The sequence below is a fragment of the Oncorhynchus mykiss genome, chromosome 13 (assembly GCF_013265735.2).
Source record: "Oncorhynchus mykiss isolate Arlee chromosome 13, USDA_OmykA_1.1, whole genome shotgun sequence".
Classification (NCBI taxonomy): Eukaryota; Metazoa; Chordata; class Actinopteri; order Salmoniformes; family Salmonidae; genus Oncorhynchus; species Oncorhynchus mykiss.
In genome coordinates this window covers 64177023-64321201 of record NC_048577.1, presented here as the reverse complement: position 1 = coordinate 64321201, position 144179 = coordinate 64177023, and the positions used below count along the sequence as shown (strand labels likewise).

The window sequence follows — 144179 nt, the reverse complement described above, 5'->3', positions numbered from 1 at the left end:
TGGGGTCAAAATGATCACAAGAACGGTGAGCAAAAATCTTAGAACCACACGGGGGGACCTAGTGAATGACCTGCAGAGAGCTGGGACCAAAGTAACAAAGCCTACCATCAGCAAGGGCATTGAAGATGAAACGTGGCTGGGTCTTTCAGCATGACAATGATCCCAAACACACCGCCCAGGGCAAAGAAGGAGTGGCTTCGTAAGAAGCATTTCAAGGTCCTGGAGTGGCCTAAGCCAGTCTCCAGATCTAAACCCCATAGAAAATCTTTGGAGGGAGTTGAAAGTCCATGTTGCCCAGCAACAGCCCCAAAACATCACTGCTCTAGAGGAGATCTGCATGGAGGAATGGGCCAAAATACCAGCAACAGTGTGTGAAAACCTTGTGAAGACTTACAGAAAACGTTTGACCTCTGTCATTGCCAACAAAGGGTATATAACAAAGTATTGAGATAAACTTTTGTTATTGACCAAATACTTATTTTCCACCATAATTTGCTAATAAATTCATAAAAAATCCTATAATGTGATTTTCTGGATTTTTTACTCTCATTTTGTCTGTCACAGTTGAAGTGTACCTATGATGAAAATTACAGGCCTCTCTCATCTTTTTAAGTGGGAGAACTTGCACAATTGGTGGCTGACTAAATACTTTTTTGCCCCACTGTACATACATACATATATACATACAAACATACATACATACATACATACAGACTGTATCTGGTCTGCCTTAACTCTATCAAAGAGACTCTACACATACAGGAAGTAGATTACATACTAGTGACTGTGTCTGGTCTATCTTACCTCTATCAAAGAGACTCTACACATACAGGAAGTAGATTAGTGACTGTGTCTGGTCTATCTTACCTCTATCAAAGAGACTCTACACATACAGGAAGTAGATTACATGCTGGTGACTGTCTGCCTTACCTCTTTCCCACTCTGATGTCTCCTGCTTCCACTTCTGAGAGACACACAGAGAGAGCAGGGACAGCAGGGCTACAGCCCTCCTCATCGTCATCTTCATCAGAAAAACAAATCAAATGTTATTGGTCACATGCAGCATGGACAACAGGTGTAGACTTTACAACGAAATGCTTATTTATGAGCTCATTCAACCCCGCCACCATGTCTGACAGAGACAAGTGAGGATGTAGAAACAGTCAACAGACATCATACATGCTGAACTGATTTTTATTTGACCGTTATTTAACTATGCAAGTCAGTTAAGAACAAGTTCTGATTTACGATGACAGCCTAGGAACAGTGGATTTTCACCATGTCAGCTCTGGGATTTGATCTAACAACCTTCCGGTTCCTGGCCCAATGCTTTAACCACTAGGCTACCTGTCGCCCCTTCCTGTTAACATCTCATAGTTGATGACTAGATGAGATTGGACCAGGTTCTGTAGACGATAAGTCTGTGTCTTTGTAGTCCAACACTCAGACCTGAGTGATGCTTATTAGAGAATAGTCTGTCTGTGCAAAAGCAGATATAACACCATCATTATGTGATTGGTTTAACTGGAAGTTGTAACTTCAGCTTGGCACAGATCAGTTAGATGAAGAATCAATATAATATCTGAAGTTGATGTGATGTCAGACTGTCATGTTATTGACACATTCATTCATTTCAGACTGGTTCATGTTCACATTCCATTTGACCTGCAGATGTCCAGTGGAGGATGGTTTCACTATAGAAAACCTTTTCCTCTGTAAAATACATCTAATATCAATCAATCAATATTGAATATTGATCACTAATATCCAGTGATCTCTGCTAGTGTGTCTGAATATACTCAATCAATCAATCAATAAAAATAATATATTTTTTACATCAGCCGAATTCACAAAGTGCTATATAGAAAACCAGCCTAAAACCCCAAACAGCAGCAATTCAGATGTAGAAGATACTCTACCTGACTGTGAAGCTGAACTGTGAGCTGGTTTATCCCCAGACCAGATTAGACCAGATTGGACCAGATTAGACCAGACTAGACCAGACTAGACTAGACCAGACCAGTGTGAGGTAGTAATCCAGTATGACTGAAGCTCTGCAGGAAAACAGGATGTGGACAGCTCTCTAATAAACTCCCTAAACCATCCCCCACCTGCTGGACTCCTCCCCTTTATAACCAGGACAACCACTCTGTAAACGCACAAACACACACACACACACACACACACACACACACACACACACACACACACACACACACACACACACACACACACACACACACACACACACACATACACATACACATACACACATACACACATACACACACACACACACACACACACACACACACACACGCATGGAAATAAAAAAATGCTGGTCTGGAGGTCTGTTGTGTTACAGTGAAATGTCATCTCTAAAGGCTGTCAGGAGGTCTGTAGTGTTACAGCGAAATGGCATCTCTAAAGTCTGGCCCCAGATACAGTGGAGGTATTTGATGTGGAAGCAGCATCCCTCCTCCTCCCCCCTCCTGCTTCCCCCTCCTCCTTCCTCCTCCTCCTCTTCCTCCAGTACTACATTCCTGAAGCCTACAGTAATCATCTGTGGAACATCTGGGCTCTGCCTGCAGCCCGACCAGCTCCAACCCCTCTCTAATACCCTTTTCACACTACTGAACTGAACTGAACTGAACTGAGCCAAACCAAGCCGAGACAAGCTGAGAGATTAACCCAGTCTTACAACCAGGGAATCACATACACATACGGACAGCTCATGAAGTTATAATCAAAACATTATTCAGCCGGTAAACTTAGGAGAATAATACGTTACATCATCGTTTGGGCCGGGTCTGAATCATGTGATGGAGCAATGAAACACGTAACAATTTAATGAAAAAACAACACTTATACAACGTTCATGTTCACAGAAACGAATACACTTTGTTTCTGTCATGTTGTTGCAGTTTCCATGATTATACACAGTGTTGCCTCATATTCCAGATGATGTAATAACCTATGGTTCAATAAAGATCCCATGGAGTTAACCTGACATCATGATAGAAACCAGATGATTTTAATAGACTATAGTTCAATAAAGATCCCATGGAGTTAACCTGACATCATGATAGAAACCAGATGATTTAATAGACTATAGTTCAATAAAGATCCCATGGAGTTAACCTGACATCATGATAGAAACCAGATGATTTTAATAGACTATAGTTCAATAAAGATCCCATGGAGTTAACCTGACATCATGACAGAAACCAGATGATTTAATAGACTATAGTTCAATAAAGATCCCATGGAGTTAACCTGACATCATGACAGAAACCAGATGATTTAATAGACTATAGTTCAATAAAGATCCCATGGAGTTAACCTGACATCATGACAGAAACCAGATGATTTAATAGACTATAGTTCAATAAAGATCCCATGGAGTTAACCTGACATCATGACAGAAACCAGATGATTTAATAGACTATAGTTCAATAAAGATCCCATGGAGTTAACCTGACATCATGATAGAAACCAGATGATTTAATAGACAATAGTTCAATAAAGATCCCATGGAGTTAACCTGACATCATGATAGAAACCAGATGATTTAATAGACTATAGTTCAATAAAGATCCCATGGAGTTAACCTGACATCATGACAGAAACCAGATGATTTAATAGACTATAGTTCAATAAAGATCCCATGGAGTTAACCTGACATCATGATAGAAACCAGATGATTTAATAGACAATAGTTCAATAAAGATCCCATGGAGTTAACCTGACATCATGATAGAAACCAGATGATTTAATAGACAATAGTTCAATAAAGATCCCATGGAGTTAACCTGACATCATGATAGAAACCAGATGATTTTAATAGACTATAGTTCAATAAAGATCCCATGGAGTTAACCTGACATCATGATAGAAACCAGATGATTTAATAGACTATAGTTCAATAAAGATCCCATGGAGTTAACCTGACATCATGATAGAAACCAGATGATTTAATAACCTATGGTTCAATAAAGATCCCATGGAGTTAACCTGACATCATGATAGAAACCAGATGATTTTAATAGACTATAGTTCAATAAAGATCCCATGGAGTTAACCTGACATCATGACAGAAACCAGATGATTTAATAGACTATAGTTCAATAAAGATCCCATGGAGTTAACCTGACATCATGACAGAAACCAGATGATTTTAATAGACTATAGTTCAATAAAGATCCCATGGAGTTAACCTGACATCATGACAGAAACCAGATGATTTTAATAGACTATAGTTCAATAAAGATCCCATGGAGTTAACCTGACATCATGACAGAAACCAGATGATTTAATAGACTATAGTTCAATAAAGATCCCATGGAGTTAACCTGACATCATGATAGAAACCAGATGATTTAATAACCTATAGTTCAATAAAGATCCCATGGAGTTAACCTGACATCATGACAGAAACCAGATGATTTAATAGACTATAGTTCAATAAAGATCCCATGGAGTTAACCTGACATCATGACAGAAACCAGATGATTTAATAGACTATAGTTCAATAAAGATCCCATGGAGTTAACCTGACATCATGATAGAAACCAGATGATTTAATAGACAATAGTTCAATAAAGATCCCATGGAGTTAACCTGACATCATGATAGAAACCAGATGATTTTAATAGACTATAGTTCAATAAAGATCCCATGGAGTTAACCTGACATCATGATAGAAACCAGATGATTTTAATAGACTATAGTTCAATAAAGATCCCATGGAGTTAACCTGACATCATGACAGAAACCAGATGATTTAATAGACTATAGTTCAATAAAGATCCCATGGAGTTAACCTGACATCATGACAGAAACCAGATGATTTAATAGACTATGGTTCAAAAAAGATCCCATGGAGTTAACCTGACATCATGACAGAAACCAGATGATTTTAATAGACTATAGTTCAATAAAGATCCCATGGAGTTAACCTGACATCATGATAGAAACCAGATGATTTAATAGACTATAGTTCAATAAAGATCCCATGGAGTTAACCTGACATCATGATAGAAACCAGATGATTTAATAGACTATAGTTCAATAAAGATCCCATGGAGTTAACCTGACATCATGACAGAAACCAGATGATTTAATAGACTATAGTTCAATAAAGATCCCATGGAGTTAACCTGACATCATGACAGAAACCAGATGATTTTAATAGACTATAGTTCAATAAAGATCCCATGGAGTTAACCTGACATCATGACAGAAACCAGATGATTTAATAGACTATAGTTCAATAAAGATCCCATGGAGTTAACCTGACATCATGATAGAAACCAGATGATTTAATAGACTATAGTTCAATAAAGATCCCAATGGAGTTAACCTGACATCATGACAGAAACCAGATGATTTTAATAGACTATAGTTCAATAAAGATCCCATGGAGTTAACCTGACATCATGACAGAAACCAGATGATTTAATAACCTATAGTTCAATAAAGATCCCATGGAGTTAACCTGACATCATGATAGAAACCAGATTATTTAATAGACTATAGTTCAATAAAGATCCCATGGAGTTAACCTGACATCATGACAGAAACCAGATGACTTAATAGACTATAGTTCAATAAAGATCCCATGGAGTTAACCTGACATCATGACAGAAACCAGATGATTTAATAGACTATAGTTCAATAAAGATCCCATGGAGTTAACCTGACATCATGATAGAAACCAGATGATTTAATAGACTATAGTTCAATAAAGATCCCATGGAGTTAACCTGACATCATGACAGAAACCAGATGATTTAATAGACTATAGTTCAATAAAGGTCCCATGGAGTTAACCTGACATCATGACAGAAACCAGATGACTTAATAGACTATAGTTCAATAAAGATCCCATGGAGTTAACCTGACATCATGACAGAAACCAGATGATTTAATAGACTATAGTTCAATAAAGATCCCATGGAGTTAACCTGACATCATGATAGAAACCAGATGATTTTAATAGACTATAGTTCAATAAAGATCCCATGGAGTTAACCTGACATCATGATAGAAACCAGATGATTTAATAGACTATAGTTCAATAAAGATCCCATGGAGTTAACCTGACATCATGATAGAAACCAGATGATTTTAATAGACTATAGTTCAATAAAGATCCCATGGAGTTAACCTGACATCATGACAGAAACCAGATGACTTAATAGACTATAGTTCAATAAAGATCCCATGGAGTTAACCTGACATCATGATAGAAACCAGATGATTTAATAGACTATAGTTCAATAAAGATCCCATGGAGTTAACCTGACATCATGATAGAAACCAGATGATTTAATAGACTATAGTTCAATAAAGATCCCATGGAGTTAACCTGACATCATGACAGAAACCAGATGATTTAATAGACTATAGTTCAATAAAGATCCCATGGAGTTAACCTGACATCATGATAGAAACCAGATGATTTAATAGACTATAGTTCAATAAAGATCCCATGGAGTTAACCTGACATCATGATAGAAACCAGATGATTTTAATAGACTATAGTTCAATAAAGATCCCATGGAGTTAACCTGACATCATGACAGAAACCAGATGATTTTAATAGACTATAGTTCAATAAAGATCCCATGGAGTTAACCTGACATCATGACAGAAACCAGATGATTTAATAGACTATAGTTCAATAAAGATCCCATGGAGTTAACCTGACATCATGATAGAAACCAGATGATTTAATAGACCATAGTTCAATAAAGATCCCATGGAGTTAACCTGACATCATGACAGAAACCAGATGATTTTAATAGACTATAGTTCAATAAAGATCCCATGGAGTTAACCTGACATCATGATAGAAACCAGATGATTTTAATAGACTATAGTTCAATAAAGATCCCATGGAGTTAACCTGACATCATGATAGAAACCAGATGATTTAATAGACTATAGTTCAATAAAGATCCCATGGAGTTAACCTGACATCATGATAGAAACCAGATGATTTAATAGACTATAGTTCAATAAAGATCCCATGGAGTTAACCTGACATCATGACAGAAACCAGATGATTTTAATAGACTATAGTTCAATAAAGATCCCATGGAGTTAACCTGACATCATGATAGAAACCAGATGATTTAATAGACTATAGTTCAATAAAGATCCCATGGAGTTAACCTGACATCATGATAGAAACCAGATGATTTAATAGACTATAGTTCAATAAAGATCCCATGGAGTTAACCTGACATCATGACAGAAACCAGATGATTTAATAGACTATAGTTCAATAAAGATCCCATGGAGTTAACCTGACATCATGATAGAAACCAGATGATTTAATAGACTATAGTTCAATAAAGATCCCATGGAGTTAACCTGACATCATGATAGAAACCAGATGATTTAATAACCTATGGTTCAATAAAGATCCCATGGAGTTAACCTGACATCATGATAGAAACCAGATGATTTTAATAGACTATAGTTCAATAAAGATCCCATGGAGTTAACCTGACATCATGACAGAAACCAGATGATTTAATAGACTATAGTTCAATAAAGATCCCATGGAGTTAACCTGACATCATGACAGAAACCAGATGATTTTAATAGACTATAGTTCAATAAAGATCCCATGGAGTTAACCTGACATCATGACAGAAACCAGATGATTTTAATAGACTATAGTTCAATAAAGATCCCATGGAGTTAACCTGACATCATGACAGAAACCAGATGATTTAATAGACTATAGTTCAATAAAGATCCCATGGAGTTAACCTGACATCATGATAGAAACCAGATGATTTAATAACCTATAGTTCAATAAAGATCCCATGGAGTTAACCTGACATCATGACAGAAACCAGATGATTTAATAGACTATAGTTCAATAAAGATCCCATGGAGTTAACCTGACATCATGACAGAAACCAGATGATTTAATAGACTATAGTTCAATAAAGATCCCATGGAGTTAACCTGACATCATGATAGAAACCAGATGATTTAATAGACAATAGTTCAATAAAGATCCCATGGAGTTAACCTGACATCATGATAGAAACCAGATGATTTAATAGACAATAGTTCAATAAAGATCCCATGGAGTTAACCTGACATCATGATAGAAACCAGATGATTTTAATAGACTATAGTTCAATAAAGATCCCATGGAGTTAACCTGACATCATGATAGAAACCAGATGATTTAATAACCTATAGTTCAATAAAGATCCCATGGAGTTAACCTGACATCATGACAGAAACCAGATGATTTAATAGACTATAGTTCAATAAAGATCCCATGGAGTTAACCTGACATCATGATAGAAACCAGATGATTTTAATAGACTATAGTTCAATAAAGATCCCATGGAGTTAACCTGACATCATGATAGAAACCAGATGATTTTAATAGACTATAGTTCAATAAAGATCCCATGGAGTTAACCTGACATCATGACAGAAACCAGATGATTTAATAGACTATAGTTCAATAAAGATCCCATGGAGTTAACCTGACATCATGACAGAAACCAGATGATTTAATAGACTATGGTTCAAAAAAGATCCCATGGAGTTAACCTGACATCATGACAGAAACCAGATGATTTTAATAGACTATAGTTCAATAAAGATCCCATGGAGTTAACCTGACATCATGATAGAAACCAGATGATTTAATAGACTATAGTTCAATAAAGATCCCATGGAGTTAACCTGACATCATGATAGAAACCAGATGATTTAATAGACTATAGTTCAATAAAGATCCCATGGAGTTAACCTGACATCATGACAGAAACCAGATGATTTAATAGACTATAGTTCAATAAAGATCCCATGGAGTTAACCTGACATCATGACAGAAACCAGATGATTTTAATAGACTATAGTTCAATAAAGATCCCATGGAGTTAACCTGACATCATGACAGAAACCAGATGATTTAATAGACTATAGTTCAATAAAGATCCCATGGAGTTAACCTGACATCATGATAGAAACCAGATGATTTAATAGACTATAGTTCAATAAAGATCCCATGGAGTTAACCTGACATCATGACAGAAACCAGATGATTTTAATAGACTATAGTTCAATAAAGATCCCATGGAGTTAACCTGACATCATGACAGAAACCAGATGATTTAATAACCTATAGTTCAATAAAGATCCCATGGAGTTAACCTGACATCATGATAGAAACCAGATTATTTAATAGACTATAGTTCAATAAAGATCCCATGGAGTTAACCTGACATCATGACAGAAACCAGATGACTTAATAGACTATAGTTCAATAAAGATCCCATGGAGTTAACCTGACATCATGACAGAAACCAGATGATTTAATAGACTATAGTTCAATAAAGATCCCATGGAGTTAACCTGACATCATGATAGAAACCAGATGATTTAATAGACTATAGTTCAATAAAGATCCCATGGAGTTAACCTGACATCATGACAGAAACCAGATGATTTAATAGACTATAGTTCAATAAAGGTCCCATGGAGTTAACCTGACATCATGACAGAAACCAGATGACTTAATAGACTATAGTTCAATAAAGATCCCATGGAGTTAACCTGACATCATGACAGAAACCAGATGATTTAATAGACTATAGTTCAATAAAGATCCCATGGAGTTAACCTGACATCATGATAGAAACCAGATGATTTTAATAGACTATAGTTCAATAAAGATCCCATGGAGTTAACCTGACATCATGATAGAAACCAGATGATTTAATAGACTATAGTTCAATAAAGATCCCATGGAGTTAACCTGACATCATGATAGAAACCAGATGATTTTAATAGACTATAGTTCAATAAAGATCCCATGGAGTTAACCTGACATCATGACAGAAACCAGATGACTTAATAGACTATAGTTCAATAAAGATCCCATGGAGTTAACCTGACATCATGATAGAAACCAGATGATTTAATAGACTATAGTTCAATAAAGATCCCATGGAGTTAACCTGACATCATGATAGAAACCAGATGATTTAATAGACTATAGTTCAATAAAGATCCCATGGAGTTAACCTGACATCATGACAGAAACCAGATGATTTAATAGACTATAGTTCAATAAAGATCCCATGGAGTTAACCTGACATCATGATAGAAACCAGATGATTTAATAGACTATAGTTCAATAAAGATCCCATGGAGTTAACCTGACATCATGATAGAAACCAGATGATTTTAATAGACTATAGTTCAATAAAGATCCCATGGAGTTAACCTGACATCATGACAGAAACCAGATGATTTTAATAGACTATAGTTCAATAAAGATCCCATGGAGTTAACCTGACATCATGACAGAAACCAGATGATTTAATAGACTATAGTTCAATAAAGATCCCATGGAGTTAACCTGACATCATGATAGAAACCAGATGATTTAATAGACCATAGTTCAATAAAGATCCCATGGAGTTAACCTGACATCATGACAGAAACCAGATGATTTTAATAGACTATAGTTCAATAAAGATCCCATGGAGTTAACCTGACATCATGATAGAAACCAGATGATTTTAATAGACTATAGTTCAATAAAGATCCCATGGAGTTAACCTGACATCATGATAGAAACCAGATGATTTAATAGACTATAGTTCAATAAAGATCCCATGGAGTTAACCTGACATCATGATAGAAACCAGATGATTTTAATAGACTATAGTTCAATAAAGATCCCATGGAGTTAACCTGACATCATGATAGAAACCAGATGATTTAATAGACTATAGTTCAATAAAGATCCCATGGAGTTAACCTGACATCATGATAGAAACCAGATGATTTAATAGACTATAGTTCAATAAAGATCCCATGGAGTTAACCTGACATCATGATAGAAACCAGATGATTTAATAGACTATAGTTCAATAAAGATCCCATGGAGTTAACCTGACATCATGATAGAAACCAGATGATTTAATAGACTATAGTTCAATAAAGATCCCATGGAGTTAACCTGACATCATGACAGAAACCAGATGATTTAATAGACTATAGTTCAATAAAGATCCCATGGAGTTAACCTGACATCATGATAGAAACCAGATGATTTAATAGACTATAGTTCAATAAAGATCCCATGGAGTTAACCTGACATCATGACAGAAACCAGATGATTTAATAGACTATAGTTCAATAAAGATCCCATGGAGTTAACCTGACATCATGACAGAAACCAGATGACTTAATAGACTTAAGTTCAATAAAGATCCCATGGAGTTAACCTGACATCATGACAGAAACCAGATGATTTAATAGACTATAGTTCAATAAAGATCCCATGGAGTTAACCTGACATCATGATAGAAACCAGATGATTTAATAGACTATAGTTCAATAAAGATCCCATGGAGTTAACCTGACATCATGACAGAAACCAGATGATTTAATAGACTATAGTTCAATAAAGATCCCATGGAGTTAACCTGACATCATGACAGAAACCAGATGATTTAATAGACTATAGTTCAATAAAGATCCCATGGAGTTAACCTGACATCATGATAGAAACCAGATGACTTAATAGACTATAGTTCAATAAAGATCCCATGGAGTTAACCTGACATCATGATAGAAACCAGATGATTTAATAGACTATAGTTCAATAAAGATCCCATGGAGTTAACCTGACATCATGATAGAAACCAGATGATTTAATAGACTATAGTTCAATAAAGATCCCATGGAGTTAACCTGACATCATGACAGAAACCAGATGATTTAATAGACTATAGTTCAATAAAGATCCCATGGAGTTAACCTGACATCATGACAGAAACCAGATGATTTAATAGACTATAGTTCAATAAAGATCCCATGGAGTTAACCTGACATCATGATAGAAACCAGATGATTTAATAGACTATAGTTCAATAAAGATCCCATGGAGTTAACCTGACATCATGATAGAAACCAGATGATTTAATAGACTATAGTTCAATAAAGATCCCATGGAGTTAACCTGACATCATGACAGAAACCAGATGATTTAATAGACTATAGTTCAATAAAGATCCCATGGAGTTAACCTGACATCATGACAGAAACCAGATGGTTTTAATAGACTATAGTTCAATAAAGATCCCATGGAGTTAACCTGACATCATGACAGAAACCAGATGATTTAATAGACTATAGTTCAATAAAGATCCCATGGAGTTAACCTGACATCATGATAGAAACCAGATGATTTTAATAGACTATAGTTCAATAAAGATCCCATGGAGTTAACCTGACATCATGACAGAAACCAGATGATTTAATAGACTATAGTTCAATAAAGATCCCATGGAGTTAACCTGACATCATGATAGAAACCAGATGATTTTAATAGACTATAGTTCAATAAAGATCCCATGGAGTTAACCTGACATCATGATAGAAACCAGTACAGAAACACACAGCTTGTTTATTACTCATGGTAACATGTGATCATCCTGGCGCAGTTATAAATGGATCTAATGATCTTGACATAACATGTTTCAATTCAAACATTACCCTACCAGAAAAACAGAGATTCATTCCCTCTGGGGCTGGGATGAGGAGAGGAGAGGAGAGGAGAGGTGAGGAGGGAAGGGGAGAGGAGAGGAGAGGAGAGGAGAGGAGAGGAGAGGAGAGGAGAGGAGAGGAGCGGATGGGAGAGGCAAGGAGGGGATGGGTGGGGAGGGGATGGGTTAGGAGGGGAGAGAAGAGGAGGGGAAGGGAGGGGAGAGTCTGTGGCCAGCCAGCCCAGTAAGGTCCAGCCCAGAGCCTGAGCCAGCTGGGTCTGGAGATCTCTGCAGAGCAGAGAGCCTTCATGGAGTAGTGAGAAGAGATTCATGGCTCCTGTGAGATATACCGTTAGTCTTCTGTGTTTCTAGACTCTGAAATGTTACAAACAGGTGTAGGAACTTTTGAGGAGAGAAAAATAAGAAACAGTTTTGATTAAACTTCTCACCAGATCACAACATTGATGTATTGGAATCTGACAGACCAATGCTCTCTTAGGGACAGTGTGGGTTCCCCAGGAAGAACAGTTGAATGTTGACACTAACTTTTTTTGACACAGGAACCAAAGCACTTACTGGAACCAAAAGATTTGTTCCTAACAGAGACTCAATAAAATAGACCATGTATCAGTGAAACACAGTCTCTGCTGAAATAGCAGGGAATGGGAAACATTTAGCCACCCTACAACACTTTTAATAGCAGGGAAGGGGAGACATTTAGCCACCCTACAACACTTTTAATAGCAGGGAAGGGGAGACATTTAGCCACCCTACAACACTTTTAATAGCAGGGAAGGGGAGACATTTAGCCACCCTACAACACTTTTAATAGCAGGGAAGGGGAGACATTTAGCCACCCTACAACACTTTTAATAGCAGGGAAGGGGAGACATTTAGCCACCCTACACCACTTTTAATAGCAGGGAAGGGGAGACATTTAGCCACCCTACACCACTTTTAATAGCAGGGAAGTGGAAACATTTAGCCACCCTACAACACTTTTAATAGCAGGGAAGGGGAGACATTTAGCCACCCTACACCACTTTTAATAGCAGGGAAGGGGAAACATTTAGCCAGTGTTAATCACTTATTACGACCAAAGGTTTACAAGCTATCTTATGATGATTTATCACAGAAAAGTGTATTACTGTAAGGTAATGTCCAGTGATTACAACAATAATACTTTTTTGTAAAAGCTTTTCAGGTCATGTGTGAGCAAAAATACAGCCCCCTTTGACTGCATTCAGGTTATTCATCTGGCAGAATATTCCTCTACTGACAGACCAGAGATGTAGAAACCAGATAGAACCCATTACATGCAGCAATATGCTGTAGAAATAACCTGATCCCATTTATCACTGTGCAGGATTCTGACACGCACGCACGCACGCACGCACACACACACACACACACACACACACACACACACACACACACACACACACACACACACACACACACACACACACACAAACCAGAGAAAGCTAGGTGGAGGTGAAGGCATTCATTCTACACATCAATATAACTAGATAAGCTGTAGCTGGAGTGAGATTGAGAGGGGCTGAGACGCAACTGGGAGGGAATGAAATGCATCATATTTTTTCAAACTGCTAAATCCCTCCAAACATTTAAAGTCTTTTCCTACGGTCAAAATTGCAAAAGTTTATATTATATAATGCACAAATATTCATCTTTACATCTACGAATCACCCCTCCAGAACACCAGAACCACTGGTGATATACTGAGAGGCTGAAGGGGTTTAAACAGGTTGAAAACAGAGAAACTAGTGCTGCCATTCATCTGGTATACCTGACGTCCAGCCAGGACAACTGGGAATTCACCCTGTCAGCCAACACAGTACATAACTATGATGAGAGGGGGAGAGAGGGAGAGGGAGAGGGAGAAGGGAGAGGGAGAGGGAGAGGGAGAGGGAGAGGGAGAGGGGGAAGGGGAATAGAGAGTGAGAAATAGAGTGAGTGAGTGAGTGAGTGAGTGAGTGAGTGAGTGAGTGAGTGAGTGAGTGAGTGAGAGAGAATGGAACTGTACTGATATGTATTGAAAAATGATTCCACACGTCAGAATGTATGGAAAACTGACTACGCTTCAAAGCTGTGCTTATTTATCCACAGATGCGACGAGCTAAGACAAGATAAACTAACTGTATACTTCTCTAAAACATTGGCCCACCTATAGATCATAACACATTATGACTGGGTTCTGTCCACTGAGAGGGTACACCTATAGCTCATAACACATGATGACTGGGTCCTGTCCACTGGCCCTGTGGACCACTGAGATGTACCATACACATGAGTCTCTGTCAAGACCCAGTCATCATGTGTATGGTACATCCCAGTGGTCCACAGGGCAAGACGACAGGACCCAGTCATCATGTGTTATGGTACATCTCAGTGGTCCACAGGGCCAGTGGACAGGACCTAGTCATTGTTTATGTGTGTGTTTATGTGTGTGTGTGTGTGTTTACTTAATTACTAATTTACTGTCATATCTTACCCCAGGATACTTCAACTGGTAAATATCATCCCTTACCCCAGGATACTTCAACTGGTAAATATCATCCCTTACCCCAGGATACTTCAACTGGTAAATATCATCCCTTACCCCAGGATACTTCAACTGGTAAATATCATCCCTTACCCCAGGATACTTCAACTGGTAAATATCATCCCTTACCCCAGGATACTTCAACTGGTAAATATCATCCCTTACCCCAGGATATTTCAACTGGTAAATATCATCCCTTACCCCAGGATACTTCAACTGGTAAATATCCTCCCTTACCCCAGGATACTTCAACTGGTAAATATCATCCCTTATCCCAGGATACTTCAACTGGTAAATATCATCCCTTACCCCAGGATACTTCAACTGGTAAATATCATCCCTTACCCCAGGATACTTCAACTGGTAAATATCATCCCTTACCCCAGGATACTTCAACTGGTAAATATCATCCCTTATCCCAGGATACTTCAACTGGTAAATATCATCCCTTACCCCAGGATACTTCAACTGGTAAATATCATCCCTTACCCCAGGATACTACAACTGGTAAATATCATCCCTTACCCCAGGATACTTCAACTGGTAAATATCATCCCTTACCCCAGGATACTTCAACTGGTAAATATCATCCCTTACCCCAGGATACTTCAACTGGTAAATATCATCCCTTACCCCAGGATACTTCAACTGGTAAATATCATCCCTTACCCCAGGATATTTCAACTGGTAAATATCATCCCTTACCCCAGGATACTTCAACTGGTAAATATCCTCCCTTACCCCAGGATACTTCAACTGGTAAATATCATCCCTTATCCCAGGATACTTCAACTGGTAAATATCATCCCTTACCCCAGGATACTTCAACTGGTAAATATCATCCCTTACCCCAGGATACTTCAACTGGTAAATATCATCCCTTACCCCAGGATACTTCAACTGGTAAATATCATCCCTTATCCCAGGATACTTCAACTGGTAAATATCATACCTTACCCCAGGATACTTCAACTGGTAAATATCATCCCTTACCCCAGGATACTTCAACTGGTAAATATCATCCCTTACCCCAGGATACTTCAACTGGTAAATATCATCCCTTACCCCAGGATACTTCAACTGGTAAATATCATCCCTTACCCCAGGATACTTCAACTGGTAAATATCATCCCTTATCCCAGGATACTTCAACTGGTAAGGATCATACATTACCCCAGGATACTTCAACTGGTAAATATCATCCCTTACCCCAGGATATTTTAACTGGTAAATATCATCCCTTACCCCAGGATACTTCAACTGGTAAATATCATCCCTTACCACAGGATATTTAAACTGGTAAATATCATCCCTTACCCCAGGATACTTCAACTGGTAAATATCATATCTTACCACGGGATACTTCAACTGGTAAATATCATCCCTTACCCCAGGATACTTCAACTGGTAAATATCATCCCTTACCCCAGGATACTTCAACTGGTAAATATCATCCCTTATCCCAGGATACTTCAACTGGTAAATATCATCCCTTACCCCAGGATACGTCAACTGGTAAATATCATCCCTTACCACAGGATATTTCAACTGGTAAATATCATCCCTTATCCCAGGATACTTCAACTGGTAAATATCATCCCTTACCCAAGGATACTTCAACTGGTAAATATCATCCCTTACCCCAGGATATTTCAACTGGTAAATATCATCCCTTACCCCAGGATATTTCAACTGGTAAATATCATCCCTTACCCCAGGATACTTCAACTGGTAAATATCATCCCTTACCACAGGATACTTCAACTGGTAAATATCATCCCTTATCCCAGGATACTTCAACTGGTAAATATCATCCCTTACCCCAGGATACGTCAACTGGTAAATATCATCCCTTACCACAGGATATTTCAACTGGTAAATATCATCCCTTACCCCAGGATACTTCAACTGGTAAATATCATCCCTTACCCCAGGATACTTCAACTGGTAAATATCATCCCTTACCCCAGGATATTTCAACTGGTAAATATCATCCCTTACCCCAGGATATTTCAACTGGTAAATATCATCCCTTACCCCAGGATACTTCAACTGGTAAATATCATCCCTTACCAAAGGATACTTCAACTGGTAAATATCATCCCTTACCACAGGATACTTCAACTGGTAAATATCATCCCTTACCCCAGGATACTTCAACTGGTAAATATCATCCCTTATCCCAGGATACTTCAACTGGTAAATATCATCCCTTATCCCAGGATACGTGAACTGGTAAATATCATCCCTTACCCCAGGATACGTCAACTGGTAAATATCATCCCTTACCCCAGGATATGTCAACTGGTAAATATCATCCCTTACCACAGGATACGTCTACTGGTAAATATCATCCCTTACCACAGGATACTTCAACTGGTAACTATCGGGAGAATAACGAAAAAGGAGCACTCTGTTGCTGGGCAGATCTGATAGATTCATTGATGGGACAAGTAAATAATCGCTTGACGTTTCAGCGTGAATCACCTTCATTAGAGCCTATCTATGATCATCCATGTGAATGAGGTGTGAGGCACTGGGAGTCCAGCCCTGGTTCTTCCAACCCTGGCCTGCTTGATCCTAGGCAGTAAAACTATAATCCCTTCCAGAGCCCTGGGTGCAGGGCCAGCTCCAGCAGCTTCATCAAGCACCTCACTACAGCCCATTCCAACACAGCACCGCCCTTACTGGGGAAAGAATGACAGCACAGGACCAAGGTGCCAAGGAGAAGGGGGATATCACACCATCTCTTTCGCTCTCATATTGTTCACTTCTCTCCATCTCTCTCTGTCTCTCATCATGCTCCTGTTTGTTGGTGATGGCAAGACATCTCAGTTTAGCTAATGGATATAACAGACTTATAAAACTAGGTCTCAGTCCTATACTGGAAAACAATATCCTCCGTGTTCTAACTCTGGGGCCCAGGCAGCCTCTGTGTTCTAACTCTGGGACCCAGGCAGCCTCTGTGTTCTAACTCTGGGACCCAGGAAGCCTCTGTGTTTTAACTCTGGGACCCAGTCAGCCTTTGTTGTCTACCTCTGGGACCTAGGCAGCCTCTGTGTTCTAACTCTTGGGACCCAGGCAGCCTCTGTGTCTAACTCTGGGACCCAGGCAGCCTCTGTGTCTAACTCTGGGGACCCAGGCAGCCTCTGTGTTCTAACTCTGGGGACCTAGGCAGCCTTTGTGATCTAACTCTGGGACCCAGGCAGCCTCTGTGTTCTAACTCTGGGGAACCAGGCAGAATCTGTGCTCTCACTCTGGGGACTCAGGCAGCCTCTGTATTCTAACTGGGGACCCAGGCAGACTCTGTGTTCTAACTCTGGGGCAACGGCAGCCTCTGTGTTCTAACTGGGGACCCAGGCAGCCTCTGTGTTCTAACTCTGGGGACCCAGGCAGCCTCTGTGTTCTAACTCTGGGGCCCAGGCAGTCTCTGTGTTCTAACTCTGGGACTCAGGCAGCCTCTGTATTCTAAATGGGGACCCAGGCAGCATCTGTGCTCTCACTCTGGTGGCCCAGGCAACATCTGCACTCTAACTCTGGCCCATGCAGCATACGAGAAAACACACAGATCAGCAGAGACCCAGGCCTCTCCTCCTTGGATGGCACCCTATTCCCATATTGGACTACATGGCCCAAAGAAGGGAAATGCCAGATTGAGGCCAGATAGAGAGAAATGGATACCTGTGACTTATGGTGGAGGATTTTCCATAATGCTGGACTAATCCTACACACACAGGAATACACAGTACTACACAGGAAAAGATAGTACTTCACAGGAAGAGACAGTACTACACAGGAAGAGACAGAAAGGACAGTACTACACAGGAAGAGACAGTACTGCACAGGAAGAGACAGTACTGCACAGGAAGAGACAGTACTACACAGGAAAAGATAGTACTGCACTGGAAGAGACAGTACTGCACAGGAAGAGACAGTACTGCACAGGAAGAGACTGTACTGCACAGGAAGAGACTGTACTGCACAGGAAGAGACAGTACTGCACAGGAAGAGACAGTACTGCACAGGAAGAGACAGTACTGCACAGGAAGAGACTGTACTACACATGAAGTGACAGTAATACACAGGAAGAGATAGTACTATACAGGAAGAGACAGGAAGGACAGTACTACACAGGAAGAGACAGTACTAAACAGGAAGAGATAGTACTAAACAGGAAGAGACAGGAAGAGACAGTACTATACAGGAAGAGACGGTACTAAACAGGAAGAGACAGGAAGGACAGTACTACACAGGAAGAGACAGTACTGCACAGGAAGAGACAGTACTGCACAGGAAGAGACAGTACTGCACAGGAAGAGACTGTACTACACATGAAGTGACAGTACTACACAGGAAGAGACAGTACTGCACAGGAAGAGACAGTACTGCACAGGAAGAGACAGTACTGCACAGGAAGAGACGGTACTGCACATGAAGAGACAGTACTGCACAGGAAGAGACTGTACTACACATGAAGTGACAGTACTACACATGAAGTGACAGTACTACACAGGAAGAGACAGTACTACACAGGAAGAGACAGTACTGCACAGGAAGAGACAGTACTGCACAGGAAGAGACAGTACTGCACAGGAAGAGACTGTACTACACATGAAGTGACAGTACTACACATGAAGTGACAGTACTACACAGGATAGGACTGTACTGCACAGGAAGAGACTGTACTACACATGAAGTGACAGTACTACACATGAAGTGACAGTAATACACAGGAGGAGACAGTAATACACAGGAAGAGACAGTAATACACAGGAAGAGACAGTAATACACAGGAAGAGACAGTAATACACAGGAAGAGACAGTAATACACAGGAAGAGACAGTAATACACAGGAAGAGACAGTAATACACAGGAAGAGATAGTACTATACAGGAAGAGACGGTAATACACATGAAGAGACAGGAAGGACAGTACTACACAGGAAGAGACTGTACTGCACAGGAAGAGACAGTAGTGCACAGGAAGAGACAGTACTGCACAGGAAGAGACAGTACTGCACAGGAAGAGATGGTACTGCACATGAAGAGACAGTACTGCACAGGAAGAGACTGTACTACACATGAAGTGACAGTACTACACATGAAGTGACAGTACTACACAGGAAGAGACAGTACTGCACAGGAAGAGACAGTACTGCACAGGAAGAGACAGTACTGCACAGGAAGAGACTGTACTACACATGAAGTGACAGTACTAGACATGAAGTGACAGTACTACACAGGATAGGACTGTACTGCACAGGAAGAGACTGTACTACACATGAAGTGACAGTACTACACATGAAGTGACAGTAATACACAGGAGGAGACAGTAATACACAGGAAGAGACAGTAATACACAGGAAGAGACAGTAATACACAGGAAGAGACAGTAATACACAGGAAGAGATAGTACTATACAGGAAGAGACGGTAATACACATGACGAGACAGGAAGGACAGTACTACACAGGAAGAGACTGTACTGCACAGGAAGAGACAGTAGTGCACAGGAAGAGACAGTGCTACACAGGAAGAGACTGTACTGCACAGGAAGAGACAGTAGTGCACAGGAAGAGACAGTACTGCACAGGAAGAGACAGTAGTGCACAGGAAGAGACAGTAGTGCACAGGAAGAGACAGTACTGCACAGGAAGAGACAGTACTGCACAGGAAGAGACAGTAGTGCACAGGAAGAGACTGTACTGCACAGGAAGAGACAGTAGTGCACAGGAAGAGACAGTAGTGCACAGGAAGAGACAGTAGTGCACAGGAAGAGACTGTGCAACACAGGAAGAGACTGTAGTGCACATGAAGAGACTGTAGTGCACAGGAAGAGACAGTACTGCACAGGAAGAGACTGTGCTACACAGGAAGACACAAAGGAGCTGATCGTGGACAACAGGAAAAGGTGATCCTAACAGGCCTCCATTAACATCGAAGGGGCCTGTAGTGTAGCAGGTCGAAAGTTTCAAGTTCCCTGGTTTCTACATCACCAACGAACCATCATGGACCAAACACATCAAGACAGTTGTGAAGAAGGCATGACGAAACATTTTCCCCCTCAGGAGACTGAAAACATTTGGCATGGGTCCCCAGATCCTCAAAAAGTTCTACAGCTGCACCATCCTGACCGTTTGCATCACCACCTGGTACGGCAACTGCTCGACATCTGACCCATAAGGTGATACAGAGGGTAATGCGTACGGCCCAGTACATCACTGGGGCCAAGGACCTACTGTATATAATAGGTGGTGTCAGAGGAAAGCCCATAAAATTGTCAGAGACTCCAGTCACCCAAGTTATAGACAGTTCTCTCTGCTACCGCACGGCAAGTGGTACCGTAGCGCCAAGTCTAGGACCAAAAGGCTCCTTAATAGCTTCTACCCACAGCCGTAAGACTGCTGAACAATTTATCAAAAGGCCACCTGACTATTTACATTGAAATTTGTTTTGTACACTGCTGCTACTCGCTGTTTATGATCTATGCATAGTCACTTCACCCCTACCTACATGTAACCTGTACACCCTCACACTGCCTCGTACCGGTACCCCCTGTATATAACCTCCACACTGCCTCGTACCGGTACCCCCTGTATATAGCCTCCACACTGCCCCGTACCGGTACCCCCTGTATATAGCCTCCACATTGACTCTGTACCGGTACCCCCTGTCTATAGCCTCCACATTGACTCTGTACCGGTGCCCCCTGTATATAACCTCCACACTGCCTCGTACCGGTACCCCCTGTATATAGCCTCCACACTGCCCCGTACCGGTACCCCCTGTATATAACATCCACACTGCCTCGTACCGGTACCCCCTGTATATAACCTCCACACTGCCTCGTACCGGTACCCCCTGTATATAACCTCCACACTGCCTCGCACCGGTACCCCCTGTATATAACCTCCACACTGCCTCGTACCGGTACCCCCTGTATATAACATCCACACTGCCTCGTACCGGTACCCCCTGTATATAACCTCCACACTGCCTCGTACCGGTACCCCCTGTATATAACCTCCACACTGCCTCGTACCGGTACCCCCTGTATATAACATCCACACTGCCTCGTACCGGTACCCCCTGTATATAACATCCACACTGCCTCGTACCGGTACCCCCTGTATATAACATCCACACTGCCTCGTACCGGTACCCCCTGTATATAACCTCCACACTGCCTCGTACCGGTACCCCTGTATATAACCTCCACACTGCCTCGTACCGGTACCCCCTGTATATAACCTCCACACTGCCTCGTACCGGTACCCCCTGTATATAACATCCACACTGCCTCGTACCGGTACCCCCTGTATATAACATCCACACTGCCTCGTACCGGTACCCCCTGTATATAACATCCACACTGCCTCGTACCGGTACCCCCTGTATATAACATCCACACTGCCTCGTACCGGTACCCCCTGTATATAACATCCACACTGCCTCGTACCGGTACCCCCTGTATATAACCTCCACACTGCCTCGTACCGGTACCCCCTGTATATAACATCCACACTGCCTCGTACCGGTACCCCCTGTATATAACCTCCACACTGCCTCGTACCGGTACCCCCTGTATATAACATCCACACTGCCTCGTACCGGTACCCCCTGTATATAACATCCACACTGCCTCGTACCGGTACCCCCTGTATATAACATCCACACTGACTCGTACCGGTACCCCCTGTATATAACCTCCACACTGCCTCGTACCGGTACCCCCTGTATATAACATCCACACTGACTCGTACCGGTACCCCCTGTATATAACATCCACACTGCCTCGTACCGGTACCCCCTGTATATAACCTCCACACTGCCTCGTACCGGTACCCCCTGTATATAACATCCACACTGCCTCGTACCGGTACCCCCTGTATATAACATCCACACTGCCTCGTACCGGTACCCCCTGTATATAACATCCACACTGACTCGTACCGGTACCCCCTGTATATAACATCCACACTGACTCGTACCGGTACCCCCTGTATATAACATCCACACTGACTCTGTACCGGTACCCCCTGTATATAACATCCACACTGCCTCGTACCGGTGCCCCCTGTATATAACCTCCACACTGACTCGTACCGGTACCCCCTGTATATAGCCTCCACACTGACTCGTACCGGTACCCCCTGTATATAACATCCACACTGCCTCGTACCGGTACCCCCTGTATATAACATCCACACTGCCTCGTACCGGTACCCCCTGTATATAACATCCACACTGCCTCGTACCGGTACCCCCTGTATATAACATCCACACTGCCTCGTACCGGTACCCCCTGTATATAACATCCACACTGCCTCGTACCGGTACCCCCTGTATATAACATCCACACTGCCTCGTACCGGTACCCCCTGTATATAACCTCCACACTGCCTCGTACCGGTACCCCCTGTATATAACATCCACACTGCCTCGTACCGGTACCCCCTGTATATAACCTCCACACTGCCTCGTACCGGTACCCACTGTATATAACATCCACACTGCCTCGTACCGGTACCCCCTGTATATAACATCCACACTGACTCGGTACCGGTACACCCCTGTATATAACATCCACACTGCCTCGTACCGGTACCCCCTGTATATAACATCCACACTGACTCGTACCGGTACCCCCTGTATATAACATCCACACTGACTCGTACCGGTACCCCCTGTATATAACCTCCACACTGCCTCGTACCGGTACCCCCTGTATATAACCTCCACACTGCCTCGTACCGGTACCCCCTGTATATAACCTCCACACTGCCTCGTACCGGTACCCCCTGTATATAACATCCACACTGCCCCGTACCTGTACCCCCTGTATATAACATCCACACTGCCTCGTACCGGTACCCCCTGTATATAACCTCCACACTGCCTCGTACCGGTACCCCCTGTATATAACATCCACACTGCCTCGTACCGGTACCCCCTGTATATAGCCTCCACACTGCCTCGTACCGGTACCCCCTGTATATAACCTCCACACTGCCTCGTACCGGTACCCCCTGTATATAACATCCACACTGCCTCGTACCGGTACCCCCTGTATATAACATCCACACTGCCTCGTACCGGTACCCCCTGTATATAACATCCACACTGCCTCGTACCGGTACCCCCTGTATATAACCTCCACACTGCCTCGTACCGGTACCCCTGTATATAACCTCCACACTGCCTCGTACCGGTACCCCCTGTATATAACCTCCACACTGCCTCGTACCGGTACCCCCTGTATATAACATCCACACTGCCTCGTACCGGTACCCCCTGTATATAACATCCACACTGCCTCGTACCGGTACCCCCTGTATATAACATCCACACTGCCTCGTACCGGTACCCCCTGTATATAACATCCACACTGCCTCGTACCGGTACCCCCTGTATATAACATCCACACTGCCTCGTACCGGTACCCCCTGTATATAACCTCCACACTGCCTCGTACCGGTACCCCCTGTATATAACATCCACACTGCCTCGTACCGGTACCCCCTGTATATAACCTCCACACTGCCTCGTACCGGTACCCCCTGTATATAACATCCACACTGCCTCGTACCGGTACCCCCTGTATATAACATCCACACTGCCTCGTACCGGTACCCCCTGTATATAACATCCACACTGACTCGTACCGGTACCCCCTGTATATAACCTCCACACTGCCTCGTACCGGTACCCCCTGTATATAACATCCACACTGACTCGTACCGGTACCCCCTGTATATAACATCCACACTGCCTCGTACCGGTACCCCCTGTATATAACCTCCACACTGCCTCGTACCGGTACCCCCTGTATATAACATCCACACTGCCTCGTACCGGTACCCCCTGTATATAACATCCACACTGCCTCGTACCGGTACCCCCTGTATATAACATCCACACTGACTCATACCGGTACCCCCTGTATATAACATCCACACTGACTCGTACCGGTACCCCCTGTATATAACATCCACACTGACTCTGTACCGGTACCCCCTGTATATAACATCCACACTGCCTCGTACCGGTGCCCCCTGTATATAACCTCCACACTGACTCGTACCGGTACCCCCTGTATATAGCCTCCACACTGACTCGTACCGGTACCCCCTGTATATAACATCCACACTGCCTCGTACCGGTACCCCCTGTATATAACATCCACACTGCCTCGTACCGGTACCCCCTGTATATAACATCCACACTGCCTCGTACCGGTACCCCCTGTATATAACATCCACACTGCCTCGTACCGGTACCCCCTGTATATAACATCCACACTGCCTCGTACCGGTACCCCCTGTATATAACATCCACACTGCCTCGTACCGGTACCCCCTGTATATAACCTCCACACTGCCTCGTACCGGTACCCCCTGTATATAACATCCACACTGCCTCGTACCGGTACCCCCTGTATATAACCTCCACACTGCCTCGTACCGGTACCCACTGTATATAACATCCACACTGCCTCGTACCGGTACCCCCTGTATATAACATCCACACTGACTCGGTACCGGTACACCCCTGTATATAACATCCACACTGCCTCGTACCGGTACCCCCTGTATATAACATCCACACTGACTCGTACCGGTACCCCCTGTATATAACATCCACACTGACTCGTACCGGTACCCCCTGTATATAACCTCCACACTGCCTCGTACCGGTACCCCCTGTATATAACCTCCACACTGCCTCGTACCGGTACCCCCTGTATATAACCTCCACACTGCCTCGTACCGGTACCCCCTGTATATAACATCCACACTGCCCCGTACCGGTACCCCCTGTATATAACATCCACACTGCCTCGTACCGGTACCCCCTGTATATAACCTCCACACTGCCTCGTACCGGTACCCCCTGTATATAACATCCACACTGCCTCGTACCGGTACCCCCTGTATATAGCCTCCACACTGCCTCGTACCGGTACCCCCTGTATATAACATCCACACTGCCTCGTACCGGTACCCCCTGTATATAACCTCCACACTGCCTCGTACCGGTACCCCCTGTATATAGCCTCCACACTGCCTCGTACCGGTACCCCCTGTATATAGCCTCCACACTGCCTCGTACCGGTACCCCCTGTATATAACATCCACACTGCCTCGTACCGGTACCCCCTGTATATAACATCCACACTGCCTCGTACCGGTACCCCCTGTATATAACATCCACACTGCCTCGTACCGGTACCCCCTGTATATAACATCCACACTGCCTCGTACCGGTACCCCCTGTATATAACATCCACACTGCCTCGTACCGGTACCCCCTGTATATAACATCCACACTGCCTCGTACCGGTACCCCCTGTATATAACATCCACACTGCCTCGTACCGGTACCCCCTGTATATAACATCCACACTGCCTCGTACCGGTACCCCCTGTATATAACATCCACACTGCCTCGTACCGGTACCCCCTGTATATAACATCCACACTGCCTCGTACCGGTACCCCTGTATATAACATCCACACTGCCTCGTACCGGTACCCCCTGTATATAACATCCACACTGCCTCGTACCGGTACCCCCTGTATATAACCTCCACACTGCCTCGTACCGCTACCCCCTGTATATAACATCCACACTGCCTCGTACCGGTACCCCCTGTATATAACATCCACACTGCCTCGTACCGGTACCCCCTGTATATAACCTCCACACTGCCTCGTACCGGTACACCCTGTATATAACATCCACACTGCCTCGTACCGGTACCCCCTGTATATAACATCCACACTGCCTCGTACCGGTACCCCCTGTATATAACATCCACACTGCCTCGTACCGGTACCCCCTGTATATAACATCCACACTGCCTCGTACCGGTACCCCCTGTATATAACCTCCACACTGCCTCGTACCGGTACCCCCTGTATATAACATCCACACTGCCTCGTACCGGTACCCCCTGTATATAACCTCCACACTGCCTCGTACCGGTACCCCCTGTATATAACATCCACACTGCCTCGTACCGGTACCCCCTGTATATAACATCCACACTGCCTCGTACCGGTACCCCCTGTATATAACATCCACACTGACTCGTACCGGTACCCCCTGTATATAACCTCCACACTGCCTCGTACCGGTACCCCCTGTATATAACATCCACACTGACTCGTACCGGTACCCCCTGTATATAACATCCACACTGCCTCGTACCGGTACCCCCTGTATATAACCTCCACACTGCCTCGTACCGGTACCCCCTGTATATAACATCCACACTGCCTCGTACCGGTACCCCCTGTATATAACATCCACACTGCCTCGTACCGGTACCCCCTGTATATAACATCCACACTGACTCGTACCGGTACCCCCTGTATATAACATCCACACTGACTCGTACCGGTACCCCCTGTATATAACATCCACACTGACTCTGTACCGGTACCCCCTGTATATAACATCCACACTGCCTCGTACCGGTGCCCCCTGTATATAACCTCCACACTGACTCGTACCGGTACCCCCTGTATATAGCCTCCACACTGACTCGTACCGGTACCCCCTGTATATAACATCCACACTGCCTCGTACCGGTACCCCCTGTATATAACATCCACACTGCCTCGTACCGGTACCCCCTGTATATAACATCCACACTGCCTCGTACCGGTACCCCCTGTATATAACATCCACACTGCCTCGTACCGGTACCCCCTGTATATAACATCCACACTGCCTCGTACCGGTACCCCCTGTATATAACATCCACACTGCCTCGTACCGGTACCCCCTGTATATAACCTCCACACTGCCTCGTACCGGTACCCCCTGTATATAACATCCACACTGCCTCGTACCGGTACCCCCTGTATATAACCTCCACACTGCCTCGTACCGGTACCCACTGTATATAACATCCACACTGCCTCGTACCGGTACCCCCTGTATATAACATCCACACTGACTCGGTACCGGTACACCCCTGTATATAACATCCACACTGCCTCGTACCGGTACCCCCTGTATATAACATCCACACTGACTCGTACCGGTACCCCCTGTATATAACATCCACACTGACTCGTACCGGTACCCCCTGTATATAACCTCCACACTGCCTCGTACCGGTACCCCCTGTATATAACCTCCACACTGCCTCGTACCGGTACCCCCTGTATATAACCTCCACACTGCCTCGTACCGGTACCCCCTGTATATAACATCCACACTGCCCCGTACCGGTACCCCCTGTATATAACATCCACACTGCCTCGTACCGGTACCCCCTGTATATAACATCCACACTGCCTCGTACCGGTACCCCCTGTATATAACATCCACACTGCCTCGTACCGGTACCCCCTGTATATAACATCCACACTGCCTCGTACCGGTACCCCCTGTATATAACCTCCACACTGCCTCGTACCGGTACCCCCTGTATATAACATCCACACTGCCTCGTACCGGTACCCCCTGTATATAACATCCACACTGCCTCGTACCGGTACCCCCTGTATATAACATCCACACTGCCTCGTACCGGTACCCCCTGTATATAACCTCCACACTGCCTCGTACCGGTACCCCTGTATATAACCTCCACACTGCCTCGTACCGGTACCCCCTGTATATAACCTCCACACTGCCTCGTACCGGTACCCCCTGTATATAGCCTCCACACTGCCTCGTACCGGTACCCCCTGTATATAGCCTCCACACTGCCTCGTACCGGTACCCCCTGTATATAACATCCACACTGCCTCGTACCGGTACCCCCTGTATATAACATCCACACTGCCTCGTACCGGTACCCCCTGTATATAACATCCACACTGCCTCGTACCGGTACCCCCTGTATATAACATCCACACTGCCTCGTACCGGTACCCCCTGTATATAACATCCACACTGCCTCGTACCGGTACCCCCTGTATATAACATCCACACTGCCTCGTACCGGTACCCCCTGTATATAACATCCACACTGCCTCGTACCGGTACCCCCTGTATATAACATCCACACTGCCTCGTACCGGTACCCCCTGTATATAACAGCCACACTGCCTCGTACCGGTACCCCCTGTATATAACATCCACACTGCCTCGTACCGGTACCCCTGTATATAACATCCACACTGCCTCGTACCGGTACCCCCTGTATATAACATCCACACTGCCTCGTACCGGTACCCCCTGTATATAACCTCCACACTGCCTCGTACCGCTACCCCCTGTATATAACATCCACACTGCCTCGTACCGGTACCCCCTGTATATAACATCCACACTGCCTCGTACCGGTACCCCCTGTATATAACCTCCACACTGCCTCGTACCGGTACACCCTGTATATAACATCCACACTGCCTCGTACCGGTACCCCCTGTATATAACATCCACACTGCCTCGTACCGGTACCCCCTGTATATAACATCCACACTGCCTCGTACCGGTACCCCCTGTATATAACATCCACACTGCCTCGTACCGGTACCCCCTGTATATAACCTCCACACTGCCTCGTACCGGTACCCCCTGTATATAACATCCACACTGCCTCGTACCGGTACCCCCTGTATATAACCTCCACACTGCCTCGTACCGGTACCCCCTGTATATAACATCCACACTGCCTCGTACCGGTACCCCCTGTATATAACATCCACACTGCCTCGTACCGGTACCCCCTGTATATAACATCCACACTGACTCGTACCGGTACCCCCTGTATATAACCTCCACACTGCCTCGTACCGGTACCCCCTGTATATAACATCCACACTGACTCGTACCGGTACCCCCTGTATATAACATCCACACTGCCTCGTACCGGTACCCCCTGTATATAACCTCCACACTGCCTCGTACCGGTACCCCCTGTATATAACATCCACACTGCCTCGTACCGGTACCCCCTGTATATAACATCCACACTGCCTCGTACCGGTACCCCCTGTATATAACATCCACACTGACTCGTACCGGTACCCCCTGTATATAACATCCACACTGACTCGTACCGGTACCCCCTGTATATAACATCCACACTGACTCTGTACCGGTACCCCCTGTATATAACATCCACACTGCCTCGTACCGGTGCCCCCTGTATATAACCTCCACACTGACTCGTACCGGTACCCCCTGTATATAGCCTCCACACTGACTCGTACCGGTACCCCCTGTATATAACATCCACACTGCCTCGTACCGGTACCCCCTGTATATAACATCCACACTGCCTCGTACCGGTACCCCCTGTATATAACATCCACACTGCCTCGTACCGGTACCCCCTGTATATAACATCCACACTGCCTCGTACCGGTACCCCCTGTATATAACATCCACACTGCCTCGTACCGGTACCCCCTGTATATAACATCCACACTGCCTCGTACCGGTACCCCCTGTATATAACCTCCACACTGCCTCGTACCGGTACCCCCTGTATATAACATCCACACTGCCTCGTACCGGTACCCCCTGTATATAACCTCCACACTGCCTCGTACCGGTACCCACTGTATATAACATCCACACTGCCTCGTACCGGTACCCCCTGTATATAACATCCACACTGACTCGGTACCGGTACACCCCTGTATATAACATCCACACTGCCTCGTACCGGTACCCCCTGTATATAACATCCACACTGACTCGTACCGGTACCCCCTGTATATAACATCCACACTGACTCGTACCGGTACCCCCTGTATATAACCTCCACACTGCCTCGTACCGGTACCCCCTGTATATAACCTCCACACTGCCTCGTACCGGTACCCCCTGTATATAACCTCCACACTGCCTCGTACCGGTACCCCCTGTATATAACATCCACACTGCCTCGTACCGGTACCCCCTGTATATAACATCCACACTGCCTCGTACCGGTACCCCCTGTATATAGCCTCCACACTGCCTCGTACCGGTACCCCCTGTATATAACATCCACACTGCCTCGTACCGGTACCCCCTGTATATAGCCTCCACACTGCCTCGTACCGGTACCCCCTGTATATAACCTCCACACTGCCTCGTACCGGTACCCCCTGTATATAACATCCACACTGCCTCGTACCGGTACCCCCTGTATATAACATCCACACTGCCTCGTACCGGTACCCCCTGTATATAACATCCACACTGCCTCGTACCGGTACCCCCTGTATATAACCTCCACACTGCCTCGTACCGGTACCCCTGTATATAACCTCCACACTGCCTCGTACCGGTACCCCCTGTATATAACCTCCACACTGCCTCGTACCGGTACCCCCTGTATATAACATCCACACTGCCTCGTACCGGTACCCCCTGTATATAACATCCACACTGCCTCGTACCGGTACCCCCTGTATATAACATCCACACTGCCTCGTACCGGTACCCCCTGTATATAACATCCACACTGCCTCGTACCGGTACCCCCTGTATATAACATCCACACTGCCTCGTACCGGTACCCCCTGTATATAACCTCCACACTGCCTCGTACCGGTACCCCCTGTATATAACATCCACACTGCCTCGTACCGGTACCCCCTGTATATAACCTCCACACTGCCTCGTACCGGTACCCCCTGTATATAACATCCACACTGCCTCGTACCGGTACCCCCTGTATATAACATCCACACTGCCTCGTACCGGTACCCCCTGTATATAACATCCACACTGACTCGTACCGGTACCCCCTGTATATAACCTCCACACTGCCTCGTACCGGTACCCCCTGTATATAACATCCACACTGACTCGTACCGGTACCCCCTGTATATAACATCCACACTGCCTCGTACCGGTACCCCCTGTATATAACCTCCACACTGCCTCGTACCGGTACCCCCTGTATATAACATCCACACTGCCTCGTACCGGTACCCCCTGTATATAACATCCACACTGCCTCGTACCGGTACCCCCTGTATATAACATCCACACTGACTCGTACCGGTACCCCCTGTATATAACATCCACACTGACTCGTACCGGTACCCCCTGTATATAACATCCACACTGACTCTGTACCGGTACCCCCTGTATATAACATCCACACTGCCTCGTACCGGTGCCCCCTGTATATAACCTCCACACTGACTCGTACCGGTACCCCCTGTATATAGCCTCCACACTGACTCGTACCGGTACCCCCTGTATATAACATCCACACTGCCTCGTACCGGTACCCCCTGTATATAACATCCACACTGCCTCGTACCGGTACCCCCTGTATATAACATCCACACTGCCTCGTACCGGTACCCCCTGTATATAACATCCACACTGCCTCGTACCGGTACCCCCTGTATATAACATCCACACTGCCTCGTACCGGTACCCCCTGTATATAACATCCACACTGCCTCGTACCGGTACCCCCTGTATATAACCTCCACACTGCCTCGTACCGGTACCCCCTGTATATAACATCCACACTGCCTCGTACCGGTACCCCCTGTATATAACCTCCACACTGCCTCGTACCGGTACCCCCTGTATATAACATCCACACTGCCTCGTACCGGTACCCCCTGTATATAACATCCACACTGACTCGGTACCGGTACACCCCTGTATATAACATCCACACTGCCTCGTACCGGTACCCCCTGTATATAACATCCACACTGACTCGTACCGGTACCCCCTGTATATAACATCCACACTGACTCGTACCGGTACCCCCTGTATATAACCTCCACACTGCCTCGTACCGGTACCCCCTGTATATAACCTCCACACTGCCTCGTACCGGTACCCCCTGTATATAACCTCCACACTGCCTCGTACCGGTACCCCCTGTATATAACATCCACACTGCCCCGTACCGGTACCCCCTGTATATAACATCCACACTGCCTCGTACCGGTACCCCCTGTATATAACATCCACACTGCCTCGTACCGGTACCCCCTGTATATAACATCCACACTGACTCGTACCGGTACCCCCTGTATATAACATCCACACTGACTCGTACCGGTACCCCCTGTATATAACATCCACACTGACTCTGTACCGGTACCCCCTGTATATAACATCCACACTGCCTCGTACCGGTGCCCCCTGTATATAACCTCCACACTGACTCGTACCGGTACCCCCTGTATATAGCCTCCACACTGACTCGTACCGGTACCCCCTGTATATAACATCCACACTGCCTCGTACCGGTACCCCCTGTATATAACATCCACACTGCCTCGTACCGGTACCCCCTGTATATAACATCCACACTGCCTCGTACCGGTACCCCCTGTATATAACATCCACACTGCCTCGTACCGGTACCCCCTGTATATAACATCCACACTGCCTCGTACCGGTACCCCCTGTATATAACATCCACACTGCCTCGTACCGGTACCCCCTGTATATAACCTCCACACTGCCTCGTACCGGTACCCCCTGTATATAACATCCACACTGCCTCGTACCGGTACCCCCTGTATATAACCTCCACACTGCCTCGTACCGGTACCCACTGTATATAACATCCACACTGCCTCGTACCGGTACCCCCTGTATATAACATCCACACTGACTCGGTACCGGTACACCCCTGTATATAACATCCACACTGCCTCGTACCGGTACCCCCTGTATATAACATCCACACTGACTCGTACCGGTACCCCCTGTATATAACATCCACACTGACTCGTACCGGTACCCCCTGTATATAACCTCCACACTGCCTCGTACCGGTACCCCCTGTATATAACCTCCACACTGCCTCGTACCGGTACCCCCTGTATATAACCTCCACACTGCCTCGTACCGGTACCCCCTGTATATAACATCCACACTGCCTCGTACCGGTACCCCCTGTATATAACATCCACACTGCCTCGTACCGGTACCCCCTGTATATAGCCTCCACACTGCCTCGTACCGGTACCCCCTGTATATAACATCCACACTGCCTCGTACCGGTACCCCCTGTATATAGCCTCCACACTGCCTCGTACCGGTACCCCCTGTATATAACCTCCACACTGCCTGGTACCGGTACCCCCTGTATATAACATCCACACTGCCTCGTACCGGTACCCCCTGTATATAACATCCACACTGCCTCGTACCGGTACCCCCTGTATATAACATCCACACTGCCTCGTACCGGTACCCCCTGTATATAACCTCCACACTGCCTCGTACCGGTACCCCTGTATATAACCTCCACACTGCCTCGTACCGGTACCCCCTGTATATAACCTCCACACTGCCTCGTACCGGTACCCCCTGTATATAACATCCACACTGCCTCGTACCGGTACCCCCTGTATATAACATCCACACTGCCTCGTACCGGTACCCCCTGTATATAACATCCACACTGCCTCGTACCGGTACCCCCTGTATATAACATCCACACTGCCTCGTACCGGTACCCCCTGTATATAACATCCACACTGCCTCGTACCGGTACCCCCTGTATATAACCTCCACACTGCCTCGTACCGGTACCCCCTGTATATAACATCCACACTGCCTCGTACCGGTACCCCCTGTATATAACCTCCACACTGCCTCGTACCGGTACCCCCTGTATATAACATCCACACTGCCTCGTACCGGTACCCCCTGTATATAACATCCACACTGCCTCGTACCGGTACCCCCTGTATATAACATCCACACTGACTCGTACCGGTACCCCCTGTATATAACCTCCACACTGCCTCGTACCGGTACCCCCTGTATATAACATCCACACTGACTCGTACCGGTACCCCCTGTATATAACATCCACACTGCCTCGTACCGGTACCCCCTGTATATAACCTCCACACTGCCTCGTACCGGTACCCCCTGTATATAACATCCACACTGCCTCGTACCGGTACCCCCTGTATATAACATCCACACTGCCTCGTACCGGTACCCCCTGTATATAACATCCACACTGACTCGTACCGGTACCCCCTGTATATAACATCCACACTGACTCGTACCGGTACCCCCTGTATATAACATCCACACTGACTCTGTACCGGTACCCCCTGTATATAACATCCACACTGCCTCGTACCGGTGCCCCCTGTATATAACCTCCACACTGACTCGTACCGGTACCCCCTGTATATAGCCTCCACACTGACTCGTACCGGTACCCCCTGTATATAACATCCACACTGCCTCGTACCGGTACCCCCTGTATATAACATCCACACTGCCTCGTACCGGTACCCCCTGTATATAACATCCACACTGCCTCGTACCGGTACCCCCTGTATATAACATCCACACTGCCTCGTACCGGTACCCCCTGTATATAACATCCACACTGCCTCGTACCGGTACCCCCTGTATATAACATCCACACTGCCTCGTACCGGTACCCCCTGTATATAACCTCCACACTGCCTCGTACCGGTACCCCCTGTATATAACATCCACACTGCCTCGTACCGGTACCCCCTGTATATAACCTCCACACTGCCTCGTACCGGTACCCACTGTATATAACATCCACACTGCCTCGTACCGGTACCCCCTGTATATAACATCCACACTGACTCGGTACCGGTACACCCCTGTATATAACATCCACACTGCCTCGTACCGGTACCCCCTGTATATAACATCCACACTGACTCGTACCGGTACCCCCTGTATATAACATCCACACTGACTCGTACCGGTACCCCCTGTATATAACCTCCACACTGCCTCGTACCGGTACCCCCTGTATATAACCTCCACACTGCCTCGTACCGGTACCCCCTGTATATAACCTCCACACTGCCTCGTACCGGTACCCCCTGTATATAACATCCACACTGCCCCGTACCGGTACCCCCTGTATATAACATCCACACTGCCTCGTACCGGTACCCCCTGTATATAACCTCCACACTGCCTCGTACCGGTACCCCCTGTATATAACATCCACACTGCCTCGTACCGGTACCCCCTGTATATAGCCTCCACACTGCCTCGTACCGGTACCCCCTGTATATAACATCCACACTGCCTCGTACCGGTACCCCCTGTATATAACCTCCACACTGCCTCGTACCGGTACCCCCTGTATATAGCCTCCACACTGCCTCGTACCGGTACCCCCTGTATATAGCCTCCACACTGCCTCGTACCGGTACCCCCTGTATATAACATCCACACTGCCTCGTACCGGTACCCCCTGTATATAACATCCACACTGCCTCGTACCGGTACCCCCTGTATATAACATCCACACTGCCTCGTACCGGTACCCCCTGTATATAACATCCACACTGCCTCGTACCGGTACCCCCTGTATATAACATCCACACTGCCTCGTACCGGTACCCCCTGTATATAACATCCACACTGCCTCGTACCGGTACCCCCTGTATATAACATCCACACTGCCTCGTACCGGTACCCCCTGTATATAACATCCACACTGCCTCATACCGGTACCCCCTGTATATAACATCCACACTGCCTCGTACCGGTACCCCCTGTATATAACATCCACACTGCCTCGTACCGGTACCCCTGTATATAACATCCACACTGCCTCGTACCGGTACCCCCTGTATATAACATCCACACTGCCTCGTACCGGTACCCCCTGTATATAACCTCCACACTGCCTCGTACCGCTACCCCCTGTATATAACATCCACACTGCCTCGTACCGGTACCCCCTGTATATAACATCCACACTGCCTCGTACCGGTACCCCCTGTATATAACCTCCACACTGCCTCGTACCGGTACACCCTGTATATAACATCCACACTGCCTCGTACCGGTACCCCCTGTATATAACATCCACACTGCCTCGTACCGGTACCCCCTGTATATAACATCCACACTGCCTCGTACCGGTACCCCCTGTATATAACATCCACACTGCCTCGTACCGGTACCCCCTGTATATAACATCCACACTGCCCCGTACCGGTACCCCCTGTATATAACATCCACACTGACTCGTACCGGTACCCCCTGTATATAACATCCACACTGCCTCGTACCGGTACCCCCTGTATATAACATCCACACTGCCTCGTACCGGTACCCCCTGTATATAACATCCACACTGCCTCGTACCGGTACCCCCTGTATATAACATCCACACTGCCCCGTACCGGTACCCCCTGTATATAACCTCCACACTGCCTCGTACCGGTACCCCCTGTATATAACATCCACACTGCCTCGTACCGGTACCCCTGTATATAACATCCACACTGCCCCGTACCGGTACCCCCTGTATATAACATCCACACTGCCTCATACCGGTACCCCCTGTATATAACATCCACACTGCCTCGTACCGGTACCCCCTGTATATAACATCCACACTGCCTCGTACCGGTACCCCCTGTATATAACCTCCACACTGCCTCGTACCGGTACCCCCTGTATATAACATCCACACTGCCTCGTACCGGTACCCCCTGTATATAACATCCACACTGCCTCGTACCGGTACCCCCTGTATATAACATCCACACTGCCTCGTACTGGTACCCCCTGTATATAACATCCACACTGCCTCGTACTGGTACCCCCTGTATATAACATCCACACTGCCTCGTACCGGTACCCCCTGTATATAACATCCACACTGCCTCGTACTGGTACCCCCTGTATATAACCTCCACACTGCCTCGTACCGGTACCCCCTGTATATAACATCCACACTGCCTCGTACCGGTACCCCCTGTATATAACATCCACACTGCCCCGTACCGGTACCCCCTGTATATAACATCCACACTGCCTCGTACCGGTACCCCCTGTATATAACATCCACACTGCCTCGTACCGGTACCCCCTGTATATAACATCCACACTGCCTCGTACCGGTACCCCCTGTATATAACCTCCACACTGCCTCGTACCGGTACCCCCTGTATATAACATCCACACTGCCTCGTACCGGTACCCCCTGTATATAACATCCACACTGCCTCGTACCGGTACCCCCTGTATATAACATCCACACTGCCTCGTACCGGTACCCCCTGTATATAACCTCCACACTGCCTCGTACCGGTACCCCCTGTATATAACCTCCACACTGCCTCGTACCGGTACCCCCTGTATATAACATCCACACTGCCTCGTACCGGTACCCCCTGTATATAACATCCACACTGCCCCGTACCGGTACCCCCTGTATATAACATCCACACTGCCTCGTACCGGTACCCCCTGTATATAACATCCACACTGCCTCGTACCGGTACCCCCTGTATATAACATCCACACTGCCTCGTACTGGTACCCCCTGTATATAACATCCACACTGCCTCGTACCGGTACCCCCTGTATATAACATCCACACTGCCTCGTACTGGTACCCCCTGTATATAACATCCACACTGCCTCGTACTGGTACCCCCTGTATATAACATCCACACTGCCTCGTACCGGTACCCCCTGTATATAACATCCACACTGCCTCGTACCGGTACCCCCTGTATATAACCTCCACACTGCCTCGTACCGGTACCCCCTGTATATAACATCCACACTGCCCCGTACCGGTACCCCCTGTATATAACATCCACACTGCCTCGTACCGGTACCCCCTGTATATAACATCCACACTGCCTCGTACCGGTACCCCCTGTATATAACCTCCACACTGCCTCGTACCGGTACCCCCTGTATATAACCTCCACACTGCCTCGTACCGGTACCCCCTGTATATAACATCCACACTGCCTCGTACCGGTACCCCCTGTATATAACCTCCACACTGCCTCGTACCGGTACCCCCTGTATATAACCTCCACACTGCCTCGTACCGGTACCCCCTGTATATAACATCCACACTGCCTCGTACCGGTACCCCCTGTATATAACATCCACACTGCCCCGTACCGGTACCCCCTGTATATAACATCCACACTGCCTCGTACCGGTACCCCCTGTATATAACATCCACACTGCCTCGTACCGGTACCCCCTGTATATAACATCCACACTGCCTCGTACCGGTACCCCCTGTATATAACCTCCACACTGCCTCGTACCGGTACCCCCTGTATATAACATCCACACTGCCTCGTACCGGTACCCCCTGTATATAACATCCACACTGCCTCGTACCGGTACCCCCTGTATATAACATCCACACTGCCTCGTACTGGTACCCCCTGTATATAACATCCACACTGCCTCGTACCGGTACCCCCTGTATATAACATCCACACTGCCTCGTACTGGTACCCCCTGTATATAACATCCACACTGCCTCGTACTGGTACCCCCTGTATATAACATCCACACTGCCTCGTACCGGTACCCCCTGTATATAACATCCACACTGCCTCGTACTGGTACCCCCTGTATATAACCTCCACACTGCCTCGTACCGGTACCCCCTGTATATAACATCCACACTGCCTCGTACCGGTACCCCCTGTATATAACATCCACACTGCCCCGTACCGGTACCCCCTGTATATAACATCCACACTGCCCCGTACCGGTACCCCCTGTATATAACATCCACACTGCCTCGTACCGGTACCCCCTGTATATAACATCCACACTGCCTCGTACCGGTACCCCCTGTATATAACATCCACACTGCCCCGTACCGGTACCCCCTGTATATAACATCCACACTGCCTCGTACCGGTACCCCCTGTATATAACATCCACACTGCCCCGTACCGGTACCCCCTGTATATAACATCCACACTGCCTCGTACCGGTACCCCCTGTATATAACCTCCACACTGCCTCGTACCGGTACCCCCTGTATATAACATCCACACTGCCTCGTACCGGTACCCCCTGTATATAACATCCACACTGCCCCGTACCGGTACCCCCTGTATATAACATCCACACTGCCTCGTACCGGTACCCCCTGTATATAACATCCACACTGCCTCGTACCGGTACCCCCTGTATATAACATCCACACTGCCCCGTACCGGTACCCCCTGTATATAACATCCACACTGCCTCGTACCGGTACCCCCTGTATATAACATCCACACTGCCTCGTACCGGTACCCCCTGTATATAACATCCACACTGCCCCGTACCGGTACCCCCTGTATATAACATCCACACTGCCTCGTACCGGTACCCCCTGTATATAACATCCACACTGCCTCGTACCGGTACCCCCTGTATATAACATCCACACTGCCCCGTACCGGTACCCCCTGTATATAACATCCACACTGCCTCGTACCGCTACCCCCTGTATATAACATCCACACTGCCTCGTACCGGTACCCCCTGTATATAACCTCCACACTGCCTCGTACCGGTACCCCCTGTATATAACCTCCACACTGCCTCGTACCGGTACCCCCTGTATATAACATCCACACTGCCTCGTACCGGTACCCCCTGTATATAACCTCCACACTGCCTCGTACCGGTACCCCCTGTATATAACCTCCACACTGCCTCGTACCGGTACCCCCTGTATATAACATCCACACTGCCTCGTACCGGTACCCCCTGTATATAACCTCCACACTGCCTCGTACCGGTACCCCCTGTATATAACATCCACACTGCCCCGTACCGGTACCCCCTGTATATAACATCCACACTGCCTCGTACCGGTACCCCCTGTATATAACCTCCACACTGCCTCGTACCGGTACCCCCTGTATATAACCTCCACACTGCCTCGTACCGGTACCCCCTGTATATAACCTCCACACTGCCTCGTACCGGTACCCCCTGTATATAGCCTCCACACTGCCTCGTACCGGTACCCCCTGTATATAGCCTCCACATTGACTCTGTACCGGTACCCCCTGTATATAACCTCCACACTGCCTCGTACCGGTACCCCCTGTATATAACCTCCACACTGCCTCGTACCGGTACCCCCTGTATATAGCCTCCACACTGCCTCGTACCGGTACCCCCTGTATATAACCTCCACACTGCCTCGTACCGGTACCCCCTGTATATAGCCTCCACACTGCCTCGTACCGGTACCCCCTGTATATAACATCCACACTGCCTCGTACCGGTACCCCCTGTATATAACATCCACACTGCCCCGTACCGGTACCCCCTGTATATAACATCCACACTGCCTCGTACCGGTACCCCCTGTATATAACATCCACACTGCCTCGTACCGGTACCCCCTGTATATAACATCCACACTGCCCCGTACCGGTACCCCCTGTATATAACATCCACACTGCCTCGTACCGGTACCCCCTGTATATAACATCCACACTGCCTCGTACCGGTACCCCCTGTATATAACCTCCACACTGCCTCGTACCGGTACCCCCTGTATATAACCTCCACACTGCCTCGTACCGGTACCCCCTGTATATAACATCCACACTGCCTCGTACCGGTACCCCTTGTATATAACCTCCACACTGCCTCGTACCGGTACCCCCTGTATATAACCTCCACACTGCCTCGTACCGGTACCCCCTGTATATAACATCCACACTGCCCCGTACCGGTACCCCCTGTATATAACATCCACACTGCCTCGTACCGGTACCCCCTGTATATAACATCCACACTGCCCCGTACCGGTACCCCCTGTATATAACATCCACACTGCCTCGTACCGGTACCCCCTGTATATAACCTCCACACTGCCTCGTACCGGTACCCCCTGTATATAACATCCACACTGCCTCGTACCGGTACCCCCTGTATATAACATCCACACTGCCCCGTACCGGTACCCCCTGTATATAACATCCACACTGCCTCGTACCGGTACCCCCTGTATATAACATCCACACTGCCTCGTACCGGTACCCCCTGTATATAACATCCACACTGCCCCGTACCGGTACCCCCTGTATATAACATCCACACTGCCTCGTACCGGTACCCCCTGTATATAACATCCACACTGCCTCGTACCGGTACCCCCTGTATATAACATCCACACTGCCCCGTACCGGTACCCCCTGTATATAACATCCGCACTGCCTCGTACCGGTACCCCCTGTATATAACCTCCACACTGCCTCGTACCGGTACCCCCTGTATATAACCTCCACACTGCCTCGTACCGGTACCCCCTGTATATAACATCCACACTGCCTCGTACCGGTACCCCCTGTATATAACCTCCACACTGCCTCGTACCGGTACCCCCTGTATATAACCTCCACACTGCCTCGTACCGGTACCCCCTGTATATAACATCCACACTGCCTCGTACCGGTACCCCCTGTATATAACCTCCACACTGCCTCGTACCGGTACCCCCTGTATATAACATCCACACTGCCCCGTACCGGTACCCCCTGTATATAACATCCACACTGCCTCGTACCGGTACCCCCTGTATATAACCTCCACACTGCCTCGTACCGGTACCCCCTGTATATAACCTCCACACTGCCTCGTACCGGTACCCCCTGTATATAACCTCCACACTGCCTCGTACCGGTACCCCCTGTATATAGCCTCCACACTGCCTCGTACCGGTACCCCCTGTATATAGCCTCCACATTGACTCTGTACCGGTACCCCCTGTATATAACCTCCACACTGCCTCGTACCGGTACCCCCTGTATATAACCTCCACACTGCCTCGTACCGGTACCCCCTGTATATAGCCTCCACACTGCCTCGTACCGGTACCCCCTGTATATAACCTCCACACTGCCTCGTACCGGTACCCCCTGTATATAGCCTCCACACTGCCTCGTACCGGTACCCCCTGTATATAACCTCCACACTGCCTCGTACCGGTACCCCCTGTATATAACCTCCACACTGCCTCGTACCGGTACCCCCTGTATATAGCCTCCACACTGCCTCGTACCGGTACCCCCTGTATATAACCTCCACACTGCCTCATACCGGTACCCCCTGTATATAACCTCCACACTGCCTCGTACCGGTACCCCCTGTATATAACCTCCACACTGCCTCGTACCGGTACCCCCTGCATATAACCTCCACACTGCCTCGTACCGGTACCCCCTGTATATAGCCTCCACACTGCCTCGTACCGGTACCCCCTGTATATAACATCCACACTGCCCCGTACCGGTACCCCCTGTATATAACATCCACACTGCCTCGTACCGGTACCCCCTGTATATAACATCCACACTGCCTCGTACCGGTACCCCCTGTATATAACATCCACACTGCCCCGTACTGGTACCCCCTGTATATAACATCCACACTGCCTCGTACCGGTACCCCCTGTATATAACATCCACACTGCCTCGTACTGGTACCCCCTGTATATAACATCCACACTGCCTCGTACCGGTACCCCCTGTATATAACATCCACACTGCCTCGTACCGGTACCCCCTGTATATAACATCCACACTGCCTCGTACCGGTACCCCCTGTATATAACATCCACACTGCCTCGTACCGGTACCCCCTGTATATAACATCCACACTGCCCCGTACCGGTACCCCCTGTATATAACATCCACACTGCCTCGTACCGGTACCCCCTGTATATAACATCCACACTGCCTCGTACCGGTACCCCCTGTATATAACCTCCACACTGCCTCGTACAGGTACCCCCTGTATATAACCTCCACACTGCCTCGTACCGGTACCCCCTGTATATAACATCCACACTGCCTCGTACCGGTACCCCCTGTATATAACCTCCACACTGCCTCGTACCGGTACCCCCTGTATATAACCTCCACACTGCCTCGTACCGGTACCCCCTGTATATAACATCCACACTGCCCCGTACCGGTACCCCCTGTATATAACATCCACACTGCCTCGTACCGGTACCCCCTGTATATAACATCCACACTGCCCCGTACCGGTACCCCCTGTATATAACATCCACACTGCCTCGTACCGGTACCCCCTGTATATAACCTCCACACTGCCTCGTACCGGTACCCCCTGTATATAACATCCACACTGCCTCGTACCGGTACCCCCTGTATATAACATCCACACTGCCCCGTACCGGTACCCCCTGTATATAACATCCACACTGCCTCGTACCGGTACCCCCTGTATATAACATCCACACTGCCTCGTACCGGTACCCCCTGTATATAACCTCCACACTGCCTCGTACCGGTACCCCCTGTATATAACCTCCACACTGCCTCGTACCGGTACCCCCTGTATATAACATCCACACTGCCTCGTACCGGTACCCCCTGTATATAACCTCCACACTGCCTCGTACCGGTACCCCCTGTATATAACCTCCACACTGCCTCGTACCGGTACCCCCTGTATATAACATCCACACTGCCTCGTACCGGTACCCCCTGTATATAACCTCCACACTGCCTCGTACCGGTACCCCCTGTATATAACATCCACACTGCCCCGTACCGGTACCCCCTGTATATAACATCCACACTGCCTCGTACCGGTACCCCCTGTATATAACCTCCACACTGCCTCGTACCGGTACCCCCTGTATATAACCTCCACACTGCCTCGTACCGGTACCCCCTGTATATAACCTCCACACTGCCTCGTACCGGTACCCCCTGTATATAGCCTCCACACTGCCTCGTACCGGTACCCCCTGTATATAGCCTCCACATTGACTCTGTACCGGTACCCCCTGTATATAACCTCCACACTGCCTCGTACCGGTACCCCCTGTATATAACATCCACACTGCCTCGTACCGGTACCCCCTGTATATAACATCCACACTGCCTCGTACCGGTACCCCCTGTATATAACCTCCACACTGCCTCGTACCGGTACCCCCTGTATATAACCTCCACACTGCCTCGTACCGGTACCCCCTGTATATAACATCCACACTGCCTCGTACCGGTACCCCCTGTATATAACCTCCACACTGCCTCGTACCGGTACCCCCTGTATATAACCTCCACACTGCCTCGTACCGGTACCCCCTGTATATAACATCCACACTGCCCCGTACCGGTACCCCCTGTATATAACATCCACACTGCCTCGTACCGGTACCCCCTGTATATAACATCCACACTGCCCCGTACCGGTACCCCCTGTATATAACATCTACACTGCCTCGTACCGGTACCCCCTGTATATAACCTCCACACTGCCTCGTACCGGTACCCCCTGTATATAACATCCACACTGCCTCGTACCGGTACCCCCTGTATATAACATCCACACTGCCCCGTACCGGTACCCCCTGTATATAACATCCACACTGCCTCGTACCGGTACCCCCTGTATATAACATCCACACTGCCTCGTACCGGTACCCCCTGTATATAACCTCCACACTGCCTCGTACCGGTACCCCCTGTATATAACCTCCACACTGCCTCGTACCGGTACCCCCTGTATATAACATCCACACTGCCTCGTACCGGTACCCCCTGTATATAACCTCCACACTGCCTCGTACCGGTACCCCCTGTATATAACATCCACACTGCCTCGTACCGGTACCCCCTGTATATAACCTCCACACTGCCTCGTACCGGTACCCCCTGTATATAACCTCCACACTGCCTCGTACCGGTACCCCCTGTATATAGCCTCCACACTGCCTCGTACCGGTACCCCCTGTATATAGCCTCCACATTGACTCTGTACCGGTACCCCCTGTATATAACCTCCACACTGCCTCGTACCGGTACCCCCTGTATATAACCTCCACACTGCCTCGTACCGGTACCCCCTGTATATAGCCTCCACACTGCCTCGTACCGGTACCCCCTGTATATAACCTCCACACTGCCTCATACCGGTACCCCCTGTATATAACCTCCACACTGCCTCGTACCGGTACCCCCTGTATATAACCTCCACACTGCCTCGTACCGGTACCCCCTGTATATAACCTCCACACTGCCTCGTACCGGTACCCCCTGTATATAGCCTCCACACTGCCTCGTACCGGTACCCCCTGTATATAACATCCACACTGCCTCGTACCGGTACCCCCTGTATATAACATCCACACTGCCTCGTACCGGTACCCCCTGTATATAACATCCACACTGCCCCGTACCGGTACCCCCTGTATATAACATCCACACTGCCTCGTACCGGTACCCCCATGTATATAACATCCACACTGGCTCTTACCGGTACCCCCTGTATATAACCTCCACACTGCCTCGTACCGGTACCCCCTGTATATAACCTCCGCACTGCCTCGTACCGGTACCCCCTGTATATAACATCCACACTGCCTCGTACCGGTACCCCCTGTATATAACCTCCACACTGCCTCGTACCGGTACCCCCTGTATATAACCTCCACACTGCCTCGTACCGGTACCCCCTGTATATAACATCCACACTGCCTCGTACCGGTACCCCCTGTATATAACATCCACACTGCCCCGTACCGGTACCCCCTGTATATAACATCCACACTGCCTCGTACCGGTACCCCCTGTATATAACATCCACACTGCCTCGTACCGGTACCCCCTGTATATAACATCCACACTGCCTCGTACTGGTACCCCCTGTATATAACCTCCACACTGCCTCGTACCGGTACCCCCTGTATATAACATCCACACTGCCTCGTACCGGTACCCCCTGTATATAACATCCACACTGCCTCGTACCGGTACCCCCTGTATATAACATCCACACTGCCTCGTACTGGTACCCCCTGTATATAAAATCCACACTGCCTCGTACCGGTACCCCCTGTATATAACATCCACACTGCCTCGTACTGGTACCCCCTGTATATAACATCCACACTGCCTCGTACTGGTACCCCCTGTATATAACATCCACACTGCCTCGTACCGGTACCCCCTGTATATAACATCCACACTGCCTCGTACTGGTACCCCCTGTATATAACCTCCACACTGCCTCGTACCGGTACCCCCTGTATATAACATCCACACTGCCTCGTACCGGTACCCCCTGTATATAACATCCACACTGCCCCGTACCGGTACCCCCTGTATATAACATCCACACTGCCCCGTACCGGTACCCCCTGTATATAACATCCACACTGCCTCGTACCGGTACCCCCTGTATATAACATCCACACTGCCTCGTACCGGTATCCCCTGTATATAACATCCACACTGCCCCGTACCGGTACCCCCTGTATATAACATCCACACTGCCTCGTACCGGTACCCCCTGTATATAACATCCACACTGCCTCGTACCGGTACCCCCTGTATATAACATCCACACTGCCTCGTACCGGTACCCCCTGTATATAACCTCCACACTGCCTCGTACCGGTACCCCCTGTATATAACATCCACACTGCCTCGTACCGGTACCCCCTGTATATAACATCCACACTGCCCCGTACCGGTACCCCCTGTATATAACATCCACACTGCCTCGTACCGGTACCTCCTGTATATAACATCCACACTGCCTCGTACCGGTACCCCCTGTATATAACATCCACAATGCCCCGTACCGGTACCCCCTGTATATAACATCCACACTGCCTCGTACCGGTACCCCCTGTATATAACATCCACACTGCCTCGTACCGGTACCCCCTGTATATAACATCCACACTGCCCCGTACCGGTACCCCCTGTATATAACATCCACACTGCCTCGTACCGGTACCCCCTGTATATAACATCCACACTGCCTCGTACCGGTACCCCCTGTATATAACCTCCACACTGCCTCGTACCGGTACCCCCTGTATATAACTTCCACACTGCCTCGTACCGGTACCCCCTGTATATAACATCCACACTGCCTCGTACCGGTACCCCCTGTATATAACCTCCACACTGCCTCGTACCGGTACCCCCTGTATATAACCTCCACACTGCCTCGTACCGGTACCCCCTGTATATAACATCCACACTGCCCCGTACCGGTACCCCCTGTATATAACATCCACACTGCCTCGTACCGGTACCCCCTGTATATAACATCCACACTGCCCCGTACCGGTACCCCCTGTATATAACATCCACACTGCCTCGTACCGGTACCCCCTGTATATAACCTCCACACTGCCTCGTACCGGTACCCCCTGTATATAACATCCACACTGCCTCGTACCGGTACCCCCTGTATATAACATCCACACTGCCCCGTACCGGTACCCCCTGTATATAACATCCACACTGCCTCGTACCGGTACCCCCTGTATATAACATCCACACTGCCTCGTACCGGTACCCCCTGTATATAACATCCACACTGCCCCGTACCGGTACCCCCTGTATATAACATCCACACTGCCTCGTACCGGTACCCCCTGTATATAACATCCACACTGCCTCGTACCGGTACCCCCTGTATATAACATCCACACTGCCCCGTACCGGTACCCCCTGTATATAACATCCACACTGCCTCGTACCGGTACCCCCTGTATATAACATCCACACAACCTCGTACCGGTACCCCCTGTATATAACCTCCACACTGCCTCGTACCGGTACCCCCTGTATATAACCTCCACACTGCCTCGTACCGGTACCCCCTGTATATAACATCCACACTGCCTCGTACCGGTACCCCCTGTATATAACCTCCACACTGCCTCGTACCGGTACCCCCTGTATATAACCTCCACACTGCCTCGTACCGGTACCCCCTGTATATAACATCCACACTGCCTCGTACCGGTACCCCCTGTATATAACCTCCACACTGCCTCGTACCGGTACCCCCTGTATATAACATCCACACTGCCCCGTACCGGTACCCCCTGTATATAACATCCACACTGCCTCGTACCGGTACCCCCTGTATATAACCTCCACACTGCCTCGTACCGGTACCCCCTGTATATAACCTCCACACTGCCTCGTACCGGTACCCCCTGTATGAAACCTCCACACTGCCTCGTACCGGTACCCCCTGTATATAGCCTCCACACTGCCTCGTACCGGTACCCCCTGTATATAGCCTCCACATTGACTCTGTACCGGTACCCCCTGTATATAACCTCCACACTGCCTCGTACCGGTACCCCCTGTATATAACATCCACACTGCCTCGTACCGGTACCCCCTGTATATAGCCTCCACACTGCCTCGTACCGGTACCCCCTGTATATAACATCCACACTGCCTCGTACCGGTACCCCCTGTATATAACCTCCACACTGCCTCGTACCTGTACCCCCTGTATATAACATCCACACTACCCCGTACCGGTACCCCCTGTATATAACATCCACACTGCCTCGTACCGGTACCCCCTGTATATAACATCCACACTGCCTCGTACCGGTACCCCCTGTATATAACATCCACACTGCCCCGTACCGGTACCCCCTGTATATAACATCCACACTGCCCCGTACCGGTACCCCCTGTTTATAACATCCACACTGCCTCGTACCGGTACCCCCTGTATATAACATCCACACTGCCTCGTACCGGTACCCCCTGTATATAACATCCACACTGCCTCGTATCGGTACCCCTGTATATAACATCCACACTGCCTCGTACCGGTACCCCCTGTATATAACATCCACACTGCCTCGTACCGGTACCCCCTGTATATAACATCCACACTGCCTCGTACCGGTACCCCCTGTATATAACATCCACACTGCCCCGTACCGGTACCCCCTGTATATAACATCCACACTGCCTCGTACCGGTACCCCCTGTATATAACATCCACACTGCCTCGTACCGGTACCCCCTGTATATAACCTCCACACTGCCTCGTACCGGTACCCCCTGTATATAACCTCCACACTGCCTCGTACCGGTACCCCCTGTATATAACATCCACACTGCCTCGTACCGGTACCCCCTGTATATAACCTCCACACTGCCTCGTACCGGTACCCCCTGTATATAACCTCCACACTGCCTCGTACCGGTACCCCCTGTATATAACATCCACACTGCCTCGTACCGGTACCCCCTGTATATAACATCCACACTGCCCCGTACCGGTACCCCCTGTATATAACATCCACACTGCCTCGTACCGGTACCCCCTGTATATAACATCCACACTGCCTCGTACCGGTACCCCCTGTATATAACATCCACACTGCCTCGTACCGGTACCCCCTGTATATAACCTCCACACTGCCTCGTACCGGTACCCCCTGTATATAACATCCACACTGCCTCGTACCGGTACCCCCTGTATATAACATCCACACTGCCTCGTACCGGTACCCCCTGTATATAACATCCACACTGCCTCGTACTGGTACCCCCTGTATATAAAATCCACACTGCATATTACCGGTACACCCTGTATATAACATCCACACTGCCTCGTACTGGTACCCCCTGTATATAACATCCACACTGCCTCGTACTGGTACCCCCTGTATATAACATCCACACTGCCTCGTACCGGTACCCCCTGTATATAACATCCACACTGCCTCGTACTGGTACCCCCTGTATATAACCTCCACACTGCCTCGTACCGGTACCCCCTGTATATAACATCCACACTGCCTCGTACCGGTACCCCCTGTATATAACATCCACACTGCCCCGTACCGGTACCCCCTGTATATAACATCCACACTGCCCCGTACCGGTACCCCCTGTATATAACATCCACACTGCCTCGTACCGGTACCCCCTGTATATAACATCCACACTGCCTCGTACCGGTATCCCCTGTATATAACATCCACACTGCCCCGTACCGGTACCCCCTGTATATAACATCCACACTGCCTCGTACCGGTACCCCCTGTATATAACATCCACACTGCCTCGTACCGGTACCCCCTGTATATAACATCCACACTGCCTCGTACCGGTACCCCCTGTATATAACCTCCACACTGCCTCGTACCGGTACCCCCTGTATATAACATCCACACTGCCTCGTACCGGTACCCCCTGTATATAACATCCACACTGCCCCGTACCGGTACCCCCTGTATATAACATCCACACTGCCTCGTACCGGTACCTCCTGTATATAACATCCACACTGCCTCGTACCGGTACCCCCTGTATATAACATCCACAATGCCCCGTACCGGTACCCCCTGTATATAACATCCACACTGCCTCGTACCGGTACCCCCTGTATATAACATCCACACTGCCTCGTACCGGTACCCCCTGTATATAACATCCACACTGCCCCGTACCGGTACCCCCTGTATATAACATCCACACTGCCTCGTACCGGTACCCCCTGTATATAACATCCACACTGCCTCGTACCGGTACCCCCTGTATATAACCTCCACACTGCCTCGTACCGGTACCCCCTGTATATAACTTCCACACTGCCTCGTACCGGTACCCCCTGTATATAACATCCACACTGCCTCGTACCGGTACCCCCTGTATATAACCTCCACACTGCCTCGTACCGGTACCCCCTGTATATAACCTCCACACTGCCTCGTACCGGTACCCCCTGTATATAACATCCACACTGCCCCGTACCGGTACCCCCTGTATATAACATCCACACTGCCTCGTACCGGTACCCCCTGTATATAACATCCACACTGCCCCGTACCGGTACCCCCTGTATATAACATCCACACTGCCTCGTACCGGTACCCCCTGTATATAACCTCCACACTGCCTCGTACCGGTACCCCCTGTATATAACATCCACACTGCCTCGTACCGGTACCCCCTGTATATAACATCCACACTGCCCCGTACCGGTACCCCCTGTATATAACATCCACACTGCCTCGTACCGGTACCCCCTGTATATAACATCCACACTGCCTCGTACCGGTACCCCCTGTATATAACATCCACACTGCCCCGTACCGGTACCCCCTGTATATAACATCCACACTGCCTCGTACCGGTACCCCCTGTATATAACATCCACACTGCCTCGTACCGGTACCCCCTGTATATAACATCCACACTGCCCCGTACCGGTACCCCCTGTATATAACATCCACACTGCCTCGTACCGGTACCCCCTGTATATAACATCCACACAACCTCGTACCGGTACCCCCTGTATATAACCTCCACACTGCCTCGTACCGGTACCCCCTGTATATAACCTCCACACTGCCTCGTACCGGTACCCCCTGTATATAACATCCACACTGCCTCGTACCGGTACCCCCTGTATATAACCTCCACACTGCCTCGTACCGGTACCCCCTGTATATAACCTCCACACTGCCTCGTACCGGTACCCCCTGTATATAACATCCACACTGCCTCGTACCGGTACCCCCTGTATATAACCTCCACACTGCCTCGTACCGGTACCCCCTGTATATAACATCCACACTGCCCCGTACCGGTACCCCCTGTATATAACATCCACACTGCCTCGTACCGGTACCCCCTGTATATAACCTCCACACTGCCTCGTACCGGTACCCCCTGTATATAACCTCCACACTGCCTCGTACCGGTACCCCCTGTATGAAACCTCCACACTGCCTCGTACCGGTACCCCCTGTATATAGCCTCCACACTGCCTCGTACCGGTACCCCCTGTATATAGCCTCCACATTGACTCTGTACCGGTACCCCCTGTATATAACCTCCACACTGCCTCGTACCGGTACCCCCTGTATATAACATCCACACTGCCTCGTACCGGTACCCCCTGTATATAGCCTCCACACTGCCTCGTACCGGTACCCCCTGTATATAACATCCACACTGCCTCGTACCGGTACCCCCTGTATATAACCTCCACACTGCCTCGTACCTGTACCCCCTGTATATAACATCCACACTACCCCGTACCGGTACCCCCTGTATATAACATCCACACTGCCTCGTACCGGTACCCCCTGTATATAACATCCACACTGCCTCGTACCGGTACCCCCTGTATATAACATCCACACTGCCCCGTACCGGTACCCCCTGTATATAACATCCACACTGCCCCGTACCGGTACCCCCTGTTTATAACATCCACACTGCCTCGTACCGGTACCCCCTGTATATAACATCCACACTGCCTCGTACCGGTACCCCCTGTATATAACATCCACACTGCCTCGTATCGGTACCCCTGTATATAACATCCACACTGCCTCGTACCGGTACCCCCTGTATATAACATCCACACTGCCTCGTACCGGTACCCCCTGTATATAACATCCACACTGCCTCGTACCGGTACCCCCTGTATATAACATCCACACTGCCCCGTACCGGTACCCCCTGTATATAACATCCACACTGCCTCGTACCGGTACCCCCTGTATATAACATCCACACTGCCTCGTACCGGTACCCCCTGTATATAACCTCCACACTGCCTCGTACCGGTACCCCCTGTATATAACCTCCACACTGCCTCGTACCGGTACCCCCTGTATATAACATCCACACTGCCTCGTACCGGTACCCCCTGTATATAACCTCCACACTGCCTCGTACCGGTACCCCCTGTATATAACCTCCACACTGCCTCGTACCGGTACCCCCTGTATATAACATCCACACTGCCTCGTACCGGTACCCCCTGTATATAACATCCACACTGCCCCGTACCGGTACCCCCTGTATATAACATCCACACTGCCTCGTACCGGTACCCCCTGTATATAACATCCACACTGCCTCGTACCGGTACCCCCTGTATATAACATCCACACTGCCTCGTACCGGTACCCCCTGTATATAACCTCCACACTGCCTCGTACCGGTACCCCCTGTATATAACATCCACACTGCCTCGTACCGGTACCCCCTGTATATAACATCCACACTGCCTCGTACCGGTACCCCCTGTATATAACATCCACACTGCCTCGTACTGGTACCCCCTGTATATAAAATCCACACTGCATATTACCGGTACACCCTGTATATAACATCCACACTGCCTCGTACTGGTACCCCCTGTATATAACATCCACACTGCCTCGTACTGGTACCCCCTGTATATAACATCCACACTGCCTCGTACCGGTACCCCCTGTATATAACATCCACACTGCCTCGTACTGGTACCCCCTGTATATAACCTCCACACTGCCTCGTACCGGTACCCCCTGTATATAACATCCACACTGCCTCGTACCGGTACCCCCTGTATATAACATCCACACTGCCCCGTACCGGTACCCCCTGTATATAACATCCACACTGCCCCGTACCGGTACCCCCTGTATATAACATCCACACTGCCTCGTACCGGTACCCCCTGTATATAACATCCACACTGCCTCGTACCGGTATCCCCTGTATATAACATCCACACTGCCCCGTACCGGTACCCCCTGTATATAACATCCACACTGCCTCGTACCGGTACCCCCTGTATATAACATCCACACTGCCCCGTACCGGTACCCCCTGTATATAACATCCACACTGCCTCGTACCGGTACCCCCTGTATATAACCTCCACACTGCCTCGTACCGGTACCCCCTGTATATAACATCCACACTGCCTCGTACCGGTACCCCCTGTATATAACATCCACACTGCCCCGTACCGGTACCCCCTGTATATAACATCCACACTGCCTCGTACCGGTACCCCCTGTATATAACATCCACACTGCCTCGTACCGGTACCCCCTGTATATAACATCCACACTGCCCCGTACCGGTACCCCCTGTATATAACATCCACACTGCCTCGTACCGGTACCCCCTGTATATAACATCCACACTGCCTCGTACCGGTACCCCCTGTATATAACATCCACACTGCCCCGTACCGGTACCCCCTGTATATAACATCCACACTGCCTCGTACCGGTACCCCCTGTATATAACATCCACACTGCCTCGTACCGGTACCCCCTGTATATAACCTCCACACTGCCTCGTACCGGTACCCCCTGTATATAACTTCCACACTGCCTCGTACCGGTACCCCCTGTATATAACATCCACACTGCCTCGTACCGGTACCCCCTGTATATAACCTCCACACTGCCTCGTACCGGTACCCCCTGTATATAACCTCCACACTGCCTCGTACCGGTACCCCCTGTATATAACATCCACACTGCCCCGTACCGGTACCCCCTGTATATAACATCCACACTGCCTCGTACCGGTACCCCCTGTATATAACATCCACACTGCCCCGTACCGGTACCCCCTGTATATAACATCCACACTGCCTCGTACCGGTACCCCCTGTATATAACCTCCACACTGCCTCGTACCGGTACCCCCTGTATATAACATCCACACTGCCTCGTACCGGTACCCCCTGTATATAACATCCACACTGCCCCGTACCGGTACCCCCTGTATATAACATCCACACTGCCTCGTACCGGTACCCCCTGTATATAACATCCACACTGCCTCGTACCGGTACCCCCTGTATATAACATCCACACTGCCCCGTACCGGTACCCCCTGTATATAACATCCACACTGCCTCGTACCGGTACCCCCTGTATATAACATCCACACTGCCTCGTACCGGTACCCCCTGTATATAACATCCACACTGCCCCGTACCGGTACCCCCTGTATATAACATCCACACTGCCTCGTACCGGTACCCCCTGTATATAACATCCACACAACCTCGTACCGGTACCCCCTGTATATAACCTCCACACTGCCTCGTACCGGTACCCCCTGTATATAACCTCCACACTGCCTCGTACCGGTACCCCCTGTATATAACATCCACACTGCCTCGAACCGGTACCCCCTGTATATAACATCCACACTGCCTCGTACCGGTACCCCCTGTATATAACCTCCACACTGCCTCGTACCGGTACCCCCTGTATATAACATCCACACTGCCTCGTACCGGTACCCCCTGTATATAACCTCCACACTGCCTCGTACCGGTACCCCCTGTATATAACATCCACACTGCCCCGTACCGGTACCCCCTGTATATAACATCCACACTGCCTCGTACCGGTACCCCCTGTATATAACCTCCACACTGCCTCGTACCGGTACCCCCTGTATATAACCTCCACACTGCCTCGTACCGGTACCCCCTGTATGAAACCTCCACACTGCCTCGTACCGGTACCCCCTGTATATAGCCTCCACACTGCCTCGTACCGGTACCCCCTGTATATAGCCTCCACATTGACTCTGTACCGGTACCCCCTGTATATAACCTCCACACTGCCTCGTACCGGTACCTCCTGTATATAACCTCCACACTGCCTCGTACCGGTACCCCCTGTATATAACATCCACACTGCCTCGTACCGGTACCCCCTGTATATAGCCTCCACACTGCCTCGTACCGGTACCCCCTGTATATAACATCCACACTGCCTCGTACCGGTACCCCCTGTATATAACCTCCACACTGCCTCGTACCTGTACCCCCTGTATATAACATCCACACTACCCCGTACCGGTACCCCCTGTATATAACATCCACACTGCCTCGTACCGGTACCCCCTGTATATAACATCCACACTGCCTCGTACCGGTACCCCCTGTATATAACATCCACACTGCCCCGTACCGGTACCCCCTGTATATAACATCCACACTGCCCCGTACCGGTACCCCCTGTATATAACATCCACACTGCCTCGTACCGGTACCCCCTGTATATAACATCCACACTGCCTCGTACCGGTACCCCCTGTATATAACATCCACACTGCCTCGTACCGGTACCCCCTGTATATAACATCCACACTGCCTCGTACCGGTACCCCCTGTATATAACCTCCACACTGCCTCGTACCGGTACCCCCTGTATATAACATCCACACTGCCTCGTACCGGTACCCCCTGTATATAACATCCACACTGCCTCGTACCGGTACCCCCTGTATATAACATCCACACTGCCTCGTACCGGTACCCCCTGTATATAACATCCACACTGCCTCGTACCGGTACCCCCTGTATATAACATCCACACTGCCTCGTACCGGTACCCCCTGTATATAACATCCACACTGCCTCGTACCGGTACCCCCTGTATATAACATCCACACTGCCTCGTACCGGTACCCCCTGTATATAACATCCACACTGCCTCGTACCGGTACCCCCTGTATATAACATCCACACTGCCTCGTACCGGTACCCCCTGTATATAACATCCACACTGCCTCGTACCGGTACCCCCTGTATATAACATCCACACTGCCTCGTACCGGTACCCCCTGTATATAACATCCACACTGCCTCGTACCGGTACCCCCTGTATATAGCCTCCACACTGCCTCGTACCGGTACCCCCTGTATATAACATCCACACTGCCTCGTACCGGTACCCCCTGTATATAACCTCCACACTGCCTCGTACCTGTACCCCCTGTATATAACATCCACACTGCCCCGTACCGGTACCCCCTGTATATAACATCCACACTGCCTCGTACCGGTACCCCCTGTATATAACATCCACACTGCCTCGTACCGGTACCCCCTGTATATAACATCCACACTGCCTCGTACCGGTACCCCCTGTATATAACATCCACACTGCCTCGTACCGGTACCCCCTGTATATAACATCCACACTGCCTCGTACCGGTACCCCCTGTATATAACATCCACACTGCCTCGTACCGGTACCCCCTGTATATAACATCCACACTGCCTCGTACCGGTACCCCCTGTATATAACATCCACACTGCCTCGTACCGGTACCCCCTGTATATAACATCCACACTGCCTCGTACCGGTACCCCCTGTATATAACATCCACACTGCCTCGTACCGGTACCCCCTGTATATAACATCCACACTGCCTCGTACCGGTACCCCCTGTATATAACATCCACACTGCCTCGTACCGGTACCCCCTGTATATAGCCTCCACACTGCCTCGTACCGGTACCCCCTGTATATAACATCCACACTGCCTCGTACCGGTACCCCCTGTATATAACCTCCACACTGCCTCGTACCTGTACCCCCTGTATATAACATCCACACTGCCCCGTACCGGTACCCCCTGTATATAACATCCACACTGCCTCGTACCGGTACCCCCTGTATATAACATCCACACTGCCTCGTACCGGTACCCCCTGTATATAACATCCACACTGCCCCGTACCGGTACCCCCTGTATATAACATCCACACTGCCCCGTACCGGTACCCCCTGTATATAACATCCACACTGCCTCGTACCGGTACCCCCTGTATATAACATCCACACTGCCTCGTACCGGTACCCCCTGTATATAACATCCACACTGCCTCGTACCGGTACCCCCTGTATATAACATCCACACTGCCTCGTACCGGTACCCCCTGTATATAACATCCACACTGCCTCGTACCGGTACCCCCTGTATATAACCTCCACACTGCCTCGTACCGGTACCCCCTGTATATAACATCCACACTGCCTCGTACCGGTACCCCCTGTATATAACATCCACACTGCCTCGTACCGGTACCCCCTGTATATAACATCCACACTGCCTCGTACCGGTACCCCCTGTATATAACATCCACACTGCCTCGTACCGGTACCCCCTGTATATAACATCCACACTGCCTCGTACCGGTACCCCCTGTATATAACATCCACACTGCCTCGTACTGGTACCCCCTGTATATAACATCCACACTGCCTCGTACCGGTACCCCCTGTATATAACATCCACACTGCCTCGTACCGGTACCCCCTGTATATAACATCCACACTGCCTCGTACCGGTACCCCCTGTATATAACATCCACACTGCCTCGTACCGGTACCCCCTGTATATAACATCCACACTGCCTCGTACCGGTACCCCCTGTATATAACATCCACACTGCCTCGTACCGGTACCCCCTGTATATAACATCCACACTGCCCCGTACCGGTACCCCCTGTATATAACATCCACACTGCCTCGTACCGGTACCCCCTGTATATAACCTCCACACTGCCTCGTACCGGTACCCCCTGTATATAACCTCCACACTGCCTCGTACCGGTACCCCCTGTATATAACATCCACACTGCCCCGTACCGGTACCCCCTGTATATAACATCCACACTGCCCCGTACCGGTACCCCCTGTATATAACATCCACACTGCCCCGTACCGGTACCCCCTGTATATAACCTCCACACTGCCCCGTACCGGTACCCCCTGTATATAACATCCACACTGCCCCGTACCGGTACCCCCTGTATATAACATCCACACTGCCCCGTACCGGTACCCCCTGTATATAACATCCACACTGCCCCGTACCGGTACCCCCTGTATATAACATCCACACTGCCTCGTACCGGTACCCCCTGTATATAACATCCACACTGCCCCGTACCGGTACCCCCTGTATATAACATCCACACTGCCTCGTACTGGTACCCCCTGTATATAACATCGTTATTGTTATGTTTTTGTGTTACATAATGTGTTTATGTTTTTGTGTTTTATAATGACATTTTTTTGGTATTTTTGTATTTTTTTCCCCAAATCTTTTTTTCAATATTTGTCTTAACTCTTCTTGACCTGCACTGTTGGTTAAGGGCTTCTAAGTGTGCATATCACAGTAAGGTCTACACTTGTTGTTGTTGTATTCGGTGCATGTAATAAATAAAGTTTGATTTGATTTACTACACAGGAAACAGTTTGTCAGCTACTGTAATCACCAATAGATTCATTCTCCAATATGATATTGTACAATCCTGTGTGTGTGTGTGTGTGTGTGTGTGTGTGTGTGTGTGTGTGTGTGTGTGTGTGTGTGTGTGTGTGTGTGTGTGTGTGTGTGTGTGTGTGTGTGTGTGTGTGTGTGTGTGTGTGTGTGTGTGTGTGTGTGTGGGATGGAGGGAGGGAGGGAGGGAGGGAGGGAGGGAGGGAGGGAGGGAGGGAGGGAGGGAGGGAGGGAGGGAGGGAGGGAGGGAGGGAGAAGAGTCCCTATACTATACTTTAGAAATCATTTTTCCCTCGTTCCCAAAGGTCCATTATAAAGAATAGACCACTAGATTGTTGGGTGTGTAAATAATTGAACGTTTTGTTTACAGTCAAATCAGGCATTCAAATATGTTCACATCGGAAGCATCTGAAGTCTAGACTGATTAAATGGTTCAGGTGTTGATGTTTTGAAATATTGCAAACCCTGCGGAAGAGTTGGACAGAGTAAGGAGACCTGTGGGAGCTGCTAATAGAAATCAGTATGGAGTAATGGAGTTGTTAATGTCCTCCTCATAGTACACACACACACACACACACACACACACACACACACACACACACACACACACACACACACACACACACACACACACACACACACACACACACTGCATGGCTTCTGGAGTCAGACAGGTTCCTTGCTGAGAAGTGATTAGCTGTTTAACATGTTCATATACAGTTGCTATAACAACACACACCAGTCAGCTAGGTAACATGTTCATATACAGCTGCTATAACAACACACACCAAAGTCAGCTGTTTACCATGTTCATATACAGTTGCTATAACAACACACACCAGTCAGCTATGTAACATGTTCATATACAGTTGCTATAACAACACACACCAAAGTTAGCCATTTCGACCGCTCTTGATAGCTGTTTGGACCCCTTCGTTCTATGGGTGGAAAAGTGTGTGACTGTGGTGGTCTCAGTGGAAACTCTCTGTCATTCACTGGCAAGTTGAGCCCGTAGTTCCAGTAGAATAATTGTCTTAATAGAGCAGAATGAATCTGGTCACTGTAACTCACGTTCACCTCAAATCATTTATGGTCAATTGGAGGGACAATCTGTTCCAGAGAGAGTATAATCTACGGATTTCATGACTCTAGGTGACTGGCCATGAGGAGGAAGGTGTTGAGTTGGCCAGCAGTCCCAGAACAGCAGAAAACATTTAAACACCTGGAAGATCTGCACATATTCCTCTCCTCAGTATATCTCCCTCTCTGCACTGACATATACTCTGAACCAAAACAAGATCCAAAGCAACAAGAAGATCCAAGACAAATAGAGGATGAGAGGACTGGGAGTAAAACTACAGGAGACCTGGACCTGAGACCTACCAGCTACCTACTGGGACATTTCTGGACCTGAGACCTACCAGCTACCTACTGGGACAAACCTGGACCTGAGACCTACCAGCTACCTACTGGGACAAACCTGGACCTGAGGTCTACCAGCTACCTACTGGGACAAACCTGGACCTGAGACTCACCAGCTACCTACTGGGACAGACCTGGTCCTGAGACCTACCATCTACCTACTGGGACAAACCTGGACCTGAGACCTACCATCTACCAGCTACCTACTGGATACAAACCTGGACCTGAGACCTACCATCTACCTACTGGGACAAACCTGGTCCTGAGACCTACCAGCTACCTACTGGAACAAACCTGGACCTGAGACCTACCATCTACCTACTGGGACAGACCTGGACCTAAGACCTACCATCTACCTACTGGGACATATCTGGACCTGAGGTCTACCAGCTACCTACTGGGACAAACCTGGACCTGAGACCTACCAGCTACCTACTGGGACAAACCTGGACCTGAGACCTACCATCTACCTACTGGGACAAACCTGGTCCTGAGACCTACCAGCTACCTACTGGGACAAACCTGGTCCTGAGACCTACCAGCTACCTACTGGATACAAACCTGGACCTGAGACCTACCATCTACCTACTGGGAGAAACCTGGACCTGAGACCTACCATCTACCTACTGGGATAAACTTGTACCTGAGACCTACCATCTACCTACTGGGACAAACCTGGACCTGAGACCTACCATCTACCTACTGGGATAAACTTGTACCTGAGACCTACCATCTACCTACTGGGACAAACCTGGACCTGAGACCTACCATCTACCTACTGGGACAAACCTGGACCTGAGACCTACCATCTACCTACTGGGACAAACCTGGACCTGAGACCTACCATCTACCTACTGGGACAAACCTGGACCTGAGACCTACAAGCTACCTACTGGGACAAACCTTGACCTGAGGTCTACCATCTACCTACTGGGACAAACCTGGCCTTGGAGCCTGGAGGTGTCAACTCTGAGGTGATGGATGACTGGATCTCAGAGATGGACTGTGGCACTTCAAATACAATGCTACTTACCCCTGATTGCGATATAAACATGCTTCTGAATACATTAAATATATTAATCCATTGCAGCCCTAGATTGGTGTTGTGGGATTGACCGTGTTAAAAATGTGTAACCACTGATTGACGGTGTTAACAATGTGTAACCACTGATTGACAGTGTTAACAATGTGTAACCACTGATTGACGGTGTTAACAATGTGTAACCACTGATTGACAGTGTTAACAATGTGTAACCACTGATTGACAGTGTTAGCAATGTGTAATTACTGATTGACAGTGTTAACAATGTGTAACCACTGATTGACAGTGTTAACAATGTGTAACCACTGATTGACAGTGTTAACAATGTGTAACCACTGATTGACAGTGTTAACAATGTGTAACCACTGGTTGACAGTGTTAACAATGTGTAACCACTGATTGACAGTGTTAACAATGTGTAACCACTGATTGACAGTGTTAACAATGTGTAACCACTGATTGACAGTGTTAACAATTTGTAACCACTGACTGACAGTGTTAACAATGTGTAACCACTGATTGACAGTGTTAACAATGTGTAACCACTGATTGACAGTGTTAACAATGTGTAACCACTGATTGACAGTGTTAACAATGTGTAACCACTGATTGACAGTGTTAACAATGTGTAACCACTGATTGACAGTGTTAACAATGTGTAACCACTGATTGACAGTGTTAACAATGTGTAACCACTGATTGACAGTGTTAACAATGTGTAACCACTGATTGACAGTGTTAACAATGTGTAACCACTGATTGACGGTGTTAACAATGTGTAACCACTGATTGACAGTGTTAACAATGTGTAACCACTGATTGACGGTGTTAACAATGTGTAACCACTGATTGACGGTGTTAACAATGTGTAACCACTGATTGACGGTGTTAACAATGTGTAACCACTGATTGACGGTGTTAACAATGTGTAACCACTGATTGACAGTGTTAACAATGTGTAACCACTGATTGACAGTGTTAACAATGTGTAACCACTGATTGACAGTGTTAACAATGTGTAACCACTGATTGACGGTGTTAACAATGTGTTATTACTTATTGACAGTGTTAACAATGTGTAACCACTGATTGACAGTGTTAACAATGTGTAACCACTGATTGACAGTGTTAACAATGTGTAACCACTGACTGACAGTGTTAACAACTTCCGGCGTGTTAACAACTTCCGGCGCCGGCAGAGATGTCCGCCTCGCTTCGCGTTCCTAGGAAACTATGCAGTTTTTTGTTTTTTTAAGTGTTATTTCTTACATTAGTACCCCAGGTCATCTTAGGTTTCATTACATACAGTCGAGAAGAACTACTGAATATAAGATCAGCGTCAACTCACCATCAGTACGACCAAGAATATGTTTTTCGCGACGCGGACCCTGTGTTCTGCCTTACAAACAGGACAACGGAGTGGATTCCATGCAGCGACCCAAAAAAACGACTCCGAAAGAGAGGGAAACGAGGCGGTCTTCTGGTCAGACTCCGGAGACGGGCACACCGTGCACCACTCCCTAGCATTCTTCTTGCCAATGTCCAGTCTCTTGACAACAAGGTTGATGAAATCCGAGCAAGGGTAGCATTCCAGAGGGACATCAGAGACTGTAACGTCCTTTGCTTCACTGAAACATGGCTCACTGGAGAGACTCTATCCGAAGCGGTGCAGCCAACGGGTTTCTCCACGCATCGCGCTGACAGAAACAAACATCTTTCTGGTAAGAAGAGGGGCGGGGGCGTATGCCTCATGGCCAACGTGACATGGTGTGATGAAAGAAACATACAGGAACTCAAATCCTTCTGTTCACCTGATTTAGAATTCCTCACAGAAAGCTAAGGTAACTGAGCTAAACGACTACCGCCCCGTAGCACTCACTTCCGTCATCATGAAGTGCTTTGAGAGACTAGTCAAGGACCATATTACCTCCACCCTACCTGACACCCTAGACCCACTCCAATTTGCTTACAGCCCAAATAGGTCCACAGACGATGCAATCTCAACCACACTGCACATTGCCCTAACCCATCTGGACAAGAGGAATACCTATGTGAGAATGCTGTTCATCGACTATAGCTTGGCATTCAACACCATAGTACCCTCCAAGCTCGTCATCAAGCTCGAGACCCTGGGTCTCGACCCCGCCCTGTGCAACTGGGTACTGGACTTCCTGACGGGCCACCCCCAGGTGGTGAGGGTAGGCAACAACATCTCCTCCCCGCTGATCCTCAACACTGGGGCCCCACAAGGGTGCGTTCTGAGCCCTCTCCTGTACTCCCTGTTCACCCACGACTGCGTGGCCACGCACGCCTCCAACTCAATCATCAAGTTTGCGGACGACACAACAGTGGTATGCTTGATTACAAACAACGACGAGACGGCCTACAGGGAGGAGGTGAGGGCCCTCGGAGTGTGGTGTCAGGAAAATAACCTTGCACTCAACGTCAACAAAACTAAGGAGATGATTGTGGACTTCAGGAAACAGCAGAGGGAACACCCCCCTATCCACATCGATGGAACAGTAGTGGAGAGGGTAGCAAGTTTTAAGTTCCTCGGCATACACATCACAGACAAACTGAATTGGTCCACTCACACAGACAGCATCGTGAAGAAGGCGCAGCAGCGCCTCTTCAACCTCAGGAGGCTGAAGAAATTCGGCTTGTCACCAAAAGCACTCACAAACTTCTACAGATGCACAATCGAGAGCATCCTGGCGGGCTGTATCACCGCCTGGTATGGCAACTGCACCGCCCTCAACCGTAAGGCTCTCCAGAGGGTAGTGAGGTCTGCACAACGCATCACCGGGGGCAAACTACCTGCCCTCCAGGACACCTACACCACCCGATGTCACAGGAAGGCCATAAAGATCATCAAGGACATCAACCACCCGAGCCACTGCCTGTTCACCCCGCTATCATCCAGAAGGCGAGGTCAGTACAGGTGCATCAAAGCTGGGACCGAGAGACTGAAAAACAGCTTCTATCTCAAGGCCATCAGACTGTTAAACAGCCACCACTAACACTGAGTGGCTGCTGCCAACACACTGACACTGACTCAACTCCAGCCACTTTAATAATGGGAATTGATGGGAAATGATGTAAATACATCACTAGCCACTTTAAACAATGCTACCTTATATAATGTTACTTACCCTACATTATTCATCTCATATGCATACGTATATACTGTACTCTATATAATCGACTGTATCCTTATGTAATACATGTATCACTAGCCACTTTAAACTATGCCACTTTGTTTACATACTCATCTCATTTGTACATACTGTACTCGATACCATCTACTGTATCTTGCCTATGCTGCTCTGTACCATCACTCATTCATATATCCTTATGTACATATTCTTTATCCCCTTACACTGTGTACAAGACAGTAGTTTTGGAATTGTTAGTTAGATTACTTGTTATTACTGCATTGTCGGAACTAGAAGCACAAGCATTTCGCTACACTCGCATTAACATCTGCTAACCATGTGTATGTGACAAATAAAATGTGATTTGATTTTTGATTTTAACAATGTGTTATTACTGATTGACAGTGTTAACAATGTGTAACCACTGACTGACAGTGTTAACAATGTGTTATTACTGATTGACAGTGTTAAAACCTCTTAAGTCTACCCCTTCCTTTTTCGAACATTCTGTTAAAAATCGCGCAACTTTTCAGCGTCCTGCTACTCATGCCAGGAATATAGTATATGCATAAGATTAGTATGTGTGGATAGAAAACACTCTGAAGTTTCTAAAACTGGTTAAATCACGGCTGTGACTATAACAGATCGTGTGTTTCATTGAAAAACGCAAGAAAAACTGCTCTCTGAAAGCTAAAAATAATTTCCATAAGTCACTTTCATGGGTTGTTAAAAGGGGACAAAATTTAATATCGACCTGCATGCAATTCATACAAATTCCACACGATGTCGCCATTGTCGTCATTTTCAATTGAATTTTTTGTTGGAAAATCCAACTATCTGGATTCCGTTTCTTCCGGTCTCCACCAGGATCTTTTCAATGTGGACATTGGCAGCCATTGATTTGCAGACGAGAAGCTATTGAATATACATCGCCCTGTAATCATTTTGATAGATTATAAACGTTTACTAATACCTAAAGTTGGATTACAAAAGGATTTCGAAGTGTTTTGTGAAAGTTTATCGTCGACTTTTTTAATTTAAAAAATGACGCAGCGTTTAAAAACGATGTTTTTTTCTGAATGACACAGCTTCCATAGAAAGCTATTTTGGGTATATATGGACCGATTTAAACGAAAAAAAGACCCAATAGTGATGTTTATGGGGCATATAGGAGTGCCAAGAAAGAAGCTCGTCAAAGGTAATGAATGTTTTATATTTTATTTCTGCGTTTTGTGTTGCGCCGGCTAAGCTATATCTTTGTTTACATCGCATTCAGGCATTTTGGGGTGTTGCATGCTATCAGATAATAGCTTCTCATGCTTTCGCCGAAAAGCATTTTAAAAATCTGACTTGTTGGCTAGGTTCACAACGAGTGTAGCTTTAATTCAATACCCTGCTTGTGAATTTTGATGCACGTTTGAGTTTTAACGAGTACATTTAGCATTTAGCGTAGCGCATTTGCATTTCCAGGTGTCTACTTGAGACATCTGCGTCTCAAGTAGAAGAAAGAAGTTAACAATGTGTAACCACTAATTGACAGTGTTCACAATGTGTAATTACTGATTGACAGTGTTAACAATGTGTAACCACTGATTGACAGTGTTCACAGAGATAAAGTAGATTTGTAAATACTGTGTTGTTGACTGACTGATTATTGAAGCAGAACAACAGAATACCTCTGAGCAACTCCCGTGGAGGCCATCTCCATTCACTACAAGCTGTTAGGTTAGCACTGCTGCCCCCTGCAGGTGATATGAAGAAAGTGTTACTTCAATTGTGCTACTGAAACTGATCACTATCAGTCCTCATACAGGCCAGGTGGAAGTTCATAGACTTCACAAAGAGCATCAAAATAATTACTTTCATACACTCTTATACTCTCTAGATCTCTATTATTCAGACAAGTTATCTTTTGGGACTGAGTCCATTATGACAGCCTCTGATAGTTTCATGTTTTTGGGGTGACAGGTAGCCTAGCGTTTAGAGCCAGTAACCAAAGGGTTGCTGGATCGAATCCCTGAGCTGACAAGGTAAAAATCTGTCGTTCTGCCCGTGAACAAGGCACTGTTCCCCGGTAGGCCGTAATCACAAATAAGAATGTGTTCTTAACTGGCTTGCCTAGTTAAATAAAGGTAAAGATTTTTTTAAATAACATAATTTCAAGAGGATTATTTTTAGTTATGGGCTGGCATATCAAACCATAAGAGATTCACTTTTACTGCCAAAGTGGATTTTTCTAGAGACAAGGTATTTAGAGGTATTTTACTGTGTAGAGAGAGAAATAGACAACATCACTGACCATACTGTGATAAAATAAAACCTTTCCTCCTCCTTACTCTACAGATCCTTAACGAGCTGGAATTGCTTTTTGTTGTGTCCAGGGGTGGAATTAAAAAAGTTATTCTGGAAACTCAGCACTGTAATATAAATAACCATGGGAACTCAACTAAAAAAATATACTAAAAATAATATTTAGTGTCTAAATGGGGCTTTGGGATATTGGTTTCCATGAGTTCCCTCCTGGTTGTGTCTAAAGTTTGCTATTGTTTTCACTTCATTCTTTTTGAATTAATTATATCTACCATAGAGACACTCATTGGCTGAAACACACAACATGCTCACAACATTCTCACAATTCTGTATTAGGATGAAATTCCACAGTCTCATCACATGGCTGTTGTGGATCAAAGTGGGATCTGTTCCCTGAGCATCTCTTCTTCCTGTAACACTCAGGAGAAGTTGGCCTGAGTAGACACTGATCTTGGGTCAGTTTGGCATTTTCCCCCACTAATGGTTAAGGTTAGGATTGGGGAGGGTAAGCTGATCTTAGATCTGTACCCAAGGGAAACTTCACCCTGGAGTGTAACAGTCATTGAGGCGTGATCTGATTACTTCTTAATCGCCTGCACTGTGACTCTCACATGATGCTGCTAGAATCCCTGGGAGCCCTGGACTATATTCATTAGGAACCAAACAAAAGCAACGGTCCAAAACAGGGAGTGTTCTACATGAATTTGACCAATAAGAAACTCTCGTTCTGCTACAAGTTATTTTTCCACAGTGTAGATGAATGAATACACTCTTCTGTCTGCTGGAGCCCTGAACTAACTACACACCCACCACACCACACTGCATAGAGCTCTACTGGCCTGGCTTCCACCACCTCAACTCTCTCCCTTTCTCCTCAGACAGTCTCCTCTCCTCTCCTCTCCTCTCCTCTCGCAAACGGACCGGAAGACGGGGAGAACCGCCTCTCACACACTGATTAGCTGAGGACAAGGGGAGAATCGTCCATCACACATTGATTCGTTGAGAGGACAGTGGAAGAATAGTTTCTGAGAGGACAGGAGAATAATATTTTCTGAAAGAACAAGGGAGGAATAGTTTCTGAGAGGACAGGAGAAGAATAGTTTCATTAGAGGACAGAGTGAGAACCGTTTCCTGGCAGCTAGGAAGATGAGGAGATTGCAGTCCATGAGATGGTTTAGTTTTCCCTGGTTGAGGAGAGAGACCTCACAGACTGAGACCAGCCCACTCATACCAAAGGTACAGTAACTGTATGTCTGTCTGACAACCTGCATGCTGTTAGTTATGTACTCACTGTACATACTATTGAATAGAGTTTACAGTCCCCTCAACGTTGCAAGCATAGACAAATAATTTAATAAAAGGACTTGCAACCTTTAACCCTGTCAATTTGACTGGAAAAGTAATGCGTAAACTCCAATGGCTACCAGTCCACCCGTTATGCAATTCTTGACTTGGATGGGGAGACCCATTCTATAGATTCTAATTCTATGGTTGCAAGTAGGCTAAACCTAAAGACAACGACCATTACAGACAGAACTTGATGAGTTGTTTTTGCCTCAGTGAAATCTCATTGTTTATTGTCTGTTCTCTTTCCTCTTTGAAGACAGACACAGATCGAGAGTTGTCAGGAGTCCTCCAGGGGACTGATGAGAGCAGCACAGAAGAACAGGCTCCAGAACCAGGACCGAATGATGGACCAGGGAACCAGGGTAGAACCAGGGAGGTAAAACCCAGAGCCCGTAGCAGGCCCTTCTCCCTGAGAGACTGCCTTCTCAAGTACCTCCTGTTCTTCAGCAACCTCCTCTTCACGGTGCTAGGCCTGGTGGTCCTGGCCCTGGGACTGTGGGGCCTCATCAACAAGGAATCCTTCGCTCAGGAGAAAATAGGACAGATCAGCACCGACCCCATGCTGGTGTTTGTGGTGCTGGGCTTGGTGCTGTCTATCCTCTGCCTGTCTGGCTGTGTGGGGGCTCTGAGAGAGAACTGCTGCCTGCTCCAGGTCTTCTCAGCCACCGTGCTGGTCCTGGTAGCAGCCCAGGTCCTAGCGGCCATTGTGGCCTACAGCCTGCAGGGACAGATAGAGGGATACCTGAGGTCAGGTATGCTGGCTGCCATGGTACGTTACCAGGATGACCTGGACCTGAGGTTCATCACAGATGAGATCCAGATAGGACTGCAGTGCTGCGGGGCCGACACCTACAGAGACTGGGAGGTCAACATGTGAGTGAGATGTGACTGACCAGACCATTGACATGATGACTTGCGATGACATGGTCCATTGACTGACACACAGCCTTGTGAACTGATGTCTGTCCATGTGGGTTGTTACTATCATTTTGATAGTTTTGTTAGTTATGAGCAGGTCTCTCTTGTAAAATAGAGTTCATCTCAGAGAATAACATGTATGAACAAAGATAAAATAAAATGTATAAAATATAAATCTGTCAAAGATGATATGTTACATAACTAGGGTTATTTATTTTATGTCACATAACATTATCCAAGCAGCCAATTGAATTGCTTCTCCCCTCCTATGTCCTCTTCATCCCAGGTACTATAACTGCTCTGCCCCGGGGGTGCTGTCCTGTGGGGTCCCTGCTACCTGCTGTGTGGACCCTCTGGAGAACGGCACGGTGTGGAACTCCCAGTGTGGAGTAAGATCCCAGCAGCTGGATGAGTTCTCTGCTCAGAGCGTCATCTTCCTGGGGGGCTGTCTGGGGGGCATGTCCCGCTGGATAGAGCAGCACACAGGCCTGATAGGAGCCGTGGGTATCGTCCTACTGGGGGTTCAGATCATCACTCTGTTCATCACCACACGACTGATGGATAACATCCAGTGCAGTAAAGCTACAAGTTAATAAGACCTAGTGGAGTAAAGCTACAAGTTAATAACATCTAGTGGAGTAAAGCTACATGATAACATCTAGTGGAGTAAAGCTACAAGATAATAACATCTAGTGGAGTAAAGCTACAAGTTAATAACATCTAGTGGAGTAAAGCTACAAGATAATAACATCTAGTGGAGTAAAGCTACAAGATAATAACATCTAGTGGAGTAAAGCTACAAGACAATAACATCCAGTGCAGTAAAGCTACATGATAACATCTAGTGGAGTAAAGCTACATGATAACATCTAGTGGAGTAAAGCTACAACATAATAACATCTAGTGGAGTAAAGCTACAAGATAATAACATCTAGTGGAGTAAAGCTACAAGTTAATAACATCTAGTGGAGTAAAGCTACAAGTTAATAACATCCAGTGCAGTAAAGCTACAAGATAATAACATCCAGTGCAGTAAAGCTACAAGTTAATAACATATAGTGGAGTAAAGCTACAAGATAATAACATCTAGTGGAGTAAAGCTACAAGTTAATAACATCCAGTGCAGTAAAGCTACAAGATAATAACATCCAGTGCAGTAAAGCTACAAGTTAATAACATATAGTGGAGTAAAGCTACAAGATAATAACATCTAGTGGAGTAAAGCTACAAGATAATAACATCTAGTGGAGTAAAGCTACAAGTTAATAACATCTAGTGGAGTAAAGCAACAAGATAATAACATCTAGTGGATTAAAGCTAAAAGATAATCACATATAGTGGAGTAAAGCTACATGATAACATCCATGATGCTAGCTGGACTCTTATTATCACTATGGACAAAAACTGTAACCATGGAAATATATTATGATTATTATACTGTAAATGTATTGGCTATCGTGTTAGTGAAACCCTACAATGTATTGGCTAGTGTGTTAGTGGAACACTACAATGTATTGGCTAGCGCGTGTGTTGTAATAGTGCAATAGAGCAGTGTTCAGTTAGGATTCAGTTAGGATTCAGTTAGGAATTCAGTTAGGATTCAGTTAGGATTCAGTTAGGAATTCAGTTAGAATTCAGTTAGGATTCAGTTAGGATTCAGTTAGGAATTCAGTTAGGATTCAGTTAGGAATTCAGTTAGGATTCAGTTAGGATTCAGTTAGGATTCAGTTAGGATTCAGTTAGGATTCAGTTAGGAATTCAACATGAAATTCCATCGGGGACTACGTTGGAAACAAGTTGAATCTATTTAACATGTTGGTCCCTTGTTGTGTTGTTGTTAAAGACAGGAAGCTGTAATAGTCTAGAATGTGTCGGCCAACAGAGAGATCTCATCAGTACCAAGACCATCCATCCCTGGAATATCATCTCCAAACCCGAGGAAAACAATCAACATCATTTTGTTATTATAGAACATTATTAGAACGACCAGATCATCAACTGTAAACTATCTAAATGTTGTCACTGTTGAGGTTGTATGGCTGGAGATGAATTGTTTCACACTGTATATTCAAATCATTACTGAAAACATCCACCAGTGGTGACTAGTGGGCAGAGATATCAGAGGATCAGCTCATTGTAATCAACTACATTTCAGCCATTAGAATAGGCCTGTACTCCTATATCTTCACCCAGCAGCCTCCTCTGTTCTCTACCCACAAAAGCATTGAGTACCACTGAATTACCTTGTATAGAAATCAAATGAAAAGTGCTGGAGTCAGGTCTATTGGTAACACTGCTGACTAGAATAGTGCTGCAGTCAGGTCTAGTGGTAACACTGCTGACTAGAGTAGTGCTGGAGTCAGGTCTAGTGGTAACACTGCTGACTAGAGTAGTGCTGGAGTCAGGTCTAGTGGTAACACTGCTGACTAGAGTAGTGCTGGAGTCAGGTCTAGTGGTAACACTGCTGACTAGAGTAGTGCTGGAGTCAGGTCTAGTGGTAACACTGCTGACTAGAATAGTGCTGGAGTCAGGTCTAGTGGTAACACTGCTGACTAGAGTAGTGCTGGAGTCAGGTCTAGTAGTAACACTGCTGACTGGAATAGTGCTGGAGTCAGGTCTAGTGGTAACACTGCTGACTGGAATAGTGCTGGAGTCAGGTCTAGTGGTAACACTGCTGACTAGAGTAGTGCTGGAGTCAGGTCTAGTGGTAACACTGCTGACTAGAGTAGTGCTGGTGTCAGGTCTAGTGGTAACACTGCTGACTAGAGTAGTGCTGGAGTCAGGTCTAGTGGTAACACTGCTGACTAGAGTAGTGCTGGAGTCAGGTCTATTGGTAACACTGCTGACTAGAATAGTGCTGGAGTCAGGTCTATTGGTAACACTGCTGACTGGAATAGTGCTGGAGTCAGGTCTAGTGGTAACACTGCTGACTGGAATAGTGCTGGAGTCAGGTCTAGTGGTAACACTGCTGACTGGAATAGTGCTGGAGTCAGGTCTAATGGTAACACTGCTGACTGGAATAGTGCTGGAGTCAGGTCTAGTGGTAACACTGCTGACTGGAATAGTGCTGGAGTCAGGTCTATTGGTAACACTGCTGACTGGAATAGTGCTGGAGTCAGGTCTAGTGGTAACACTGCTGCCTCCAGATCACACACAGACTCACTGGAGATGGGGTTACTAATCATTCCTCACCCCCTACTCTCTGTCACCCTCTCTACCTTACCACTCTCACTGACCTTAAACAATACAATGTAAAATATATAAATAAATCAGAGATAAAATTAGAAATACATTTGGAAATGTTTAGAAATCTTTATTTTAGAACTAAATCAAATGAATAGTGACTCATCCAATGACCCCCCTCTTTATGGGCTTGCTTTTAAACTGTAGAGTGTAACTGTCACGCCCTGACCTTAGAGAGACGTTTTGTTTCTCTATTTGGTGATGTCAGGGTGTGATTTGGGGTGGGCATTCTATGTTGTATATTTCTTTGTTTTTGGCCGACTATGGTTCCCAATCAGAGGCAGCTGTCTATCGTTGTCTCTGATTGGGAATCATACTTGGGCAGCCCTTTTTCCCACTTTCTGGTGTGGGATCTTGTTTTTGTATAGTTGCCTTGTGCACTGCAATACTGCACGTTCGTTATATTCTTTGTTGTTTTTGTTGTAAGTTTCACTATTAAAGAATGTGGAACTCTACGCACGCTGCACCTTGGTCCGATCCTTTCAACGAACCTAACAGTAACTCTGTTTGAACTTGGGGGGCCCCTTGGTTGGGGAGCGAGGACAGGTGGCTGATGGTGCCCAGGTTATTCATGGTTCTGTTGGTCTGTGTGGGGACACTGGGTCTGTAGACTGTCTGCCTGTGGTGGTTTCTGGTTTGGTTACACTGATGGAATGTAGACGAGATGTCAGGTATCTTGTATAGTTTGAATAAATATCTATGGCGCTTAATAATATAATTCATTTGGTTGAGATGGGGCATCTCAAGAGATCTAATCTGAAAAATGTCAAATAAATAACTAAATATAATCCCTCTTATAGCCCTTTAAACTGTTCTAAACTAGGCACTCTTACCTCCACTGAATCATATATTAGTGCCACAGACATATAACCCCCCCCCCCACACACACACACACACACACACAGTTCTGAGAGGAGACTAAACAGATTCTTAATTTACATGAAGCTATAAATAAGGAGAGGAGGGGAAGCAGGTGTGTCCTGGGGGAGAAAGGGAACAACGCATCACTGCCTGTAACTCAGTGTCAGATCTAGAACACGTCCCTGGTGAATGACTCTGATAACTAGAGATAGTAGACATGAAACCAACCGGTGGTCTTTGGGTGGGACTGAACCCAGTGGTCTATAGACAGCTGTTCCTGTTGTAAAGTACATGTAGATCTTTCCTCAGTCATTATTGGTGGTCCTCCTCTGGTGGACTTTGACTGACCTGGAGCTTCTATTCTGATCACTGATGCAGAATGTGAAACACAGAATGTGAAACACAGCATGACATGACTCTATATGTTGGACCAATCCTAACTTCCATTTAAGAGGATAAGAGGACTTCCAGTCATTGTTCGATCTTCATCTGACTCTGGGGAAGTAGATTAAGGACCTCATTGAGTGTTTACTTAGTCATGGGTTGATGTCAGTGGGAGACGAAGAGAAGGTCAGACCTATACAGTTGTAATTAATGCTGAAATGATACTGAGTCTAACATCTAATGTTAATACTAGAGAACAGTTTATACCATGTAATAATGACAGCTTCAAACTCTCTAAACATTGACCTGGAGGCCGGGGTTCTAGTCTGATATACCTGTCACGTTGGTATAAAGGGATTGGGAGACAGGTGCGGGAATGTGTAATAGTTTTTAAAATTCCTACCCAAATTACAGCGTGCCATGTACAGGCACGGGGACGAAGACCAAACAAACACCTATACAAAACCCAGGGTTGAAACCCTAACAAACACCTATACAAAACCCAGGGTTGAAACCCTAACAAACACCTATACAAAACCCAGGGTTGAAACCCTAACAAACACCTATACAAAACCCAGGGTTGAAACCCTAACAAAAACCTATACAAAACCCAGGGTTGAAACCCTAACAAACACCTATACAAAACCCAGGGTAGAAACCCTAACAAACACCTATACAAAACCCAGGGTTGAAACCCTAACAAAAGAGCGAGGAGCACTTCGAATAAATACACAGGCGCACAATGATACCACACGGGATGACACCCGTAATCTGCACAATACACGCACAGAAGCCAAAACTACACAGCACAGCTCCTCACACGAACCAACATACATTGTAACAATAATTGACAGCCAATGGTGAACCAAAGGGCAAACATAGAATTACTAATCATTGGGAAATGGGCACCAGGTGTGGTTAATCAACAGTTCTGGAGGGAACCGTGACAATACCTGGATGCTTCTCTTTCTCTCAGCCTAAATTCTGTAACTTTCTCTCCCTCCTCAGTGTCTCCAAGGGTCCCTGGTTCCACATCCCTCCATCCTCCTCCATCTTGGTTCAATAGTTTCCAGATTCCACCTCATTCAGTGCTGTGAACAGTTCTGCCTACATTTCCATCATAATAACAACAGGCTCTTCAATGTAAGGCTACAGTCAACTGTTAGGTCATCTCTGGTTGGTCAGAATCCTTGTTATGATAATAAACCTGGTAAGGATTCTGGGCTCCTCTGTCTTGGTTCAATTTAAACAGTCATTATCCAGATTCAATCATGTAGAGCTGCTAACACTGATGTTCATCAACATGCTCTAATACAAACACTTGTTCTTTAGAATGTTCTTTATTGAATATCCACAATACAGCAAAGCTTTAACTATTCCTCTATTAATCATTAGTAATTCAACTCATTTCACAATAGTAGAGAGATCTAGTCATCATGACAGTGTTTCAGATGTTATGTTCTAGAGAACATGATGCTGGTACAGTGAATGCATCAATAGTAACTTGTGATGAGAAACAACCCTCAACAACTATTTGACATTACATTGGTTATTGTCATACTATTCACTGCTGCATTCAGACTTCAGCCCAATACCATCCATGTTGTTAGGATTTTAACTTCTATATTTAACAGCAAAGATCAACACATCACTTAACAGTTCTAATGAAATAACAGCTGCACTCATTCTGAAGCATTAACAAACTACCAGTTGTATTGATTGTCTGAAACTATTGATTTACAGACTGCAACTAGTCTTTCTGATCTCTTTCTCAGAGAATGTTGACCCCAACGACACTTTACATGTGAACACCACGTCCTTGTCCCAGTCTGCAGTCTGAATGGTCAGATAGCTGCTGATCCTGAAGGTGTTGTCTGGTTGCTGCTCAGCAGGGCTGGTAGAAACATCTTCTGTCACTGATTCACCGCTAGACATCCAGCTGACATCTGCCAACCCCTTGGATCTCTGAGACAGGTTACTAGTCAGACACACCAGTGTTGCTCTGCTGGACTTGAGGTCTTCAGTGGATGGAGGGAACAGAGTCACAGCAGGTGTAGCCAGATCTCCATCTGTAGAAAGTAGTCAACGGATGGGATGAGAACAAAACACAATGGATACCAGTTTATATTTCAGTACATGTTGGTATCATTACCAAAACACAATGGATACCAGTTTATATTTCAGTACATGTTGGTATCATTACCAAAACACAATGGATACCAGTTTATATTTCAGTACATGTGGGTATCATTACCAAAACACAATGGATACCAGTTTATATTTCAGTACATGTGGGTATCATTACCAAAACACAATGGATACCAGTTTATATTTCAGTACATGTGGGTATCATTACCAAAACACAATGGATACCAGTTTATATTTCAGTACATGTTGGTATCATTACCAAAACACAATTGAGAAGTTTATATTTCAGTAAATGTTGGTGTCATTACCAAAACACAATGGATAAGTTTATATTTCAGTACATGTTGGTATCATTACCAAAACACCCTGCGTTAAGAGGAAACTGATGCAGCAATTAAATAGAGAACTGCTCATCATGATATTTACAATGATACTGATAGAAGGAATCATACGGTGTTAAGGTTTTAAAATGAGAGACAGAGCAATTTATTAATACATTACATCACAGCTCTGGAAGACTAAAAGGATAAAAGATGAACGAAATGTGGACATTTTAAATGTAAATTACAAATAATTCACAAGCAAATGGGATTTAAAAAAAATATATAAATATTTGTCTCAGATATTGAGCTGGATAACATTTCTGAAGATGAAAGATCTCCTGTACATTGAGTTATACAGACAACAGAAACACAAGATGAGAATGATTAAACACTGAGATGAAAGATCTCCTTTACATTGAGTTATATAGACAACAGAAACACAAGAGGAGAATGATTGAACACTGAGATGAAAGATCTCCTGTACATTGAGTTATACAGACAACAGAAACACAAGATGAGAATGATAAAACATGAACAGAGCAGACCAGCCAGAGACATTAACACTGTCATCAAACTGTTTCATAAGTCATTTACAAACAACATACGAGACAGGATTAAAGCAGGTGCAAAATATTAAATCAGTGAATATAAATGACATTTTATTAAATAAATATTTAAAAAAAAAAATATATATATATCTGACCAGCAGTATATTAGAAACAAAACCTATTCTGTAGATTAAAACATTAGAAGGGTACTTACCAGTAACAATGAGCTTGGTTCCTTGTCCGAATACCACAGTGATTCAGTTTGTTTACACAGCCGTACAATAACCTCCTCACTCTCTACTGAGAGGACAGGAACTGAACCATCCCATTCAGACAGAGCTTCACTCTCTCTACTGAGAGGACAGGAACTGAAACATCCCATTCAGACAGAGCTTCACTCTCACTACTGAGAGGACAGGAACTGAAACATCCCATTCAGACAGAGCTTCACTCTCACTACTGAGAGGACAGGAACTGAACCATCCCATTCAGACAGAGCTTCACTCTCTCTACTGAGAGGACAGGAACTGAAACATCCCATTCAGACAGAGCTTCACTCTCTCTACTGAGAGGACAGGATCTGAAACATCCCATTCAGACAGAGCTTCACTCTCTCTACTGAGAGGACAGGAACTGAAACATCCCATTCAGACAGAGCTTCACTCTCTCTACTGAGAGGACAGGAACTGAAACATCCTATTCAGACAGAGCTTCACTCTCTCTACTGAGAGGACAGGACCTGAAACATCCCATTAAGACAGAGCTTCACTCTCTCTACTGAGAGGACAGGAACTGAAACATCCCACCCAGACAGAGCTTCACTCTCTCTACTGAGAGGACAGGACCTGAAACATCCCATTAAGACAGAGCTTCACTCTCTCTACTGAGAGGACAGGAACTGAAACATCCCATTCAGACAGAGCTTCACTCTCACTACTGAGAGGACAGGAACTGAACCATCCCATTAAGACAGAGCTTCACTCTCTCTACTGAGAGGACATGAACTGAAACATCCCATTCAGACAGAACTTCACTCTCACTACTGAGAGGACAGGAACTGAAACATCCCATTCAGACAGAGCTTCACTCTCTCTACTGAGAGGACAGGAACTGAAACATCCCATTCAGACAGAACTTCACTCTCACTACTGAGAGGACAGGAACTGAAACATCCCATTAAGATAGAGCTTCACTCTCACTACTGAGAGGACAGGAACTGAAACATCCCATTCAGACAGAGCTTCACTCTCTACTGAGAGGACAGGAACTGAAACATCCCATTCAGACAGAGCTTCACTCTCACTACTGAGAGGACAGGAACTGAAACATCCCATTCAGACAGAGCTTCACTCTCACTACTGAGAGGACAGGAACTGAAACATCCCATTCAGACAGAGCTTCACTCTCTCTACTGAGAGGACAGGAACTGAAACATCCCATTCAGACAGAGCTTCACTCTCACTACTAACATCTCAGGCTTTTCTAGAGTTCCTCTCTATGAAGTAACAGTATAGAGTGTAGCATCATATTCTGCTGTTGGTGTCTGGTCCTTTTGAATCCATCAGTTAAAGCTCTATCAATATGATGCAGTATTGACCTGATGGTGGTGATGATGTTGATGATGATGATGATGATGATATGATGATGATGATGATTACGTCAAGAATGGCTAAATCTCTTTTCACAATCGTTTTATAATCTTGTTGACATGGTTCCTCCATTTCCAGATCTCCCATTGTGTCATGTATTTATTGTTATAATAATCACTGACCAACTGCTGTTTCTTAGAGTTCACCCCTCTACCACGAAGCAGAAGTGAGTGTATTTGGGGAGGAGGTTTTTGTCATAGTGTATGTCACTGTGATGCCCACTCGCCAACAGAGTAGTCTTTTGTTTTACAGTAATACACTGCTGGGTCTTCCTCCTCCACATGATTAATAATCAAAATATAATCAGATATAGACTAATGATTAGATGTGAATTTAGGGAGAGGAGAAACCAGAACCATATTTTACAGAGGTCCATTTATAGTAGTACCACTGTAAAACATACTGAGGAACTCCTCCTTGAACCTGTTTATACCAACGAACACTATTATCAACAGTTCCCAGGTTACAGTCCATAGTGGCCGTGTCTATTATCAACAGTCCCCATGTTACAGTCCTTAGTGGCCATCTCTATTATCAACAGTTCCCAGGTTACAGTCCATAGTGGCCATCTCTCCTTTCCTCACTGTGATTACAGACTGACTATCATGGAGGTTATCTGATACATGGAGTCTTCTGTTAGGACTGAACCTTCTGGAATATCACTTTATCATTCATGCTTTGTGACAACTAGGTGTAATTGTTAATGACAACATTCTACTAAATGTGTGAAGGGTTTTGTGTTAAACACAAGCATGGAATGTTCTCCTCCTGCAGACACACTGGTTCAGGATGACTTGACATTCAGTTAGTGTCTATATTCAGAACATCTGAAAGCAGAAGTGAGTGTGTTTGGTGAGGAGGTTTTTGTTATGGTGTATATCACTGTGATACGTTCTCTTTAACAGAGTCATCATATGTATGACAGTAATACACTGCTGAGTCTGTCTCCTCCACAGTGTTAATAATCAAACGATAATCTGATTTAGACTGATGATTAGATGTGAATTTAGGAGAGGAGAAACCAGAGCCATAGGTAGGAGCACTATTAGGGTGGTAGAAAAATAAAACAAACTGAGTAACTCCTCCTGGAACCTGTTTATACCAACGAGCAGCACTATTCTGAACAGTCCCCAGGTTACAGTCCATAGTTGCCGTGTCTCCTTTCCTCACCGTCACAACAGGAGGCTTCTGTGTCACCACAGTCACACCACTGACACCTGGGAAATAAGAAGATGACATGTAGTAAAGAGAAACATACAGACTCATTATTAATAAACCAGGAAGTAAAACCTCCAGGAAGTCAGACTCCTTACATGCTAGAGCAGTGATGAGAGTGCAGAGTGTCCCCAGCATGTTGTCAGTGTGTGGTGTGAACGGCCCTTACTGTCCAGCTGAGAGAGGAGCAGGGTTGGAGTGTGAGGAGAGGAGAGGCTGCAGGACCCACCTATAAGGAGACAGACAGGGAGGACCAGAGGGAGGTGCCTCTATATCTCAGCCTATCAGCTTCCGAGAACACACTTTTCTGAATAATTTAAATTACTTTAACTATTAAACTATCAAAAATATCAATGTTTATATTTGGACTAACAAAAACCATATGGAATAATTTTGGTTACACTGAAAAGATCAGTAATTAGTTTCATGTCAGTTATGTTGGTAAGTTATGTTGGTGAGTTATGTTGGTAAGTTATGTTGGTGAGTTATGTTGGTAAGTTTGTTGGTAAGTTATGTTGGTAAGTTATGTTGGTGAGTTATGTTGGTAAGTTTGTTGGTAAGTTATGTTGGAAAGTTATGTTGGTAAGTTATGTTGGTAAGTTTGTTGTTGGTAAGTTATGTTGGTAAGTTTGTTGTTGGTAAGTTATGTTGGTAAGTTATGTTGGTAAGTTATGTTGGTAAGTTATGTTGGTAAGTTTGTTGGTAAGTTATGTTGGTAAGTTATGTTGGTAAGTTATGTTGGTAAGTTTTTTGGTAAGTTATGTTGGTAAGTTATGTTGGTAAGTTATGTTGGTAAGTTATGTTGGTAAGTTTGTTGTTGGTAAGTTATGTTGGTAAGTTTGTTGTTGGTAAGTTATATTGGTAAGTTTGTTGTTGGTAAGTTATGTTGATAAGTTTGTTGTTGGTAAGTTATGTTGGTAAGTTTGTTGGTAAGTTATGTTGGTGAGTTATGTTGGTAAGTTATGTTGGTAAGTTATGTTGGTGAGTTATGTTGGTAAGTTATGTTGGTAAGTTATGTTGGTAAGTTTGTTGGTAAGTTATGTTGGTAAGTTATGTTGGTAAGTTATGTTGGTAAGTTTGTTGGTAAGTTATGTTGGTAAGTTATGTTGGTAAGTTATGTTGGTAAGTTTCCTTAAAATCAGCATGTCATAAGATAGATAATGACTTAATGATAATAATATCTGGACCTGATGGTGGGGTTCTGAACTAACAGTACATCACTAAATGCCTGTTGATGTAATATGTCTCTACTGTAAACCAGGGGACTGACTATCATGGAGGTTATCTGATACATTGAGTCTTCTGTTAGGACTGAACCTTCTGGAATATCACTTTATCATTCATGCTTTGTGACAACTAGGTGTAATTGTTAATGACAACATTCTACTAAATGTGTGAAGGGTTTTGTGTAAAACACAAGCATGGAATGTTCTCCTCCTGCAGACACACTGGTTCAGGATGACTTGACATTCAGTTAGTGTCTATATTCAGAACATCTGAAAGCAGAAGTGAGTGTATTTGGTGAGGAGGTTTTTGTCATGGTGTATATCACTGTGATACGTACTCTTTAACAGAGTCGTCAAATGTATTACAGTAATACACTGCTGAGTCTGTCTCCTCCACAGTGTTAATAATCAAACGATAATCTGATTTAGACTGATGATTAGATGTGAATTTAGGAGAGGAGAAACCAGAGCCATAGGTAGGAGCACTATTACCGTGGTAGAACCTTATCACATACTGAGGAACTCCTCCTGGAACCTGTTTATACCAATTAGCACCATTAGTAGTAACAGTCCCCAGGTTACAGCCCACAGTCGCTGTCTCTCCTTTTCTCACTGTCACAACAGGAGGCTTCTGTGTCACCACAGTCACACCACTGACACCTGGGAAATAAGAAGATGGCATGTAGTAAAGATAAACATACAGACTCATTATTAATAAACCAGGAAGTAAAACCTCCAGGAAGTCAGACTCCTTACATGTTAGAGCAGTGATGAGAGTGCAGAGTGTCCCCAGCATGTTGTCAGTGTGTGGTGTGAACAGCCCTTACTGTCCAGCTGAGAGAGGAGCAGGGTTGGAGTGTGAGGAGAGGAGAGGCTGCAGGACCCACCTATAAGGAGACAGACAGGGAGGACCAGAGGGAGGGGCCTCTACATCTCAGCCTATCAGGTTCTGAGAAGATGGACTCCTGATTAATGTAAATGACTGTAACTATTAAACTTGCAAATAAATATATTAGATTGGACTAACAAAAACCATATGGGATCATTTTGGTTACACTGAAATATCAGTTTTAGTTTCATGTGAGTTGTATTAGAATCAGCATGTCATAATATAGATTTTAACATTATAATAATATAATCTGGACCTGATGGTGGGGTTCTGAACTAACAGTACATCACTAAATGACTGTTGATGTAATGTGTCTCTACTGTAAACCAGGGGACTGACTATCATGGAGGTTATCTGATGTCTTCTGTTAGGACTGAACCTTCTGGAATATCACTTTATCATTCATGCTTTGTGACAACTAGGTGTAATTGTTAATTCTACTAAATGTGTGAAGGGTTTTGTGTTAAACACAAGCATGGGATGTTCTCCTACTGCAGACACACTGGTTCAGGATGACTTGACATTCAGTTAGTGTCTATATTCAGAACATCTGAAAGCAGAAGTGAGTGTGTTTGGTGAGGAGGTTTTTGTCATGGTGTATATCACTGTGACATGTGCACTTTATCAGAGTTGTCCCATGTCTGACAGTAATACACTGCTGAGTCTGTCTCTTCCACATTACTGATTATAAACTGATAATCTTTATCAGACGTGGCTTTAGATGTGAAACGATCAGAAGAGAAACCAGATCCATATTCATCTGGAGAGTCGTTGGCATAGCAATAACTTACAAACTGAGGAGCTCCTCCTGGAACCTGTTTATACCAGATTACATAATAACCTTCATCTTTGGTGATGTCACAGTGAAAAGTGGCAGTCCCCTTTGTACTGACAGTCAGTACTGAAGGTGTCTGTGTCACTGCTTTCTGGCAACTGACATCTGTGGGAATGAAATACAGAATTTACGACATGTTATCATACATGAATGTACAACTTCTATTGAATTCTTTAAAATCAGAATGAACGAACAGTAAATCCTTACATGTTAGAGCAGTGATGAGAGTGCAGAGTGTCCCCAGCATGTTGTCAGTGTGTGGTGTGAACAGCCCTTACTGTCCAGCTGAGAGAGGAGCAGGGTTGGAGTGTGAGGAGAGAAGAAGCTGCAGGACCCACCTATAAGGGACCAGAGGCAGGGGCCTCTACAATCACTAGCTACTCTCATAGTTGATTGACATGTCTGGGGGTTAACAGACTTCCACAAATCTAATCATACTATTATAATAATTGATATTTACTGTAAACACACTGACCTACAAGTCACTGTAAATGTGTCCCATCTATTTAACTAAAGGGCCTGTATGATAAACTAATTCAAATCTATTTGTTCTGCTTTTGACTCTGCACCATCCTCTACCCTCATCACAGCTCCATTATATAATCCATGATGTTTATATTAATCACCACATATCCTCTACCCTCCTCCATTATATAATCCATGATGTTTATATCCTCCATTATATAATCCATGATGTTTATATTAATCACTACATATCCTCTACCCTCTATTATATAATCCATGATGTTGATATTAATCACTACATATCCTCTACCCTCCTCCATTATATAATCCATGATGTTTATATCCTCCATTATATAATCCATGACGTTTATATCCTCCATTATATAATCCATGATGTTTATATTAATCACTACATATCCTCTACCCTCCTCCATTATATAATCCATGATGTTTATATTAATCACCAGATATCCTCTACCCTCCTCCATTATATAATCCATGATGTTTATATCCTCCATTATATAATCCATGATGTTTATATTAATCACCACATATCCTCTACCCTCCTCCATTATATAATCCATGATGTTTATATTAATCACCACATATCCTCTACCCTCCTCCATTATATAATCCATGATGTTTATATTAATCACCACATATCCTCTACCCTCCTCCATTATATAATCCATGATGTTTATATTAATCACCACATATCCTCTACCCTCCTCCATTATATAATCCATGATGTTTATATTAATCACCACATATCCTCTACCCTCCTCCATTATATAATCCATGATGTTTATATTAATCACCACATATCCTCTACCCTCCTCCATTATATAATCCATGATGTTCATATTAATCACTACATATCCTCTACCCTCCTCCATTATATAATCCATGATGTTTATATCCTCCATTATATAATCCATGATGTTCATATTAATCACTACATATCCTCTACCCTCCTCCATTATATAATCCATGATGTTTATATCCTCCATTATATAGTCCATGATGTTTATATTAATCACCACATATCCTCTACCCTCCTCCATTATATAATCCATGATGTTTATATTAATCACCACATATCCTCTACCCTCCTCCATTATATAATCCATGATGTTTATATCCTCCATTATATAATCCATGATGTTTATATTAATCACCACATATCCTCTACCCTCCTCCATTATATAATCCATGATGTTTATATTAATCACCACATATCCTCTACCCTCCTCCATTATATAATCCATGATGTTTATATTAATCACCACATATCCTCTACCCTCCTCCATTATATAATCCATGATGTTTATATTAATCACTACATATCCTCTACCCTCCTCCATTATATAATCCATGACGTTAATATGAATCCCCACAGAGGTCCCCCGCTCAGAGCAGGTCTACGAAGCGGCTGTGGAAGCCTTTATTGTGCACTCCTTTTGACCGGAGCCCATTTGTCCTTTGTCAAAAGTGGTGCACTATAAAGGGAATACAGGGCCATTTGGGACACAACCTCAGTTTCAGTTTACTTCTCTGGGCACCTGCAGATCTCCCTTCTCCCCCAACATACAGTTCTGAGAGGAGATAAAAAATAACCTCTTAATTTACATGAAGATATAAATAAGGAGAGGAGGAGGGGAGGAGGAGGGGAAGCAGGTGTGTTCTGGGGGGGAAAGGGAGCAACACACCACTCACTGCCTGTAACTCAGTGTCAGATCTAGAACACGTCCCTGGTGAATGACTCTGATAACTAGAGATAGTAGACATGAAACCATCAGTTTTTGGGGGGATTGGACGGAAGGAAGGCCCCGTGAAACTAGGTGGGACCGAAACCAGTGGTGTTACTAGCACAAACTGGGCCTGCTGTAGAGTAGGTCTATCCTTAGTCATTATTGGTGGTCTTATATCCTCCTCTGGTGGACGTTGACAGAACTACACTCTCTATTCTGATCACTGATGCATATTGTAAAACATAACGTGGCACTGAGTGTAGAAAACATTAAGAACACCTACCTGATATTGAGTTGAATCTTACAAGGTCATAGTTCTCATTCATGCTGAAAATGATACTGAGTCCAACATCTAATGTTAATACTAGACAGTTTAAACCATGTAATATTGGCAGACAGGGGTGCAACTTGTCGTCGTCCCCCGTCCCCCCCACATTCAGAAATTTAATTTTTGTCCCCACTAGTTTTATCATTGCAATGTGATACAAAAAGCCGTCGACCAGCATGGGAGATTTGAGCATAGTTCAGTGTGTATATTTTGAGCTCTTTCACCGAGTTGTAAAAGCAAGCAGAGCAGAAACTGGCTACTATTTAGTTGACTGATGTAGCTGGCAAGGTAACAACTGATTAATTTAACAGAACAAAAGTAAACTCGTGTTTATTCGCAGTGCTGAGCTAGTATTGTAACCGACATGTTTTATCCCCTCTCGACTGAGGTGAATGAATAAGCTAAGCTAGCGAGTAGCTACCACAGCCAGGTCAGTTCTAGCCTCTAGTTATCTGTCAGATGGCGATATAAGGTAGCTATTATTACAATCGAACAGCTGTGTTTTATATGGAAATATTTTGTAGCCTTTGTTTTGTATCGTTTCAGAAGTATATTAAGTTAGCAAACTTTCGCCAGGTGATGTCCCAGCTAGCACATTGGATCTGGGCCGATTCCGGCTGAGAGTCGAGGCACTCGGCTGAGAGTCAGACTCGGCAGTATTACTTATGGCTAGGATGCGGCGATTGAGCTCGTGCCGATTGGGGTGTGAGTTATCTGGCCCAAATGTTTTACTTGGGCTCGGGCCAATTCCGGTGAGAGTTATCTGGCCCAAATGTACAGTGGGGCAAAAAAGCATTTAGTCAGCCACCAATTGTGCAAGTTCTCCCACTTAAAAAGATGAGAGAGGCCTGTAATTTTCATCATAGGTACTCTAAATACTTTTTTTGCCCCACTGTATATATTACTATCAAATGTATATATTACTATCTGGCCCAAATGAATATATCACTTGGGGCTCGTAAATCCTTGTAAACAAGAATTTGTTCTTAAGCAAAAATATATTAAATAACTACTTAAGCAGTTTTTTGGGGTACTTGTGTCTGTACTTTACTATTTATATTTTTGACAACTTTTACTTTTACTTCACTATATTCCGGAAGAAAATGTTTCCATCACTGCAGCCTACTCTATTTCAATGAGACCACACATACTAGCTGCACTTGAACTCTCACACCCAACTAGGAGAAGTAGGCTACGGAAGTTGAAGCAGTGAATTCTGAGTGTGTGAAAAAAGTATGTGCTTTTAATACAATAGGTTGGCTAATGCATTGAAAGCAGAAATAGGACCGTTTCCAAATAATCTGTGGGACAACTAAAATATTTTCATCCCAAAGATGTCTGTCTTCCTGCCCGCTCCCGCCTGCAGCATGAAAAATGCAGACCGTGAAGCAATGATCTCTGTCAGGACCTCAGGTCCTGCAGGCGTCCCGCAGGAACACAGCCATCTAGTGCAGTCAGTACACAACACTATGCTGATCATGTCTTAGCAGGATCAGAAGGTGACAGGGGTCCCAGCAGGGTCAAACAGTCAGTACACAACACTATGCTGATCATGTCTTAGCAGGATCAGATGGTGACAGGGGTCCCAGCAGGGTCAAACAGTCAGGGAAGACCAGTCTACAAAGCTCAGGTGAATTTTGCATTATATTCAGTGAATGATAAAAACTTCCATCTTGAATTGATGGGTAGTAGCAACAGTAGCTACGGGACAACAGCTTAAGTTTAAAGCTACAGTCTGGAATCTGGGAATAATGGTCATTTCAATTATTGAACCATTGATTCTATTCTTGGATAATATAATGTATAAATGTACACCAAGGTAATTCTCATTTTAGAGGATCAGATAGTGGTCTCAGCAGGGTCAGGCAGCCAGGGAAGACCAGTCTGTGGCGGAGGTGAGGTGAATTTTATTCTCTTTATCCAGCTAAAATTAGACAAGCCAGATGCTTCTGACAAACCTCCAAGTTGATTTCCAAACTGTATCAAGGGTTGATAAAGGCTTTTCCAGATGACACAAAACATGTTAAACAAACATGTGAGGAAGACCTGGGAGATGCTATTGATGATGATGACTGGATACAGATATGTGTGAATGCCCCGTCAGGTTCATATCATCTCAGACATACATTTCTTCAGTTTAAGACCCTCAATAGAACATACTATATGCCAGTGGAACTGAATACCATGCACTCAGTAATGTCATTCCTCTGTTTGAGGTGTAAAGCACAAAAGGGGACATAATTTGCATATGCTGTGGTCTTGTGAAGGCTGGCTGAATTCTGGCAAAGCGCATGTTCTTTTATCTCAACATGTCTACAGATTCTCCCTTCTTACTGTTTTTGTTTGCTTGGAAATGTTGATACTGGAGACTGTTATCATAAGAAACTGTGTAACCTAGAATTTATAGGGGCAAAAAAAATGCAATGCCATTAATTGGAAGGTTGGTTATCCTCCCACGATGTCCAGTTATGTACATTATCAATGGATTTGATTTAAGATTAAGGGCATACAATGCAACTTTCATAAGTTCTGTCTGGATGCCTTATTTGGAACACTGTACGACAAAAGGAGTCTGTATTGAAAACATGCCCAAGTCAGGTGAGAAATCTATTTAGGCAATCCCTAGCTGCTGGGCTGCTCAGTCCTGGCCCTGGGGGTCGGCCTTGGCCAAATACACATGAAACCAAAAATGTACAGTTGAAGTCGGAAGTTTACATACACTTAGGTTGGACTCATTAAAACTTGTTTTTCCAACCACCACAAATTTCTTGTTAACAAACTATAGTTTAGGCAAATCGGTTAGGACATCTACTTTGTGCATGACACAAGTCATTTTTCCAACAATTGTTTACAGACAATTTATTTCACTTATAATTCACTGTATCACAATTCCAGTGGGTCAGAAGTTTACATACACTAAGTTGACTGTGCCTTTAAACAGCTTGGACAATTCCAGAAATTATGTCATGACTTTAGAAGCTTCTGACATCATTTGAGTCGATTGGAGGTGTACCTGTGGATGTATTTCAAGGCCTCAGTGTATCTTTACTTGACATAATGGGAAAATCAAAAGAAATCAGCCAAGACCTCAGAAATAAAAATCTGGTTCATCCTTGGGAGCAATTTCCAAACGCCTAAAGGTACCACGTTCATCCGTACAAACATTAGTTCGCAAGTATAAACACCATGGGACCACACAGCCGCCATACCGCTCAGGAAGGAGACGCATTCTGTCTCCTAGAGATTAATGTACTTTGTTGCGAAAAGTGCAAACCAATCCCACTTCACAAAATAGATGGCTTCATGAGGACGGAACAACATGTGGATATATTGAGGCAACATCTCAAGACATCAGTCAGGAAGTTAAAGCTTGGTCGCAAATGGGTCTTCCAAATGGACAATGACCCCAAGCATACTTCCAAAGTTGTGGCAAAATGGCTTAAGGACAACAAAGTCAAGGTATTGGAGTGGCCATCACAAAGCCCTGACCTCAGTCCTATAGAAAATTTGTGGGCAGAACTGAAAAAGCGTGTGGGAGCAAGGCCTACAAACCTGACTCAGTTACACCAGCTCTGTCAGGAGGAATCTGCCAAAATTCACCCAACTTATTGTGAGAAACTTGTGGAAGGCTACCAGAAACGTTTGACCCAAGTTAAACAATTTAAAGGCAATGCTACCAAATACTAATTGAGTGTATGTAAACTTCTGACCCACTGGGAATGTGATGAAAGTAATAAAAGCTGAAATAAATAATTCTCTCTACTACTATTCTGACATTTCACATTCTTAAAATAAAGTGGTGATCCTAACTGATCTAAGATAGGGAATTTTTACTAGGATTAAATGTCAGGAATTGTGAAAAACTGATTTGAAATGTAGTTGGCTAAGGTGTATGTAAACTTCTGACTTCAACTGTATGTTTCACTAAGATCCTAAAGCTGAGTGGGGTGTGTTGGGTTGGGGCGCTACAGGGCTGTGGACCCCTAAGGGCAGGACAGGGTGACTCAGCTATATTGTGTGCAAGTAAAAATAACTCTACAGTACTATTAGTCCTACAATATGAATTTTATTCTCTATTTCGGTTAGGCCAGGGTGTGACTAGGTTGGGCATTCTAGTTTCTTTATTTCTATGTTTTTCTATTTCTATGTTTTGGCCGGGTGTGGTTCTCAATCAGGGGACAGCGGTCTATTGTTGTCTCTGATTGGGAATCATACTTAGGTAGCCTTTTTTCTCTTTTGTTATTGTGGGTAGTTGACTTTGTTAATGGCATTATTGCCCAAGTTGAGCTTCACGGTCGTTTTTCTTGTTTTGTTGGCGACATTCTAAATAAAAGAAATGTAAGCTCATCACACTGCGTTTTGGTCCGGTCATTTCCACCCCGAAGACTGCCATGACAGAGGGTGTACTGTTTCTGTGTGTTTTCATTCAACTTTTCTTTTCCAAACCTTTCCCTTGAGACATAAAAAGAAGATGGGAAAGAGTTGAGTTACTGATCAGACTGGTGGGGGTTGGGCGTGTAGGCTGCTTGGGCTGGCTGGGCGGTCTGGCTGGGCGGTCTGGCTGGACGGTCTGGCTGGGAGGTCTGGCTGGGCGGTCTGGCTGGGCGGTCTGGCTGAGCGGTCTGGCTGGGAGGTCTGGCTGGGCGGTCTGGCTGGGCGGTCTGGCTGAGCGGTCTGGCTGGACGGTCTGGCTGGGCGGTCTGGCTGAAATGTGATATAGAGGATGTCTGAAAGACAATCTTTGTCTTTGTACTTTATTTGTAAGAGTTGTTCATTTGTTAGAATAGTGGTTAAAGTTGCAACACAATATTGATTATGGAGTTATCATGGATCTAGTTGTCTCATTAATCACAAACATATTTAATCATCTCTTAGCTTTTTGACCTGGCATTTTTGCTTTCTTTTTGTTGTTCTAAATAGACGGCTAGAAGTTCCATGGGCCATATTAGATTGTGTAGAAATGCAGGAAATGTGCTTTAGATGCACCAAATAATGGGAGGACCCCCAGACTCCCTGCCAAGTTATGCTCCCCACTGCAAATAGCACTGCTGGATCATTTAAAAGTCAATCGATCAATTTTCTCATAATACTCTTAGAAAATGTACAATATGTAAAATCTATGAGAATAGAAAGGTTCAGAACTTTTGTGAAACGTCACGTTACAGCTGAAAATCAAAACTGGATGATGTTCAGAGATAGATTGGGGTTGAGTGGAGCTGAAGGATGAGACCAATTATCAAATAAGATAACTATTGTAAAATACACTGTGTCCATAAAATGTATTTGGTATGTATACGCTGGAAGTACAAGCCTAAGTGTTGTTGTCCATTATTTTACTCCAATTAGGGGAGAGGTGGGAGGGTTAGGGGAAAAAATATAAAATATATATATTTGTGCCTCCCCCCTTCTAAAACCAAAGTTGCACCTCTGATGCAGGCCATGGAAGAACTGGAACATGTTGATCTTCCAGGACCTGTGTACAGATCCTTGCGACATGGGGCCGTGCATCATCATGCTGAAACATGAGGTGATGGCGGCAGATGAATGGCACGTCAGGTCTCAGGATCTTCCCACGGTATCTCTGTGCATTCAAATTGCCATCAATAAAATGCAAATGTGTTTGTTGTTCATAGCTTATGCCCATAACATAACCCCACCGCCACCATGCGGTACTCTGTTTACAACGTTGACATCAGAAAACCACTCGTCCACACGATGCCATGTCTGTCATCTGCCCGGTACAGTTGAAACCGGGATTAATCCCTGAAGAGCACACTTCTCCAGCGTGCCAGTGGCCATCTGTGAGCATTTGCCCGCTGAAGTCGGTTACGACGCCGAACTGCAGTCAGGTCAAAACCCTGGTGAGGACGATGGGCATGCAGATGAGCTTCCCTGAGACGGTCTCTGACAGTTTGTGCAGAAATTCTTTGGTTGTGCAAACCCACTGTTTCATCAGTTGTCCGGATGGATGGTGTCAGCTGATCCTGCAGGTGAAGAAGCTGGATGTAGAGGTCCTTGGTTGGCGTGGTTACTCTTGGTCTGTGGTTGTGAGGCCAGCTGGACGTACTGCTATATTCTCTAAAACAATATTGGAGGCGGCTTATGTGAAATTAACATTAAATTCTCTCATAACAGCTCTGGTGGACATTCCTGCAGTCAGCATGCCAATTGCACACTCCCTCAAAACTTGAGATATCTGTCGCGTTGTGCCAAGTGACAAAGCTGTACATTTTAGATTGGCCTTCCATTGTCCCCAGCACAAGGTGCACCTATGTAATTATGTTGTTTAATCAGCTACATTGATATGCCACACCTGTCCTTGGCAAAAGAGAAATTCTCACTAACAGGGATGTAAACAAATTTGTGCACAACATTTGAGAGAAATAACTTTTTGTGCATATAGATAATTTCTGGGATCTTTTATTTCAGCTCATAAAACATGGGACCAACACATACATTTATAGTTTGCTCGGTGTATGATGACAGAATAGTGGATATTATAATGTGATTACTAAATGCACAGTATCACTTCCTGAAGCTGCTTGCGTGCAACGTCACAAGGGTGTGAGTTTACGCAGGAGTCGTCATTGTAGACAACTAGTAACCTAGCAGGCATAAAATAATTGCCAGAGCGGCGTTTGTGTCTTGCTGGTCTTTATGTGACAAGATGAACTGGTGGGGAGGTTCTCTTCGGTCCTGTTGAACCAATCCAGTAAATGTGGAGTAGTTAAGATGGAGTGTTGCTTTGTTAATGTCCAAAAATGAAAATCACGTCACATGATCTCTTTCCATTTCCCCTGAATGTTTCTGACCCCACAGAGGGTGTTGTACCAGAGATGATAGAGAAAGGAGATTCACTGAAAACACACTACTAAGATACAGCTACGACCCCATTGAAGTTGACATTTTACATGGTTACGGTCTGTGTGTGTGTGTGATCATAAAAGCTTATTTTTCAACTGAATAAGACCCATTTCTATGTACTGAACACAACCCCTATTACTGTACTCCATTTACTGTACTGTCATATTGTGATCAATATTAAAACATTTCCACCTCTCTTCTTCCATCTATTACTGTACTGTCATATTCTGATCAGTATTAAAACATTTCCACCTCTCTTCTTTCATCTATTACTGTACTGTCATATTCTGATAAATATTAAAACATTTCCACCTCTCTTCTTCCATCTATTACTGTACTGTCATATTGTGATCAATATTAAAACATTTACACCTCTCTTCTTCCATCTATTACTGTACTGTCATATTGTGATCAATATTAAAACATTTCCACCTCTCTTCTTCCATCTGTTACTGTACTGTCATATTGTGATCAATATTAAAACATTTACACCTCTCTTCTTTCATCTATTACTGTACTGTCATATTCTGATAAATATTAAAACATTTACACCTCTCTTCTTCCATCTATTACTGTACTCCATTTACTGTACTGTCATATTCTGATCAGTATTAAAACATTTACACCTCTCTTCTTTCATCTGGTTGAATAACTTTATTAGTCACATGTACATTTCATTCAGTGGAATTTACAGTGCCTTGCGAAAGTATTCGGCCCACTTGAACTTTGCGACCTTTTGCCACATTTCAGGCTTCAAACATAAAGATATAAAACTGTATTTTTTTATGAAGAATCAACAACAAGTGGGACACAATCATGAAGTGGAACGACATTTATTGGATATTTCAAACTTTTTTAACAAATCAAAAACTGAAAAATTGGGCGTGCAAAATTATTCAGCCCCCTTAAGTTAATACTTTGTAGCGCTACCTTTTCCTGCGATTACAGCTGTAAGTCGCTTGGGGTATGTCTCTATCAGTTTTGCACATCGAGAGACTGACATTTTTTCCCATTCCTCCTTGCAAAACAGCTTGAGCTCAGTGAGGTTGGATGGATAGCATTTGTGAATAGCAGTTTTCAGTTCTTTCCACAGATTCTCGATTGGATTCAGGTCTGGACTTTGACTTGGCCATTCTAACACCTGGATATGTTTATTTTTGAACCATTCCATTCTAGATTTTGCTTTATGTTTTGGATCATTGTCTTGTTGGAAGACAAATCTCCGTCCCAGTCTCAGGTCTTTTGCAGACTCCATCAGGTTTTCTTCCAGAATGGTCCTGTATTTGGCTCTATCCATCTTCCCATCAATTTTAACCATCTTCCCTGTCCCTGCTGAAGAAAAGCAGGCCCAAACCATGATGCTGCCACCACCATGTTTGACAGTGGGTATGGTGTGTTCAGGGTGATGAGCTGTGTTGCTTTTACGCCAAACATAACGTTTTGCATTGTTGCCAAAAAGTTCAATTTTGGTTTCATCTGACCAGAGCACCTTCTTCCACATGTTTGGTGTGTCTCCCAGGTGGCTTGTGGCAAACTTTAAACAACACTTTTTATGGATATCTTTAAGAAATGGCTTCCTTCTTGCCACTCTTCCATAAAGGCCAGATTTGTGCACTATACGACTGATTGTTGTCCTATGGACAGAGTCTCCCACCTCAGCTGTAGATCTCTGCAGTTCATCCAGAGTGATCATGGGCCTCTTGGCTGCATCTCTGATCAGTCTTCTCCTTGTATGAGCTGAAAGTTTAGAGGGATGGCCAGGTCTTGGTAGATTTGCAGTGGTCTGATACTCCTTCCATTTCAATATTATCGCTTGCACAGTGCTCCTTGGGATGTTTAAAGCTTGGGAAATCTTTTTGTATCCAAATCCGGCTTTAAACTTCTTCACAACAGTATATCGGACCTGCCTGGTGTGTTCCTTGTTCTTCATGATGCTCTCTGCGCTTTTAACGGACCTCTGAGACTATCACAGTGCAGGTGCATTTATACGGAGACTTGATTACACACAGGTGGATTGTATTTATTATCATTAGTCATTTAGGTCAACATTGGATCATTCAGAGATCCTCACTGAACTTCTGGAGAGAGTTTGCTGCACTGAAAGTAAAGGGGCTGAATAATTTTGCACGCCCAATTTTTCAGTTTTTGATTTGTTAAAAAAGTTTGAAATATCCAATAAATGTCGTTCCACTTCATGATTGTGTCCCACTTGTTGTTGATTCTTCACAAAAAAATACAGTTTTATATCTTTACGTTTGAAGCCTGAAATGTGGCAAAAGGTCGCAAAGTTCAAGGGGGCCGAATACTTTCGCAAGGCACTGTAGTTTATTCAGAAACAAGATTGTTGTGTCAAGAATTTGAAAAATAAACAGTCCACAGACAACAATATTTCCAAACACCAAGAAGTCCAATATCAAGAAGATCAATGATTTCTAAATGAAAACAAGTGTTACAACACAATGTGGTGATTAATTACATTAATGAATGACTCTAGTTGACAATGTCTGTCAATTTCAATGGTGTGTGTTAATTAATGTTTACAATCATATGTTTACACACTAGAGAGCTATTCTACATTGTTGCTCCAGTGTGTCTTACTGAACATGACCATTAGAGTGAAACATCATGTTGTGTTTGACACAGGGACCACCTGACACAGGGACACTGAGGAGTCATACCAAACATAAAAACCTGGATAGAGGGGCTCAGTGAATGTGGTGTGGAATGTGTACAGGTGTGTCAGTGTGTCAGAGGAGACTCTGTAGAAGGAAAGAGTGCCGGCTGGCCAGTCCAGATACACTCCTACTCTGTGGGAGCTGGAGGATGGGACGTCTATGGTAGTGGTATTATTATTGTGCCAGGCTCTGTAACTGTTGTTAGAGCAGTCCAGACTCCAGGACTTGTCATTCCATCCAAGCCTACTATCATTACCCCTTCCTCTCCTGATGATTCCGTTATATGTCACTCCCATATCAGCCCCTATCCCACTCCACTCTGCCTCCCAGTAACAGCGCCCAGTCAGACCCTCTCTACACAGCTCCTGTTCCCAGACCTCAAACCTCTCTGGGTGATCAGGATACGGCTGGTCCTTTGTACTCCATGTCACCTTTCTGTTCCCCTCAGACAGAGAGAGGTATCTGTTTACTGTGTTTGGGTCCAGAGTGAGATCACAGGCATCTGATGGATGAAACCAGACACAATATTAGAAATCATCATCAGTCACATTAGAATGTTAACTCACTTTTCACTATTTAATTTAATGTAGATGTTTCTAGGTATCAAAAGGAGAACGTAAGGTAACTTGAGACATGTTAAATGATCATATTTTATACTATATGGTAATATAAAACACACTTATTCCCATTAACTACACACACATGTTTCACACCCTGGTCTATTTCACCTGTCCTTTGAATTGTCTCCATCCCCTCCAAGTGTCACTTTTGTATCCCTGTTGTACATATCCCGGTGTTTCCTGTCTCTCTGTGCCAGTTTGTTTTGTTTGCCAAGTCAACCAGCATTTTTCCTTGCTCCTATTTTTCCCAGTCTCTGTTTTGTTTCTAGTCCTCCTGGTTTCAACCCTTGCCTGTCCTGACTCCGAGCCCGCCTGCCTGACCACTCTGCATGTTCTGACAACCAGCCTGCCTATCCCATTGTACAGTTTGGACTCGGATCTGGTTTCTGACCGCTGCCTGGCCTGACCTCAAGACTGCCTGGTACTGTTTGGACTCTGACCTGGTTAATGAACTCTCGCCTGTCCCCAACCTGCCTTTGCCTACTCCCTTTGTTATGATAAATATCGGAGCTCAACCATTTGCCTCCTGTTTCTGCATTTGGGTCTCGCCTTGTGCCATTATAACACGTGTAATTACTGACTTCTTGACGGGCCGCCCCCCAGGTGGTAAGAGTAGGCAACAACACGTCTGCCACGCTGATCCTTAACACTGGGGTCCCTCAGGGGTGTGTACTTATTCCCCTCCTGTATTTCCTGTTCACCCATGACTGTGTGGCCAAACATGACTCCAACGCCATCATTAAGTTTGTTGATGACACAACAGTGGTAGGCCTGATCACCGACAACGATGAGACGGCCTATAGGGAGGAGATGGGTCACCAGATCCTCAAAAGGTTCTACAGATGCACCATCGAGAGCGTCCTGACCGGTTGCATCACCGCCTGGTATGGCAACTGCTCGACATCTGACAGTAAGGGTAGTGCGTACGCCCAGTACATCACTGGGGTCAAGCTTCCTGCCATCCAGGACCTATATTATAGGCGGTGTCAGAGGAAAGCCCATAAAATTGTCAGAGACTCCAGTCACCCAAGTTATAGACTGTTTTCTCTGCTAACGCACAGCAGCTATCGCACGTTTTCTCTGCTAACGCACGAAGTCTAGGACCAAAAGGCTCCTCTACAGCTTCTACCCCCCCAGCAATTAGACTGCTGAACAATTCATAAAAATTGCCACCGGACTATTTACACTGACCCCTTCCCCCCTTTTGTACACTGCTGCTACTCTATTTTTATTATCTATGCATAGTCACTTCACCCCTACCTACATGTTCAGATTACCTCAACTAGCCTGTACCCCCGCACACTGACTCGGTACCGGTGCCCCCTGTATATAGCCTCGTTATTGTTATTCTTATTGTGTTACTTATTATTATTATTATTATTATTTGCTTTAATCTATTTGGTAAATGTTTTCTTAACTCTTCTTGAACTGCACTGTTGTTGGGGCCTTGTCAGTAAGCATTTCACGGTAAGGTCTACACTGTTGTTGGGGCCTTGTCAGTAAGCATTTCACGGTAAGGTCTACACTGTTGTTGGGGCCTTGTCAGTAAGCATTTCACGGTAAGGTCTACACTGTTGTTGGGGCCTTGTCAGTAAGCATTTCACGGTAAGTTCTACACTGTTGTTGGGGCCTTGTCAGTAAGCATTTCACGGTAAGGTCTACACTGTTGTTGGGGCCTTGTCAGTAAGCATTTCACGGTAAGGTCTACACTGTTGTTGGGGCCTTGTCAGTAAGCATTTCACGGTAAGGTCTACACTGTTGTTGGGGCCTTGTCAGTAAGCATTTCACGGTAAGTTCTACACTTGTTGTATTCGGCCCATGTGACAAATAAAGTTTAATTTGATTTGACACACACACACACACACACATTTCTAATGTAACACGAACACGCCACACACATACACAGACACACACATTCTCAAAGCAACACTTTCTCAACATTTTTGTCCCTGATTTCTGCTTCTGTAGATGTAAAGCTTATATTTAATATGACAAAGTAAGTCATGATGGTGGTCTTTGACTTTGACTTAACTTGAATTAAGACTTATTCTTAGTCATATTCTTCACAGCAGTCAACACTCACATTTTCTAAGCCCAGGTTTCATTGTCTTCTCTCCACAATGTTCCACACTGTAGCGGTAAGCAGAAGAACAGACGGTCATTGAGTGATACATGTGAATTCACACACACACATACACACACACACACACACACACACACACACACACACACACACACACACACACACACACACACACACACACACACACACACACACACACACACACACACACACACACACACACACAGTTTGTCTTAAATAGTCTGATAAATCAAACATGTCGGATATGAACATTGACATAAACCCTCTACATACTTGAGTTTCTCCAGTCTGCAGTGTGGATCCTCCAGTCCAGCAGAGAGCAGTCTGACTCCTGAGTCTCCTGGGTGATTGTAGCTCAGGTCCAGCTCTCTCAGGTGTGAGGGGTTTGACCTCAAAGCTGAGACCAGAGAAGCACAGCCTTCCTCTGTGACTAGACAGCCTGACAGCCTGCAAAGAGTCAAATACATTTAAAATCACACTGCTGTTCTTTGGTGTTGAAAATGAAGTGGCAGTATACTTCTTCAACATTTTCAGATTCATCAGTGTCCTGAATACCGCCATATAAATTCATGAATGGATGTATCATTACTAGAAATGACAAATTATTGAAGATTTTTATTTTAGAGACAAACATGTATAGTACAAATATTTCACTTAGACTGACCATATCAGTTTACCAAACAGTATCAGTCACAAGACAGACAGTGGCGTATAAGATGTAGATTCTATTAAGTATACAGTCCACACCATATATATGACAGTGAAGATAATCATTTTAAATGTGGCTCTGTACTACAGCATTTTGGATTTAAGCTCAAATGTTTCATATGAGGTGACAGTATATAATGTCACCTTTTATTTGAAGGTATTTTAATACAGATTTTCTAAGCCGTTTCAACGCTTAGAAGAATAAAAGGACTTTATGTATCTAATCATTTGTAAAAGTCATAAGAATCCTGACCAATTCACTTATAGTGTATTAAAGTAGTCAACAGTTTAGTATTTGGTCCCAAACTCGTTGGTTGCATTTGCAGTTTGTTTTGGTTGTGTTTTGGTTTGTGTTTTGCCCAATAGTAACTGAATGGTAAATCATGTCCTGTCATTTTGGAGTCCAATAAAAAAAAAGGTCACATTCTGTATTGTCACCTAATTTTAAACATTCTATCTCAAATCCAAAATGCAAGCGCAAAATTTAAAGCTATAAGCCCTCCAATCACATATGGTGTGGACTATGTGTGCCTGGTAAACAGATATGGATCTGGTGAACAGTTGTTACTTGTTGACCAACTACAGGAATACTGACCTCAGAGTCTCCAGTTTACAGTGGGGATTCCCCAGTCCAGCAGAGAGCAGCTTCACTCCTGAATCCTTCAGGTCATTGTTACTCAGATCCAGCTCTCTCAGGTGTGAGGGGTTTGACTTCAGAGCTGAGACCAGAGAAGAACACCCTTCCTGTGTGATTAGACAGCCTGGCAGCCTGAGAAAGAGTCACATCATATTAAAACCATACTGATATTCCTTGGTGGTCAAAATTGTGTCATTATATATATTTTTTAACATATTCAGATATTTTATATCATGGTCCTGAATCCTGTCATATCTATTCATAAATGGATGTATCATTATTAGAAATGACAAATTATACAATTATAATGTTTAAAAAGCAAAGGTATTAGATTTTTGATTGTATTGAATGTAGTATGGTCTATTTTGACATTGAAGCCAACATTTTACATCTGGCTCTATACTCCAGCATTTTGGATTTGAGATCAAATGTTTCACATGAGGTGACAACATAAAATGTCACCTTTAATTTCAGGGTATCTTCATACATATCTCTTCGACAGTTTAGAAATGAAAGAACTTTATGTATCTAGTCCCCTCATTTGAAGAAGTCATAACTATTCTGACCAATTCACTTATAGTGTATTAAAGTTGTCAGAAGTTTAGTATTTGGTCCCAAACTCGTTTGTTGCATTTGCAGTTTGTTTTGGTTGTGTTTTGGGTTATGTTTTGCCCAATAGTAACTGAATGGTGGGTGATGACTGGAGTACATAAGATATTTCTAAACATAACTAAATTAATATTGATGATTCCATGACTAAGAAAACTCATGCATTAATCATGAATGATTATGAGTGAGAAACTTTGTCCATCATCACTATTCACAATTCATTCATGATTATTCATAATCATGGAAGTTTCCACATGAATGTAGAAGTGTTCATAAGCATATTCTATTCTTACTTACAACACAAGTGAAGGGACTCTAAAATGACTCTCACCATTCAGTTTCTATTGGGAAAAACATAATCTAAAACACAACCACGATAACCTGCAAATGCATTCAACAAGTTTGTAGAGTACACACTCGATGTAATCACTGCAGGCAAGGAATATGGGACCAAATACAACAATTTTGACTAAGTGAATTTTTCCCAAAAATGACAACTTCTTCAAATACAGTGCCTTCGGAAAGTATTGACTTCCTCACATTCTGTTACGTTACAGTCTTATTCTAAAATTGATTACATTCTAATTTTCCCTCATCAATCTCACACAATACCCCATAATGACAAAATGAAAGCAGGTTTATATACATTTAATCAAATGTGTTAAATATAAAAAAAACAGAAATACTTTATTATCAATTATCAATTATTCAGACCCTTTGCTATGAGACTCAAAATTGAGCTCAGGTGAATCCTGTTTCCATTGATCATCCTTGAGATGTTTCTACAACTCGATTGGAGTCCACTTATGGTAAATACAATTGGCTGGACATGATTTGGAAAGGCACACACCTGTCTATATGAGGTCCCACAGTTGACAGTGTGTTTCAGAGCAAAACTAAGCCATGAGGTTGAAGGAATTGTCCGTAAAGCTCAGAGACAGGATTGTGTTGAGGCACAGATCTGTGGAAGGGTAACAAAACATTTTTTCACACTTGAAGGTCCCCAAAAACACAGTGGCCTCCATCAATCTTAAGTGGGAGAAGTCTGTAACCACCAAGACTCTTCCTAGAGCTGGCCACCCATCCAAACTGAGCAATCGGGGGAGAAGGTCCTTGGTCAAGGAGGTGACTAAGAACTTGATGGTCACTCTGACAGAGCTTCAGAGTTCCTCTGTGGAGATAGGAGTAACTTCCAAAAGGACAACCATGTCCGCAGCACTCCGCCAATCAGGCTTTTATTGTTGAATGGCCAGATGGAAGCCACTCCTCTGTAAAAGACACATGACAGCCCGCTTGGAGTTTGCCAAAAGGGACCTAAGACTCTCAGACCATGAGAAACAAGACATTTCTGGTCTGATGAAACCAAGATTGAACGCTTTGGCCTGAATGCCAAGTGTCACGTCTGGGACTGGGAGACTAGTCAGGATCAAGGGAAAGATGAACGGAGCAAAGTACGGAGAGATCCTTGATGAAATCTACTCCAGAGCGCTCAGGATCTCAGACTGTGGTGAACGTACACCTTCCAACAGGACAACGACTCCAAGCACACAGCCAAGACAACATAGGAATGGCTTCAGGACAAGTCTCTGAATGTCCTTCAGTGGCCCAGCCAGAGCCCAGACTTGAACTTGAGAGACCTAAAAATAGCTGTGCTGCAACTCTCCCCATCCAACTGACAAAGCTTGAGAGGATCTGAAGAGAAGAATGGAGAAACTCTCCAAATACAGGTGTGACAAGCTTGTAGGGCCACACCCAAGAAGACTTGAGGCTGTAATTGCTGTCAAAGCTGCTTCAACAAACTGCTGCGTAAAGGGTCTTAATACTTATGTAAATGTGATATTTAATTTATTTTATTTTTGATAAATTAGCAAACATATCTAAAAACCTGTTTTTGCTTTGTCATTATGGGTTTATTGTGTGGAGATTGATTAGTGGAAAAAAAGTATTTAATCAATTTTAGAAGAAGGCTGAAACGTAACAAATTCTGGAAAAAGTCAAGGTGTCTGAATACTTCCCGAAGGCACTGTACATACATAAAGTGCTTTCATTTCTAAACAGTAAAACAGGTATGAATACCTTCAAATAAAAGGTGACATTCTGTACGGTCACCTAATATGAAACATTCTACTGTATCTCAAAACCAAAATGTTGGAGCATAGCGCCAAATTTAAAACTGTAAGCTTCACTGTCTAAACACATATGGTGTGGACTATGTGTCCCTGATAAACACATGTGGATCTGGTGAACAATTATCACTTGTTGACCAACTACAGAAATACTAACCTCAGAGTCTCCAGTTTACAGTGGGGAATCCCAAGTACAGCAGAGAGCAGCTTCACTCCTGAATCCTTCAGGTCATTGTTACTCAGATCCAGGTTTCTCAGGTGTGAGGGGTTTGACCTCAGAGCTGAGACCAAAGAAGCACAGCTTTCCTCTGTGACTAGACAGGCTGACAACCTGCAAACAGTAAAATCGTTTTAAAATAACACTGCTATTCTTTGGCTGTGAAAATAGAGAGGCAGTTTTCAACATATTCAGATACTGTATATCAGCATCCTGAAACCGTCCATATCTATTCATAAATGGATGTATTATTATTAACAATGACAAATGATAGAAGTACTGCTTGTAGAGAGAGAAACATTTATTGTACAAATATTTGAGTAGACTGACTTGACCAGTATAAAATGCAGTCTCAGTCAAAAGACAGACACTGAGGTATCAGATTTAGATTGTATTGAGTATACAGTCCACACCATATCTATTTAGACAGTGAGGTATCAGATTTAGATTGTATTAAGTATACAGTCCACAACATATCTAGTTTGACAGTGAAGCTAACATTTTACATTTGGCAATATGCTCCAGCATTTTCAGATCAAATGTTTCATACGAGGTGACAGTATATGTCACGTTCTGACCTTTATTTCCTTTGTTTTTGTATTTAGTTAGTATGGTCAGGACGTGAGTTGGGTGGGCAGTCTATGTTTGATTTTCTATGATTTGGGGATTTCTATGTTTCGGCCTAGTATGGTTCTCAATCAGAGGCAGGTGTCATTAGTTGTCTCTGATTGAGAATCATACTGAGGTAGCCTGGGTTGCACTGTTTGTTTGTGGGTGATTGTCTATGTTAGTGGCTTGTGTCAGCACAGGTCTCATTTGTAGCTTCACGGTCGTATTTGGTTTATTGTTTTTTTGTTACTCTTTTGTATAGTGTTCAGTGTTCTCTTTATTAAAGATTTACCATGGACACTTACCACGCCGCATATTGGTCCTCTGATCCTTCTCGCCTCTCCTCTTCAGATGAAGAGGAGGAAGACCGTGACAGTATATAATGTCATGACGTTGTCCTGTTGTGTGAGGTTTGTGACCGTCATAAATACCTTTCCCCTTTTCTCTCCACTCTACAGAATGGACTCTTGGAAAGCCTTTTCTTAACATAGAGTATGGTCACATCAAAAGGTTGTGAAAAAATATCAATATTTCTGTAATCCAACCAGTTGAAAGTGTCTGTTGGTACTTAAAGAATATGATGTCAGATCAGTGTCTGGGACATTATATCTGATGATAAGACGACATAAATTGTATCTTGGAAAGTCTACACATTCTAGTCATCAGACTGACATGGAATTGTTGTGCAATTTAAATGTTTAAATATGAAACTGTTTGTGAAAATATTAATTTCAGCTTCTAAATGGGAGAATTGTTTTCATAAAGTAAACTATGCTCACTCAGTGGCCACGCCCAAGTGAACAGACATTGGTTGAGAACCATGAAACACGCCCTTCTCTCCCCCACTACAAAAGCCCGTTGACGGAAGTCAAACCTCAGTTGCCGACTACGTGAGGACTGATGTCCATACGTTTAAAAGGGCAAATTTCAACCTAATGAAATTAACATTTAATTCCCGATGACGTGAGGACTGATGTTCATACGTTTAAAAGGGCTTGGTGACGATCACCATGCTGGAAGGATGAATTTCGACTACACCAGTCAGAATAGAGCCTGAGCTGTGTATGGCAACTTGGTATGAACTTTGAACTGTTGATTCAACTTGTTAGCCGGGGTTCGTGAAGATAACCCATAATTGTACAACTTTCAGATGAGACTGAATAAGGTGACGATTAATGACCGACTGCTATTGATATAAAATATCTTCAGATCTTGAAGAGTGGATTCAGGGGATAGCCGCTCTATAAAAACGAATGCTTCCGTGGTGCCCCAGGTTATTCATGAGTTAATTGGTGCATGAATTAATTCAATGACATAATCAATTAAACGTTAGGTAATCGATTTGATAAATAGCACATCATCTCATTCAACCATACTAGAGACATGACATAATGACGCATCGTGCGAGGAATCTAAAATAGGATGACGCTTTCATTTTGATTCAGCCAATATAAAATTGAAAAGCAGTTTACATAAAACACCCAGATTATGTTATCAGTAGAGAGAGTTAGTGAGCCATGTGTGTGTGTTCTGGAAAATGCCTCCGTGTTGTTCTCTGACGTAGCCAGGGGGTAGCGTTAGCTATACATTTATGGTACTAAGACACGATCCAACTACTTATAGAAATTTGAGAAATAGAGCGTTTGGCCAAACGTAGTGCTATTTCTGCCTCCCACGTTTCAGAAGGCTCGGTCATTATTAATTTCTTGAGTGAAGACAAAGAGCCAGCCGATTGAAATCTGAGTAGATATTAGCTTGACTAGCGATAATTATCTCTCTATCTCTCGCGTTTCCATGCGAGTAGACCAACGGTGTATGTCTTTGTTTACAGAGCGTTCCGACAAAATATTGCATAAAACTGTTCCCTTGCTGAAGGGGATCCAATGTTATTCTTGAAAGTGTACAAAGTAGGATTAGCTTGCATGAGATGCTAAGCTAACAAAGGGAAAGCTGCCATTTTTTTTCCTGTGTCACGTTGAAATTTCCCCCGGCTTGCGCAACGGAAGTCCCGCCCTTTGTACTTCCATTTGATTTCAGCGTGTGCTATCACTGACCTCTGGTGGTGACGAATCGTCAGTGCATTTATTTTGATAAGAATGTAAGTGACACCCAAATGTGGATCACGTTTAACAAGTGGTTACTTATGATATCCAGTCAGTCTCAACTGATTGGATATCGATGTCTGATTCAATTTAACTAAGAGGTCAAATTGACAGATTTATCTTTTCCAATGGACATTTTGAATAATATCCAAATGGATGGGTTTCTACAAATGAGTCAATTTAAACTTTTCCACATTAACCTTGAAACAGCAACGCTCTCAGGTTAATTAAAGTTTAATTTCCAAATAGCCTAAAAAGGTTTGATTTATCCTTAACATTGATTAAATCAGTAAAATTTTCTTTGCAAAGCTCATTCAGGACTACCCATGTGGCTTCGGCCTTAGGGACATGTGAGCCTGGTGAGGAATGTACCCTAACATTTAAACTACTGTTTACACTTATGATAATACAGACATAATCTCAATTGATTGGATATCATTGTCTCATTCAATTTAATAAGTTAAATTGTAGAACATACCTTTTCAGGTTCTTTCTACAAATGAGACAATTTTAAAATTCCTATATTAACCGAGATGAACCAACTTCTCAGGTTAATTAAAGTTTAATTCCCAGATAGCCTATCCAGTTATGATTAATCATTATCATTGATTAATAAATTCAATTTGCTTTTGCAAATTCATTCACATCCAACTGCCACATTCTCTAGTACTCTAGACGTTCCTAGCTGACATAGAGGACGCATTGGTTGGCTACCCGAATGTTACGGGTTCCACAAGCACTGTGGCAGTCTAAGCAAGCAAACCATTGACACGCAGAGTGAACTCTGCTTCCGATGATACATCTTTGTGGGGCACTGTCATCCCTTGCAATGACACTAATGGCATCAGTCCCACAACTGACCAGATGACTCCCACTGGTGAAACACTTTGCGATATCACAGACAGAAAACCTTGTCTCAGTTCGCAGGCACTGAAGAGGTTGCCACACGTGGACGCTGTGGTGACTGACAAGCCTCGATAGCCACTGAGCGTTTTGAAGCACAAACACCGGCCGCTGACAACTCATTGATAGGTTCCGACCTTTTCCTTTGTGCCTCGGATACCAACACCAACCACTGGTGGGGGGGGGGGGGGCGAGACAGAAATGGGGGGAATACTAGAAGCCCAGACCCATGATGAGCCTCATCGAGGCCGGTGGGGGGGTCGAGACTACAAAATAAATCGGTAGGATAACTGGTCCCCTTGAGTACCAGTACCAATGCCAGCACAGCAACAATCAGTAAGAGGATTAGAGACCTCACAAGTCAAATTGCTATAGATAACAGCGATAGAGGAGTCACGAAGATTTCTACACGTGTGAGGGAATCTCCAGAACACTCTTCTGATGGTTAACACACATGCCACTAATAATTAGAACCTTCCATTTAGGAGGAAAGTTATTAGAAGTCATGAAACATGAACACACCGCGTACGACTGGTTCAGTGCTTAGAGAGTACTTCCGTAGTGAGATTAGCTCTTCTGTGGATAACATAGCTATGAAATAGACTCCTTCATACCTATCACCAGTACAATGGTGAAAGACACAATGACCGCTTAACACTCGTCTTGAGGTCGACATCAATTCTTAATTACCAGGCCTTGATCTGGAACTGATCTGATGACTTCAGACTCATTCTGAACAGTTTGCAGCCTACCCGGATACTTGGTTTCTTTCCCTTGGTATGTGCGCTTGTGTAAGCACAAACACACACGTACAATGGAACATTTAATGTGGATTTATGCTCAAATCACTTAAGGGTGTGAACAAAATACCAGCCTTAGTAAAGTTGAAAATGAACTCTTAGGCCATTGACTCTACAGCTACAGTACTCACCAGATCTCCACAGAGGTCCATAGGTCATGCCTGTAGACTGCCTGAAGCTGGTGCCTTACAGCTGTAGACTTATCACATAGTTATCATCTTAGGATAGTGTCCTAAGCAACACACCGCAAATTAGGAATGCCCTAGATATGACATTAGACAATGTCATGGTAGGGTCATTTTGCAAAGACCTTGGACGTATATAGAATACAGTCCAATTAGATGATTAAGGTGTGATAACTATATTTTGTATATATTTTGTTTATGCTTCCATTCCTTTTTCTTTCATTTCCTTTGACACTTAGGAAGTGATAGAGCCATAAACAAGTTCCCCATACAACCGTCACTTAGTGCCACAACGCCGCTCATTTGGGAAGAAATGTAATTATGTATTTCGTGAGTGTGTGTGCGTTGTTCACATCTGCCTAAGTTCCTGCCTAGATCCACCAGCCTGGACGACCAGACGACGGGTCCAGAACGGCAATTCCAATCCGGACATTCGCTGCCCATCCTTGTGGCGGCCTACTCCATTTGCAGAAATCCTACCCGGGTCAACCACCAGAAGGGGACCGCAACGGCGATCACCAACCAGGACATCCCCTGGCCATTCGTGAGGTGCTTTGCAGCTTTCAGAAAGCCTAACCGGGTCAACCACCAGAGGGGGGCCACAATGATGATCCACAACCAGGATATCATGTGGTCATGATTTTTATGTTGGTTTGCAACTTGCAGCAAAATCACAAGATTGAACCCACCAGAGGGGGACTGTCACGATGTGCCCTTTTGGGGTGAGGATCATAGCCCCCCCCCCCCCCCTCTCTCTCTCTCTCTCTCGCTCTCGCTCTCTCCCACCACAGGTTTATGATGGTCGTAAATACTGAAACTCCTTTCCCCACGCCAAAATGAAAGTGGAGAATCCCTTTGCTAACACAGAGAGAAACTTTAACAACAAAAAGTTGAATAATTGAACAGTATTTGTGTATTCCAAACAGTTGGAGTGGTCCGTGGACACTTAAGGAACAGCCATGTCGAATTTGTGTCATTTGGTGACCTCATGAAAGACCGGAGAACCACATTACTGTATCTTTGTTTGTATACACTTCTCAATTATTGGGTTTGCATCTGAATGTTGTATAAAATATGTGATTAAATAGGAAACTATTTGTGAGGAGATGTAATGTGATGTTAGCCTTCTAAACAAGATAATTGTTTTCATATGAAGTCTGAACTAAGTCAGTGGCCACGCCCCCGTTAGCAAAGACATTATACTCAAACGTCATGGAATGCCCCCTTCCACAAAGTTAATAAAAGGACTTGTGACAAAATGTAAATTTAGTGAAGATAACGCCAGGATGGGGTCCCCACGTTGAAATGGCTACCACTCTAGAGATCGGAAAACATGAAGCTATCGCTACATGTTGAAATGGTTAGCACCTCGACCAAAGGACAAGACCAGAGAACGTGGAGATCATCCCCATGTTGAAATGGTGAAGAAATCTACAAACTAAAGACCAATTATTCAGGCTGCAGCTGTTTAAATACTTTAGCCTGGTAAACGCATCCGATCTAAGAACATTTTTGAATGGTACTCTGACGTATTCATTATAACAATCTACAACTACGGAAGACTGATCTCTGGTGGACGCATCCAGAGACTCCCTGATGAACGATTATCCCGCAGACAGACTGGCGATCACAGAGAGGGACAACAAAGGCATACACTCGTAAATATGTAAATTGCTATTTATTTTTTAATGAGCGGCTATTCATTTTCAAAGTATTAGCATTTACATGAGTGTAGTTATCAACTGTATTACAGTGGATCCACTCAGAGTTTCTCGCTCTTGAGCTGTCCCCACCCATTTCCTTTGTCTACCAAGCCATCATATCGATTTTGTCCACTACAGACTTTTTATATGTATCATGTTAGTAACCAATGTATGACCTATTGTGTGTGTGTGTTTATGTAATCCTGTGATTGATTAGTTAGTAAATAAATAATTAAGCCAATTTGTATATTGCTGATTCATTATTTGATGCTATGGTTCGTGCAGATATCCAAAGGTTTGCGACATTCAGGAATGAGACTGATGAAATAATACATTAATAGAATACTGTAATCGATAAGATATGAAAATATCTGAAGAGTTCATTTGGGAAATAGAGAATCTATAAACATTTTCCCGTGGTGCCCCAATTTCCTAGTTAATTAAAGTTACATGATTAGTTTAGTCACAAATAGAGAATTGATTTATTAATTAATTTATTAATTAATTAATAATTAATTTGAAACTGTAGGCTTCACTGTCCAAACACATATGTGTGGACTATGTGTACCTGGTAAACACATGTGGATCTGGTAAAAATGTAGCACTTGTTGACCAAATACAGGAATACTGACCTTAGAGTCTCCAGTTTACAGTGGGGATTCCTCAGTACAGCAGAGAGCAGCTTCACTCCTGAATCCTTCAGGTCATTGTTACTCAGATTCAGGTTTCTCAGGTGTGATTGGTTTGACCTCAGAGCTGAGACCAGAGAAGCACAGCCTTCCTCTGTGACTAGACAGGCTGACAACCTGCAAAGAGTAAAATTGTTTTAAAATAACACTGCTATTCTTTGGTGGTGAAAATTGTGGCAGTATATTTTTTCAACATAATCAGATATTTTATATCCGTGTCCTAAAATCTGCCATATCTATTCATAAATGAATATATAATTATTAGAAATGACAAATTATCAAAGTATTGCTTGTAGATAGAGAAATATTAAGTACAAATATTTGAGTAGACTGACCAGGCCATTTTAAAAAGCAGTATCAGTCAAAAGACAGACAGTGACGTATCAGATTCAGAGTGTGTTGAGTATACAGTCCACACCATATCTATTTTGACAGTGAAGCTAACATTTTAAATGTGTCTATATACTCAAGCATTTTCGATTTGAGATCAAGTTTCATTTGAAGTGACAGTATTTAGTGTCACTTTTTATTTCAGGGTATTTTCATACGTATCCGTTTCACAGTTTAAAAATGAAAGCACTGCCTGGTAAACACATGTGGATCTGGTGAACAGTTATCACTTGTTTACCAACTACAGAAATACTAACCTCAGAGTCTCCAGTTTACAGTGGGGAATCCCAAGTACAGCAGAGAGCAGCTTCACTCCTGAATCCTTCAGGTCATTGTTACTCAGATCCAGGTTTCTCAGGTGTGAGGGGTTTGACCTCAGAGCTGAGACCAAAGAAGCACAGCTTTCCTCTGTGACTAGACAGGCTGACAACCTGCAAACAGTAAAATCGTTTTAAAATAACACTGCTATTCTTTGGCTGTGAAAATAGAGAGGCAGTTTTCAACATATTCAGATACTGTATATCAGCATCCTGAAACCGTCCATATCTATTCATAAATGGATGTATTATTATTAACAATGACAAATGATAGAAGTACTGCTTGTAGAGAGAGAAACATTTATTGTACAAATATTTGAGTAGACTGACTTGACCAGTATAAAATGCAGTATCAGTCAAAAGACAGACAGTGAGGTATCATATTAAGACTGTATTGAGTATACAGTCCACACCACATCTATTTTGGAAATTAAGCTAACTTTTTACATTTGGCTCTATGTTCCAGCAATTTAGATTTCAGACCAAATGTTTCATATGAGCTGACAGTATATAATGTCACCTTTAATTTGAGGGTATTTTCATACATATTTGTTTGACCATTTAGAAATGAAATTACTTCATTACTGCATACTTCAATTGAATAAGTCATGAGTATTCTGGCCAATTCACTTATAGTGTATTAATGTAGTCAAAAGTTTAGTATTTGGTAACATATTCCTTGCACACAGAGACTACAACAGGCTTGATCTGGTTGTGTTTTGGTTTCTGTTTTGCCCAATAGTAACTGAATGGTGGATGACGGCCAGAGTAATTTTATTTAGAAGTGAATAGATAAAATGTTTCTAAAAAATACAGAAATTCATCCTGATGATGCCATGATTAATAAAATGAATCATGAATAATAATGAGTGAGAGAGTTACAGAGGCTAAAACAAAACATGCTAACCTCTCACCATTAACCTCAAATTAAAGGTAGCATTCATATGAAACATTGCTGGAGCATAGCGCCAAATTTAAAACTATAAGCTTCACTGTCCAAACACATTTGGTGTGGACTACCTGTCCCAGACCTGCTGTTTTCAACTATCTAGAGACAGCAGGAGGAGCGGTAGAGACACTCTGAATGATCGGCTATGAAAAGCCAACTGACATTTACTCCTGAGGTGCTGACCTATTGCACCCTCGACAACCACTATTATTATTATTATTTGACCCTGCTGGTCATTTATGAACATTTGAACATTTTTATTTATTTTATTATATTTCACCTTTATTTAACCAGGTAGGCTAGTTGAGAACACCTTTATTTAACCAGGTAGGCTAGTTGAGAACACCTTTATTTAACCAGGTAGGCTAGTTGAGAACACCTTTATTTAACCAGGTAGGCTAGTTGAGAACATGTTCTCATTTACAACTGCGACGTGGCCAAGATAAAGCAAAGCAGTGCGACACAAACAACAACACAGAGTTACAGATGGAATAAACAAGCGTACAGTCAATAACACAATAGAAAAAAAGAAAGCCTATATACAGTGTGTGCAAATAGCGTGAGGAGGTAAGGCAATAAATAGGCCATAGTAGCAAAGTAATTACAATTTAGCAGATTAACACTGGAGTGATAGATGAGCAGATGGTGATGTGCAAGTAGAAATACTGGTGTGCAAAAAGGCAGAAAAGTAAATAAAAAACAATATGGGAATGAGGTAGGTAGATTGGGTTGGCTATTTACAGATGGGCTATGTACAGCTGCAGCGATCGGTTAGCCGCTCAGATCGCTGATGTTAAAAGTTAGTGAGGGAAATATAAGTCTACAGCTTCAGCGATTTTTGCAATTTGTTCCAGCCACTGGCAGCAGAGAAGTGGAAGGAAAGGCGGTCAAAGTAGGTGTTGGCTTTGGGGATGACCAGTGAGATATACCTGCTGGAGCGCGTGCTACGGGTGGGTGTTGTTATCGACAATTATCTCAGTGAGCTGAGATAAGGCGGAGCTTTACCTAGCATAGACTTATAGATGACCTGGAGCCAGCGGGTCTGGCGACGAATATGTAGCGAGGACCAGCCGACAAAAGCATTCGCAGTGGTGGGTGGTATAAGGGGCTTTGGTGACAAAACGGATGGCACTGTGATAGACTTCATCCAGTTTGCTGAGTAGAGTATTGGAAGCTAATTTGTAAATGACATCGCCGAAGTCGAGGATCGGTGGGATAGTCAGTTTTACGAGGGTATGTTTGGCGGCGTGAGTGAAGGAGGCTTTGTTGCGAAATAGGAAGCTGATTCTAGATTTAATTTTGGAATGGAGATGTTTAACATGAGTCTGGAAAGAGAGTTTACAGTCTTACCAGACAATTAGGTATTTGTAGTTGTCCACATATTCTAAGTCAGAACCGTCCAGAGTAGTGATGCTAGTCGGGTGGGCGGGTGGGGGCAGCGATCGGTTGAAAAGCATGCATTAGGTTTTTACTAGCGTTTAAGGGAAGTTGGAGGCCACGGAAGGAGTGTTGTATGGCATTGAAGCTCGTTTGGAGGTTAGTTAACACAGTTTCCAAAGAAGGGCCAGGTGTATACAGAATGGTGTTGTCTGCGTAGAGGTGGATCAGGGAATCACCCGCAACAAGAGCGACATCGTTGATATATACAGACAAAAGAGTCGGCCCAAGAATTGAACCCTGTGGAACCCCAATATAGACAGCCAAATCGGACAACAGGTCCTCCGATTTGACACACTGAACTCTGTCTGAGAAGTAGTTGGTGAACCAACATCTTGGCCATGTTCTGTTATAATCTCCACCCGGCACAGTCAGAAGTCAGAAGAGGACTGGCCACCCCTCATAGCTTGGTTCCTCTCTAGATTTCTTCCTAGGTTCTGGCCTTTCTATGGAGTTATTCCTAGCCACCGTGCTTCTACCCCTGCATTGCTTGCTGTTTGGGGTTTTAGGCTGGGTTTCTGTACAGCACTTTGTGACATCGGCGGATGTAAGAAGGGCTTTATAAATACATTTGATTGATTTATGGACTACGTGTGCCTGGTAAAACACGTGGATCTGGTGAAAAGTTATCACATGTTGACCAAATACAGGAATACTGACCTCAGAGTCTCCAGTTTACAGCGGGGATTCCCCAGGCCAGCAGAGAGCAGCTTCACTCCTGAATCCTTCAGGTCATTGTTACTCAGATCCAGAACTCTCAGGTGTGAGGGGTTTGACTTCAGAGCTGAGGCCAGAGAAGTACAGCTTTCCTCTGTGACTCCACAGCCAGACAGCCTGACATAGAGATCATCATGATTTCACAAACACACTGTTAATTTAACAACAGTAGTGAGAAGGACAATGGCAGATGCATATGGTTTATTCTCACAAACAACACATAAATTCATGTTCCGTCCTGTTGTTTTTGACTAATGTCAAATCAAAGCATTGATTTAAATATGTTTTTCAAAAATATATATTTTCTCGAAACTGAATATTTATTTCTGATGACTAGTACTTAAATGTCATTTTATGGACTCACAGAGCAGCTTTGGATGCTTTGACCACTGGCAGTAGCATCAGAACACCTTCCTTTGATCTGGAGTATTTCTTCAGGTCAAACACATCCAGCTCCTTTTCTGAAGTCAGCAACACAAAGATCAGAGCTGACCACTGTGCAGGTGAGAGTTCTTCACAGGAGACACTTCCAGATCTCAGGTAGCTTTGGATCTCCTCCACTAGAGAATGGTCATTCAGTTCATTCAGACAATGGAACAGATTGATGCACCTCTCTGGAGAGGGATTCTCCCTGATCTTCTCCTTGATGTACTTGACTGTTTCTTCATGGCATTGTGAGCTGCTTCTTGTCTTTGTCAGTAGACCTCGTAAGTGCTTCTGATTGGACTCCAGTGAGAGGCCCAGAAGGAAGCGGAGGAAAAGGTCCAGGTTTCCCGTCTCATTTTGTAATGCTTTATCCACAGCACTCTTGTAGAAAGTAACGTCATGCTTGTTTCTGAACAGCGCAAAAAAGTTACTGGGCATTGATTGAGGTTTGACCATTAGATTTTCATTGTTGTTAATGAATGAGAGGAACACATATACAGCAGCCAGAAACTCCTGAATGCTCAGATGTACGAAGCAGTACACCTTGTCCTGGTACAGCCCACATTCATCTTTAAAGAGCTGTGTGCACAATCCTGAGTACACTGAGGCTTCATTGACATCAATGCCAGCCTCTTTCAGGTCTTCTTCATAGAACATTATATTTCCCTTCACAAGCTGTTGAAAAGCCAGTTTTCCCAGTGACAGAATGCTCTCTTTATTCCAGTGTGGATCGGTCTCTTCTTTCCCAAGATACTTGCCATTCTTTTGTTTGGTCTGAAACACCACAAGGTGTGTGTACATCTCAGTCAGAGTCTTGGGCATCTCTTCTCTCTTATGTTTCAGCATGTGTTCAAGGACTATTGCAGAAATCCAACAGAATACTGGAATGTGGCACATGATGTGGAGGCTCCTTGATGTCTTTATGTGCGAGATGATTCTGCTGGCCAGATCCTCATCACTGAATCTCTTTCTAAAGTACTCCTCCTTCTGTGGGTCATTGAACCCTCGTACCTCTGTCACCTGGTCAACACAACCCGAAGGGATCTTGCTGGCTGCTGCAGGTCGGGTAGTTATCCAGAGAAGAGCAGAGGGAAGCAGATTTCCCTTGATGAGATTTGTCAATAGAACATCTACTGAGGTTGACTTTGTGACGTCACAACAGATCTTGTTCTTCTGGAAGTCTAGGGGCAGTCGGCACTCATCCAAACCATCAAAGATGAACAGAACTTTGTACTTGTCATAATTGGAGATCCTTGATTGTTTGGTTTCCATTGAGAAGTGATTGAGAAGTTCAATTAAAGTGTGTTTTTTCCCTTTTATTAAATTCAGCTCCCGAAAAGGGAATGAAAATACAAATTGAACATCCTGATTTGCTTTTCCTTCAGCCCAGTCCAGGATGAACTTCTGCACAGAGACTGTTTTTCCAATGCCAGCAACTCCCTTTGTCAGCACAGTTCTGATAAGTTTGTCTTGTCCAGTTAAGGGTTTGAAGATGTTGTTACATTTGATTGGAGTCTCTGGTCTTGCTTGTTTCCTGGTTGTTGTCTCAATCTGTCTCAGCTCATGTTCATTATTGACCTCTCCTTTTCCACCCTCTGTGATGTAGAGCTCTGTGTAGATCTTATTGAGAAGTGTTGGGTTTCCTTGTTTAGCGATACCCTCAAATACACATTGAAACTTCTTCTTTAGATTAGATTTGAGTTCACGTTTGTATATCACAGCAAGCTCATCTGAATGAAGAAATAACACAGGGATATTAATATTACTTCTGTTTTAATGCCTACAGTGTTATAGGACTGTGCTATAAAGTTGGATATTATAATAATTTACTATATTAACTACCTGTATAAATTTGTAATTTCTTCATATTGCGTTACACACTGGTGTGACTGATTATATTATTAATGGTATTATTGATGGTATTGTTCATGTGGTCTCTCTCTCTCTCTAACACATCCCTCCTGCTACTTGATGAAGTCACTAGGTGTTGTGTTAAGGCTGCTACAATGCCATTGAGTTACACAGCTACTTTAGCTGTACTTTAGCTACAGCTTTTAAATATTTGTTATAAAATAGCATTCCACATTAGGCAGACAGGTCTTACTTTTCTCCAGTGTGTCAGCAAGCTCCTTCTGGTTCATTTTCCTCAGGATGTGCAATGTGATCTTCAGAGCCCCCTCTCTGGCACTGCTCTCCTGCTTCTCATCTTCAGCGTCCACCACTTCCTTATCCTGCTTCTGACTCTCAAAGCCTTCTGGGATTCCTGGACTAAGAATCCTCTTGAACATTGTCAGCTCATTCTTCACAAATGTCATAATATTCTCTTCAAGCAACTGAAATAAATAAAGTAAATAAGTTAAGCAAGAAAATAAAAGCTTTCTCATTCACACATTAATGAATGATTGACAGATCATCTTTACTTGAGGTAAACAAAATCAAATGTATGTAACAGTACCACATACACTGAATATGGAGGCCAGGTCTGTTTGATGACTCTGGGAAGACTGACCACTGAAAATCTCTGATCGATCCTGTTGGTTTCTTTGAAAAAAACATGAGATTACATCTCCTCATCCAGTGAGTGCACACACACTCACACACAGACAAACAAACACGGGGATGCTGTCACAAAGCTAACTAAAAAGCAGCATTCCCCAAGTGAGGATGGCTTTCACTTCAGCATTGATAAATTCATGAACTTCTTTGAGGAAAAGATCATGATCATTAGAAAGCAAATTACGGACTCCTATTTAAATCTGAGTATTCCTCCAAAGCTCAGTTGTCCTGAGTCTGCACAACTCTGCCAGGACCTAGGTACAAGAGAGACACTCAAGTGTTGTAGTACTATATCTCTTGACGCAACGATTAAAATAATCATGGCCTCTAAACCTTCAAGCTGCATACTGGACCCTATTCCAACTAAACTACTGAAAGAGCTGCTTCCTGTGCTTGGCCCTCCTATGTTGAACATAATAAACGTCTCTCTATCCACCGGATGTGTACCAAACTCACTGAAAGTGGCAGTAATAAAACCTCTCTTGAAAAAGCCAAACCTTGACCCAGAAAATATAAAAAACTATCGGCCTATATCGAATCTTCCATTCTTCACAAACTTTTTAGAAAAAGCTGTTGCGCAGCAACTCACTGCCTTCCTGAAGACAAACAATGTATACGAAATGCTTCAGTCTGGTTTTAGACTCCATCATAGCACTGAGACTGCTCTTGACCTTTTAATGGCGTCAGACCGAGGCTCTGCATCTGTACTCGTGCTCCTAGACCTTAGTGCTGCTTTTGATACCATCGATCACCACATTCTTTTGGAGAGATTGGAAACCCAAATTGGTCTACACGGACAAGTTCTGGCCTGGTTTAGATCTTATCTGTCGGAAAGATATCAGTTTGTCTCTGTGAATGGCTTGTCCTCTGACAAATCAACTGTACATTTCGGTGTTCCTCAAGTTTCCGTTTTAGGACCACTATTGTTTTCACTATATATTTTACCTCTTGGGGATGTCATTCGGAAACATAATGTTAACTTCCACTGCTATGCGGATAACACACAGCTGTACATTTCGATGAAACATGGTGAAGCACCAAAATTGCCCTCGTTAGAAGCCTGTGTTTCAGACATAAGGAAGTGGATGGCTGCAAACATTCTACTTTTAAACTCGGTCAAAACAGAGATGCTTGTTCTAGGTCCCAAAAAACAAAGAGATCTTCTGTTGAATCTGACAATTAATCTTGATGGTTGTACAGTTGTCTCAAATAAAACTGTGAAGGACCTCGGCGTTACTCTGGACCCTGATCTCTCTTTTGACAAACATATCAAGACTGTTTCAAGGACAGCTTTTTTCCATCTACGTAACATTGCAAAAATCAGAAACTTTCTGTCCAAAAATTATGCAGAAAAATTAATCCATGCTTTTGTTACTTCTAGGTTAGACTACTGCAATGCTCTACATTCCAGCTACCCAGATAGAGCACCAAATTATCTTCAGTTAGTGCTAAATACGGCTGCTAGAATCCTGACTAGAACCAAAAAATTTGATCATATTACTCCAGTGCTAGCCTCCCTACACTGGCTTCCTGTTAAGGCAAGGGCTGATTTCAAGGTTTTACTGCTAACCTACAAAGCATTACATGGGCTTGCTCCTACCTATCTTTCCGATTTGGTCCTGCCGTACATACCTACACGTATGCTACAAGACGCAGGCCTCCTAATTGTCCCTAGAATTTCTAAGCAAACAGCTGGAGGCAGGGCTTTCTCCTATAGATCTCCATTTTTATGGAATGGTCTGCCTACCCATGTGTGAGACGCAGACTCGATCTCAACCTTTAAGTCTTTACTGAAGACTCATCTCTTCAGTGGGTCATATGATTGGGTGTAGTCTGGCCCAGGAGTGTGAAGGTGAATGGAAAGGGTCTGGAGCAACGAACCGCCCTTGCTGTCTCTGCCTGGCTGGTTCCCCTCTCTCCACGGGGATTCTCTGCCTCTAACCCTATTACAGGGGCTGAGTCACTGGCTTACTGGTGCTCTTTCATGCCGTCCCTAGGAGGGGTGTGTCACTTGAGTGGGTTGAGTCACTGACGTGATCTTCCTGTCTGGGTTGGCACACCCCCTTGGGTTGTGCCGTGGCGGAGATCTTTGCGGGCTATACTCGGCCTTGTCTCAGGATGGTAAGTTGGTGGTTGAAGATATCCTTCTAGTGGTGTGGGGGTCTGTGCTTTGGCAAAGTGGGTGGGGTTATATCCTTCCTGTTTGGCCCTGTCCAGGGTATCATTGGATGGGGCCACAGTGTCTCCTGACCCCTCCTGTCTCAGCCTCCAGTATTTCTGCTGCAGTAGTTTATGTGTCGGGGGGCTAGGGTCAGTTTGCTATAGCTGGAGTACTTCTCCTGTCTTACCCGGTGTCCTGTGTGAATTTAAGTATGCTCTTTCTAATTCTCTCTTTCTCTCTTCTCTCTCTCTCTCTGGGGACCTGAGCCCTTGGACCATGCCTCAGGACTACCTGACATCATGACTCCTTGCTGTCCCCAGTCCACCTGGCCGTGCTGCTGCTCCAGTTTCAACTGTTCTGCCTGCGGCTATAGAACCCTGACCTGTTCACATTATGTGCTACCTGTCCCAGACCTGCTGTTTTCAACTCTCTAGAGACAGCAGGAGGGTAGAGATACTCTTAATGATCGGCTATAAAAAGACAACTGACATTTACTCCTGAGGTGCTGACTTGCTGCACCCTCGACAACTACTGTGATTATTATTATTTGACCATGCTAGTAATTTATGAACATTTGAACATCTTGGCCATGTTCTGTTATAATCTCCACCCGGCACAGCCAGAAGAGGACTGGCCACCCCTCATAGCCTGGTTCCTCTCTAGGTTTCTTCCTAGGTTTTGGCCTTTCTAGGGTGTTTTTCCTAGCCACCATGCTTCTACACCTGCATTGCTTGCTGTTTGGGGTTTTAGGCTGGGTTTCTGTAGAGCACTTTGAGATATCAGCTGATGTAAGAAGGGCTATATAAATACATTTGATTTGATTTGATGGGAATGTTGTGTTTGTTTGATATTGTTTTAGGACTATGAACATGTAAAAAGGGATTAGAACACGGATTATGAAAACAACAAAATAAATGGGAAAATTGGGGAGGAGAAATGACTAGAGACAGTGCTATTTAACTCACTGACCATGACCATGTTAAAGATGGCGCCGGAGAAGAAGGCATGACGTTTTACATGTCCCCAACCCATTGTGTTTTTTTTATTTTTTATTTGCGTTGTTTGTAACTTAATTTTGTACTTATTTTGTACATAATGTTGCCACTACCATCTCTTATGACCGAAAATAACTTCTGGACATCAGGACTGCGATTCCTCACACGGACTGACAGAATCCTTTTTTTCCTTTAACGAGTCTGACGAGCCAGACGTGAATGATATACTGCTTTCTCGGGAGCCCAGATCCCTGTGATTTGCATGTAGAGGAGATGAAGAAAAAGGGGCCAGAGGGTGGGCTGCCTTCTGAGAATTCGTAGGCGATCGAATAAACCCCCACTTCCTTCCATTCTGCTAGCAAACGTGCATTCTTTGAAGAATAAAATCGAGGATCTACGCGGAAGATTAAACTACCAACGGGACATTCAAAATTGTAGAATCTTGTGCTTCACGGACTCGGAGTCTGGTAAGACAAGGGGCGGCGGACTATGTATTTTTGTAAATAACAGCTGGTGCACGATGTCTAAGGAAGTCTCGAACTATTGAATGCCTGAGGTAGAGTATCTCATGATAGGCTGTACACCATACTATCTACCTAGAAAGTTTTCATCTGTGTTTTTCATAGCTGTTTACATACCACCACAGACTGAGGCTGGCACTAAGAACGCATTGAATGACCTGTATTCCGCCATAAGCAAACAAGAAAATGCCCACCCAGAGGCGGCGCTTTCAGTTACTGGGGACTTTAATGAAGGGAAACTTAAATCTGTTTTACCAAATTTCTATCAGCATGTTAAATGTGCAACCAGAGGAAAATAAATCTAGGCCGCCTTTACTCCACACACATACAAAACTCTCCCTCGTACTCCATTTGGCATATCTGATCATAATTCTATCCTCCTGGTTTCTGCTTACAAGCAAAAATTCAAGCAGGGAGCACCAGTGTCTAGATCAATATAAAAGTGGTCAGATGAGGCAGATGCTAAGCTACAGGACTGTTTTTCTACCACAGACTGGAATATGTTCTGGGACTCCTCCGATGGCATTGAGGAGTACACCACATCAGTCATCGGCTTCATCAATAAGTGCATCGATGACATCATCCCCACAGTGACCGTACCTACATACCCGAACCAGAAGCCATGGATTTCAGGCAACATCCGCACTGAGCTAAATGCTAGAGCTACCGCTTTCAAGGTGCGGGACTCTAACCTGGAAGCTTATAAGATATCCTGCTATGCCCTCCGAAGAAACATCAAAAAGGCAAAGCATCAATACAGGACTAAGATCGAGTCTTACTACACCGGCTGTAAAGCTTGTCATATGTGGCAGGGCTTGCAAACCATTACAGACTACGAAGGGAAGCACAGCCGAGAGCTGCCAAGTGACACGAGCCAGGCAAGCTAAACTACTTCTATGCTCGCTTCAAGGCAAATAACACTGAACCATGCATGAGAGCACCAGCTGGAAGACTAAGGACCCTGGGACTAAACACCTCCCTCTGCAACTGGATCCTGGACTTCCTGACGGGCCACCCCCAGCTGGTAAGGGTAGGTAACAACACATCCGCAACGCTGATCCTCAACACAGGGGACCCTCAGGAGTGGGTTCTCAGTCCCATCCTGTACTCCCTGTTCACTCATGACTGTATTGCCAGGAACGACTCCAACACCATCATTAAGTTTGCAAATGACACAACAGTGTCAACCTGATCACCGACAACGACGAGACAGCCTATAGGGAGAAGGTCAGAGACTTGGACGTGTGGTGCTAGGACAACATCCTCTCCTTCAATGTGATCAAGACAAAGGAGATGATTGTGGACTACAGGAAAAAGAAGACCAAAAATGTCCCCATTCTCATCGACAGGGCTGTAGTGGAGCAGTTTGAGAGCTTCAAGTTCCTTTGTGTCCACATCACCAACAAACTAACATGGTCCAAGCACACCAAGACAGTTGTAAAGAGGGCACGACAAAACATATTCCCCCTCAGGAGACTGAAAAGATTTGTCACGGGTCCTCAGATCCTCAAAAGTTTCTACAGCTGCACCATCGAGAGTATCCTGGCTGGTAGCATCACTGCCTGGTGTGGCAACTGTTCGGGCCTCCGACCGCAAGGCACTACAGAGGGTTGTGCGAACGGCCCAGTACATCACTGGATCCAAGCTTCCTGCCATCCAGGACCTCTATACCAGATGGTGTCAGAGGAAGGCCCTAAAAATTGTCAAGGACTTCAGCCACCCTAGTCATAGACTGTTTTCTCTGCTACTGGTACCGGAGCACCAAGTCTAGGTACAAGAGGCTTCTTAACAGCTTCTACCCCTAAGCCATAAGACTCCTGAACATCTAATCAAATGTCTACCCAGACGGTTTGCATTGCCCCCCCCCCCCCCCCCCCCATTTTTCACTGCTGCTACTCTCTGTCGTTATCATCTGTGCATTTTCACTTTAATAACTCTACCTACATGTACATATTCCCTCAACTAACCGATTCCCCCACACATTGACTCTGTTCCTATACCCCCATGTATATAGTCTCGCTACTGTTATTTTACTGCTGCTCTTTAACTACTTATTAAGCATAGTTTTTACTCTCATTTTTATTTTTATTTTTACTGCATTGTTGGTTAGGGGCTCATAAGTAAGCATTTCACTGTAAGGTCTACAACTACACCTGTTGTATTCGGCGATTGTAACCAATACAATTTGAATTTATTTGATTTTGATTTCTTCTTACCTTTGTTCAGGTGAAAAGTCTCCCTCTCTAAACACTATAGGTTGACGCATAGACCGATCACTCTTCATGGACACACAGCTGGGTACAGGGAAGGCTGGTCTCTCCTGCTTGATTGGACTTCAACACAACAGAGACACAAATTACATCTCTCATCTACTCTGAGCTCAGATGGGGAAACATAAGAAGAGTTTCATTCCAGAATGTCATACGTTTTCAGAAATGTTGGTAAACTAGCTTTTATTGTTTAAAAAAATTATTAAAGAAATGTTTGTGTTTTTCTACAATCTAAACATGTCATGGGGTTGTTTAAATAACAGACATATTTGTTTAAAATCTATCACTTGATGGTTTTATTTCAGAGAGACAAATAATAATTGTCTCAATCAATTGAGTTCTATTTAGGTTAAGTAAGTTGTCTCAATATATTTAATGACGTGTAGCCTAACATTTACACAATGATGTGCCAAATCTGTGATATTGTGCATTTTTATTGGGTAAGCAAGAAAATAAGCCATAGGTGCTAATATCTCTCTAGGAGCTTATCCCTTGTCAGTATTTTGAAAAAATTATAATGTTAAGGAAATATTTGAAGGGAGTAAACTGATCCGAGAGCAGCTATCCCTTTCTTTCAATCATATCAGTATCGATACATCCAGTTTCTGCTGGTCAGACATGGAACCCTGACCTATTCACCAGACGTGTGACCTTGTCCCGAACCTGCTGTTTCAACCCCCCCCCCCCCCCCCCTCTCTCTCTCTCTCTCTCTATTTTCCAGCTTTGAAAAACGGGGTCAAATTAAGATATGGCATCTGCAAGTGCATTCATTTTAAGATAGATTAGACAACCACATATCACAGTCACATATACCATATACGAACACTCCATTCCAGCTAAACAAACTTAAAGGACCCATATTTACAAATACTCCAGAGAAATATGCTGGAAGTGGGGTGTTTGCTGGATATTAGTGACCACTGTCCCTTTGCATGTGTCAGGGGTATACGGATGCCTCAATCCAAACCTCGTTTTATCAACAAGATAAATTTGAAACATTTCAATGAACAGGCCTTTATTTGTGTGTCACGCCCTGGCCTTAGTATTTTGTGTTTTCTTTATTATTTTGGTCAGGCCAGGGTGTGACATGGGTTATTTATGTGGTGTGTTTTGTCTAGGTTTTTTTTGTAGGTTATGGGATTGTGGTGTAGTATAGTAGTCTAGGAAAGTCTATGGTTGCCTGGAGTGGTTCTCAATCAGAGGCAGGTGTTTATCGTTGTCTCTGATTGGGAACCATATTTAGGCAGCCATATTCTTTGAGTGTTTCGTGGGTGATTGTTCCTGTCTCTGTGTTTGTTGCACCAGATAGGCTCAGTCACTTTGGTTTTTTCTTTTCACTTGTTTTGGAAGAGAAGAGAACGAGCGCCATTCTCCTTGCGGAGATGGTGCTAAATACATCAACACGGTCGGTCCCTGGGATTGGGCTGGCTAACACGATTAGGTTTGCTTGGAAGGAAAAGGAGATGGAGCCTTTAGGACGGGAATCTTTTGGAAGGATAATATTGATGGGGATTCTAAAGCTGACGGTGAAGGACGTGTTTTGTTTCCAAGGCAACTCGTTGGAGGGAGCATACGACGTGGCACTATATACAGAGGCAAAACACGATGATACCCTGAGAAGGGCAAGAGCAGTGGGAGGTGAGAGGCCGATGTGCCACTACGAAATAACAAGCCTGGCGAAGAATAATTTTAGGGTTGTAACTGTCAACATTTACAACCCTTACGTTAAGGACGAAGAGGTGAGGGCTTTTCTGGGGAGATATATGGATAACGTCTCCTCAGCAAGGCACCTCAAAGACTCCCTTGGGTTTTGGAATGGGAGGAGAGGTTTCCAGGCCCTCCTCAGAGAGGACCCAAAGGGACATGGTGGCTACCTCCATCCTCCTGCTATGTTCTCCCTAGGGGCTGACAGGGGGACGTTGTTTTATGCACGTCAGCCCCCATTTTGCAGACGCTGTATGGCCTACGGTCACATATTCGCCTCATGCAGTACAAGAAAATGCAGATTTTGTGCATCTGAGGATCATGAGGCGAGGGATTGTGACAAGCCTAAGACGTGCCATGGGTGTGGCTCGTCAGCACACCTGTGGCGGGGGTGCCCGGCCCGTCAGCGGTCATATGCGTCTGCGGCTGGGGGGGGAGCAGGGGCGGGGGATGGGGGAAGAAGAGGAGGGGAAGGAAGCACGCCTCATGATCAGAGTACAGGTCCAGAGGGGAAGGCCACAAGGAAGGAGGAGGAGCAAGAAGCGGCGGAAGGAAGAGAGAAGGAAACGGAAGGCACGGGAGTAGGAGAACCAGGAAAAGCGGCGGAAGACGGCAACCGAGTGGAGGAGCATGAGAGAGAAGAAAGCGATGGAGGAGTGGTGGAGAAGGAGACGGTGGAAGAGCAAGTGGACTGGGGGGAATGTGCCCTGGTGGAAGAGATGAGGGGTATGGTGGAGGAGCTGGCGGGGGGGGGTTGGTATCTCTCCACTGCCGTCATCACCGAAGAAGAGAATGAAGAGGAGGGAGCGATTGGCCGACAGTGAGAGGGAGGGGATGGCCAAGAGAGTGATGGGGGTGGGAGAAACCTCTGGGTTGCTGCTGGTTTCCACAGGCTCTCAATATCTGTTGGGTGGGGACACACCTAACAGGACTCAGGACTGGGTACAGGAGGAGGTGGGGAGTTTTTTGTTTGGGGACTCAGCCTCCCCGAATTTTTTCCAATCCAGCTGCAGCACTGGGGAGGGGGAGGATTGTGGGGGTAGACCCAGGGTGCAGGGCACCCCGGAGCCAAACACCTTTCCTGCATCCTGGGTTGGTGAGATGGAGGAAGAGGGGGGGATGTTGGGAGTACAGATGGTGTCATCACCGGTAGATATGGAGCAGGGGAGCATCGGGTGAGTCTCCTGTTTTTGTTTTTTTCTGTCTGGGTTTAGAATTTGAGTGTATTACATGTTTTTATTTTATTCTTTCACGGGGTCTGATTTTACTTTTGTTAGTTTAAATGTAAGGGGTTTAAGGGATGGTGTTAAGAGGAGGGCGGTTTTTAGTTATTTGGAGGGTGTGGGGTTTGATTTTTGTTTTTTACAGGAGGTTCACCTGAGGGATGGAGGGGATGTTAATAGGTTTAAGAGGGAGTGGGACAAGGGGGAGTCGGTTTGGGGTGTTGGGGGGGTGCACTCATCGGGGGTAGGGATTTTGTGTGGGCACAGGGAGGTTAAAGTGGAGGATTCTTTTGTGGTAATGCAGGGGAGGGTTATAGGGGTGGATGTCACGATAAGGGATTGTAATTTTAGATTAGTGGTGGTGTATGGACCACAGGTGGTGGCAGACAGGAGGGAGATGGTGGACTGTCTGACGCCCCTGTGTGTCACAAATAGGAAATTAGTGATAGGGGGGGATTTTAATACAGATTTAGGAAGAGGGGGGGGATAGCAGTGCAGGCGCCATTGCCAGGCCAATGGCTTGCCATGGTCTGGTAGATGGTGGTCTGCACACTACTCCGAAAATGGACGGTCCTACATGGCGCAACTCCAGGGGGGTTGAGCGGAGGCTCGACTATATTTTTGTACCCAGGTCTTTGGGTAAGTTGTCTGGGCGGCTGTTGCCTGTTTTCTTTTCGGATCACGACGGGGTGCTCCTGCAGGTGGGGTCGCCAGTCTGCCTCTTTGGTAGGGGGTACTGGAAGCTAGATCGGGATGTGCTGGAGGAGCAGGCTTTTGTTGACGGGTTTTATGGTTTCTTTTGGAGGCTTGAGGGTCTCCGGTTCATGTGCGAGGGGGTGTTAGAGTGGTGGGATTTAGTTAAGGTGAGGATTAGGGCTTTTATAATAGGATATTGCAAGAGGAAAAAAAGGGAGGAGAGGAGGGAGGTGGATCGTATCCAAAGGTTAATTGAACTCGAGTACGAGGCAGGCAACCTCGGCGGGTCGTTTGACTGGGAGAGATCCGCAACCCTAAAGGCGCAGCGCAGGGAGTTGCAGGAGAGGAAGGCTCGAGCTTTCCTGGAGCGTGCGCATAGTGGCTTTCTAGAACACAATGAGACTTGTTCTGCTATGTTCTTTAAGTCGGTTAGGGCCAGACAGAGTAGGAAGGTAATGCATGGCGTTAGGGAAGAAAATGGTAGTATAGTTAGAGAACCAGAGGATATGGTCAGGGTGACAACTGATCATTTCCAAGGTTTATTTAAGGAAAGGGAAATAGATGTAGAGCAGGGAAATGTGTTTTTAGAACACTTGTCCAGGTGGTTGCCGGAGGACATTAGAGAAGTGATGGAGGCCCAGATCTCACTAGAAGAGGTTGAGAGCGCTCTTAGGAGGATGGGAAAAGGGAAGGTGCCTGGGATAGATGGGCTGCCGGCTGAGTTTTATCTCAAGTTTTGGGGTATACTTGGACCAGTGGTCCTCGAAGTCTTGAAGGCCATCCTTGAGACGGGGGTCCCGGGGGGATCAATGGCTGTTGGTGTGCTGTCACTTTTATATAAGAAGGGGGAAGTAACAGACCTTGGCAACTGGCGGCCGTTGACCATGCTGTGTGTAGATTACAAGCTACTTGCAAAGGTTTTAGCAGACCGGTTGCGCACAGCCCTTCCCTACGTCGTCCATGAGGATCAGACGTGCGGGGTAGAGGGCCGCTCTATTAGATGGAACCTACAGTTAATCAGGGACTCCATCGCTTGGGTTGAAGATAGAGGGCTGCCTTTAATGGTAGCAGCGCTAGATCAGGCAAAAGCCTTTGATCGCGTGAATAGATCATTTTTATTCAGAGTGTTAGGTCGATTAGGATTTGGGGAGAAGTTCATAGGATGGATTCGTACATTATATGTCGGAGCGGGGTGCCGAGTTAGTGTAAATAGTCACTAGGGTGACGTTTTTGACCTCTCGTCTGGGGTCAGGCAGGGGTGCCCACTCTCGGCTCTCCTCTTCGTTCTGTACATGGAGCCTCTGGGGGCTGCCATTAGGGCAGACACAGGGGTGGAAGGCTTGTTGATCCCTGGAAGTGGTGGGCTGCGTGTTAAGATGACGCAGTACGCCGACGACACTTCCTTGCTGCTGTGCAAGGACTCGTGCCTGACAAGGTCCCTTGCCATCTTTGGGGATTTCACCCGAGCGTCGGGAGCAGTTCTGAACCATGCAAAGTCTTCCGTCAAGTTTTTCGGAAGATGGCGCGGTAGAACGGATGTGCCCGGGGGGTTATCTCTCTGTGAGGGGGCCCTGAGGATTCTCGGGGTCCATTTTGAGACCTCCGGCTCAGCGACGCTAAACTGGAACATGCGTATCGCAGTGGTACAGAGGAAGCTAGCAATGTGGAAGGCTAGGTATTTGTCTTTTATGGGCAAAGTCCTGGTTCTAAAGGTGGATGTGTTGCCGTCTCTTTTGTATTTGGCGTACATCTACCCATTGCCGGCTAGTCTGAGGAGGCCTCTAGTGAGGCTTGTGTTTCAGTTCATGTGGAGTGGCAGGTGCGAGTGGGTCGCCAGGGCACGCATGCTTTGTCCCATCGGGGAGGGAGGTAGGGGGGTACCACATTTCCCCCTCAAGCTGGACGCAATTTTTGTTTCTTTCTTGTTAACGGAGCTTGCTCATCCAGTGATACACCCGTCCGGTTACCTCCTGCGGGTGTTCTTCTCGTATCAGGCGAGAAGCGTAATGGTGTGGTCTAACACGGGTCCTCGGGCGGAACAGCTGCCGTGGCACTTTGGTCATGCGGCCAAGTGGCTGCGTGAGCACCCTGAGGTTGAAGTTGCCCGAGTAGGTTTAGACTACAGGCACCTGTACAAGGAGGTCAGAAAGGCAGGGAGTCCGGCGCCTGTAGTGGGCATCTCGGAAGTGGTCTGGGAGGGAGTGCAGGCGCGGGGTCTGGACAACAGGCTCAAGGACCTGAATTGGTTGAGCCTCCATAAGTGCTTGCCGGTACGTTCCATCATGTACCGGTATAGTTTGGTGCAATCCCCCACCTGTCCAAGATCTTCTTGTGGCAGGGAGGAGACTGTGCGCCATGTCTTTTGGGACTGTGCCTTTGCCGGAGTAGTATGGGCTAGGGCACGGGTGTTGTTAGGTTTGGTAAGGGGGGATTTTGTATTGACGTGGGCCAGGTTAGAGAGAGGTGTAGGGAGAGCGAGAGGGACGGATAGGGACAGGTTTCTGCTCTGGCTTCTCATGAGTCTCTTTAAACGGGGGCTGTGGGAAGCCAGGCAGAACATGGTGAAGACAGGGAGAGATTGGGGGGTGGAAGGGATAGTGAGGAGGGTGGAAGGAGATTTGAGGGGGAGGATGAAGAGGGAGGAGAGGAAGTGGGGGCAGCATGCTGCCCGGGAGAGGTGGAAGGGGGGTTTAGGGCTGGGTGTCATTTAGATTTGTAAGGGGATAGATTAGGGATGGGGAGATAGGGAAAGGTAGTTTGTAGGATGACGGGGAGGGAAGATGCTCCCCTGAGGTTTTGTTTGGGGTTTTTGTTTTGTTTAAATTAAAATACCACTATTTGAGTTTGTATGGAAATTATGAGTTGTAAAGAATGAATGGTATTGATGATAATAAATTATTTTTATAAAAAAAAAAAAAAAAAAATAGGGCTGTTTTGGGTATTCACGTTTATTGTTTTTGTATACTGTTCGTATTTTTCATCTTTATTAAAGCTGTATAAAGATAACCACGCTGCATTTTGGTCCTCCTCTCCTTCACCAGAAGAAAACCATAACAGAATCACCCACCACAACAGGACCAAGCGGCGTGGTGATAGGCAGCGGCAGCAGGAGCAGCGAAGTATGGACTATACGACTTTGGAGGAAATAGACAGGTGGGCGGTCGACCCAGGGAGAGTGCCGGAGCCCGCCTGGGATTCGCTGGAGCAGTGCGAGGAGGGTTATAGGAGAATGGAGTTGGAGAGACGAGCACGACGGCGTGGATGGAAGCCCGAGAGTCAGCCCCAAAAATTTGGGGCACACAGGGAGTATGGCGAAGCCAGGTAGGAGACCTGCGCCAACTTCCTGTGCTTACTGGGGGGCTAGAGAGACCGGGCAGGCACCGTGTTATGCTGTGGAGCGCACGGTGTCCTCAGTGCGGGTGCATAGCCCGGTGCGGTACATACCAGCTCCGCGTATCGGCCGGGCTAGAGTGGGCATCGAGCCAAGTGTAATGAAGCCGGCTCTACGCATCTGGTCTCCAGTGCATCTCCTTGGGCCGGCTTACATGGCACCAGCCTTGCGCACGGTGTCCCCAGTTCGCCTGCATAGCCCAGTGTGGGCTATTCCACCTCGCCTCACTGGCAGGGCGACCGGGAGCATTCAACCAGGTAAGGTTGGGCAGGCTCGGTGCTCAAGAGCTCCAGTGCGCCTGCACGGTCCGGTCTATCCAGTACCACCTCCACGCACCAGCCCTCCGGTGGCAGCTCCCCGCACCAGGCTTCCTGTGCGTGTCCTCGGCCCAGTACCACCAGTGCCAGCACCACGCATCAGGCCTACAGTGCGCCTCGCCTGTCCAGCGCTGCCGGAGTCTCCCGCCTGTCCAGCGCTGCCGGAGCCTTCCTCCTCAGTCCCGAGCTATCCCTCAGTCCCGAGCTATCCCTCAGTCCCGAGCTACCTCAGTCCCGAGCTGTCCCTCAGTCCGGAGCTGCCCCTCAGTCCAGTGGGGCCCTTGGTTAAGGTTAATAGGCCAAGGTCAATAGGCCAAGGTCGGCGGCGAGGGTCGCCAATCTAAGGACGCGTAGTAAGCAGACTAGGACTGTGTTAGAGTGGGGTCCACGTCCTGCGCCAGAGCGGCCATCGTGGACAGACGCCCACCCAGACCCTCCCCTATGGGTTTAGGTGTGCGGCCGGGAGTCCGCACCTTGGGGGGGGGGGGGGGGGGGGGGGGGGGGGTTAAAAACAGTGTTGTTAACAAAAGGCTAAGCTTGTGTTTGAATATATTTATTTCATTTCATTTGCGATTTTCATGAATAGAAAAAGTTGCGTTATGGTGATGCGCTTGAGGCTGTGATTACGCTCCCGGATACGGGATTGCTAGTCACTAGTAGTTAACAGCTTCTACCCCTAAGCCATAAAACTCCTGAACATCTAATCAAATGTCTACCCAGACGGTTTGCATTGCCCCCCCCCCCCCCCCCCCATTTTTCACTGCTGCTACTCTCTGTCGTTATCATCTGTGCATTTTCACTTTAATAACTCTACCTACATGTACATATTCCCTCAACTAACCGATTCCCCCACACATTGACTCTGTTCCTATACCCCCATGTATATAGTCTCGCTACTGTTATTTTACTGCTGCTCTTTAACTACTTATTAAGCATAGTTTTTACTCTCATTTTTATTTTTATTTTTACTGCATTGTTGGTTAGGGGCTCATAAGTAAGCATTTCACTGTAAGGTCTACAACTACACCTGTTGTATTCGACGATTGTAACCAATACAATTTGAATTTATTTGATTTTGATTTCTTCTTACCTTTGTTCAGGTGAAAAGTCTCCCTCTCTAAACACTATAGGTTGACGCATAGACCGATCACTCTTCATGGACACACAGCTGGGTACAGGGAAGGCTGGTCTCTCCTGCTTGATTGGACTTCAACACAACAGAGACACAAATTACATCTCTCATCTACTCTGAGCTCAGATGGGGAAACATAAGAAGAGTTTCATTCCAGAATGTCATACGTTTTCAGAAATGTTGGTAAACTAGCTTTTATTGTTTAAAAAAATTATTAAAGAAATGTTAGTGTTTTTCTACAATCTAATCATGTCATGGGTTGTTTAAATGACAGACATATTTGTTTAAAATCTATCACTTGATGGTTTTATTTCAGAGAGACAAATAATAATTGTCTCAATCAATTGAGTTCTATTTAGGTTAAGTAAGTTGTCTCAATATATTTAATGACGTGTAGCCTAACATTTACACAATGATGTGCCAAATCTGTGATATTGTGCATTTTTATTGGGTAAGCAAGAAAATAAGCCATAAGTGCTAATATCTCTCTAGGAGCTTATCCCTTGTCAGTATTTTGAAAAAATTATAATGTTAAGGAAATATTTGAAGGGAGTAAACTGATCCGAGAGCAGCTATCCCTTTCTTTCAATCATATCAGTATCGATACATCCAGTTTCTGCTGGTCAGACATGGAACCCTGACCTATTCACCAGACGTGTGACCTTGTCCCGAACCTGCTGTTTCAACCCCCCCCCCCTTTCTCTCTCTCTCTCTATTTTCCAGCTTTGAAAAACGGGGTCAAATTAAGATATGACATCTGCAAGTGCATTCATTTTAAGATAGATTAGACAACCACATATCACAGTCAAATATACCATATACGAACACTCCATTCCAGCTAAACAAACTTAAAGGACCCATATTTACAAATACTCCAGAGAAATATGCTGGAAGTGGGGTGTTTGATGGATATTAGTGACCACTGTCCCATTGCATGTGTCGGGGATATACGGATGCCTCAATCCAAACCTCGTTTTATCAACAAGATAAATTTGAAACATTTCAATGAACAGGCCTTTATTTATTTTAGTCTGGTTTTTTTTTGTAGGTTATGGGATTGTGGTGTAGTATAGTAGTCTAGGAAAGTCTATGGTTGCCTGGAGTGGTTCTCAATCAGAGGCAGGTGTTTTGGGAACCATATTTAGGCAGCCATATTCTTTGAGTGTTTCGTGGGTGATTGTTCCTGTCTCTGTGTTTGTTTGCACCAGATAGGGCTGTTTTGGGTTTTCACGGTTATTGTTTTTGTATACCGTTTGTATTTTTCATCTTTATTAAAGATGTATAAAGATAACCACGCTGCATTTTGGTCCTCCTCTCCTTCACCAGAAGAAAACCGTAACATTGTGACCTTTATTTTGGTGACTTTGATTTTATTGCATCTATACCTGACCCAGAGTTGGCTCTGAACCACTTCTCAAATGTTTTCAATTGTATTGTAGATAAACATGCTCCCTTAAAAAATTAAGAATTAAAAATGGGTCTTGCCCTTGGTTCAGTCTAGAGCTATCTGAAGTCATACACAACAGAGATACTGCCTTGGCCAAAGCTAGATTCACAGACTCGGGCACAGACTGGCAGTCTTTTAGGCGGTTGAGAAATCTGTGATTAAAAAAGCAAAATCAGATTATTATGTTAATACACTATCTGAATGTACAGGGAACCCAGCTAAAATTTGGAAAGCTGTTAAATCACTGAAGGGTTGTATCTCCTCTTCTCTCCCCCAATAAATGAATTTAGATTCTGGCCTTATTACTGACTAAATTGATATCATTAATGCATTTAATCACCATTTTATCTCTGCAGACTTTATAAACTCAGCAAAAAAAGAAAGCAAACTTGACATGTGTAAATATTTTTACGAACATAAGATTCAACAAGTGAGACATAAACTGAACAAGTTCCACAGACATGTGACTAACAGAAATTGAATAATGTGTCCCTGAACAAAGGGGGGGTCAAAATCAAAAGTAACAGTCAGTATCTGGTGTGGCCACCAGCTGCATTAAGTACTGTATTGCATCTCCTCCTTATGGACTGCACCAGATTTGCCCGTTCTTGCTGTGAGATGTTACCCCACTCTTCCACCAAGGCACCTGCAAGTTCCCGGACATTTCTGGGGGCAAAGGCCCTAGCCCTCACCCTCCGATTCAACAGGTCCCAGACCTGCTCAATGGGATTGAGGTCCGGGCTCTTCGCTGGGCATGGCAGAACACTGACATTCCTTTCTTGTAGGAAATCATGCACAGAATGAGCAGTATGGCTGGTGGCATTGTCATGCTGGAGGGTCATGTCAGGATGAGCCTGCGGTAAGGGTACCACATGAGGGAGGAGGATGTCTTCCCTGTAACGCACAGCAGTGAGATTGCCTGCAATGACAACAAGCTCAGTCTGATGATGCTGTGACACACCGCCCCAGACCATGACGGACCCTCCACCTCCAAATCGATCCCGATCCAGAGTACAGGCCCCGGTGTAACGCTCATTCCTTTGACGATAAATGCAAATCCGACCATTACCCCTGGTGAGACAAAACCGTGACTTGTCAGTGAAGAGCACTTTTTGCCAGTCCTGTCTGGTCCAGCGACAGTGGGTTTGTGCACATAGGTGACGTTGTTGCTGGTGATGTCTGGTGAGGACCTGCCTTACAACAGGCCTACAAGCCCTCATTCCAGCCTCTCTCAGCCTATTGCGGACAGTCTGAGCACTGATGGAGGGATTGTGCATTCCTGGTGTTCCTCGGCCAGTTGTTGTTGCCATCCTGTACCTGTCCCACAGGTGTGATGTTCGGATTAGCTGTTCCTGTGCAGGTGTTGTTACATGTGGTCTGCCACTGCGAGGACGGTCTTGTCTCCCTGTAGCGCTGTCTTAGGTGTCTCACAGGAGCTGATCATTTGGATCTTGGTCTGCTTAAGTGTGCAGCACCCCTTATTGCTGGCTCAGTAGCCCACATGTTTTATTATACATTTTTATCAGGAAGTATTCCAACAGCTTGGAAATCTGTATATGTGCTGCCAATTCTTAAGGTTGGGGATACAAATGATCTTGACAACTATCGCCCCATTTCAAGACTACGTTGTTTAGCTACAATTTTTGAATTCTTGGTTAATGTACAACTTTGTTCCTTTTTATCTGATAATTGTATTAGTACTACTACAGCAACCATGCTAGTTGTTAATGATCGCGTCAATGCCTTGGATGCTATAAAAAGAGCTGTGCTGCCCTGTTCATTGACCTGTCAAAGGTGTTCGACACTGTTGATCATTCTGTTTTGCTGAAGAAATGATCAAGAGTAGGTCTGGGATATACAGTCTGTTTATGGTTTCAGAATTATTTTAGCAACAGAATCTTGATAGATGAGGTTAAATCAGAATTTCTTGAGATTCTAAAAGGTGTTCCTCGGGGTTCAATTTTGGGTCCATTATTGTTCACTTTGTATATTAATGACATAGGAAACACTGTTAAATCTTGTAGCATTCATCTCTATGCAGATGACACAGTTTTGTATTCCTGTGCCACCTCAGTGCAGAAGGCCATTCGTGAACTTCAGCATGACTTTGATTCAATTCATTATTCACTTACAGATCTAGAATGTGCGTTAAATACAAGTAAAATACAAGTAAAATGCAAGTAAAATACAAGTAAAATACCAAGTTCAAGTCATGAAATGTTGACCCTGAGGACCTGTATATTTGCACTATAAATGGAGCCCAAATTGAGCTTGTTTCTCAATATAAGTACCCGGGTGTCTGGATTGATGACAAGTCATCCTTCGTAAGGCATAGAAAGATTATAAAATAGGAGAAAGATTGTTCAAGCAGCACTTCTCCCTGTATTGGATTTTGGTGATGTTGTTTACATGCATGCGGCAACCTCTGTTTTGAAACACTTGGGCGCAGTCTACCATTCAGCAATACGTTTTATCACAGGGGACAGTTTTAGCACTCATCATTGTAGTCTGTATAAAAATGTGGAATGGACCTCTCTGTCTGTAAGAAGAGAGCTGCATTCGTTTTTATTAATTTACAAAGCAATCTGACAGAAACTCCCTCCATATGTAACTTCATTAATTAAGATAAGAATAATAAGTTACCAAACCCATTCTCAGGAAAGGATAACATTAGAGATCCCTTCAGTCTCCACAGATTTAGGAAAATTTGCGTTTAGTTTTTTTGCCCCTAATTTGTGGAACAATCTGCAGAGTTCACTGCAGCTCTATGTACTGGTGCCACTCAGGCAGTTAAAATGATTGATTGAGGACCTCTATGTAGTTGAATGGGATTGCGTTTATTTTTGTTAATTGCATGCTGAATTATATTGTTTTATACACATGTGTATGTTTTAATATTCTGTTTTTATTGTAATGTGGGCTCTCTTGTAAAATAGATTTTTAATCTCAATGTGACTCCCTGTTTAAATAAAGGTTAAATAAAATTTTAAAATTAATAACGTTTTGCAAAAACAACACATTTTCATACACATCTAAAATACGTGAATAAAACATCTGAGAACAGTAATATTTTACACACAAATGAAGGTATCCAAAAGCAATCATTTCTGATGAAAAAACACAAATGTGAAAAAATTGTGGATATAGCACTTTGGAAATAAACTCTTCATAATTTATTTAACAAAATTGCCATCTCACCTCATAGCTTTCCTGTCATGTTCCCCAGAGAGACTCATTTTAGATCACTGACCCCTAAACAGAAATCAAGCATGTTGGATGTCGTTAACACAGTCACAACAAATGATTAAATGTCAATTCTCTTTTATTCATTTTATCCTAGAAATAAAACATTTACTAACAGACACATCTAAACAGTCAGGTGATTTAATGCAATCACATGAACATTGTCATGTTCTTCTACAATAATTTAAAAAATTGTCTCTCAGAAGGGGGAACTCGCAAAGAGTCACTAACAACAACCAAAATATAACATGTGGGGTTTACGTTTCACAAATAGTTTAACTCATGGGGTTGATGAGAAACCGATTAATAATAATACATTATTATACGATCACATGAACATGTAATCATGACAGAATTTTTCACCTCTCCTGTAGTGGACTGTCTTTTAAATAATTTCACTCATTCTTGTGTGTTGCTTTGTTCAACAGCTATGCTATTATTATGCTACTACTGAATTCAATAAATAACAGCAATGTTAAGAAAAGTATGTTCAGTGGTTTCATATCAAATTACACAGGAAGCAGGAGCTCATTGTAATTTTGAAAACTACATTTTTCCGATATTCTGAAAGACAATTTACAACGATGATACATAAAAAAAATACCCACAATATACGAATAAATGAACAACGTGTTTTTCAATTTGACTTGCCTACGCCCAGTTAGCGCCATTTTGTATGATTGAACTGTCACGTAGCTTTCCCAGGGGAAATGGACTGTTAAGTGTTTTACTTCCATTCACTAATCAAAAAATTACACCATACATTACATTTCTCTACACACTTTACAATAATCCCTGGAAAGATTCTTACCTTGTAGCCTGAAATAAATCACAACCAGAACATGTCAAGACATTGAGGCACCTTTCGGATGACAAGTGGCTCTCTATCTATGTTCTAGGTACTTTACAGTTGATCTTTGGATGCAATAAATTTGGTCAAAGTCTAGTGACTCAACCCCATAGTATAGCATAAACATAGCAATAGTTTAACCTTTGGCCAGTAGAGGCCATGGCATACTGTAAAATGTAGAAGCATTATGATGGATCCAACATATCTCTAACTTTGAAGTACACAGCGGGGTTCCAAATAATTTCCCCCCTTGAAAAGGATTAGCAAAAAGTTCTCAAAAAAATACATAATTCAAATACTGAGCAAATTTGAATGAAAAAAAAATGGGGAACACAGTTGCTCAGAGAAAGAAGTTTTGTTTAACAAGTGATACTTTTTTTCTTCAAAAAGGTGGGAGTCAAAATTGACACCTCAGTTTTCAATACCTTTCAATACCCGACCTTGTGAGGATAACAGCACTGAGCCTTTTTCTAAAAGGTTTTATGAGTTGGGGAACACGTTGGGAAGGATCTTAGTGTCATGTTGTCTTGTCTCTGTCCTTTCCCTTCACCCTGTCTCCCTCTGCTGGTCGTGTTAGGTTACCTTTTCTCCCCCGCTTTCCCCCAGCTGTCCCTTGTCTCCTCTAACTACCCATTCACCCCGTTCCCCACCTGTTCCCTTTTTTCCCTCTGATTAGGTCCCTATATCTCTCTCTGTTTCTGCTCCTGTCCTTGTCGGATTCTTGTTTGTTTGTGTTTCATGCCTGAGCCAGACTATCGTCATGTTTGCTGTAACCTTGTCCTGTCCTGTCGGAATCTGCCGGTCTATCTGAGCCTACCTATGTTTGGTTATTAAAGAAGCTCTGTTTAAGTTAGTTCGCTTTTGGGTCCTCATTCACTCACCATAACAGAAGAATCCGACCAAGAATGGACCCAGCGACTTCGGATCCTCTCCACTCAGCCGTCGAGATCCAGGGAGCGATGCTAGGCAGACACAAGCAGGAATTGTCTGCTGCTCGACATGCCGTTGAGACCCTGGCCACCCAAGTCTCCAACCTCACAGAACAGGTTCACCATCTCCGCCTCGATCCACCGGCCACTTCCAGGGCTTTCGAATCTCCGGAGCCCAGAATCAATAACCCGCCGTGTTACTCTGGGGAGCCCACTGAATGCCGCTCGTTCCTCACCCAGTGTGATATTGTGTTTTCTCTCCAGCCCAACACTTACTCCAGGAGCACTGCTCGTGTCGCCTACGTCATATCTCTCCTTATTGGACGGGCTCGTGAGTGGGGCACGGCAATCTGGGAGGCAAGGGCTGAGTGTACTAACCAGTATCAAGACTTTAAGGAGGAGATGATACGGGTTTTTGATCGATCTGTTTTTGGGGAGGAGGCTTCCAGGGCCCTGTCTTCCCTATGTCAAGGCAATCGATCCATAACAGACTACTCTATTGAGTTTCGCACTCTTGCTGTCTCCAGTGGCTGGAACGAGCCGGCCTTGCTCGCTCGTCTTCTGGAGGGTTTCCGCGCAGAGGTAAAGGATGAGATTCTCTCCCGGGAGGTTCCTTCCAGCGTGGATTCCTTGATTGAACTCGCTATTCGCATTGAGCGACGGGTTGATCTTCGTCACCGAGCTCGTGGAAAGGAGCTCGCGCTCTCCGTCGCCTCCCTCTCCGCATCACTACCATCTTCCTCTGCCGGCTCGGGTGCTGAGCCCATGCAGCTGGGAGGTATCCGCATCTCGACTGAGGAGAGGGAACGGAGAATCACCAACCGCCTCTGTCTCTATTGCGGTTCCGCTGGTCATTTTGTCACTTCATGTCCAGTAAAAGGCCAGAGCTCGTCAGTAAGCGGAGGGCTACTGGTGAGCGCTACTACTCCTGTCTCTCCTTCAAGATCCTGCACTACCTTGTCGGTCCATCTACGCTGGACCGGTTCGTCAGCTTCCTGCAGTGCCTTAATAGACTCTGGGGCGGAGGGCTGTTTTATGGACGAGACCTGGGCTCGGGAACATGACATTCCTCTCAGACAGTTAAAGGAGCCCACGGCCTTGTTCGCCCTGGATGGTAGTCCTCTCCCCAGGATTCAGCGTGAGACGCTACCTTTAACCCTCACTGTTTCTGGTAATCATAGTGAAACCATTTCTTTTTTAATTTTTCGTTCACCTTTTACACCTGTTGTTTTGGGCCATCCCTGGCTAGTTTGTCATAATCCTTCCATTAATTGGTCTAGTAATTCTATCCTCTCCTGGAACGTCTCTTGTCATGTGAAATGTTTAATGTCTGCTATCCCTCCTGTTTCCTCTGTCTCTTCTTCACAGGAGGAGCCTGGTGATTTGACAGGGGTGCCGGAGGAATATCACGATCTGCGCACGGTGTTCAGTCGGTCCAGGGCCACCTCTCTTCCTCCACACCGGTCGTATGATTGTAGTATTGATCTCCTTCCGGGAACCACCCCCCCCCGGGGTAGACTATACTCTCTGTCGGCTCCCGAACGTAAGGCTCTCGAAGATTATTTGTCTGTAGCTCTTGACGCCGGTACCATAGTCCCCTCCTCCTCTCCCGCCGGAGCGGGGTTTTTTTTTGTCAAGAAGAAGGACGGGTCTCTGCGCCCCTGCATAGATTATCGAGGGCTGAATGACATAACAGTGAAGAATCGTTATCCGCTTCCTCTTATGTCTTCAGCCTTCGAGATCCTGCAGGGAGCCAGGTTTTTCACTAAGTTGGACCTTCGTAACGCTTACCATCTCGTGCGCATCAGGGAGGGGGACGAGTGGAAGACGGCGTTTAACACTCCGTTAGGGCACTTTGAATACCGGGTTCTTCCTTTCGGCCTCGCTAACGCTCCAGCTGTCTTTCAGGCATTAGTCAATGATGTCCTGAGAGACATGCTGAACATCTTTGTTTTCGTTTACCTTGACGATATCCTGATTTTTTCACCGTCACTCCAGATTCATGTTCAGCACGTTCGACGTGTCCTCCAGCGCCTTTTAGAGAATTGTCTTTTTGTGAAGGCTGAGAAGTGCACTTTTCATGCCTCCTCCGTCACATTTCTCGGTTCTGTTATTTCCGCTGAAGGCATTAAGATGGATCCCGCTAAGGTCCAAGCTGTCATTGATTGGCCCGTCCCTAAGTCACGCGTCGAGCTGCAGCGCTTTCTCGGCTTCGCGAACTTCTATCGTCGTTTCATCCGTAATTTCGGTCAGGTGGCAGCTCCTCTCACAGCCCTTACTTCTGTCAAGACGTGCTTTAAGTGGTCCGTTTCCGCCCAGGGAGCTTTTGATCTCCTCAAGAATCGTTTTACATCCGCTCCTATCCTTGTTACACCTGACGTCTCTAGACAGTTCGTTGTCGAGGTTGACGCGTCAGAGGTGGGAGTGGGAGCCATCCTTTCTCAGCGCTCCCTCTCTGACGACAAGGTCCACCCATGCGCGTATTTTTCTCATCGCCTGTCGCCGTCGGAACGTAACTATGATGTGGGTAACCGCGAACTGCTCGCCATCCGGTTAGCCCTAGGCGAATGGCGACAGTGGTTGGAGGGGGCGACCGTTCCTTTTGTCGTTTGGACTGACCATAGGAACCTTGAGTACATCCGTTCTGCCAAACGACTTAATGCGCGTCAGGCGCGTTGGGCGCTGTTTTTCGCTCGTTTCGAGTTCGTGATTTCTTATCGTCCGGGCTCTAAGAACACCAAGCCTGATGCTTTGTCTCGTCTCTTCAGTTCTTCAGTAGCCTCCACTGACCCCGAGGGGATTCTCCCTGAGGGGCGTGTTGTCGGGTTGACTGTCTGGGGAATTGAGAGGCAGGTAAAGCAAGCACTCACTCAAACTCCGTCGCCGCGCGCTTGTCCTAGGAACCTTCTTTTCGTTCCCGTTCCTACTCGTCTGGCCGTTCTTCAGTGGGCTCACTCTGCCAAGTTAGCCGGCCACCCTGGCGTTCGGGGTACGCTTGCTTCCATTCGCCAGCGTTTCTGGTGGCCCACCCGGGAGCATGACACGCGTCGTTTCGTGGCTGCTTGTTCGGTCTGCGCGCAGACTAAGTCCGGTAACTCTCCTCCTGCCGGCCGTCTCAGGCCGCTTCCTATTCCCTCTCGACCGTGGTCTCACATCGCCTTAGATTTTGTCACCGGACTGCCTTCGTCAGCGGGGAAGACTGTTATTCTTACGGTTGTCGATAGGTTCTCTAAGGCGGCTCATTTCATTCCCCTTGCTAAGCTTCCTTCTGCTAAAGAGACGGCACAAATCATCATCGAGAATGTTTTCAGAATTCATGGCCTTCCGTCAGACGTCGTTTCGGACAGAGGTCCGCAATTCACGTCTCAATTTTGGAGGGAGTTTTGCCGTTTGATTGGGGCTTCCGTCAGTCTCTCTTCCGGCTTTCACCCCCAGTCTAACGGTCAAGCAGAACGGGCCAATCAGACTATTGGTCGCATCTTACGCAGTCTTTCTTTTCGCAACCCTGCGTCTTGGTCAGAACAGCTCCCCTGGGCAGAATACGCCCACAACTCGCTTCCTTCGTCTGCGACCGGGCTATCTCCTTTTCAGAGTAGCCTCGGGTACCAGCCTCCGTTGTTCTCATCTCAGTTCGCCGAGTCCAGCGTCCCCTCCGCTCAGGCTTTTGTCCAACGTTGCGAGCGCACCTGGAAGAGGGTCAGGTCTGCACTTTGCCGTTATAGGGCGCAGACTGTGAGAGCTGCTAATAAGCGTAGAACTAAGAGCCCTAGGTATTGTCGCGGTCAGAGAGTTTGGCTCTCCACTCAGAACCTTCCCCTTAAGACGGCTTCTCGCAAGTTGACCCCGCGGTTCATTGGTCCATTCCGTATCTCTCAGGTCATTAATCCTGTCGCAGTGCGACTTCTTCTTCCGCGATATCTTCGTCGCGTCCACCCGGTCTTCCATGTCTCCTGTGTTAAGCCCGTTCTTCGCGCCCCCGCTCGTCTTCCCCCCCCCCCCCCCCATCCTTGTCGAGGGCGCACCTATCTACAGGGTCCGTAAGATCTTGGACATGCGTCCTCGGGGCCGTGGTCATCAGTACCTAGTTGACTGGGAGGGGTACGGTCCTGAGGAGAGGAGTTGGGTTCCATCTCGGGACGTGCTGGACCGTGCGCTGATTGATGATTTCCTCCGTGGCCGCCAGGTTTCCTCCTCGAGTGCGCCAGGAGGCGCTCGGTGAGTGGGGGGGTACTGTCATGTTGTCTTGTCTCTGTCCTTTCCCTTCACCCTGTCTCCCTCTGCTGGTCGTGTTAGGTTACCTTTTCTCCCCCGCTTTCCCCCAGCTGTCCCTTGTCTCCTCTAACTACCCATTCACCCCGTTCCCCACCTGTTCCCTTTTTTCCCTCTGATTAGGTCCCTATATCTCTCTCTGTTTCTGCTCCTGTCCTTGTCGGATTCTTGTTTGTTTGTGTTTCATGCCTGAGCCAGACTATCGTCATGTTTGCTGTAACCTTGTCCTGTCCTGTCGGAATCTGCCGGTCTATCTGAGCCTACCTATGTTTGGTTATTAAAGAAGCTCTGTTTAAGTTAGTTCGCTTTTGGGTCCTCATTCACTCACCATAACACTTAGACCCTTCCTTCATACAGAATCCTTCCACATTCTTGACATCATTCGTCTGCGCTTATGGACTGCCCTCTTCAATTCAAACCACAGGTTTTCAATGGGTTTCAAGTACGAAGACTGAGATGACCATTGCAAAATGTTGATTTTGTGATCAAAATAACATTTATTTGTGGATTTTCATATGTGATTGGGGTTATTGTCTTGCTGGAATATCTACTTGCGGTCAAGTTTTAGCCTCCTAGCAGTGGAAACTAGGTTTTTGTCTAAAATGCCCTCGTACTGGATAAAGTTCATGATGCCGTTGACCTCAACAAGGGCCCCAGGAACAGTGGAAGCAAAATTGCCCCATAACAAAAGATCCACCACCATATTTTACAGTAGATACAGTATGGGGTTCTTTTCTGCTCATGCATTCTCATTTTGACTCCAAACCCCACTGGTGGGCGTGGCCAAAACACTCTATATTCATGTCATCCAAGAAAAGTAAAGGTCTGTTGTTTGCTGAATGTTATTGCCACTTGCATTGGACCCTGTTCCTTTGGCAGATGACATGAAAATACAGCTCTTTGATCACACAGACCAGTGGTGGGTTTGGTTGAAATGAGAATGCAGAAAATAACCCCATGTTTTATGGTCCTGGGACTCTTGTTAAGGTCAACGGCATCATCAACTTTATCCAGTACTTGTTAATGATTAATGATTCATGAGTGATATGATTCATTTAAGTGTCATACACCTACTAGTGCTCAGATCACATGGGCTTACAAGACATTACTAAACACAGTACCATTTTCCTTGCACTCAAAATAAAATACTGTTTTACAAACTAAACACTTATACAATGATCATGGTAAGGCTACCATCAGTACAGCTATCATCTACCCACACTACATAAGCAGTACATTTCTCCTTCTCCTCCACAAAGTGATACATCTCAAATACACCCTGTCTGAAACAAAATTCAAGCATTTGCTGATCCCGTAACCAGAAATTCAGGGTTTGCAGAAACATTTTTACCAAAAAGATCCCATCCCAGGATTTTTAACCTTTATTTAACTAGGCAAGTCAGTTAAGAACAAATTCTTATTTTCTATGATGGCCTAGGAACAGTGGGTTAACTGCCTGTTCAGGGGCAGAACAACAGATTTGTACCTTGTCAGCTCAGGGATTTGAACTTGCAATCTTCTGGATACTAGTCCAACACTCTAACCACTAGGCTACCTGCCGCATCTGGATAAGACCCAGATACAGACAGTTCGAAATAACAAAAGTTTATTTACAAAACAGTGGTCTCGTTCGTTATAAAGATTGGACCAAGGCGCAGCGTGCATAAAACTCACCAAACAAAACACAGAAAACAATACATCTCAAAACAAAACGTGCCACTAACAGTGCTACTAGGCAATTATACATAGTCAAGATCCCACAAAGCACAGTGAGGAAATGGCTTCCTAAATATGGTCCCCAATCAGAGACAACGATAAATAGCTGTCTCTGATTGGGTACCATACCAGGCCAACATAAACCACTAATCACCTAGACGACCCACCCTAGTCACTATCATGCCCCAACCAACATAGAGAAAAAACAGCTCTCTATGGTCAGGGCATGACAACAGTGGGGCAGGCAAACAACAAGTCAAGGACAGGCAGAGGTCAGTAATCCAGGGTGGAGTCCATAAGGTACAGAACTGAAGGCAGGCTCAGGGTCAGGGCAGGCAGGGGTCAGTAATCCAGGGCAGTGTTAAGAGGTACAGAAACGTCAGGCAGGCTCAGGATCAGGGCAGGCAGAATGGTCAAAAACCAGGAGAACTAGAAAACAGGAACTAACGAGAAACAGGAGTACGGGATAAAACGCTGGTAGGCTTGACGAGTCGAGACAAACTGCCAACAGACAAATAGAAAACACAGGTATACAGTGCCAAGAAAAAGTATGTGAATCCTTTGGAATTACCTGGATTTCTGAATGAACTGGTCATGAAATATGATTAGATCTTGTTTAATATAAAAAAAATTGTACACGTATTTTTGTTAATTGTGTGCTAAATTATATTGTTTTATACACGTGTATGTTTTAATGTTCTGTTTACTGTAATGTGTACAGGGCTCTCTTGTAAAAAATATTATTAATCTCAATGTGACTCCCTGTTTAAATAAAGTTTAAATTAATTAATTAATTAAATTGACGTGTGTTTGATCTCACTGTGATGTTCTCAGACAGATTTAGACTACTCAACTTGGACTCAGTGTGGAACATTCTCTATGACTTCTGTAATGATTGTATTGTAATGTTTATAAAATTGTATAGCTACCTTAATTGTGTCAGACCCCAGGAAGAGTAGCTGCTGCCTTGGCTGATGGAGATACCTTTTTAATAAATACAAGTACAAAAAATATGTGATGGAGCTGTCACACCAGCCTTCACTTTGGCTCCCCCTCCTGTCCAGCTCAGGTACTTGACATCACCAGCCTTCACTTCGGCTCCCCCTCCTGTCCAGCTCAGGTACTCGACATCACCGGCCTTCTAGCTGCTGCCGAACCTGCTGCTGGCAAACGCCCTTCACTCATCAACCCCGGACTTGTCTAGTCATCATTGCACAAACCTGGTTCCGATCCCCACTCTATCACTGTATATATACACTCCCTTTGTCATTTGGGGCGGCAGGGTAGCCTAGTGGTTAGAGCGTTGGACTAGTAACCGGAAGGTTGCGAGTTCAAACCCCCGAGCTGACAAGGTACAAATCTGTTGTTCTGCCCCTGAACAGGCAGTTAACCCACTGTTCCCAGGCCGTCATTGAAAATAAGAATTTGTTCTTAACTGAC

At 45.1% G+C, this 144179-nt stretch overlaps 3 protein-coding genes across 6 annotated transcripts; 1 reads left to right on the top strand and 2 right to left on the bottom strand.

The window, feature by feature from the left end:
• The first annotated feature begins 68548 nt into the window (after window positions 1-68548).
• On the top strand, window positions 68549-70260 carry LOC110487478 (tetraspanin-10-like). Its single transcript, XM_021559412.2, has 3 exons — window positions 68549-68638; window positions 69006-69622; window positions 69954-70260. The coding sequence occupies exons 1-3, from the start codon at window positions 68549-68551 to the stop codon at window positions 70258-70260; spliced, it is 1014 nt and encodes a 337-aa protein (XP_021415087.2).
• Window positions 70261-75385: 5125 nt separating this feature from the next.
• On the bottom strand, window positions 75386-82164 carry LOC110487484 (immunoglobulin lambda-1 light chain). Of its 4 annotated transcripts, XR_005035644.1 has the most exons (5): window positions 80137-80378; window positions 78020-80040; window positions 77914-77966; window positions 77389-77489; window positions 75386-76224 (listed from the first exon to the last, which is right to left on the bottom strand). XR_005035644.1 is itself a non-coding variant. In XM_036941907.1 (4 exons), exons 1-4 carry the CDS (start codon window positions 82058-82060, stop codon window positions 75893-75895), a joined length of 732 nt encoding a protein of 243 aa, XP_036797802.1. In that variant the 5' UTR covers window positions 82061-82164; the 3' UTR covers window positions 75477-75892. The 4 variants fall into 4 exon arrangements, 1 of the variants encoding a protein (XP_036797802.1); XR_005035645.1 differs by lacking the exon at window positions 80137-80378 and adding an exon at window positions 82021-82082 and having other exon boundaries at window positions 77914-80040; XR_005035643.1 differs by having other exon boundaries at window positions 77914-80040; window positions 80137-80376.
• A 12613-nt stretch (window positions 82165-94777) lies between these two features.
• On the bottom strand, window positions 94778-134969 carry LOC110487471 (NACHT, LRR and PYD domains-containing protein 12-like). Its single transcript, XM_036941893.1, has 13 exons — window positions 134931-134969; window positions 130244-130360; window positions 121769-121885; window positions 115782-115860; window positions 115424-115652; window positions 113258-115049; window positions 112837-113010; window positions 109027-109200; window positions 102033-102206; window positions 99099-99272; window positions 98069-98242; window positions 97775-97821; window positions 94778-95573 (listed from the first exon to the last, which is right to left on the bottom strand). The coding sequence occupies exons 1-13, from the start codon at window positions 134966-134968 to the stop codon at window positions 95020-95022; spliced, it is 3843 nt and encodes a 1280-aa protein (XP_036797788.1). The 5' UTR covers window position 134969; the 3' UTR covers window positions 94778-95019.
• Window positions 134970-144179: the final 9210 nt, after the last annotated feature.

Bases quoted from the DNA above. Each gene is read 5' to 3' on its own strand.
- LOC110487478 (XM_021559412.2), top strand. From the start codon at position 68,549: ATGAGGAGATTGCAGTCCATGAGATGGTTTAGTTTTCCCTGGTTGAGG. The intron at 68,639-69,005 runs GTACAGTAACTG...TCCTCTTTGAAG, and splicing joins CCAGCCCACTCATACCAAAG to ACAGACACAGATCGAGAGTT. The intron at 69,623-69,953 runs GTGAGTGAGATG...TCTTCATCCCAG, and splicing joins AGAGACTGGGAGGTCAACAT to GTACTATAACTGCTCTGCCC.
- LOC110487471 (XM_036941893.1), bottom strand. From the start codon at position 134,968: ATGAGTCTCTCTGGGGAACATGACAGGAAAGCTATGAG. The intron at 115,861-121,768 runs GTAAGAAGAAAT...TTTTTTTCAAAG, and splicing joins GACTTTTCACCTGAACAAAG to AAACCAACAGGATCGATCAG. The intron at 115,050-115,423 runs GTAAGACCTGTC...TTCTTCATTCAG, and splicing joins TGCTGACACACTGGAGAAAA to ATGAGCTTGCTGTGATATAC.
- LOC110487484 (XM_036941907.1), bottom strand. From the start codon at position 82,060: ATGCTGGGGACACTCTGCACTCTCATCACTGCTCTAACAT. The intron at 81,925-82,020 runs GTAAGGAGTCTG...CTTATTTCCCAG, and splicing joins TCTCATCACTGCTCTAACAT to GTGTCAGTGGTGTGACTGTG. The intron at 77,423-81,598 runs GTATCACAGTGA...TGAATCACTGTG, and splicing joins ACGACTCTGTTAAAGAGTAC to GTATTCGGACAAGGAACCAA.